The following is a 123661-nucleotide window of genomic DNA, read 5'->3' on the forward strand; positions in this document are numbered from 1 at the left end:
AATCTTGACATAAAATAAAAGGTACACAATGAAATCATGTATTTCAAGTTTCATTCATTGAGTTATGGCTATATATTGTGGACATATGAACTAACAAAACACACTCATCTGTCACTTTTTAGTCCACTTCAATAATCAGGGATGTAAGCCCATCAGAAAAACAGCCAAAAGACGTCTTACTTTCCGGAATTCCCAAACATTCTGGATTACTGGAGGCCAAAATAAACACAAAATGCACACTTGTGGTTATTACTAACTGACTTCCATCATAAAAAAACAAAAAAACAAGTCTTTCAAAATAGGATATACATTTTTATTTGTATTTAGTATTACATAAACTAATACAACTATTTAATAACAAAAAATGACAAACAAGAATTATGGCATTTTTACAATAATTGTGGATGGATTTGTATTGGTTAAATATGTGAAAGTGCATATATTTGAATAACAATTAGACTTGGTTTGAAATTCATTTGTCATCTGACACAAGTTGTGGCAAAAGCTAACAAATATTTTGACAATAAGGTGAATGTGAGCTAGTTCCTTCCACCATATCAAGACACAAAAACAACATATCTACTTGTATTCAGATGTTCTTTCTACCATATCTAGAAACAGTTTTAATTGTTCAAAAGCTTTGCTTTTTATTTTGATTAAGAAGCAGCTTTTTTTTTAACTACAACATAACACTGTTGGCAGATAACTTAAAAAAAATTTCCAGCTACATTGAACATCAAAAATAACATAGGATGCTGCAAGTATGTCATGTTTATAAATTTATCCTCTGATGTTGGTACATGAAATATTGTGTCCAATTGTCTAAGCTAAACATAATGCTGAAATAATTTCATATACTAATGGCATTTGGTATTTCTGATGGATGTAGCCATTCATATGGATGTTCTCTCTTTTGGTTGCGCTCATCAATTGTTTTACCAACTTTCTCTAAGTCTTCTCGGAATCTACAATGAAAACAAGATGGTGGAATACTGGAATACAACAAACGAAATAATATCTAAGAATAATAAAATCAGTTTAAAGTTTTATTTCAATGGTGTTGTCTGGCTTTAGATTTTTGAGTGCCTCACAGTACTTTTAAAACATCAGGCTCCTATGAGCCTGTATCATTCACCTGTTATTTTTTGCCAAAATAACTTTCAAATAATGTAACTAGATTAGTTGTTGAATATAGAATGAAAGGTATGTAGTACTTGAAACTGTGTTCATTTTTGCTGCTTTTTGCATTTTTGCAGTAGTTTCAGAGAAGATCTCCAGTATATGACATACACAACAATTAGTCAAAAATAGGAGTCATCCATTGTTTTTTGAAAATTGGCATTTATGTAGATCAGGTATTGCTGATAATTATACTTTAATAGTGGCTATGAACCTTGTACAGAAAATAGACAAAAACTTGAAAATTAGCCACAAATAGTCTTTTGTCCTAAGTCAGGAATCTGATGTACAGTAGTTGTCGTTTGTTTATGTAATATATACGTGTTTCTCGTTTCTCGTTTTGTTTATATAGATTAGACCGTTGGTTTTCCCGTTTGAATGGTTTTACACTAGTAATTTTGGGGCCCTTTATAGCTTGTTGTTCGGTGTGAGCCAAGGCTCCGTGTTGAAGGCCGTACTTTAACCTATAATGGTTTAATTTTTAAATTGTTATTTGGATGGAGAGTTGTCTCATTGGCACTCACACCACATCTTCCTATATCTATTTTAAAAGGGAGTTAACTCCTTTAGAAATCAGGTGATCATTTTGGTGAGAACTGGAAGTAGATAGATCTTCACATATTGAACATTTATGCTTTGTCAGTTTTTCAAAAGTTTAAAATAACAACACCAGTCAATAGCAATAGCTCACTTAGTAGCCTTATAGGCCCATGTGAGCTTAAAAGCATTATTTAAAAATACAACTGTTACACTTGCTTTTGTTTACCAAAAACCTAAAATCTTTGATGTAAACAGTTCATGTTACTGACTGGTGCCCCTTATAAGTTTAAAATTGTAATTAAAAAAAAAACATCAGAAATATTAACACTGTCTTAAGTGTAAACTTACTCCTCTACAACTTGTATTGCGGGTGGATCTACTATCAACTGCTTCTCAAAATTACCAAGATCTTTTGTTGTCTTCTCACTAAGTACTTTTGTAATGGACATTAATGTCAGAAGCTCAGCTCTGTTAGGAATAATCTTCAAGACAGTTTCAAAGTCTATTGGTTCCTATAATATCAGATTTGAAAACAAATTAAAGTCTTTCTAAAACTAAAGATATTAGAACTATTGACAGTTGTTTATATATAGATTCTACAACTGCATCGAGTGTGATACGATATTTATCCACTAGAGACAGCAAAATTTTCAAATTTAAAATGCCAGGCTAGCTGAGCGTTTTAAATATTTAAAATTTAACTGTCCAGAGTGGATAAATATAGTACTACACCAGATTTGGTGGTGGAATCTGTTTCTCTGATGATTTTCAAATAAGCTGGCAAAATTTTTCCTTCTTTTCTAGTGATCTGCAAAAAGATGTGTTCTTTCAACGTGACGTCATCAGACATGGTCAACTTTTTTCATGCAGTCCCAATAGGAAATTCAGAGGAAAGCAGGAAAATTCGACGTTATGAACAGATTTTAACCAATGAAACACTGAGATAAAACAAACCACATTTTGATTAAAATTCTTATTATACAATGGGTGCAGATAGAAATATTTTGACGCAGAATTAGAGAAATGTATATATATATATTGTATAATGGAGCCGATTTGTTTGTTTTCAAGTAGCTGGTCTGCATTGTTCATCTTTGATATCTTATTTTCTATTTGGTTGCTTATATACAAAGGAATTTCCTGAGACAAGTTCTAGTGTTAGGAAGTACTTGGGATTTTCATGAGATATGTGCAAGGATGTACAAAAAAGCATTCTTATTCATTTTTTTCTGTTTTTCCCTTCTTATGTATTTTTCTATCTATCAAAAAGGCAAGTTAATTAAATGCATATCTGTTTTATTATAATTTGGTTATATAATAAAGCTTACTTACCTTATCCTTGGGTGGAGCTCCATGCATAATAAATGGGTATGAAAATGGAGCTCCATATTCGTCATACTGTTGGAAGCTGGCTGCAGCATGACCAACACTACATGTATAGATAATGGCTGTCAATGTCACCACTAGCTGGTCAATTGTTTCAAATTGCCCATTATTTGGAACTCCCTGCAATATTGTAACATAGTATGTAAATGTAATTTGTGAGTGGAAAAAATTATTCAATTATTTTATACAATCTGCTCCTCGAAATGAAATGGCATTAATTAATCTTGAATTTTGGTTGGTCACGTAAAGTCCCAATTATAAATGTTTACAATTTCTGAATTTACAGTATACAGAATCTGCTTGCTCAGAATGAAGTTATGCAACAATACCCAAATAAGTATATGCTACATTAATTGATTTAAATTTGATTAACCGCCAGTGGCAAATATTTTAAGCATAGTAAGAACAATGTTATATATATACATGTACTGTAATATAGGGTTATTGCATGAATATTGGGGTATATTGTCCCGAGTAGAATTTTATATTGCACGAGCTTGCGAGTGCAATATATGTTCTACGAGGGACAATATACCCCAATATTCATGCAATAACCCTTTTTTTGTATAGCAATATAATATTTGATAGTATAAATTGGTATAAACTGACGTTTTGTCGTTGATGACGTCATGAATTTTGAAGATTTATTGCACTAGTGCAATAAAAGAATTTATTGCACGCTAACTTTTGGTTACTTTCTGTGGGAAATATTATATTGCTATACAATAATATAAATTACTAACCAACATTCCACAACCACCATCATCCCTTGACTTAACAATTTCTGCGCCCCAGTTCTGGATTTCACAGTCACCCTTCATTGAACCTTCTTCGGCTAAAACACACAAAACAAAGTTATCTTTTAATAACTATTGATTATGATTAAAGCTTATTAATCTTAAATGTAATTAAGTTCTATTTGAAGACTAGCATTGGTGTAAATATACAAAAAATACAAGTAACAATAGATAGGTTGTTGCAAATTTATAAATGTTGTCTTTAGAAAATGTTTAATGTTTCACTGTTGATGACCATGAAACATTGTTGAGTTCTCCAGTAATCAATAAACTATAATAATAAATTAGGACAGACACATTGCTGGAATTTGTTGTTCATAAAATTTAATTCAGCAAAAATATGAATGCTTGAAATTTTAATTAGTCATCATAGAATACTGACAAAAGACACTGCCCCAGTGTGATGGACACTCTGATGACCTACAAGTATTTTAAAAAGAAAAACCAGTAAAAATCTATCATGTTAAACACAAACTATTGCAACATTTGGGTTAGATTAAAGATCAAGCTGAAAAAGTTGTTCACAAACACAAATTTCTAAAAAGCAGAACTAATCCATATTAATTAAAGTAGACTTACAATAGTATATGGTCACATATTTCTGAACATAACTTTTGATGGTATCATAAAGGAGAAGAGCATCATCCCTCATATGATAGGTATCTTTTAAAATAGACTGGTCAAGAACCTGAAAGTAAAACATGTTCACATTAAGCAACATTTCTATAATTTCATAATGATGTCATATTCACATATATATAACACATATCGAAGATGCCTGCAAGTTAAATATTTGTAAAAATTATTGTCTTTATATTTTATTTTCATAAACATTTAAGAACTTTATTGTAAAAATAAAATAAAATTGGAATAAAACATCTGAATTTGACATTAAAACTTGGATACAATCCATTTTAACTTAGTGACTTTAACTTCTAATGCAAATCATGGATATTTAAATAATTATATTGTTTAAACTACATGTCACAATTGCAAGACCAAAATGCAAAAAAGCTGTTGGTTGAACAGATAATTCTGAGAATTTAATAAACCTGTAAATATATTATAAAAGCAGAAATAATGTTGCAAAAGCACTGAGATGCCAATTTTACAACAAGCATTCTGTTAATATTGCATGGCAATACAAAATCCCTTACCGGTTGAAAATAAATTTGATTGGTGCAAAATTCTATCTTGATCTACTTGTCATGGTGTAAACTATATAACAAATATCAAGTCAATATCTTCAAGCATGACAAAAAAAATGTTGAAAACTGATTATTAAAGGGAATTTCAAAGTCCATGGACCATAACTCTGCACAAAATCCTCAGACCAGAACAAAATTCCAAATTGATTTGTAGCTAGTCATGATAAAACTATATACCAATTTAAAATCAATATCTTCAAGCATGAAGAAAACAAGAGACTCTCCAAAGCCTGAATCGCTCACCTTAATTTTTATGGTTAAATCTCTCATCAATGATTATTTTGGCTTTTCAATTTATTTAAATGTTCTTTGAATCATCCTATTTTCTTCAAAAGCAAAAAAGAAAATCATTTTCTCCTATGTTCTATTTTAGCCATAGGAGCTATGTTTCTTGACATACAAGGAAATAAAATATAAAATTTATACTAGATACTCTGAAACTCATTTAGCCTAAGTTTGGCTGAAATTGATACAGCAGTTTCAAAGGAGAAGATTTTTTAAAGTAAGTCAACATGATGAACAAATTGTGAAAAAAGTCTTTAAAGGGCAATAACTCCTTAAGGGGTCAATTGACAATTTTGGTCAAATTGACTTATTTGTAGATTTTATTTTGCTTAAAATTTTTGCTATTAATAGTTTATCTGTATCTATAATAATATTCAAGATAATACCCAAAAAATGAAATTTTTTCTCTTAAATCATCAATTCAGGGGCATCATACCTGAAAAACCAGTTAAACAATTTGGCTGAAAATTTCAGGACAGGTAGACCTTGACCTAATAAATACTTTAACTTCTTGTCTTATTTGCTCTAAATGCTGGAGTTTTTGAGATATAAGCCAAAAACTGCATTTTACCCTGTGTTCTATTTTTAGCCATGACGGCCATGTTTTTTGACGAAATAGAAAATAAAACAAAAAATTTATTTTATTCACCCTACTGATCATTCAGTTGAAGTTTGGTTGGATTTGGTTGAGTAGTTTTAGAGGAGAAGACGTTTTAAATTTAGCAAATATGATGAACAAATTGTGAAAAATTGTCATTAAAGGACAATAACTCCTGAAGGAGTCAATTGACAATTTTGGTCATATTAACTTATTTGTAGACCTACTTTGCTGATCATTTTTGCTGTTTACAGTTTATCTTTATCTATAATAATATTCAAGATAATGACCAAAAACTGCAAAATTTCCTTAAATTTACCAATTAAGTGGCAGCAACCCAACAATGGGTTGTTTGATTCATCTGAAAACTTCAGGGCTGATAGATCTTGACTTAATGAAAATTTTTACCCCATGTCAGATTTGCTCTAAAGGCTTTCGTTTTTGAGATATAAGCCAAAAACTGCATTTGACCCCTATGTTCTATTTTTAGCAATGGCGAGTTTGTTGATAGATCAAAACTTCGGATACAATTTATTAACTAGATACCCTAAGGAACATTCAGTTAAAGTTTGGAAGTATTTGGCCTAGTAGTTTCAGAGGAGAAGATTCTTGAAATAGTTTACTACTACGACGACGACAGACAACAGACGATGGACGCCATGTGATGGCATAAGCTCACATGACCCTTTGGGCCAGGTGAGCTAAAAAGAAGAGAAAACTTCTAGTCATGATTTTAGTCAAAGGACCATAACTCTGAACAAAATTCGAACTTGATCTGTAACTTTTCATGATAAAACAATACACTTTATAATATCAAATCAATTTCTTAAAGCATGAAGAAAGAAAAAATTGTGGAAAACTGATTATTTTGTGAATTTTGTCAGTTTGGAAAAGATTCAAAATTTATGATAAAAAAAAGAAAAAGAATCATGATGCACTGAATTAAAAAATCTATAAAATGTCTCCCTTGCATTTTATATTCTATTTATCATGCAGCAGATATTTGTTTTTCTTTTTGATTATGTCCCATCCTACTATTATTTCTTCAATAGCATAATTTATGAAATTCTCAATAATAAACTCATGCAAAATTGTAAGTAATAAAATTCAACAATTTGAACCAACCCCTCTGCTCTTTAAATTTTCTGGTAAAGTTCCATCTACATCCAATCTCCAGAAATCCATGCTGAAATTTGAAAACCAATGCATGTTAATTCTTTTGTTAAAAATGTACATAAATAACAGAGGAAGTAAATTAACATATAAAACTAGAGGCTTTAAAGAGCCTGTGTCGCTCACCTTGGGATTTATGAGAATATTAAACAAAGTAAGCAGATGGATTCATGACAAAATTGTGTTTTGGTGATGGTGATGTACATCTTACTTTACTAAACATTCTTGCTGCTTACAATTATCTCTATCTATAATGAACTAGGCCCAGTAGTGTCAGTGGAAAATGTTAGTAAAAATTTACAAATTTATGAAAATTGTAAAAAATTGACTATAAAGGACAATAACTCCTTAGAGGGTCAATTGACCATTTCAGTCATGTTGACTTATTTGTAAATCTTACTTTTCTGAACATTTATATTGCTGTTTACAAGTTATCTCTATCTATAATAGTATATAAGATATTAACCAAAAATAGCAACATTTCCTTAAAATTACCAGTTTAGGGGCAGCAACCCAACAACAGGTTGTCCGATTCATCTGAAAATTTCAGGGCAGATAGATCTTGACCTGATAAACAATTTATTCCCACTCAGATTTGCTCTAAATGCTTTGGTTTCTGAGTTATAAGCCAAAAATTGCATTTTACCCCTATGTTCTATTTTTAGCCATGGCAGCCATCTTGGTTAGTTGACTGGATCACTGGACACATTTTTAAACTAAATACCCCAGTGATGATTGTGGCCAAGTTTGAATGAATTTGGCCCAGTAGTTTCAGAGGAGAAGATTTTTGTAAAAGATTACTAAGATTTACGAAAAATGGTTAAAAATTTACTATAAAGGGCAATAACTCCTAAAGGGGTCAACTGACCATTTCGGTAGGTTAACTTATTTGTAAATCTTACTTTGCTGAACATTATTGCTGTTTACAGTTTATCTCTATTTATAATAATATTCAAGATAATAAACCAAAACAGTAAAATTTCCATAAAATTACCAATTCAGGGGCAGCAACCGAACAACAGGTTGTCTGATTCATCTGAAAATTTAAGGGCAGATAGATCTTGACCTGATGAACATTTTTACACCTTGATAGATTTGCTCTAAATGCTTTGGTTTTTGAGTTATTTGCCAAAAACTGCATTTTACCCCTATGTTCTATTTTTAGCCATGGCAACAATCTTGGTTGGTTGACCAGGTCACCGGACACATTTTTTAAACTAAATACCCAATGATGATTGTGGCCAAGTGTGGATGAATTTGGCCCAGTAGTTTCAGAAGATTTTTGTAAAAGATTACTAAGATTTACGAAAAATGGTTAAAAATTGATAATAAAGGGCAATAACTCCTAAAGGGGTTAACTGACCATTTTGGTCAGGTTAACTTATTTGTAAATCTTACTTTGCTGAACATTATTGCTGTTAACAGTTTATCTCTATCTATAATAATATTCAAGATAAAAAACCAAAACAGTAAAATTTCCTTAAAATTACCAATTCAGTGGCAGCAACCCAACAACGAGTTGTCTGATTTATCTGAAAATTTCAGGGCAGATAGATCTTGACCTAATGAACAATATAAACCCTGTCAGATTTGCTCTAAATGCTTTGGTTTTTGAGTTATTCGCCAAAAACTGCATTTAACCCCTATGTTCTAATTTTTAGCCATGGCAGCCATCTTGGTTGGTCGACCATTTTTTAAACTAGATACCCCAATGATGATTGTGGCCAAGTTTGGTTAAATTTGGCCCAGCAGTTTCAGAGGAGAAGATTTTTGTAAAAGTTAACACCGGACCGTGAAATTGGAATAAATACTCTAATTTGGCATTAAAATTAGAATGATCTTATCAAAGGGAACATGTATACCAAGTTTCAAGTTGATTGGACTTCAACTTCATCAAAAACTACCTTGACCAAAAACTTTAACCTGAAGCGGGACAGACGGACAAAAAAGGACGGACGAACAGACGCACAGACCAGAAAACATAATGCCCCTCTACTATCGTCGGTGGGCCATAAAAATGGCTTAAATTAATTCTTACTTTCCCATCGCCTTTCTTTTTTTTTTAAATTTTGGTCAATATCCACCAATCAAAGATGATGTTGAAAAATCTCACCTCTTTCTCATTAAGTGGAAGGCACCTTCAATTCCACCATTTGAAGTTTTGTCAATGAAACCTCCTTCATTAACCAGTACACCAAGACCAAGACTGAATAAAACAATTGGTTGTCATTAATATATCAGTTATGACAGAACTACAGTTATTTAACTATTTACATTACTAGGACATTTTTCAGCTCTTTTATAAATGTTCACCACAAAAAAAGTCATCTTTATAACAAATCTTTTCATTTTTGTACATGTATGTTAACTAGAAAAAATACAAATCATGGTAACCTGTTTTTATCTTAACTATTATGTTAACTAAAGATACAAGAGATAAAATAAAGCAATTAAAATACAGAATCAAAGTCACCTGTTTTTATTTTAATCAAGCTACTTTTGTACGGGGAAAATGTGAACTATATTCTTATTTTCTAATTAAATAATATAATACATACAAGTTTATAGATATGAGGTAGATAAAATGTGGATTAAGTAATCTATGTACAGGATGGGATTGTGAAAGGTTTCTCATTGTCGCAACACATATTCCTTCCATCATAAAATGGGTGAAATCTGAAAAGCAAAACAAGTTATTATTTTATGCATGTTTTGCTTTTAACTTTCAAAGTTTTCTTTTAGAAATATAAGTATGTGTCATTCAATTCTTATGTTATTGCATTGATAGAGATAAATGTACAAATTTTCATAACTATTCATGTCCAATGCTTTAAAGTAAGTAAGAACGAATCACCAAATAAAGTGAACAAAACCTCTAAGTTTAGTCGTACAAATTAAAAATAATAATAATAAAATCCTAAATCAGTTAAAACAATATTTTTCAGAAGAGATGAACTTGCAAGATAACTCAAAGCATGCATAATGTATGTTGGATTTAAATATTTCTTGCTGCTCTCGTTTTTAAAAAGATAAGACCATTGGTATTCTGTGGTTTTACACCGGTCATTTTTGGAGCCCTTTATCGCTTGCTGTTCGGTGTGAGCTAAGTCTCTTTATTGAAGGGTGATCATAGAAAAGAAGCATTAATGTTATATGTTAAAAATGTTTGCATTTGTACATTTTTGTTTATAGAATCTTGAATGAATAAGTGGTTGATAAAGGTGGTATTGAATATATATTAAAGCTTGTCTATAGTAAACTATTTGACTACATACTTAAATGAGTGAGAGCTTGATGGTATGTAGAATCAGCTAGATTGTACCACATCTTTGCTAACATCCACACATATACTGGATCAGATGGTAAAAATACCTGTTATATGATAAGAAAAAAATTATTGCAAGGGAGGTAATTCAAATATAATTTGGAAAAAAAAAGAAATTTGAAAAATGACATTTTAATTGAATAGCCCTTAATGTTTTTTACTTCAGAAACATGTTGAAATCTAAAACTACCAAGTGAGACCATTTTTTTGCCATGATAATATTGTATAGACTTGCAATAAGTAGGCTTATTGTGCCCCTTTAATAGCAGACTTGTTTTTGTACTGTTACTAATCACAGTTTATGACTGAACTCAGTACAGACCCGTCAAAATTACATTTAATTGATAAATTCAACAACACTTTAAATAAATCAAATGTATTCGGTAATAACTGTCCTTTCCTGGATTTAGATATTTCGGTTTTAAATGGGAAACTACACACTAAAATTTACAACAAAAGAGACCATTTTTCGTTCCCTATTGTTAATTTTCCATTTTTAGATGGTGATGTTCCTTTGGAACCATCTTACGGTGTTTATATTTCACAACTTGTTCGCTATGCCCGTGTCTGTTGTGACGTTTTAGATTTTAACGAACGCAACCTATGTATTACTGGTAAATTATTAAACCAGCGATATCGTTACCATAAAGTACTTAAAACCTTTACTAAATTTTTCAATAGATATAAAGATTTGGTTTTGAAGTTTGGTTGTACCTGAAGAAAACTTATTTCAAACGGGATAGCACATCCTCATTTTTACGGAAATATTGTTAAGCGTGCCTGAACATTTAGAAATGATCCATGTAAACTTGTTGCTCCTTTAAATAAACTTATTCTAAAAGGTTACCTATCCAACACTGTAATGAGATCATTGAATATTGTTTTTATTGGTAAAAATAGTGATTTTGTTATCAGTAGATTAAAAGCTAACTAAATATTACTAGTATGTTATATACATATATATTTTCCTGGATCTACAATCTGTCGATACCTGTAACTTGGCATTGCACAAGGTCATGTTTTTCTCTGGTTGTTTATGACGTCTTTACACTAAATCCATTGTATGTTGGATGTGTACAGATTGATTGTTTAGTCTTAGAGGCATGATTTTTTTATTAGTTGTTACTGGCTTTGAACAAGCTGTCAGATAACTGTGAGTACTCTCAGATCTGTTCATTGTGTCTTTTTGTGTCGGGATGTATAAGTACCCGGCCACGTGCACTTGAATTTTTTTGTCTATCTGATGAGTTAAGCCTTTTTCAACTGATTTTTATAGTTCGTTCTTATGTTGTACTGTTATAGCACTGTCTCAGGTTAGGGGAGGGTTGGGATCCTGCTAACATGTTTAACCCCGCCACATTATTTATGTATGACTATGTGCCTGTCCCAAGTCAGGAGCCTGTATTTCAGTGGTTGTCGTTTGTTTATGTGTTACATATTTGTTTGTCGTTCATTTTTTTACATAAATAAGGCTGTGAGTTTTCTCGTTTGAATTGTTTTACAATGTCTTATCAGGGCCTTAGCTGACTATGCGGTATGGGCTTTGCTCATTGTTGAAGGCCGTACGGTGACGTTTAGTTGTTAATGTTTGTGTCATTTTGGTTTTTTGTGGATAGTTGTCTCATTGGCAATCATACCACATCTTCTTTATTATATTTCCAAGTGTACAACCACAACTAGGCTTCTTAATAAGACAATGAGTGGAAATGATACAGAAAGAACTGGATTCATTGATTTTTGTGGAAAATTCATACTTGGTGGACATTTAAATTCATGGCCATGGCTTTCCTAGGCCTATACCCTCTAAATCAATGAAAATGAGAACCCCACGAATAATAATGGATTTCTTACTGGATTTTCTGGTCCTTTTTGCTGAAATAACTGTATAGCTATCGGCATAAGATGGTTGGCATTGTTGAAATAAAACAAGGCAAATGGACAAGTTATCTACAAAAATTGTAAAAAAAGTCAAATACATATACACAACCAATAATTTTAATAAAATAAAATACACCTTCAAAAAGGTGGAATGTTTACCTTTTTTAAATCAAACTGTTTTCTCGTCATTTGATATTTGGCCACGGTTTTTTAATTTGTTGGTTTACGGATTTTCTCCATGAAAAAGTCGGGTCGGTCGGTCGGAAAAAAAAAAGAAAAAAAAGATCTTTCAAGACAGAAAACTGATATGCAAAATAAAAATATATTTCACCTTTCTAATATATGTTTGTCATACTATTTTTTCATCGTTCTTAAATTTTAGTTTGATAATTATTATTGCTCAGCTGTAAACATCGCATGACATTGTCTAATAATTTCCCGTAAAAAAAGGGGGGGGGTACACTGACAAAGACGAAATTAAATCGTCAATTCACAAACAAGAAAAACAGATTCACGTCAGTTATTTGACTTAGCTTTTAATCAAAACTTGGTGAAAAATAATAAGCACGAAAACTGATAAAGAAAAAAAAAGTAAAAACGTCGTACGAAAATAAGTTTCAACACACGTGTCAAAAACGTAATAGACTCGTCCATCGGAAAAACGAGAATATCAGGTTAAATAATCTGTTGTCATGCATTCCCGTTTTTTATCCAAATGGACGATATAATTTTTATTATCTATGAAACAAGAAAATATCAAATGATTTGTTAAAATTCAGTATTTTAACTTGATGTTTTGAACTTCCACCTGTCCACATTTGGACAAGTCTATTTATATGAGAACATGCATCTTACGGACTGGTGACAAATAAGGGAAACGAATTTATTGTGTAATTGGTTTTAAACACAGGTTTCGTTCCGCAAAATTATTTGCGCAAACAACATTTCAAGGTCATTAATAATTGATTTGTCTATTTTTAGAAACGTAAACTGAAAGTTTCATTTTTCACAACAGAAAGTGTCATCACTTCTGTTAGTGATTAATGCATTTTATTTCATAAAAAAGGATATTTTAATTATTTTTCAGGGATAATGCATTTCTTAGGGTCGGCGAGAATAAAAAAAAGCCTGAAAATTCGATTTTATTTTTATTTTGGAAATCGGCAAAATCGGGTCGGCGGATCCGTAAACCAACAAATTAAAAAATCCTGGCCTTTGGTCCCTAATCAAATATTGAAGAGTACAATTGATATTGCATCTTATCAATAAATATATAAACTAAAAGGAATACAATTTAATATAAGAAAGGTTGCTTGCTTTGTTATTAATGTACTTAAATATGTTTTTTATCTATACCTTTATGGGAAATTAGAGGAGGGACACAGGAAAGAAAAGTTTGGTTTATAAAATTGAAGAGTCCTCTAGATTCAACCTAAGTTCTATCAGTCATTTTGTAAAGAGACAAACAAGATACACAACAACCAACTACTAGATGCAGCTGAATATAACTCCCCATTAAAAACCAGAAACTACCCTTTTTAATATTCTTTGCATTCATTTACATAAATGAAAACATTTATATAACTGATCTAATTTGAAACACATAAATCTAACACATTAAAGAAACTGATAATTTGGCATTTACATAAGTGGGGCATAGATCAATAGATCTTATAAATCGTGCATTATTTTTTCTTAAAAATGAATTAAACAATAGTTATGTAACTTACAACAATTTCCTCTGACTTTGCTGGACAGCCTTCTAAGATTGCCAAGTCAATAATGAATAGTCTTTTAGCAGCCATGGCTTGTTGTATAGTCTTCCCTTCTAAAAATGGCTGAACCATTTCTTCAGTCACTCCAAATCTGTCAAGATGTTAAAAGATAAAATTACCATAGCTGCTTTCTTCAAGTAAATGAAGTAGTTTATATGCATGTTATTATCATGTGTTGAAACTCCAAACTACCAATACACTTTTATTAAAATACTAAATGATGATTTGTCTGATTCCTGTTTTAATAATATAAACAACAACATATTATACAAATTTTAGTGTTTAAAATATATGTGTATAGAAAACCCATCTCTATGTACACTAGAAAGCAGTCAATAATTACCAGTACCCTTTGAACTGTACCTAAAAGTCTGAAACTTTTTTGTTTTGTTTTTGGCAGATGTATGAATACCACTACTACATGCAGTTTGTGTTTTGTTCTAAGTCTATCTGCTTTGTATATATCTGATGAGTCAAGCCCTTTCCAGCTGATTTCTATAGTTTTTTCTTCTGTTGTACTATTACACCACTTTCCCTGGTTAGGGGGAGGGTTCGGCCTTCAAACATGTTTAATCTAGTCTCATTCTATATGTGTCTGTCCCAAATCAAGAACCTGTAGATAAGTAATTGTTGGATTATGTCTCACTCCATCATTTTGTTTGTCTTGTTATAAATTAACCTGAATTCATTTGAACTATCTCAACATGTCTTAAAATAATTTAAAGTTATACTTGTCTGGGATTGCAGTACACAGGCTGATGAGTAAAGAATTTAAACTGGCAATTCTCTGTCTCCCGAACTCTGCATCATCGTTAAAGTATTTTGAACCCTGTTAACAGAAGGTATGCATGAACTGCAAAATTAGAAATTATTGCAAATTTTGAAGAATTTACTAAAATTCAAGATTTTTGCAATTTTAGAAAATTATGCACTTCATAGATCAGAAATTTAGTTTTTACTTAAGTGATACGCATCCATTCACATTATTCAAAATAATAAAATTCTTGCAATAAATACTGCCAAATTGAACGGTTTACTTTATTGCATTTACCTTTTAAAAGTGTTTTTTGTGCATGACACCTAGCATATAAAATCCACATAAAAGATTTAGGTGTATCAAATAAATGGCATTGACCTTTTGTCAGGCATATTAATACTCTTGTATGATTTTGTTACTATTCACTGTGTAATAATTATGCAATAGCAGTACTCATATTCTGACTGAAATCATTGCAGTAATGATATCATAACAAAATACCATTTACTGAAAAGAGATAAAACTGGATGTGTCAAAGCGACATGAATGGCCCCATCTCAAAAAGTTGAAAAATTTGCAATTTCAATAACACATGTTGACACAAAAAAGATTGTAGTCTCACTTATCAAAAATCAGCTCAAAATGTGGAGGTGTAAAGTAACAAAGTGTATAACTGTGATTTTCAACAATTTTCAAAATGTATACCCTACATGTAACTTAAGTAGTTTTGGCAAAAATTAACGGAGTGGAACAAAACTTAAACTTGATCTGTAACTCATCATATGTAACTCACATCCCAAAAATCAGCCCAATATCTGAAAGTGTTTAGAAAAAAGTCTATATTACTGTGATTTTCAACAATTTATCAAAGTACATAGACCTTAATTTCGGCAAAAATTAGCTGAGCAAAACTTAAACTTGATCTGTAACTCATCTTGGTTAACTCACATGCCAAAAATCATCCCAATATCTGAAAGAGTTTAGAAAAAAAGTCTGTATAACTGTGATTTTCAACAATTTATCAAAGTCCAAAGCCTGTAATTTCGGCAGGAAATTTTAACTTGATCATGGTTGACTCACATATCAAAGATCAGCCCAATATCTGAAGGCGATTAGAAAAAAAACCTCAGTATAATGGTTTGTTACAGAATGACGGAATTTCAGACAAGGGTAAAACTATATGGCACCAACAACTTCGTTGCTGGGCCATACAAAGTTTCAATTAGCTATTCACATTTGTTTTAAAATGTACGTTTTTGTCGAGCCTTCGACTTTAGTCGAAAAAGCGAGACTAAGCGATCCTACATTCCGTCGTCGTCGGTGTCCACAAATATTCACTCTGTGGTTAAAGTTTTTGAAAATTTAATAACTTTCTTAAACTATACTGGATTTCTACCAAACTTGGACAGAAGCTTGTTTATGATCATAAGATAGTATCCAGCAGTTATTTTTGTAAAAATAAAATTCCATTTTTTCTGTATTTTATTTATAAATGGACTTAGTTTTTCTGCGGGGAAACATTACATTCACTCTGTGGTTAAAGTTTTTAAAATTTGAATATCTTTCTTAAACTATACTGGATTTCTACCAAACTTGGACAGAAGCTTGGTTATGATCATAAGATAGTATCCAGAAGTTATTTTTGTAAAAATAAAATGCCATTTTTTCTGTATTTTATTTATAGATGGACTTGGTTTTTCTGCTGGGAAAAATTACATTCACTCTGTGGTTAAAGTTTTTAAAATTTGAATATCTTTCTTAAACTATACTGGATTTCTACCAAACTTGGACAGAAGCTTGTTTATGATCATAAGATATTATCCAGAAGTAAAGTTGGCAAAAATAAAATTCCATTTTTTCTGTTTTTTACTTATGAACAGACTTAGTTTTTATGCGGGGAAACATTACATTCACTCTGTGATTAAAGTTTTTTAAATTTTAATAACTTTCTTTAACTATCCTGAGTTTTTACCAAACTTGGACAGAAGCTTGTTTATGATCATAAGATAGTATCCAGAAGTAAATTTTGTAAAAAAATTAATTCATTTTTTCAGTATTATACTTTTAAATGGACTGAGGTTTTCTGCCAGGAAACCAACACATTCACTCTGTGGTTAAATTTTTTAAAAATTGAATGACTTTCTTATACTATTTAAATTTGTACCAAGCTTGGACAGAAGTTTGTTTATGTTATGATCAAAAGCTAGTATCTAGAAAGGAAATTTTGTTAATATTTGGTACCTGTGTATCTGTATTTTATTTATAACTGGACTTAGTTTTTCCTCCAGTTAACATTACATACAGTCTGCAGTTAAAGTTTTTAAAACATTTATTCGATTCATAAACTATCCTGAAATTTTTACAAAACTTGGACAGAAGCTTCTTACAATCAAAAGATAGTATCAAGAGGAATATTTTTATTGATTGTTTTCCTAATTTGTTTTGAGACTGGGAGTTACAGCAAAAGTAGGCGAGACACTGGGTTCCACGGAACCCTTACAAATTTTTTTTGTATCATGTTATATTTTGTTAGTCTTGAATTTCACCTTTAGCATAAATACAAAATGTATAAGAATATAATTTGGAGATGTATGAGAATATAATTTGGAGATGTATGAGAATATAATTAGAGATAGTTAACTATGTCCAATATATATATAAGCCAAACAGTTGTCAAGGTTGTACAGAAATAGATATATACCCAGATCCTAACATGATTTAAGCTGTTCTGCAGAAGGACCTTTTGATTATGTGTGCTCTTAAATGTTTATTCGTATGGCTTTCCAAACTTTTGGATAAAAGCATACCTCAGAAAGTTGCACATGAAAATCATATCACAAGTTATATGAAACTAAAACTGAATGAATCAAAAAGAAATTTAGAGGGGGTCTAATTGGGGGGTTCTGATCCCAGATCCTGCTTACTGTTTTGTCAGATTCCCATATCCCCCTTACACTATGTACGTAAGCAATTTTCATTTTTTTATCGTTTCCCGGGTCCCGCTAGACCTCATTGCCTGTTTTCAAGCCACAAAAATTTGATTTTCATGTGTCACGCCTACAAAACATTGGCAATCCCGTGTCACTCTTAGACCCCAATGAGAACTACTTTAGACTATGAATGATGTTTTGAGAATGAACAGTACTGCATGTGTGTAGTATATATGCAAGTGGTTACCTCTGGAACACCAAAGACTTCTGTATACATATCCTTGATGTCATCTTCATCCTTCCAATGGAAGCCATTAGCTATAACTAACCTCTTAGTCTCTTCTGAATATATAGTGGTCTTATGTCCTATGTTGAACTGTTTAAGTATTCATGAAATTATTAGTAAAATCATGACAGCCTATCATATGTATCTTTAAAACTCTACCATTTTTCTAAGAGCAGTAACTTTTGCTTATTTTTTTTTACTATTTTATTAGACTTCATTCAACCCTAACAAGATTTTGAATTATTGAACAATAGGATATTTGAATGTACCACAAGCTCAACTGATAGTGGTTTTTTTTATTTAAATACAACTTGAACTTGATAGAGTTCTTCAAACTTAAAATGATAAAAAAAGATAATTGTCATATTAAAGCTTACATTTATATGAAATGACAAAATCTTATGTCAATGGTCATGATGGTACAATGTTACTGTAGACTGTCAAATATAACCACCCTGTTGAAATATTTTCAATCATGGAAAGGTCTATAGGTCAGTTTTTAATTTACAGATTTATTTATATAAACATTGACTCACTTGATAATCAAATGAAAACGTCTCATCCTCTGGTAGTTCTTTAACCTGCAAAATAAATCAAATGTAAACAAAGCGATGTATACATTCAAAAATAAAAATATTTTTGTGACTACTTATGGTACAGCACTGTACATGAAAATGAGATGATTTTTCTTATGATTTGAAATAATGAAAATAAAATTGAGAATGGAAATGGGGAATGTATCAAAGAGACAACAACCCGACCATAGAAAAAACAACAGCAGAAGGTCCCCAACAGGTCTTCAATGTAATGAGAAATTCCCGCACCAAAGGCGTCCTTCAGCTGGCCCCTAAACAAATAAATACATTTGTACTAGTTCAGTGATAATGAACGCCATACTAATTTCCATTGATGTTGTATCTCTCATTGTCTTTGATATACATGTACAAAGTAATGGTTTACTTTAACAAAAATTCTTAGTGAAAACCCTAAAATGAGTTTGTTAATTGCAATATCAAGTTTAACCAGATGCTCCGCAGGGCGTAGCTTTATACGACCGCAGAGGTTGAACCCTGAACGGTTGGGGCAAGTATGGACACAACATTCAAGCTGGATTCCACTCTAAATTTGGATTGTGATTAAATAATTGACACAGCATAGGTTTCTGACACAGAATGAATGTATTCAAATGAACTTAAAATTTTTGTTTTCTCTTAGAGCAATTCACTATGCTGTTGAATATTAATCCTCTCAAAAAAATGTTTGAAGAAATTTTCTTTTTATTTATGAAATTTCAAATGAGAAAAATTGAACCCAATTTTTTATTCACATCCCCCTTTCCCTTATTTCAAAACTGATCTCAATTCAAATTTTTAATGAAGTTTACAACAATGGCCACTCAATTAAATACATCATAAAATATTAAAATGTAAAAAAAGTGCTTGACATGTTATCACTGAATGGTAAAGATTGTTTTAATCTATCAGTTGGTAGTAAAAGTGAATATACATTGTATATTGTATATAACAAAGATTTAAGTTGATTCTGGACAAAGAAAGATAACTCCAATTAAAAAAAATTCTTGCAGATATTTCTTGCTTACTATACTGGACAAAGAAAGATAACTCTTAATTAAAAAAAAAATTGCTATTTCACAATATTGTGAAATTAGATATTTCTTGCCATTGCACAATATTGTGCAATTGAAAAGACTTGCTATTGCACAATACTTAATATAATAATTTTAGATCCTGATTTGGACCAACTTGAAAACTGGGCCCATAATCAAAAATCTAAGTACATGTTTAGATTCAGCATATCAAAGAGGCCCAAGAATTTAATTTTTGTTAAAATCAAACTTAGTTTAATTTTGGACCCTTTGCACTTTAATTTAGACCAATTTTAAAACTGGGCCAAAAATTAAGAATCTACATACACAGTTAGATTTGGCATATCAAAGAACCCCAATTATTCAATTTTTGATGAAATCAAACAATGTTTAATTTTGGACCTCGATTTGGGCCAACTTGAAAACTGGGCCAATAATCAAAAATCTAAGTACATTTTTAGATTCAGCATATCAAAGAACCCCAAGGTTTCAATTTTTGTTAAAATCAAACTAAGTTTAATTTTGGACCCTTTGGACCTTAATGTAGACCAATTTGAAAACGGGACCAAAAATTAAGAATCTACATACACAGTTAGATTCGGCATATTAAAGAACCCCAGTTATTCAATTTTGATGAAATCAAACAAAGTTTAATTTTGGACCCTTTGGGCCCCTTTTTCCTTAACTGTTGGAACCAAGACTCCCAAAATCAATACCAACCTTCCTTTTATAGTTATAAACCTTATGTTTAAATTTCATAGATTTCTATTTACTTATACTAACGCTATGGTGCGAAAACCAAGAAAAATGCTTATTTGAGTCCCTTTTTGGCCCCTAATTCCTAAACTGTTGGGACCGAAACTCCCAAAATCAATACCAACCTTCCTTTTGTGGTCATAAACATTGTGTTTAAATTTCATTGATTTCTATTCACTTTAACTAAAGTTATTGTGCGAAAACCAAGAATAATGCTTATTTTGGCCCTTTTTTGGCCCCTAATTCCTAAACTGTTGAAACCAAAATTCCCAAAATCAATCCCAACCTTTCTTTTGTGGTCATAAACCTTGTGTCAAAATTTCATAGATTTCTATTAACTTAAACTAAAGTTATAGTGCGAAAACCAAGAAAATGCTTATTTGGGCCCTTTTTGGCCCCTAATTCCTAAAATGTTGGGACCAAAACTCCCAAAATCAATACCAGCCTTCCTTTTATGGTCATAAACCTTGTGTTAAAATTTCATAGATTTCTATTCACTTTTACTAAAGTTAGAGTGCGAAAACTAAAAGTATTCGGACGACGACGACGACGACGACGACGACGACGACGACGACGACGACGACGCCAACGTGATAGCAATATACGACGAAAATTTTTTCAAAATTTGCGGTCGTATAAAAACTAATACAAGTACCTGAGCAGGTAGTCCAGGCACTTTCACTTGTAACTCATATTCTTCTTTCATATTCTCTAATTCAGCCAATCTCATTTTTTGGAAAGGATCGTCTTGTGGCAGGCATGTGTCTATATTGTTGAAAAAGTAATGAATGTCTGCTTTGATCCACTTCATCACTGTGAATAAAGATGTGATGTCTGATTCCACGTTAGTTACCTCAATCCAATCTAAATACCAGTTGCAGAACACACCTTCAGTGTCATGCCATAGCTCGATTCTTTTGACTTCAGGTATGTCAACATCAAAATCAACTGTATAGTTATCAATGCTGCCTCTATCAAAATTGTTTTTGAAGAAGGTATCAAGGTTAACCTTGGTTGTTTGAAGACCTTTTCCATGCAGTATTATATATACATTGGCATCTATTCCAGCTCCCTTTTGGTCTCCAGTTTTGACAGATATTGTATAAGACGGCATAATGAGGGAACTTTCAGTCTTCAAGTAATTTACCTGTTGATGAGAACAAAAATAAAATTAAAACGGTTATTTTTTGCGTTCCTTCCACCTGAGCCTACCTGATAAAATTTGATGCCCCAGACCAGAAGACTTTATTCAGACTTGTAATATTTTGCTAAACATTGTTTAGACACAATAAGGAAAATGTCTGAATATTGGTCTTCTATTAAACTGGCAGTTGGAAACGATTTTGGTGGAGAACAATGGAGAATGCAAATTGCTTTTAATGTGTTTTTTTCTTGTCTAAAACATGTATCTTATGTTGGTGGCCGAATTTTTTTTTTTAAATCTCTACCTAACCAATTATTAATAATTTATACAAGACATGGGTACATGTAGGTAACATCATGCAAAGAAAGAATTGTTTAGGGTAGCCTTAATGATATTTACATTATAATGAGTTTACTGATTTTTGACTAACAAAACAGATTTACAAATGTAGCTGTTGTAAAAGTTACAAATTCTATAATCCTTCATGAACTCAAATCAGACAGAAAGTACCATAGCATTAGAAACACAATATTGTAACAGAATATATAATTATACACTTGTATGCATGACCAAGTTCTAGGTGATTAAAAAGCAAAAGGATTTTTAACTTTGATGAAGCAAATTGTGAATCACCCTGCCTAACCATTCAAAGAGTCTCAACTACAATGTACTAGGCTGTCCCACACTACTGTATTCTACTTGAATGTGTGACAACTCTACCAATAAGTCAGACTTTGACTGTACATGCTGTACATGAAATAAAATTAGACCCAAATTCAATAAAAAAAAAGCCTAGGTAGAATTTGTTTCATTTTCATGTATTTGTGGAATTCTTTCTTTCTTTTTTTGAACATAAAGTCTTTAAATAATAGGTCAATTCTGTCATTTTTTTTTATGATTTAAAGTAAACTGAACCAGCTAGAATGCTAACTTTAATAAAGACTAAGAATACACATACATTTTGTAGACAGTCAGGGGAACGAGTTATTTCTTAATCACTAATTCAAGTAACATTTTGTCAAGAAATGTTAAAGTTAAATGGGCTTTCTTTAATAATTAAATATTTAAGTACTGTAGTACAAATAAATCACCAGACTAATTTATTTACTGCTTATTATGTTGCTAAAATTATTGAAACCAAAATCTGTGTTTATTATGTTTACAGGATGACCGATTGACCGGTCATTTTAGGTGATGACCTTGTACTGAATCTGGGTCAATGACATTAAAATCACTTGTTTAAGTATCATAGTGTACATTTTTGTACCTCTGTATATTTTCTTAAAAAATATCACTTCTTTGAGTATTAATATTTTAATTACCCCATCTAGTTTCAAGAAATGTCTAATAATAATTAGACTATCTAAGGCTTCAGTGATTCCCTATATAATCAACTGAATTTTTCCCACAAAAGGGGAGGGGGAGGGGACTGGACCCTCTAACACCACTGGATCATCATATGCCTTCATATTAGAAAATGATTTTATATATGCAGGAATCAGGATTGAAACTTTATTTTGTGGGAATAAGGGATTTAATCTTGTAGGAAGCTGGATCGGGACTGGAATCAATGAATATTTTTTTTGGAATCAGGGAAACAAAAGTTATTCTTTTGTGGAATTTAGGATGACACCCACTACAACCGCCCCTCTGAATCTCATTTCATCATTATAGAGTCAAAACTCTACTGTAATACTTTGTTTGAGTGAAATAGACACTAACTACACAATGGCTTTGTCTAGGGTCCAAGTTGACCAATTGACAGTCCGAGTCAATGGCAGATCCAGAACTTTTTGTAAGGGGGGCCTGCTTCAGTGATTCCCTTTACATTCAAACAAATTTTCCCACGAAAAGGGGGGAGTCTGGCCCCCCTTTCTCCACCCCCCTGGATCCTCCTATGCGAGTTGTATTCAAGAACAGGTTGCATTGGTTTTATTGTCGATGATTGGAGTGTTCTCCCATTCTCCTTCTTCAGCCTTCAATACAAATGTATTTTGTCTATACACCTTATCGCTATTCCCGCTTGACCCGAGAATCTGTTCCGCTTGAACTATTGGCGTCATACAACAATCACTTTTCCATTGTGGCGTCAGATATTTTGAATTATGACGTCAAAATTTTACGGGACCCTGTATGATGTCCAGTTATGGCGGACAAATAGCGATAAGGTGTATTATTTGCTCCTTTTTCACTGCATTTGTCTCTTTTTCAGCTATTTTGTAAAATGTGAATTTGGTTTGCTTGCTTTCATTTATGATGTTTGCTTACTTCTTTGTTCTGTGTTTGTCTATTTATGTGCAAAATATTCTATATTATGTGCTTGAGAATCAAAATAAGATTGTTATTCTTTTTTTTTTTGCAATATCAAGTTGGCTAGCAGTAAGTTAACAGATATAATTTGTCCGACAATTTAAAATGCAAATGAAATGTACTTACTTATATAGAGTTTAAAATAAATTTGACTATTAAATTTATCCCTGTTCACATGCAAGCTACAAAATCGATGTACCAGGTCTAGTTCATTCAGAGGTTTTATGCACAAAAAACTGTGAATTACTGAATAGAACTGGTCCCAGACCAGTAGATTCTGGATCCATTCGGTTCAAAAAAAATATAGCGGTTACTCACACCATGCATCAAAATAACGAAATATCCACCTCTCAATAGTCAAACAAACGATCAAAACCATTATGACATGTGCTAGAAGTTGTAGAAAAAGAGAATGATGACTTGTTTTTTTTATGATAATGATTGAAAAAATGACGGGAAAACGAATACAGAAGAATGAAATCAAGAACCGTAACTCTTTATTTTGTAAATGGGCATGCCGCTAATAGAAAATAAATGTTTTCTTTCGATTCATTCCAATTAAAGTATATTCATAAATTCTACGTTCTGCATTTGATGAGTTCCTCTTTAGAAAAAAATATTTCAACGTTCTGTGCCACAGGTGCTTGACAATGTGGACAGAATACCCTGAGTGGGAGTATCCCGAATGACACCCCTTCTAGTTTAATTTTGATTTATTTTTTATTAAACGTTTATTTAAATTGTTTTCACTTGGAATATATGTCGAAGTTACTGACAAACAGCATTTGAGATTTTTGCCAGTCGACTGATATGTATCTCTAAAAATTAAAATCCTATATGCAGGTGCGCCTCCCCCCCTAAATGATAAATCCGACTCTGGTAATGTTAAGGGCATACGATACAGTTTTGATCCTGTATTTACAAGTTCGTGAAAATTTGCATATAGGCTATTTTTTACCTAATTAAATCAAATATGTAATAAAAAAATATACCTTCATGTGCTACTTTTTGAGTAAAATGAGGTCGAAATTTTGTATATTTGCTCAAAATTCAGATTTGTGCCCGTAATTTCTTTTTCGAAAGAAAGACATAACTTTTTTGTTATAAAAGATAAACACAAATTTTTTTTGGTTAAATAATCGGTAATTTCTGTATTTTATAAGTATCCTACAAAAATATGAGTTTTTTTATTCAGAAATAGCCGGACAAATAGCCACTCCGTTTATCAAATGTTCATGAATTGAGGAAAATACGTCTTTTTTTTGCTGCATGTTTATCAAAATAAAAAAAAAATCCTCTATTTACAGTTTTATAAAATTTGGGTCACATAATCACCCTGCCAAAAGAAACAAATTGCTGTGTTGAAAAATAGGGGTCCATGAACTCGTTTTCAAATTAAATCAGGTTGAACGATAAAAATCAGTCGAAAAATGCATCTTTTCCCGATATGTCACAGTTTGACGTCGCGAAAATAACATTTTACGTTAGCAACGTCATTACCTCCCCTGAAACTGTATCGTATGCCCTTAAATTTGTAGTCTGCTACAAGTAGGATTTATTGTGCCATATTCAAATACATACACATTACAGTTCATCTATATAGTTTTAAAATGACTGCATCCATAAATGTAGTCATATATTATCTGTTAACAAAGCTCTGTTCATTAAAGGTTTTGATTTTGTAAATATTGCTGGTATATTTAACGACCATTCTGTTAAAGAACTAATTCCTGAATATTTTGACAATACTGAGCTCTCTCTTATTTGTTATATTTACAATTGTGTAAAGATGTTAATATCAGTGAAAATACACCTACTTCATGTAATTGTATTAATTCCACATACATTTGTGGACCCATTTCCCATGTTATAACAGGAGATCTTAACATCGTTCAAGACCGAGAGTTAAAATCATTCCTCAGTAAAGGACCTAAATATCGTCCCCCTTCAGTTATTATTTGGAATGAGTGTCGTGATATCATCCACGACTCACTCCGTACTTACTGTTTGAAATGGATAAAACGGGAAAAAGCTGACAACAAATCTTTGGACTTTTTTTCCAATTCAGTAATGAATATAGATGATATACGTATTCAACATTTTAAAGAACATTATATTATTAACAATAACCACAATAAACCTATTTCTTGTATCAAACATAAACTAAAAGAACTAGCCAAGGAATTTGTCTCAGGGGCTGATCCAGGATTTTCAGTTAGGCGGGCGCAAAGGTATATTTTCGCCGAGCGGAGCGAGTCGAAAAATTTTAGGTAAAATTATTGAAATATTCTTCTAAAGGGATGAAATGTAGATATCTCGAACTATTGTGTGGTAAAATTAGCATGAAATTAAAGTTTCAAGCTGAAACCGCCTTAATCCACACCTGGCAACAATCTACAGATAGACGGGCGCACAGACGGACGCAAAGTGAGACGAGACAGATCACAATTGCTCACCTGACCGGTATATTTTGCAAACGAAAATTTCTACTTTTACCAGCTATTTTTAATTGTCCTTTCATAATATTGTTTTCTATTTTTTTTTGGATTTTCGGAGATAGTGCCAGACTTAACTGTGTTCGCCACGAACAACTAAAATCAGAATGAGATGCATTTACGCAGTTATGTTTATTTTCTTGGGATGCCAAACATGTAATACGGTACAGAATTCAGCTAAATATTTAGGTTGCAAGTGAGACACAGATATAGACACAGAGATACAAATTAATAAACTAACCTTTCGCTTGAAACAGTATTTTTTTATCTTTTATTACGGATATTATGAAAGAATCTCACCTGCCGATTGATTTCTTGACCGTGTCATGATGAAATCGTTAAAGTGAGTAAGGGATATTTTGGAACTTCGATTATCAAAGAAATTGATTATAAAAACTGGAAATACATTGTAACAATTGTTTTTGACTTTAACTGCTAAAACCTATTATATTTGTCATCAAACGCAGCTCCTCGTTTGACACCTTTCTTTGAAATAATTTATAGAACTTAAATAAAGCGTAGGTCAGTTGATTAATAAATTAATCACGTTGATTCTGTTAAACCGACTGTTTAATATACTTTGAATGTTAAAAAAAGATGGAATGGTCTCTTCTAATACTTAAACATGTTTTGAAGTCAACCCATGCTTTGCAAATTTTAGGGGGGGGGGGGGGGGCGCCCGCCCGCCCGCCACGCCCTCGCCTAAATCCGCCCCTGTGTTTTTGTCCCGGCCGATAAAGCTGCTAATATTATTATGATTGTTTGACGTAAATTTTACATTGAGGTTCTGGAAAAAGAAATAACCAATTCACCAACATTCCAACTGACTCCATTTTCAGAAAACGACATCTGTAACAAACATAAACTTTTAGCTTCCGCTTTACAAGCAGAACCAAATACAATGAAAGTCCCAACTATGTATTGGCTTCCGAAGCTCCACAAAACACCTTACAAATATAAATTTATTTTGTCCTAAGCCCTTGTTCCACAACTAAAATGTCGATTCTTCTTACCAGTAAACTTGGTACAATAAAAAACCTGATAATAAATTGTTCAAATAAGGCTTTCGAAAATAGTGGGAGTGTCAGGAACTCGTTGGAAGTACTTGATAAATTGCATGCTTACATTGGTGATTTTGAATCGGTTCAAAGTTTTGATTTTTCTACCCTGTATACCACATTGCATCACATTCTCATTAAGAAAAAAAATCACCCACCTAATTAAATGGACATTTAAAAAGTCAGAATATGAATATATATGTTCAAACTCTTTTAGGTATTTTTTTAGTAGCAATAAACAAAAAAAACTATGGACATGCTTTGATACTATATATGCCCTTGATTTTTTACTAGATAACATTTTTGTTCGCTTTGGAGATTCCGTATATCGTCAGGTTATCGGAATTCCAATGGGGACTTACTGTGCACCACTTATTGCGGACCTGTTTTTGTATTGCTATGAGTTACAATTTATGACAAAAATCAGCAAAGACCCATCGAAACAACAATAAACAAATTTAATAATACTTTTAGATATTTGGATGACATTTTGGCTCTCAATAATGACGACTTCATTATGTATACTAAAGAAATTTATCCTGTTGAACTTACTTTAAATAAAGCTAATACTAACAATGACCACTGCCCTTTCCTCGATCTTGATATCTATATCACTAACGGAAAGCTTAATACTAAAAATTATGATTAAAGAGATGATTTTTCATTTCCTATCGTTAATTATCCATTTTTAGATGGTGACGTTCCCTTGTCACCATCTTACGGTGTGTATATATATCAACTTGTACGATTCGCTCGTGTATGTAACAATGTTTTAGATTTTAACGAGAGAAATTTATGTGTATTACTGAAAAATTATTACACCAGGGTTTTCGATATCACAAACTAGTCAAAACATTTACTAAATTTTATCATCGGTATAAGGACATCATTCGTAAATATAGCTCAACATGCAGACTTCTTATACGTTTAGGTATTTCGCATCCATTTTTTTATGGAAATATTCTTTATAAAGTACAAAAATGTCAGTATTTACCGCAGAAACTAACAAAACCTTTAAATAGACTTATTAAGAAGGGATATAGTTACGATACTGTTGTCAGGTCATTAAAGATTGCATATTTTGGCGTTAATATTGATTCACTTATAGGGTCTTTGCATCGGAACTAAATACATTTATTCAAAAACCAGTTGTTGGCATGACACGGGTTATGTTCTTCGCATATATGTTATGATGGTATGATAATAAACCCCTAACGGGAAGGATTGTGCCTGATATTCATATGATGAAATCATAATCTTTCAATCAGTTTAATTGAAGTCTGGAGCTGACATGTCAGTTAACTGCTAGTAGTCTGTTGTTATTAATGTATAATTGTCATTTTGTTTATTTTCTTTGGTTACATCTTCTGACATCAGATTCGGACTTCTCTTGAATTGTATTTTAAATGTACGTATTGTTATGCGTTTACTTTTCTACATTGGCTAGAGGTATATGGGGAGGGTTGAGATATCATAAACACGTTTAACCCCGCAACATTTTTGCGTCTGTCCCAAGTCAGGAGCCTCTGGTCTTTGTTGTGTTATTTTCATTTTAGTTTCTTGTGTACAATTTGGAAATTAGTATGGCGTTCATTATCACTGAACTAGTATATATTTGTTTAGGGGCAAGCTGAGGGACGCCTCCGGGTGCGGGAATTTTTCGTTACATTGAAGACCTGTTGATGACCTTCTGCTGTTGTTTTTTGTACCGGTCAGGTTGTTGTCTCTTTGATACATTCCCCATTTCCATTCTCAATTTTATATACTAAGAAATGAGTGCACAAAAATGTTGTACGATAGGATTCAGTTGGCATAACATAGACATAGCTTCGCCATCGGTATTGCTTATGGAAATAACCATTCGAATGAATGTTTCTTTCTTTTTTTTTGCGTTCTTCAATTGTTTTACTAACATATCTTAAGCTTTGTCGACTGAGTCTACAATGGAAACAATAAATATGGCGGCCATTAAACAGACAAGAGAAAGAAATATTTTATTCTTTATAAACAGTTCAAAGTCTTATTTCAGTGGTGTTATATGGCTTTTGTTCTTTGACTGCTCCACGCAATACTGAACAAGAAACTCTCATGAGCCTGTTAAGCACCATTTTAAACAGGAAAAGGATACGATTTACAACTTCCGTGTTTTTGTACTAATCGTATCATGCACTTCGTATAGTTAAACTGTTGTAAATAAAACACATGATAAAGTGCATGTTGAAATACATCAAATTATTCTTAAATATTCAAATGCATATTTGTATTGCCTTGAAGTTAATCGCAATCGAGTGGTTCCCCTTTTCATCTCACCCTAAAGTGTTGCGAACTGTGTGTCGGTGGATTGCATTGGTATCCGTGGTGAGAGAAAAATACAAGCTTTTAATATCGTTGATATTTGTGCTAATTGTGCAATTTTTCTTATACATACTTACGCATCTCACGAGCCGTCTGATCGACCACTGACATGCATATAGCATTCTCAAGTAAATTGTGGACAACAACTTGGCTTGCCGAGTTCAACTGTAGAACGTGCATTTACAATGAACATTGTATGAAATTACTGTTGAACATTCTGTACATGCAGCTCATTTATTAATCATACAATTGTGAATTTGTTTGATTTTATTTTGTGTATTGCTTGCTCTTTACTTTCCTATTAATCGATTCTGGGCGACCCCAATACTTGAAGTTCATAATTTTTTAATGTTTTAAAACCACTCGTTACTACATTAACGTACGAGCATTAGCCTTTCAAAAAGGGCTAGTCGAATCTTAGCTGATGAAAATGGAAAGTGCTCTCGCTTTGCAGATTAATTCATTTACTAGAATAGCCACGTGCATCAATCAACAAATTTTACCACAAACGTGAGGTCACACGTTATGAAGTAGTATATATCGTTTAACGTTGTTGTTTACGAAATATAGAAGATTCGACTATTTATAGATAAAAGTTACCTGTGAATGATTAATGACCAGGCAAAATCTAATTGCTAAAATAGAGAGAACAAATACAGTACTCTACGGGATTGAAGGACATTTACTAGATTTGGATTGTCCTAACCAATCAATAAACTTTGATTATTCACGTCTCGTAAATATCTTCCAATCAGGTAGCAAGAAAAATTCACGCACTAACTGTCCACCGTTCAATTCTTTATCGACTCCTAGGAGTCGATAACTAAGAGTCGATAATTATTTGAATTACAAAATGGCGATATGAAACGAAAATTCTAGGGCTGCATTGCCTGGTAAAGGGTACAATTTGTACGATTTATTAGAAAACACTCAGGCACATATAAACGTGTAACATGAGGTCAAATATTTAATACAGTATATGCAAACAACATGAAAGAAGTATGATTAAACATATCTAAATCAATATATACAGCACTTTATAATCAAACAGTGTGAAAGATTATATAAAAAAAACCAAACAACATATATGGATTGATATGACATAAATCAGAGAAACACATTAACTTTTCTGATGAACGATGATAGCTTTTTGTATAGTTCAGTATTACAATAAGAGAGTAAATCTTCAAACTTGATATTGCTCGGGTGAAGCTGCTGTGCAGTACATAGGTATGTATTTGTTTCTTAATAATACACGTCTTGAGTAAAAATCCCTGGCTTTGTGAAATATATTACGCTTTATCTTACAGTCAGTATTAAACCACGGTTTATTATCTCTTCGTTTTTCTTGCTTTCCTTTTCTCGGACCAAAGACAGAAGATGTGGTATTCATCAATGAGCTTCCAATATCATGCAGTATACCGTTAATTTGTTCAGGCGTGACATCAGCGATATTTACATGATCGAGTACACCGTTCACCTGTTGTAATCATCACTAAGCTGTCAGAGCATCTGTTCAAACTCGGGTGTCTTTTGTAGAGGGTTCAATTTGATGTAAGTATTACCTTTATTTTTATTTTGTTCTGTCTTTAGTGCGACTGGAGGTGCACTGTCAATCGAAAAATGTAATCAACAATACACATCAGAGAACATGGAATTGAATTCAATTACTTCAAAATCTACAATTTCATCAAATATTAAAATGCGGATATACAATTAAATAATCAACAAGGCTTGCATCTTTGCAAGAAGTTTTACCAATACATTTGTTTTGAAATACGAAGACGACCATTTGCAATACAAATTGAACACCATTTACATAGTTCCACAAGTGTTTTACCATATTTATTGACACGTGTATTGCCTAAACTGAATCTTTCAGTAGGAATACCTTTTCCTGTCATACGATTATATAACATAAATTTTTGATCGTTTGTCACTTCATTGTCAATGTCTTTCATACCCGTAGCCAGGGGGTGTCCGAACCCCCCCTTGAAAACAAATTAGCACTGTTTAAGTCTATGTTCTGTTCGAATTGTGACTGTTAAAGTCGAGTTTGTGAGTCCAACGAACCCCCTCTTGGAAATTCCTGGCTACGGGCCTGTCTTTAATCTCAAAAAAGTGTTCATCTATTTTAACAATGTCACTTAATTTTCTGGTTCTTGAATTAAAATCGCCAACCAAAGCAACTTTTTCAGTATTTTTTTAAAATTTTAACAGTTTTCTTCCACTTCGGTGAAGGCTTCATCTGATGAGTATTTCAGTAGAAAATTCAGGTGGAATATATAAACAACCAAGTAAAACAGAAGAGTTTAAATTATAAATTTGTGTAGGGTCTTTAAAATTTCAATCCATAGAACAAATTCCGACTCAGATTTAAAAAAAATCAAAAATGTTGACAATCTTTTTTTTTTTTAAATATAACAAGTGTGGACACAGATGAGTGTGGATAGTATGTTTTGATGTTTGACAGTGTCTTATGACAAAAGGAGTTCTATGTTTTTTCCTATATAGTGTTATTAACTGTGTTGCATGGTGACAACTAATCTGAGTATTAGGAGTGTTATTTAAAAAAAAATGTTTAAGACGGGCATGATTACATTACATTACATTATTATAGAATATGTTCTACATCTTTGATTTTGGATACATTTTGAAGCCAGGAGAGCAACACATTATTAAAGGTTCTTTTTTCAAGTGTTTTTTTTTTTTTTTTTTTTTTTTTTTTTATCTAAATGGGAGATGATATTAAGTTTTCAGAACATGATATAAGGAGCCTGTAATTCAGTGGTTGTCGTTTGTTTAATATGTGTTACGTATTAGTTTTTTGTTTATTTTTTCAAAAATAAAGCCATTAGTTTTTCTCGTTTGAATTGTTTTACATTGTCATTTCGAGGCCGTTTATAGCTGATTATGCGGTATTGGCTTTGCTTATTGTTTATGGCCGTACGGTGACCTGTAGTTGTTAATTTCTGTGTCGATTTGGTCTCTTGTGGAGAATTGTCTCATTGGCAATCATACCACCTTTTTTTTTTATATGTATTTGCTTACTATTGGTATGGTTCTATTTATACTACTTTGTGGTGGATCGTCAGTATCATTAGGTATTTTTTTAGGGTTAAAATGTCGATTTGTTCCTCAGATTAGAATACATTTATTGGTTTTTAGTAATGACAATGTCTGACATGATGCTTGGGGATATATGATCTAGGAAATAAACTTATGTGCTGATTTATATCAATTCTTTGATTATATCTCCTCTCCAAAGCTGGTCCAAGCAAAGAAACTTTTGACCAATATGAAAATGATTTCACCAAAAGAAACTTTTTGAGCATGCTTCTAAGACTCATAACTGCTCCAAAAGTAATCTGATAGAATTTCAAGCATGTCAAGCCAATATTACCAACATCTACTAAATTAGTCTTAATATGTCTAAATATCTAAAGTCATACTATTCAAAAGGTATGCAAAATTATTCCTTTTCATTTTTAGCTCACCTGGCCCGAAAGGCCAAGTGAGCTTTTCTCATCACTTTGCGTCCGTCGTCCGTCGTCGTCGTCGTCGTCGTCTGTTAACTTTTACAAAAATCTTCTCCTCTGAAACTACTGGGTTAAATTTAACCAAACTTGGCCACTATCATTATTGGGGTATCTTGTTTAAAAATGTGCCCGGTAACCCGGCTGACCAACCAAGATGGCCGCCATGGCTAAAAATAGAACATAGGGGTAAAATGCAGTTTTTGGCTTATAACTAAAAAACCAAAGCATTTAGAGCAAATCTGACACGAAGTTAAATTGTTAATCAGGTCAAGATCTCTCTGCCCTGAAATTTTCAGATAGATCGGACTACTCGTTCTTGGGTTGCTGTCCTTGAATTGGTAATTTTAAGGAAATTTTGCTGTTTTTGGTTATTATCTTGAATATTATTATAGATAAAGATAAACTTCAAACAACAATAATGTTCAGCAAAGTAAGATTTACAAATAAGTCGACATGACCGAAATGGTCACTTGACCCCTTTAGGAGTTATTGCCCTTTATAGTAAATTTTTAACCATTTTTCGTAAATCTTAGTAATCTTTTACAAAAATCTTCTTCTCTGAAACTACTGGGCCAAATTAATCCAAACTTGGCCACTATCATCTTTATGATATCTAGTTTAAAAATGTGTCCGGTGACCCGGCCATCCAACTAAGATGGCCGCCACAGCTAAAAATAGAACACAGGGGTAAAATGCAGATTTTGGCTTATAACTCAAAAACCAAAGCATTTAGAGCAAATCTGACTTGGGGCAATATTTTATCAGGTCAACATCTATCTGCCCTGAAATTGCCAGATGGAGCGAACAACCCGTTGCTAGGTTGCTGCCCCTGAATTGGTAATTTTTATGAAGTTTTGCCGTTTTTTATTATCTTGAATGTTATTATAGATAGCGATAAACTGTAAACAGCAATAATGTACAGCAAAGTTAAAGACCTAAAAATAAGTCAACATGATCAACATGGTCAATTGACCCCCTAAGGAGTAATTGTCTTTATAGTAAATTTTTACTAACAATTTTATATAAAATTTGTAAATTTGTAAATTTTTACTAACATTTTCCTTTGTAAGCAGCAAGAATGTTCAGTAAAGTAAGATGTACAAACACATCACCATCACCAATACACAATTTTGTCACGAATCCATCTGTGTCCTTTGTTATTATGCACATAGACCAAGGTGAGCGACACAGGTTCTTTAGAGCCTCTAGTTCAATTTAAAATGTATTACTTAATCTTTTTCGAAATAAATTAATATATTCTGTAATCCCATGCCATTTTATAAAAAAACCTCGATCAACATTTCTCTACGAAAAATCGGAGTAGATCACATATTTACAATATTGAAAGAAAAATACTAATAATGTTAATATCGTTTTGAACAATTGGTTTATTTGATGTTAAATTTTTTTTCCACATATAATTTTTAGCTGAACATTGCAAAAAATATTTCCTTATTTTTAAGCAGATTAATTAAAGTGTATGTATCCTTTTTAAAGATTAAGAATTGAACTAAGCCACGGATGCTCTTCTAGATTTAGATTTTTAATCTGTATATATTTGAATCCCCTTAACCGATTTTTGTCCAGTTTGATTCAAGGCGTGATACTCGGGCGTGATAAGACAGTCACAGGCGGGGGATTTCAAGTTGAAACAATAGTTGAAATAAGGTATTTGTATTATTACATATTTATATAATATTATTTTGGAGGAAAATAGTTATAGAACTGCAATCAGCAAATTTGTTACGTATACATGATATTTGTATCAGCAAATCAGATAATCCATTTTATCCATAAATCGTTAATATCAACGCTAGATATTATACCTCATTCTTGGGAATAGTGCCATCATATTTATGGTTCAATCTAATACATTTTAAGATAACAAAATGCGTTGCTTTAAAATACGATCAAATAACACTTGACTATAAAATTAACCTTTACTACGTCTATCACTAGTGCATTATCAGTCTATGTGTCAAAGCACGATTTTTTTTTTATAAATAAGATGAAATAATTTTATTTAAATCCAGTTTTTTTCTTACAAGCCGTTTTAAAAAAATAATTAAAAATGGCTTATTCACACATGTGTTACTTAATTGACACTGGATGTACACACAAAATAAAATCTAAACCAATATATATAAATTTGTGTAAGTTGAAACGATAGAAAGCTGAATATAAAGATATTCGTTTGAGTTAAATCTACTGTGTCTAAAGTTCTCCAGAAAAAAATGTTTTGATTCGATTACATCTAACTTGCATTACAGTGACGAATGACTTTCAAATATAGATACAATTTACGATGTCTGTTTATCTATTTGTTGTTATATGAAATTGTAGAATATAAGTGATGTATTTTATTCTATTTAACCGTCCGAGATAATACTGAAAAAATGCAAAAACTAAAGATAAAATCGATACCAAGTAAATTACACCTAAAAGTCCTCCTGATATTTTTGATTATTATTTATAAAACATATATGAATTATATTCAAAAGTTCGAAGACGACTCCTAATTCGTACTTTGGTTGATACCGGTAGCAAACCGTGAAACATCTGATAAGGGATTCTGCGGGTGGCAAAATAAGAAAATCGCTCCAGACACAGCAACCCAAAAGTAAACCTATACTAGAAGTGTAAGTAAAGATTACTGCATGGCATTTTTCATTTCAGACCCTTTATCGCCCCGAGAGCCGCAGGCTCGACGGCAGATATCATGAACGAGGGCCGATTAGGGGTCTGATATTAAAAATGCCATGTAATGATCTTTAAATCATATACTTCAACAGAAGAAATACAGAAAAGAACCATTTGAATTTCAACGTCTGCCATGTTTTCTAAACGAATTTCCAGAAATGCATGAAGTTGCATGCGATAAAAGTCACGGAAAATAACGGAAAGGCATGTGATAACATATCCGAATCAGTCAATAAAGTTTCGATTATCAGCCCGCCGAGAAAATTGTTAGGAATCTGATAAATAAACAAAGTAATCCTTTCGTAACCGTTACATATTTTTTATTTTTTAATGTTATCGGACTGTTAAATTTAAGTAATATTTGATACAAGTATATTATAAATTTCATTATTCACACATGTGTTACTTGAAAATGCATATACATACAAAATCAAATCAAAAACAAATTCATATTTGTGTAAGGAAGTTGAAACGATAGAAATCAATATGCAGATATTCATTTGAGTACTAACTATACTATCATTAATCAACAGGTAAATTACTTGTAGACTGTCAATATGGTGTCCTATAAAATATCAGTTAAAACTGGTGACAAAAAGGGAGCTGGGACCGATGCCAATGTATATATAATACTGCATGGAAAAGGTCCTCAGACAAGCAAGTACAACCTTGATACGTTCTTTAAAAATGATTTTGAAGAAGGCAGTATTGATGACTATACAGTTGATTCTGAGGTCAACATACCCGAAGTTCAAAGAATCGAGCTATGGCGAGACAATTATGGTTTACTCAGCAACTGGTATTTAGATTGGATCGAGGTAACCAATGTGGAATCTGGCATCACGTCTATATTCCCTGCAATGAAGTGGATCAAGGCAGACTACCATTACCTTTTTAACCACATAGACACATGCCTGCCACAAGATGATCCTTTCAAACAAAAGAGAGCTCTTGAATTACAGACTATAAAGAAAGACTATCAGTTACAAGTGAAAGTGCCTGGACTACCTGCCCAGGTAAATGTAACATTTGCATAATTATTTGACTTGCCAATTTGATATAAAACTTATTTGAAAAGATGGTTGACATATATACGATTAACAAACACGAATCGATTAGATGTATTTGTGTAGTTATTGAGGATGTTAAAACATAATGATGCATTGTCAATTATTTGCGCTTTATAGATGAGAACACGCGAACGGCTATGTTTTAAAAGGCCCATCAGAAGACAACTGCAACATCAAATAAATTTCTAAATACTATTAAAGCGAAGTCTAACACAAATTAATAATATCAGAACATAGGTCGACTTAAGAACAATATCAATTCGGAACCCAACTTGCAAGCATTGCTTTAGATTAAAAACAGCTTCATTTATTCAAGTTTAATATCAAAGTAACACATCGGGTATGCCAATCCAAACAAATAGCGTAAGAATCATAATCACAAGGAGCAACTAATGAAAAGTTTGTAACGGTGGTCAAATAAAATATTGATCCGATTTCCGCGAAGGAACTATGCTCCGTGAGAATCGGATCCAGATTTTACCTCTGCACCGTTACAAACTTTTATTAATTGCTCCTCGGGAATCGAATTCATCCGGAGATTGCGGATCGGGATTCTCGGCGTGATAACTGAATTACCATTTAAAATAGCATCAATTGTTGTATGTTCGTTATAATAGAACTCAAATCCTTTGGTTAGATAATTTACAGAAAATAGTTATAAATCGACTGCCATCTCTTCCTACATTATACAAGCATTCTTTCTACTCGGGTGTTAGCTGCCGGCGCCGCAGAGCTCCAGATAAGCTGCGTATTTGCGTGATCACGCAATATAAATAATAGAAAACCCAATGCAATTGTCCATTGAAGGGTTCAACAACCCAATTAAGTCAACGGAAAACCCAATTATATGCCAAAACCATGAGTTCTCAACCCTTTTATTGGCTACCATTTGTGTTATTAATCCTTATCTGTTTACAGTCGTCGCGTAAACTATTTTTATTATCGACTCCTAGGAGTCGATATTAAGAATTGAACGATGCACAGTGAGTGCGTGAATTTTTCTTGCTACCTGATTGGAAGATATTACGAGACGTGAATAATCAAAATTTATTGATTGGTTAGGACAATCCAAACCTAGTAAATGTCCTTCAATCCCGTAGAGTATCGGATTTGTCCTCTCTATATTAGCAATTTGATTTTGCCTGGTCATTAATCATGCATATTCGTGATATTGGTACACAGGTAACTTTTATCTATAAATTGTCGAATCGTCTTGAGTTTCGTAAACAACAACGTTAAACGATATACACTACTTCATAACGTGTGACCTCACGTGTGTGGTAAAATTTGTTGATTGATGCACGTGGCTATTCTAGTAAATGAATTAATCTACAAAGCGAGAGCACTTTCCATTTTCATCAGCTAAGAGTCGACTATAGCCCTTTTTGAAAGGCTAATGCTTGTAATATTTATAATTGGGGGAAATTTCCTGTCGTTCTAATAATAGATCCCTGCATCAAGTAGCTGAAATGGGTCCCTGTTTGAGTTTTCCGTTGCTCAATTTTTGTAAATATTTCGATCTTCTCGGTGTTTATCCAATTAGCGTGTGTCATGTAGTCATATTTTTTTCGCATTGCTCGGGATTTTTCATAACATACATCGAATTAAAACGAAAGTGAATGTCCGGTTAAAATATTGAATAGAAGCAGGTTTTCGACTTATTTTGGAAAACTGAGGGAAAGTTATAATGATATCATTATGATAATGACTCAGCCAGTGTCTTTAGGAAGCGTCCATCGAACGCACAGGCGTGTGTGCGTACCATAACGAAAACATTGCTAAGAAACACGGGGTTTCATCAACTCATTGAAAAACGAATTCAGTTTGAAAAAGTGAAAGGTCCAATTATGAAATGATAAAGCATCAGAAATCAAAAGTTCTAATAAAAGACAACTAAACCCAGATTTATGTAAATTGAATAAAAGAAAATCATTCAAGTATAATTAGAGTTTATATACTATTTTTTATCCATTTTACGGTTAATTAATGAATACACACACCATGCACACAGTCACTGATCAGGCACTGGTCTCAGAATTTATTATATAAAGGTATAAGACGAGTGTCTGTGAATACACATATCCTTTTTTGTGAGAAAATACAAAACTGGCAAAAGGTTTGAAACGGGACACAAATTAAACCTACAATTGCTCCTCAGTGAATAAACCAAATAAAACAGCTAGCAAATAACCCTAACCATAACCCTAAACCAAATAAAAGAGCTAAACAAAGACAGAAACATATTAATTTAAGATGGAAAAAAATTGGGGTTGATATTGCCTAAATATTCAATATTGTGTCGATGAAAAAAACCAATACATTAAGGAGCTTGGTGGTGAAAAACCCAATTTGGTATTAACCTGAGGGGTGAATGGCAATTAAAAAACTTTATCACCCAATTATATAAGAAAATGGTAAAAACCCCAATTTATGAATTCTTATCTGGAGCTCTGTAGCTGCGGAACCGTAGCTCATAGGTCCTTATGTTATTTTTTGACTATTTGCGGACCATAGCAAATAGTCAAAAAATAACATAAGGACTTATGAGCTACGGTTCCGCAGCTACGCGGGTGTTACCAGATTTAGAATGCATTTCATTTGATTTATATCTGATTAGTAGTCTCAGTTTATATGCAAGACAAAATATGAGTCGAATGTATTATGGTAACAAAATGTTTTTTTTTTGTTTTTTTTTTATATATATATCTATCAGTATCAATTGTTTGACGCATTCATTTAAAAAGATGATGAAAGCGTCAAATTCAAATGTAAGAATAAAGGAAATTACAATGACAATCAATTTATTGAACACGTCCAAGATCAACCCAGTCATTAGCTAACAGTTGAAGGTATAAGATGATCAAATTGTGAGCGTAAAATACATTCAATATAGAAGTATAACAAATTCACATAAACCTTGCTTTAAAAACAAAACCTTTCTGTACATAGTTCTAGAAATAAGTACTGCTCTGAATACCAACCATTCTTATAGCGATCAAAAGGTTAAAACAACATTATGACCTCTGAATTAGTTACACTCATTGAAGTTGCCAACGGTAATGGAACTTGAATATCATAGAGTACATATAATAGAATTTTAACATTATACAATTGTTTTTATATTTTTTGAACTGAAATTGTATCTATAGAACTAGGTTTTGTCATTGAAAGCATTTTTATTCAAACCTGCAATTTCAATGTTTTGTCCGATTCAAATGAGATCGCTTAAGAAATGAAATCCTTTGCACCAAAGATTATTGGAGCTCGCTTCTAAGTTTCAAAGTAGTTATCTTTTCAAAACAATAGTTTATTTTGATAAGAAATTAATAAAGGAATCCAAATGGCGAAAACATTTTATATGTCACCTTGCTTGTTTTCGAGATATGAGCCATTGAAATTTTGGCGGAAAAATATTCTCTCTTGACTTTTCATAGCTTTATCATTCACAAGTTAAAGTTCCCAAAAACTGTTAAAAAGTAATTGAATTTTATAAGACTTAGACCCCGTTCACACTAGGACATTTTTATCGATTATATACAGATGGCTTATCATTATACATGTCAAAGAATTCCAAAAAGAAAAATGGGGGTCACCGGGCAAAGAGTTTCAGAATAAACATTTATCATTAAAACAAATGGCTAAGTTTTTTTTTTTTATAGTTGAAAGTTGGGTATACCGTATAAACATCAAAACCGTCAAATATGACGATGTTCAGTTAGCTTATATAGTATCTCGGCATGTCCTTCTCAATGACAACGTGTTCATTAAAAATAATCTTCTTATTAATCAATTATGTTTAAGTTTAATTGTCTTTCTTTCCTTGTTATATTTTTACAATGAAAACAATGATTTAAAAATGTGCATTATACTGTTAAAAGAACATTTAATATTATATATGTGCGTTAATATCTAACAGGTTAAAGATTTACCAGATGATGAAAGTTTTTCATTTGATTATAAAGTGAGTATATTTATAAAAAATATAATATAAACGCTGCTTGCAAAAATGATCAGTTAAATTACGGTTTCGATGGGTACAATTTTGCATGTCTATGATCATTAGTGTTTTTTAAGAACGTTGCGATTTTATTGTTTAAGATTTTGTTTCCCCCCAATCATTTCTTTTATGTCTTTTGTGGTGCCTTATTGTTCTGATATGAATCTACAGAATTGATTTTATAGATCGTTTTTGACCATGTACTTAAAGAAGTCACGTCCCATTACAGCACTCTCTAGTGGGATCAATTGTTTATAATATTTTATTTTTATTTGACTATGTCAGATAAATTTCTATGTACCTTTTATATACATTTGTATCAATAGTTATCAAAGGTACCAGGATTAAAATTTAGTACGCCAGACGCGCGTTTCGTCTACATAAAATTCATCAGTGACGCTCATATCAAAATATTTATAAAGCCAAACAAGTAAAAGTTGAAGAGCATTGAGGATCCAAAGTTATCGAAAAATGTGCCTAATTCGGCTAAGGTAATCTATGCCTGGAATAAGAAAATCCTTAGTTTTTCGAAAAATTCAAAGTTAAGTTGACAATAGTTGTCATGTCTGTTTATCTTGATCACACATTGTGGTCACTAGTCAAAATGATGAAATTCTATATACAAAAATGTATACTGTCATACAAGTCAGAGGTTTTGATTGCTACACAACCAGGTTAAATCCAACATACATACATGCCTGTACCTTGTTTAGAATATGGCAGTTGTTTTCGAGCTTTTGATTTGGCCATTTGGTCAGGGATTTGCCATTTGGTCAGGGGTTTTGTGTTTTGAATTATCGTTCGATCTTACTGACACATAATGTGCGGCTTTTAATTCCGTCTACTGTTTTTCGAAAAACAAATGGTAATGACGTTATGCTGCGTTACATAACTTGAAGTTAATGACAAGGAAAACAAATTTGTTTGTGCTAGATACTACTCTTTTAACTGTTCATTTCACATCTGGACTATTATGTTCCTATGTTGTTAGTATGCATATTATTACATAGTTATATACTTATTTTATATCAATGCTTGCGTGTAGCAGAACAAAAGGTTTCACTGCCTTAGTATCATATATTAACTAAATGTCTTTGTCTTATACAATTAGATGCAAATCGGAAATCTTTTCAATAGTGATGTTAAAAGAAAGTTTGGACGTACTAACATCAAAATTCGTGTTTTCATTGATATCAGCTTGATTTTTTTTTTTTTTTTTTAATCTTTTTTGTCATTATAAGAAAAGAAAGTATGAAGAAACGTATCGAGTTTGATCAAGAACAGTTAATAACATTGAGTTTCATGTGGTACACATGAATAGTCTAATGTTCAATAATTAAAAGTCCTTTTAGGGTTTAACTAAGTTGCATAATTGTGTAAAAATATTATTCAAAAAAAGAATAGAAGTTAAAAAAAAAATGGATTTACATTTTTAAAAGATTATTATTTGAATGTTATGATTAGCTGATAATGTGATTTATAATTAAACAGTTCAACATTGGCATGAAGTTAAAGACATTTGCAGTAGAAAGTAAGAAGATAGTTATGGCCAATGGCTTGAACTGGAAGGATTTAGCTGACGTCAAGACTGTGTATATGCCAGTCTTCGGTGTTCCAGAGGTAACCTCCTATATTATTTTACCTTTCACCTCAATACACCATTCTATCATCCTATAATAAAGGCAACAGTAGTATTATACAGCTGTTCGAAAGTAATAAATCGATTGAGATAAAACAAATCCGGTTTACAAACTAAAACTGAGGTAAACACATCAAAAGAGGAAACCTAAATTTGTCTGTTTTGTATTCTTTTAAACGATCAAATGATTTGATTGTCATGTGCGAGCACAACACGTGTTTCGTGCATAAACTTCATCAGGTTATGTTGTACGCATATCAACAGTTTGAAAAGCCAAGAGTAAAACATTAGAGAGTACACATTTTGACTTTATGGGTCTTATAAACTGTTGTTGTTGCTTTACGTTATCGGCCATGGAATTTTCACTGGTAAAGACAGAATTAAAGCCTTGTAACGGCCACAAACAAAATATTTTAGAATTGTAAAGTTTCTGTAACGACCAAAGAGTCTGCACTCTCTGCACGGGATAGAAAGATTATAATGATAAACATAATTATACTATTTTGTATATAAGTTAATTTATAAAAGTGCATTGAATTAACTTTTGTAACATATTGAACATACACTTAATAATAAGACAAAATTCATTACATGCAGCATTTTGTAAAAGGAGCATAGCGAACTAGTCAGAAAGGTTTCATATTTATCAAGTAGATGATATTTTATAATATTATTTGATGAAAATCTGACAATCAATTCATCCGTTTTTGATTTGACCATTCGGGTCAAACACAATGGCGTCGTGGAGTAGCCCAGCGTATTAAAGTTATTGCGGAAGAGACAAGCAAACATGTATGTATTTACATTAAAAATGTATCAATAAGAAAATTTATGAACAGCTGATAATAGTGACACAGCCAAAGGACAGACCGATAATAAATTTCTTCGAAGAAGGCTTTACAGGTTTTGCAATAATTTTTATCAAGTCCTCTGTTTCAGAATTCAGAATATTTCAATGACGACGCAGATTTTGGCCGACAGAGACTTGCAAGTTTGAACTCTTTACTTATCACCTTGTGTACAGCAATCCCAGAAAAGTATAACTCTTCAATTATTTTAAGAATGTAAATTTTGATAATAAAAACTAATATTTATAATTGTTGAACAAAGCAATTTAAATGTATTTTTAATTTGCATAAGATACTTATAACAATGGAAGGCCAAAATATTATTTTAACACTTCTGATTTTAAGGTAAGGGTATGCTCTCTACATGTCCAAGTCAAACAGGGCTGGAAATGAACATGAAGAAAATTAAAATCATGACGATAAAAGTAAACAAACCCGGGTCAGGTTTAATTACTAGATGGAAAACATTACCAATTGTTTACACCTTCCATTGTAATCCAAAAAAAGTGCCCCATGAAATTGTGTCCTGTAGAACATTATTTCACAGTTCATCTGTGAAATTTTGTTCATGGGACAGAATACCACATTTATAAACTATAAAATAGTGTCTCCCTAAGTGAAAAGTTGTCCCTAGTACTTGCACACAATTTCATGGATGTTTTATAAAGATATGCCACAAAGGACAATATTTCATAGTGTAGCTATTTTTTCTGTCCCTAAAGAAGGAAAATAATTTAGAAATCATTGAAATGTTTTAATCAATTAGTTATTAAATCAAAAAACGAAATTTAAATATAGACAACACAGACATGACAGATGTGTCTCGATACTAATATTATTCATGACATTATTGATCGTGTTAAAAAGGACAATTCAAAGATGTTAAATAAATTCATAGATTCCTATTGTATATTTAAAAATTATCATTTTTTGTTAAATATTATTTTTGGTATTAGACAAGACTTTTATGCAGTATGGACATGATATAATGATTTAACTATGAAAAATTGTCCAACGAAGGTCACAATAGAATCTTTTGTCAGGGGACACTTTTTCAAGGAAGTGGACAATATTTTATAATAAAATTATGTCCTGGACCAAATTTAATTGGTCATATCTGTGAAATCTGGTCCATGGGACATCATTTCATGGGGGACACTTTAATCCTACACAATCACATTAGCACTACTGTAACAACGGATGATGAAACGTTATCTAGTATTAAAAGAAGGCTACCTAAGGTAAGGTGAGCCCTTAATCTGTATATGGAAATCTGCAGGGCAATATATCGTCCGGACCAAACTCAAACTTAATAGCAGCTGTGATTTGCCTGTAATTTTGTGTGGATAAGCATGATGGAGAATGACCGACTAAGACAAAAACAAACTCTGTGTTCCGTACAAAAAGCCTCAGAAAAATTATGCGAATTTTTTATCAACAAAAAAAATCAAAACAGAACCTTTCACCAGATGCCAACAATAAGATACGGCAATTTCTATATTTAGAAGACGCTTGAGGTTGATTGGAACTTTCCTACGGAAAGCAAAAGAAGATATCACTAAGAAAGCACTTCAGCAGACTATAGAATGTCATGCTGGGTTCACACGTAATTCGAATTCGATTCGCGTTAACTAATTCGAGTTAGTTTAATTTGCATTCAATACGTTTAACGTCCTAACGTCAATTTTAATTCGAATTACAATGCGCGTCAAATTCGCTTTACTGTCCAAACGACATTTACTTTCAATACGTATTAACAAAAACGTATTTTTAATGCGATTCGAATTAAAAAAAAAGAGTGTGTGAACGTGATTAGCGAATTCCATTTGCATTCGATTCCAATTAAATTTTCTAATTAAATGTCCGTGTGAACGAGGCATAAAAGAAAGAGAGGACGGATTTTTTAATATCTTTATTATTGAATCAGGAATGACTCAAATTATCACGGAGTTAGCGTAAAATTACTTTGGAGTTTGGAAAGAGAAACTAAGTTTTAAGTGTGACGCAAACAACGTCAACGGTCATTTGCTTTAAGAAATTGAAATTGTAAATATTAATATCTTCACAGGTTTGGAGTGACTGAAGAAATGGTCAAGCCCTTTTTGGAAGGCAAGACTATAGAAGAAGCCATGAAAGAAAAACGACTTTTCATTATTGATTTAGCGCTCTTAGAAGGTTGCCCTGCAAAGACAGAGGACCTTGTTGTAAGTAATATTGATGTTGGTTGATTACTTGTTAAGATAAAATAAGCGATCAGATCAATCGAACTAAGCTCGACTAATGTTACTGTTAAATCCTATTTGTTTGAATGTATTACACTGTGCATAAAATCAGATATATGCACAATTTATTTTATTTTTGGTAAATATATATTCATCTTCATGTAGTAGTTGATTGTTGTTAATCTAATCTTGTTGATCTCTTTTAAAAACGACTGATAGGATTGAAGACTAATTTTGATATTTGTATTTCCTGTGCTGTTTCACTAAATTAATCACTAACACAAAATGAATAATAAATGTTTGAGGACGGTATATTTTACACTATAATGTCTCTGCGGTAATTTTATATGCATGTAAAATGTTGCTGCATTTTATTCTATTTTATTTGTATAATGTATGAAGATAACCTGCCCTTTTATGTTTGTAGATAACTTGCCCATTTGGCTTGTTTTATTTCAACAATGCCAACCATCTTATGCCGATAGCTATACAGTTATTTCAGCAAAAAGGAACGGATAACCCAGTAAGTTGATAGTTTACTTCCCATATTATGTCCTTTCATTGTATATCATGAAACATATTCGTTAGTTATTTGTTACTATAGTGATGACGAATATAAATAATTTTTACAACTGTACCTCAATTTTTTACTTTTTTACCTTTTATGTCTGTTTGATTTGCTGACATATTGTTGTCAATGTAATGAGATTCTATATGACTGTCATATAAGTGCGAGGTGTGGCTAGCTATAAAAACAGGTTTAATCCATCATTTTCTGTAAAAGAAATTGCATAGACCTAGTCAGGAATATAACAGTTGTTTTCCATTCGTTTGATGTTTTATTCTTCAATTTCTTCATGTTTCGATTCATAATGACTATAGTCAGTCTTTTTCATACACTATTAAAGTTGACGTCCAGCTATTCATTTTAATGCACGATAAATACTTTGACTATTTTCTTACTATATATTACAGGTATTCTTACCCTCAGATCCTGAGTACACGTGGATGATGGCAAAGATGTGGTATAATCTGGCTGAAGCTCACTACCACCAAGCTCTAACTCATTTGAGTAAGAAGGAAAACATTTTACGTTAAACATGCTTTGTTATATTCGATACAAGATTTAACAAACTCTTAATTATGTTAAAAAAGGCACCAGTAGTATACCGCTGTTCAAAACTCGTATATCGGCTAGATATAAAAGTTCGAAAGTCAAAACAAGTAAAAAGTTGTACAGCACTGATGATCAAAAGTTCAAAAAGGTTGTGCCAAATACGGATAGGGTTTGGATAAGAACATCCTTATTATTTAGAACAATTTATGCTATTGCAAACAGTAAATTTTATTAATCAACCAATTTTACACTTTGAATCATTTTACGTCAGGTTTCATTCTACATAAAACGCAGAAAAAACCTTTACATAGCCATTTATTCTGTTCTGTAATTCTGTAGTGTATACTTCCTGTTTGACGAGATATAAGACCGAAAGAAAAATACAAAGTAAATTAAAAAAAACTTATTAACAATAATTAAGGAATAACAGTACTGTAGTTGAAGTGTTGCCATCGTCAATTGTAAATTTTAAGGTCGCAAATGCAGTTAATACAAATGAAAACTTACAAACTGGAGATTATTACGTTACATGTACGCTTCAAATTCGGATAAAATTACATTAGAACGGCGAATTCGAAGTAGGTATTGTTTTATTTTCGATTATATAGTAGTAATCGAACATTTATTCAAAATGGCGGGTCCCTCCTTAGTTACGCCTGGTCAACTGTGGTTTTGACGGCAACTTTTAGCCAATGAAAAAAATTGTTACATCCAAATTGCATTAGAATATAGAATTGAGTGCAATCATAGCAAATCTTCTAAAATCTAACAATCCTAGTAAAACGCACCTTTCACGTGTACGAGAATCGAAATCACAGCATCAGTATTGGTAGGCTAGTGATACAGTAATTAGACACTTGGCCACTCTCCCAAAAAAATAAAATAAATTGAAAACAAAATCGAATAAAACATTCTAAAATGGGTAACTAAAATTCTCAAAGATTAAAGAGAACGTGTATCAATAATTACTGTTGTTTTCGTTTCAGATCTCACCCATTTTATGATGGAAGGAATATGTGTAGCAACAAAGAGAAACCTTTCACCATCACATCCTATTTGTAGATTACTTACTCCTCATTTTATGTACCTGATCGCTATAGATTTGTATGCATTTTTTCTTTCTTTTAAGTGAAATATGTAACTCGCATTTCTCCGAGACAAAATCCTGGTTACATCGATTCTGTGTATTTTACTTTTTGTTTTTTTTAAAGTTATATTTTTAGAGGTGCATGTAAAAACAACAAATAGTCGTTAAAAAATTAAGTTTTAGTAGTAACTGTATAAAGAATAAAAGAAAAACCTCTTGATAACGTGAATTATGAAATAACTTAGGTTCTTGCATTTAACTTCAGTCTTGGTCTTGGAACTCTGATAAACCCAGGAGGTATCTTTGACAAAACTTCAAATGGTGGAATTAATGGTGCCTTCTTCTTAATGAGAGAAAGGTGAGAACATTAAACAGTTGCTTTAATACATGAATATTAACAAACAAATTTGAAAAAAGAAAAGACGAATATAAGGATATACAAATGTATGTTCTGCCTGGTTTTTTTTTGGTATATTTTGTTGATAAAAGAGGACAAAGATACTAATGTCAAAAGGACATTCAATCTCATAAGTTGAAAATAACCTGACAACTTCATGGCAAAAAAACCCAAAAGACCAAAATTTTGTATTACAAACGTAACTGGCATAGAAAACTAAAGACTTAGCAACACGATACCTGCCAAACACCGGGGGCAATCTCGGGTGCTCATAGAGGGTAATCAAAATCTGCTCCACATGTTGCACCCGTCGTGTTGTTCATGCAAGTCAAAACACGTCGATAAGTCTAGTGAGGTAAGTCGTATTCCTGGAAAATATGAGATTGTGTTTGCGACGTTTGGCATATCATTTTCCATCATCTGTGAACAGATATTCCATAACATTCAATCAACTTATGACGGCGTCCGTAAAATTTAACTTCACCACTTGAAATTCTATAATTTCTATTCATACATCAATGTGCGAGTAACCGAACGACGTAAATATAAAAAAGCAATAGTCATTTCATTTCTCTGAAACCAATAAATCAGTCAGTCTTATCCAAAAGTCCAATCGATTAGACTAACTGCTTAACGTTTATAATTTAACAATGGGCGATACTTTATATTATCTGTCATGTGTATACAATTGCTACATTTATAACACCAGATTTTTTTTCAAAACAACAGCAACAACATGTCGATGCGTTAAAATACAACCACTGACGGAGATCCTCACTAACAAGATTATTTTCTATCAGCCAACAAGTTGCCGAATGTGCCATAATGGCATAATGTTCGGGATTTTTAGTTTTATATTGTTATTCAACTTCGAATATATTTTGGCCTCAAACTGTTTTTATGTGTGTTCTACTAATTAAACTTATTTTGATATCTCACCCTTCCTTTTACATCTAGATTTGATTATAAATAAGATTTACATAAAGGAATAAAAATTATTTCAGAAAAGAGACATGAACTCTTTGATAATAGATAAAACATACAAGTTAAACAAAACAGAAATAAAAAAAGTATCAAAACTTGATCGCTGTAATTCAAAGCATGTCTGTTATATGAATATGACGACATTGAACATATATCTTAAATTATAGATTAGACAACATAACTTGCCTCTCGGTCAGTTGAAAAGAAACATATGTTAACTATATCCAAATAATTTGGTCTTGTTTTTTTATATGTGTAATATACATGTATGCTAATGTTTACTATTTGTATATGTTATTAGACTTCGTTTGTTTTTGTTACCAGAATGTGCCTTCTTTGTAAATTTAAAGGTAAAACACATACATTTCTTTCCCAATTTTCTTCCTACAGCATGAAGTTTTGGAGATTAGATACACATGGAACTTTACCAGAAAATCTCAAGAGCAGAGGGGTGCGTTACAATCAATGATATTTAATAGCTTGATATTTTGTACGAGCTAATTAAGAACAAGTGAGATTCTAGTATTGACAGATAGAGGGAAGAATGAAAATTAAAAAAACATCATCTTCTGGTAGGGTAGATGAACAAAAAAGAGTAAAAACTAATTTTACATTCATCGAACGTTACACATAAAGTTTTTAAAATGTACAGAGGTTAACCAAAATGATTTCTAAGGAATTCCTTATTAGAATGACCTGAAAAAATGGAGAAAAGCTTAGAAAATCTTGGAAACAAAAACTTACCCGTCATAGTATACTTACTTTTCTTGTTTTCATAAACGTCATAACATTCACATACATACTGAACAATATATAATTAAAGTATCACTTCGACAAATCTAAAAGAAAAAGTAATTTCTTATTCAATACTGAAGCTGGAATTTTCAATCTGAATTTACCTTTATAATAATATTAAATGCATGGCGCATTTTCCTGTAAATTGCTCATTTACTTCAAGTATAGTCAATGTACATACAATTTTTGACACATATCATGGTCGAGTAAAATTTGATCTAAGATAAAATGAACCAGCTTCTTTGAATTTTGTAGCAAGCTTTATACATTTTTTTCTACTATGTTTAACAACTTCCTGTTAACAGAATACTTATCAGGAATTATTGTATTAATGAGTAGTTGCTCTCTGCAATTGGTTGGTTGCTGTTATTTTTATTTACAATCAGAGTATTATTCTAAACATGTTCATATGTTATAGGGATATAATTACGATACTGCAGTCAGGTCATTAAAGATTGCATATTTTGGCGTTAATATTGATGCACTTATAGGGTATTTGCATCGGAACTAAACTCATTTATTCAAAAACCAGTTGTTGGCATGACACGGGTTATGTTCTTCTCATATATGTTATGATGGTATGATACTAAAACCCTAACGGAAAAAATTGTGCCTGATGTTCATATGATGAAATCATAATCTTTCAGTCAAGTTAATTGAAGTATGGAGCTGGCATGTCAGTTAACTGCTAGTAGTCTGTTTTTATTTATGTATTATTGTCAGTTTGTTTAATATTTTCTTTGGTTACATCTTCTGACATCAGACTCGGACATCTCTTGAACTGAATTTTAATGTGCGTATTGTTATGCATTTACTTTTCTACATTGGCTAGAGGTATAGGGGGAGGGTTGAGATCTCACAAACATGTTTAACCCCGCCGCATTTTTGCGTCTGTCCCAAGTCAGGAGCCTCTGTCCTTTGTTAGTCTTGTATTATTTTATTTTAGTTTCTTGTGCACAATTTGGAAATTAGTATGGCGTTCATTATCACTGAACTAGTATACATTTGTTTAGGGGCCAGCTGAAGGACGCCTCCGGGTGCGGGAATTAATCGCTACATTGAAGACCTGTTGGTGACCTGCTGTTGTTTTTTTCTATGGTTGGGTTGTTGTATCTTTGACATATTCACCTTTTCCATTCTCCATTTTATGTTATAAAAACTTTTAAATAGGGACACCTATGAGTCGTCACTGCAAACGAATATAATCAGGAAGAATTGTGAAATAACGTTTTTTTTTATTGAAGAGTTGACGTAAAACAATCATGAATGAACGAAAAACTTGGAAAGGTTTTATCGCTAATCTAATGTTCTATTTTGGTAATATTTTGGCCACGAGCATCACTGAAGAGACATGTATTCTCGAAATACGCATCTGGTGCAAGAAAATTAGTACCGTAAAATTTTATTACTACCACTGGGTCGATGCCTCTGCTGGTGGACTATTAGTCCCAGAGGGTATCACCAGCCCAGTAGCCAGTACTTCGTTACTGGCATGAAAACACAGATTTTGTGTGTTATTAAAATTTGCTGTTACAAAATGACAGAAATTATAATAAATTAAGGAATTCTTTTCTCGGATTTGGCTATACTTTTTGGAACTTTTGGATTATAGCTCTTCATCGTTTATATAACCTTTGGATTTAAAATATTTTCGCCATGAACATCACTGAAGAGACATGTATTGTCGAAATGCGCACCTATTGCAAGAAAATTGGTACCGTAAATTCTATAACTGCAACAAAGTAATAACGAGAAAATCAGATTGAAATATTAGCTGTAGACGATGAATAAATTCTTAATTATGCCCGATTGATATTCAGTGGATGCTTAGCCATTAGATTTGATACTCAAATAATTTGTTCAGATATAGTTGTATTTATACAAGTAATTTTTATTTGAAAAAAAACCCGTATGAACAGAAATATTTGTGTAACGGTAACAGCATCTGCAGGAGTCTGCTGTTTGTTTATACACTGACCACAACTTATTTGATGTTGACAGCAGTATGACATTAACGAGACGCTGCTAAGTGTCCACCTGTTTTCTTTTCAGGTTCTTGACCAGTCTGTTTTAAAAGATGCCTATCATATGAGGGATGATGCTCTTATCCTTTATGATGCCATCAAAACTTACGTTCAGAATTATGTGACTCATTATTATTGTAAGTCCTTTTTAATTCATTTTGATAAGTTCTACTTTTTACAATAGGTAGAAAATTCAACTTTGTTTTCAATTTTTTTAGCCATTGTTTTCATTTTTGCACCTTGTTTCTAACATGTCTCTAATCAACCTAAACTGTGGCAACATTATGTGTTCAACAAGTAAGATTTTAGACACGTGACTTTCATTAGTGAATGTCTACAGTGTGTTCCTTCACACTTGTTTCCGATTGTGTTTGTCGTCAGGGTATCTATGATGACCGATTTTCAGTTTTTATGATTTTACAGTTTTATTTTTTTGAAACAATAAACCCAGAAAAGTGTCTTTCCTATATGATTATTCTAGTTTATTTATTATAAGATACATCATCAATAGCAATGTATATTGTTCAAATGTTACAAACAGTGAATAGTACATTTTCTAAGGGTTATATAATTTATTCACATCTAATATGTTGTAAATAAAGGCAACAATAGTATACCGCTGTTCAAAAATCATAAATCGATTGAGAGAAAACACATTCGAATTTCAAACTAAAACCGAAGGAAACACAGCAACTAGAAAAGAAAAACAACGAAACAACAGAAACACTGAAATGCAAAACAATAAACACAAAAAAAAAACCCAACAAAACACCAAACGATAATGCTACATATAAAGAGACGATTAGATTAAACGTTGGGCCAAACTGCACGCTTTATGGCAATGTTAAATATACCGCTAAAATGACCACATTACATGACAGTAACATTTTTGTTGAGCCAATTGGTTGTACTTAAGTACAAAAGAGGGGCAAAAGATACCAGGGGGACAGTCAAACTCATCAAAATCTAAATTTGACCGTCCCTCTGGTATCTTTCGATCGTCTTTCATAGATAAAAAATAACGCCATGACTAACAAAGAAAAAGACAAACAGGCAAATTACACAAATGTAGTACACACGACACAACATAGAAAAATAAAGAGCATGATTATATTTTAGACGTATTAGGATAACTCAGAATCAATCGTTATTAAAATTTGTTCGTGTTTTAGCTGTAGAAGGATCATTTAAGGCAGACTATGAAATACAGAACTGGGGCGCAGAAATTGTAAAGAGCAGGGATGATGGTGGTGTAGGAATTTTGGTTCGTATTTTTTTTTACTAGTATATATATATATATATATTCATAAGTACGTCTGAGTCAGTGACAACCCTACAACAGATGTATCCATCGGATCGCCATCAATGATGGTGATACATGGCTGTGTACACAATGTATATACAACTCGTCTTGCAGGCGATTTGGTGTCACGATATCACAGTAGCATGGGTTCGAATCCCGGCGAGGGAAGAACCAAAAATTTGCGAAAGCAAATTACAGATCTAACATTGTTGGGTTCATGTTTAGACGAGTTGTATATATATAAACATGATATTGTGTTTAATATACTATTTTCTAGTGGTCGTTTTATCAATGAACCAATTCATACATTGTTACAAACTACATGTTGGAAAAACTAAGGCTTTGTCTACCTCGGGAATGAATGACCCAAGCTGTATTTGGCAAAATATTTAGGAGTTTTGGTCCCAAAGGCTCTTCAACTTCGTACTTTATGTGGCCATTTTACTTTTTTTGATTCGAGCGTCGCTGATGAGTCTTCTGAAGACGAAACGCGCGTCTGGCGCATATAACAAATCCTGGTACCAATGAGTTTATTTACATGTTTGCAGGGAGTTCCAAATGACGGCAAATTTGAAACAAATGACCAGTTAGTGGTGACATTGACAGCCATTATCTATACATGCAGTGTTGCCCATGCTGCAGCTAACTTCCAACAATATGACGAATACGCAGCTCCATTTAGAATGCCATTTGCAATGCATGGAGTTCCTCCTAAGGATAAGGTAAGGCGTGTCTTGTATGTCTAGTCGACAAAAATAATAAAACATAATTTTGAATCCGCAATGCTATTCAACTTTGTATTTATTTGGCTTTATAAATATTTTGATATGAGCGTCACTGATGATGAACCCTAGTACCTTTGATAACTAATTACACCACTGGGTCGATGCCACTGCTAGTCGACGTTTCGTCCCAGAAGGTATTACCAGCCCAGTAGTCAGCACTTCGGAGTTTACATAAATATCAATTATATGGTAATTTTTATAAATTTCCTGTTTACAAAACTTTGAATTTTTAGAAAAAACTAAGGATTTTATTATCCCAGGAATAGATGAGTTTAGCCGTATTAGGCACATCATTTTGGAATTTGGGTCCTCAATGCTCTTCAACTTTGTATGTGTTTGGCTTCATAAATATTTTGATATGAGCGTCACTGATGAGTCTTATGTAGACGAAACACGCGTTTGGCGTGCTAAATTATAATTCTGGTACTTTGATAACTAATTAACATACTAAAATATGTCAAGGAACGTACTTAAATTAAATTTAATTTTAAATTATGTATAATAAACAATAGGTGATATTACATACTAGAATTATGAAAGACACTATAAAAAAAATAAGAATCCTCATGATGGAAGTGAAGGATGAATACATGAACATGAATGAAAAGAGACCACTGAAGAAAAAAAATTATATTACTCGCTCATACAACAGATATAAATGGCACAATTAACAGCATTTCCATATTAACTTTCAAGATACCTTTTTTTTTAATTTGAAATTTTAGAACCAAATTGAGATTGAAACCATATTGAAGACTATTCCTAACAGAGCTGAACTTCTCGAGTTAATGTCAATCACAAAAGTTCTTAGTGAGAAAGCAACACAAAGTCTGGGTGATTTTGAGAAGCAGTTGATTGTAGATCCACCGGCGGTCAAAATTGTAAACGAGTAAGTTAAGACTTTAGTCAGAGTTCATATTTGAGATGTTATTTTCTTACAATTTAAAAAATGTTATGGATATAAGCAATAGAGTTTACATCCCGATGGATAACCTTTTTCATTTTTGCGGTTAAAATATATGAGAGATTTAGCTAGCAATAAAACCATATCCAATCCACCATTCTCTACATTTGAAAATGCCTGTACCAAGTCAGGAACATGACAGCAGTTGTCCATTCGTTTGATGTGTTCTATCATTTGATTTTGCGGTGTGATTAGGGACCTTCCGTTTTGAATTTTCATCGGAGTTCAGTATATTTGTGATTTTACTTTCCACTCAATCTTTGTCACAAATCTATTAAAGCAGCTTGATAAATGATGGGTAAAAATGACTTCTTATTTTTGTTTTGTTATTCGAAAATAACCATTGATAGTCCAGTCAAACTAAGATTTAACCTCAAACTAATTGCAACAGAAAATGTTTTAGTTCTAATCTATAGCATTATGCCCTTTATATACACAGAAAAAAAGTCTCATAAAATCTAACTTGAGGAAAACTCAAAATCAGCATTTTGAATTTCCTATGGAAAATAACATTGGAAAGGGAGATAACTCTTGCAAAAATGAGTCTTTTTTGGTCAGTTTTCGGTTGTTTTTCTTGAAATTTATGGAAAGTATGATACTTTGAAGGGGTTATAAGTTTGTATTTGACTTAATTATATAATCTTCTGCTCATGAAATGTACAAAACCGAAGTGTTATGGGTAGTTCTATTTTTTTCGTGCACTTTTCATTTAAGAAATTTCAAATTTGAATCTTTGTAATCATTTTGAAAAAATATTGTGAAAATTTGGTATTGTTTATATCTGTATATTATGTTTTTTCAGCAACTTACTTATCCAAAGAAACTTTAAACCACAAAAAGAAGAAAACATGCTTATTTATTTTTTATTAAATTTGAGATTCTTTACTTTGACATGTTGAAAAAATCAATAAATGGTCAACTAATGAATTACGAAAACTAGATTATAGCGTGATAAAATATATGAAAACACCTTTAGAGTTGTTTGTTATACTCTAAAGGCCTCTAAAAAATCAAGAATCAATACATCCTGATGAATAGAAGCGGTGAAGTTATAATTTTGTATCAATTTTTATTGATATTTCAGCCTTTTTTGCAAGAGTTATCTCCCTTTTCAATGCAAATCTCCATAGGAATTTTGAATGGTGTTTTTTTTAGTCTTCCTCAAGTTAGATTTTATGGGACTTTTTACTGTGTATATTTAGGGTATAATGCTAAAGATTAAAACTTAAAAATCTTCTGTTGCAATTACTTTCGGGTTAGGGTCAAATTTGTGCTAGATTGACTGGACTATGAGGTATATTTTCATTCAAAGAACACAAATCAAATGTAACACTGATTTCGACGCATGCCATTTTCTTGCGTACTGTTGTTTGAAAATGTAAAATTAGTATTGATACATACGGTATGTAATACCTTTCCATAAACATGATAACAGGTGGGAAATTGATATAAAACTATGAAATTTTATCACTTCACATATACAAATCACAATAATTTTGGAACAGATCAGATGATTAAGCTAACTTTTAATGTTCGAAATATTATCTTTAAAAAGTACAACAGGACAATTTCAAACAGCAGAAAAAAACGAAATCAACCACAAACATCAGACTCCTCAGAAAAAGATAGGCGAACTAAATAAGACAAACAACAATGCACAGCACATTATAGTAATAGCCTGGTTTGCTACAGAATCAAGATAGGGTAGTGTTAAACCTGTTTAACGTGCGCACAACCTTGTAAAAGGATTCTGCAAATGCTACTTTCTTTGGTTACCTCTTCTGACATCAGACTCGGACTTCTCTTGAACTGAATTTTAATGTGCGTTTTGTTATGCATTTACTTTTCTACATTGGCTAGAGGTATAGGGGGAGGGTTGAGATCTCACAAACATGTTTAACCCCGCCGCATTTTTGCGCCTGTCCCAAGCCAGGAGCCTCTGGCCTTTGTTAGTCTTGTATTATTTAAATTTTAGTTTCTTGTGTACAATTTGGAAATTAGTATGGCGTTCATTATCACTGAACTAGTATATATTTGTTTAGGGGCCAGCTGAAGGACGCCTCCGGGTGCGGGAATTTCCCGCTACATTGAAGACCTGTTGGTGACCTTCTGCTGTTGTTTTTTTATTTGGTCGGGTTGTTGTCTCTTTGACACATTCCCCATTTCCATTCTCAACTTTACTTGATAAATCGTATGTGTTAGATAAGGGTGTTCTTATCCCAGGAATAGATTACCATAGCCGTATTTGGCACAACTTTTTGGAATTTAGGGTCCTAAATGCTCTTCAACTTTGTACTTGTTTGGTTTTAAATTTATAACTATTTTGATTTGAACGTCACTGATGAGTCTTATGTAGACGAAACGCGCGTCTGACGTATTAAATTATAATCCTGGTACCTTTCACAACTATTAGAAGCGTATTAAAAATATAAAAGCTATGCACACATGTTTAATTAAGTTTTTTTTAAAGTATAAATTGACAAACAAAAAGAGATTGCAACTCATCAGAATAGCATGCATTCTATACAGAGTGAGGCCAGAGGATAAGCATTTCCACCTTTCTATTTAGAAGCATTATCGAGAGATAATTGTTAAGTGCCCATGTTTTATAAATTACAAAAACTATCAAAACATATAGTGCCTATATCGTAAATCGTGAAGAACTGAAAAGAACGTTTTTTTTTGGTCTCATTTGTTTTTTTTCTGACTCTGTGCTCTATAGAAATGAATATCATGAATGTTGCATAGAACAATGATTTAATGATAAGTTACTTCGTAGTATACATTAAAATTGATAAAATTCAACAAAAACCAAACAAAACTTGCGATTTCATAGTTATTTTAATTGCTAAAAAGTAAAATCACAAAAATACTGAACTCAAAGGAAAATTCAAAACGTAAAGTCCCTAATAAAATAAAAAGGTCAAAAACATCGACGATGCGTAAACAAAACAAACAGAGATAATAGGTAAAAATGTCAAAAAAAAGTGGTACAAAAGAAATAAAAAAATAATTCCATTAAAATTGTAGATATACAATTTCGAATATAAAAGGAAATCAAAAACTGAAAAGCCTAATTGACTGTGACATTTGTTCTATATTTACTATGTATTAATAATGTATTAAGCATAAGTTTAACACTATAGTACTGATGTATACCTTGATTTAAACTTTTTGAAAGTTAATGGTTTGGAATCTTTCTTTATACTTTGGAACTATCAATAATGAATACTTTATTAAATAATCAGAAACATAACAATACATTATCAAATACAATATATCCATTACTGTAAACTGGTGTGCAATCAAAGGCCAATCCTATAATATAGGGTTATTGCATGAATATTGGGGAATATTGTCCCGAGTAGAATTTTATATTGCACGAGCTTGTGAGTGCAATATATGTTCTACGAGGGACAATAGTCCCCAATATTCATGCTATAACCCTTTTATTGTATAGCAATATAATATTTGAAAGTACAAATTGGTTTAAACTGAGATTTTGACGCTGATGACGTCATGAATTTTGAAGATTTATTGCACTAGTGCAATATTGAAATTTATTGCACGCTAACTTTTGGTTCCTTTCTGTTGGAAATATTATATTGCTATATAATAATCTAGGTTATTTAAATGAATAAATAACCAAAGTGAAATGTACTGTTTACTTTAACTGGTTTAAGGCGTCGCAGAAAAAAAAACCCAATAAGTGTAGCATAAGAAGGCGAAAGATACAAAAGGAACATTCACACTCACAGTACTCTATTATGTTTTATTTGAAGCGTGTTTTCTTTATGTGTCCTCAATATACATAATGTTCACCCTGAAGTTTTGTATTGTTATCTTGTGTGACATTCAGAAGTTTTTCACCTGTTAATTCTGTAAAACTTTCTGCATTCAGGATCAGTAGTCTAAATCGAAAACCTAATCACACCAATGGAATAAAACTTTGAACTGTTTACAAGATTCTAATATTTGTTTATTTTGCTGTCTGTTTAGTAATCCGCCATTTTCTTGACATTGTAGGTTTCGACAAAGCTTAAGGAATGTTGGTAAAATAATTGACGAGCGCAACAAAATAAGGGAAAATCCATATGACTGGCTTCATCCAACAGCAATACCGAATGCCATTAGTATTTGAAGTTTCTGTCTGCGTTATTATAACTGAAGAATATCGTACAACATGCACGAATTTCTGAGTATCTCTATTTATTTGTCAATGTTGTCTCTAACTATATGATTTATCTGAAATGTGTATTTATATGATAAGCACAATGTATCGTACTTATTAAAGAATAAAAAAATGAACATAATATTTTATGTATGGCATGCCGTTCGAATCCCTATTCTGGATTAACCTTTGTCAGGAACGCTAAAGGTTAAACTTTTTTTGTGTCAACTACAATTGAATTTTTAAAAGAACATGATAACAGTGTTAATACTATTAAAAAGTAGCTTACTTGGAAGGGTATTAAGAAGCATTGCTGGTGTTGAAAAGATTATAGCTGATTTGTATTAAAGATAGATTCGGTAAACAAAAGTAGTAGACCTAGTTTAATATTTTTAATTTGTTTCCTATTTTGATTGAAAAGAACTGGTTATCGTTGTTCATCGTTAGTTGTTTTGATGACAAATGTGCATTAATCTTAGATGGGATGCAAAATGACGCGCTTTCATCCCGTTCCCTTTACCCCAAAAGACCTCCCGAATAAGACTTATTTCTGCAATAAATCTGAAATTACTTTTTTTGTTATTCTGGTATGATTATATCCCAGATTATTGAGGTGGAGTAGAAAGTGATCGATGATTTGGTTTGTTTATTTGTCCACATTTAATACCCGCAAACTCATTTATATCAGAGATTGGATTTATGTCAAGTTTAATATAATCTAAAATACCTTATAAAATTCAATCTAGTTAAGATCAAAATGGTGTTTTGTTGATTTCTTAACACAAAACATTGGCGTGCCTTCATTTCTTTATACGACTATTTATTAATGACAATTTTGGGAAACGTTTCGTACAAAATGTCATTGTGCTTCATCTGTTATTCTTTTTCTATAATATCTAACAAAAGTTTCATAGGAATTAGTGAAAGTATTTTTGAGCTATTATCTAAAAACTGCAGCCCCCACCTCTTTTTATCCAAAACATTAAATCTGAAATTTCTGAAAATCGAGAGGGAGCTTATATCAATAGGTATTTATTTATAAACAATTGACCGAAGTTTCTTGTGAAATTGTGACAGCAGGGTGTAGTTATTGTACCACATGTCAGGAAGCAATACACAGTTAGGAGTTTAGTTTCGGATTCCTATGGATTTTTCAAATAGGAAAGTTATTGTGTAATAAAGTTCATTTTTAGACAGCTGAGTGCTAATTTAGCCTTCAAAGATGGTTTATAAGAGCATCAAGATTATTTTTTTACATGTTTGAGGGCCCTCGTGGGGTTTTTGATTATGTGATTACTTGGCCGTTTTTTTAATGATTATTTGATTATTAAGCCAAATATTTCATGATTATTTGATTACCTAGGACTGTATTTTTAGTTTATGATTATTTGATTACTAAAGATAAGCAAATATTTAATGATTATTTGATTATATTGGCAAAAAAATGGTGATTATATGATTACTAGGACCCCCCCCATGAGGGGGCCTCATGTTTTATGGGCTATTTTCTGTTTGACAATCCGTATTTTCATAGCTGGACCGGCTATCGGTCCAGAAATTAATGTAATGTTTACAAACACTTTTTTTCTACACAAAGTTTTTGACGCAATTTTACAAAAAAAATGAGACGAAAGAAATAAGATTTTCATTGGATTTGCTGAATGATATATGTACACAGTTTAAGAAAAGGTATTACTTCAAGCGATTGAAATTCTACTTTTAGCCTTTTGGGGAAATATGTGACATCTTTTCCCCCCTTTTTGCAATATTTTATAACAAACAAATGCAGATTGTTGCCATGGATACACCCAAAAGAAATTATAGTTTACCATTTTATATACTGGATATAAAATCAATGGAAGATTCTGATTACATACATATGCACATATATGACACAAACAGTAAGCTTGATATTGCAAGAAAGCAATGAAAAGGGGATGGTAAAATCTATAAGGGCATATTTTAATTTTTTTCCCTAACTGTTTATTGCTACCTCAGACAGACGATCAAGATAACGGTATACCATGACTTCAATTTTGTTCCGTCTTAAAACACAGGCGTATACAAATGTATACAGCTGAAATCTTCAATCAATTAACTCAATAATAGTTTCAGTGACGTTCGGTTGATAGTTAAAAGTACTATAAACCTGTTAAATTGGTGTTTTTTTTGTGAAGGAAAGATTTTTTCTATTTTAGTTACCCTCGTTACCGGGTTCCCGCCTGACTCACAATTCCCTCTAACCTTACTCCCACTAATTACCATGCCTCGATTCAAGAAGCATGTCCACCTCAGGTGCTGCTTAGGGAGGGGAAGGTCCGATGGTTGGACCCCCACCTTCTCCTGGGTTGGCAACTCACTTTAAAAAATGGCTGGATCCAACCGCTCGTATTTGTTATCATAATTGAAATATGTACAATACTCTAGGGATCAGATTTGAGATAATTTTAATTATTTGAATGAAATAGGAACAACATCTTAAGGAAATTTTCCTTATCAAAGACATTGTCATCCGCAGCCAAGCCGTATGATGACCATAATTTAATAATTTAATTATCACCATTACAGCTAACAGTAACAGTTATGTAGACTACTGAACATATAAAAAAATATATATATAAAAAGAAAGGATTGTGTACATGTAAATACACCTAGTTCAGCAATTACCCTGTCATTGGTACATGCATTTCGTCACGATTGCTATTTACACAGTGTGACCTCTAACACTTGCGATCGACCGGAATACATAGTATGCAGATTAGTCGAATCGATGGTGAAGGGGTATTCAGAAAAATTACAAATATCACATCATATATCAAATGATACATTCACGAAAGTGGAGAGAAATCCTATTTTTAAAGCATGTTTTTTTAATATAAATTCCTTGATGGAGATTAAAAGAGGGACGAAAGATACCAGAGGGACGTCAAACTCATAAATCGAAAATAAACTGACAACGCCATGGCTAAAAATGAAAAAAAAACAGACAAACAGTAGTACACATGACACAACATAGAAAACTACAGAATAAGCAACACGAACTCCTCCAAAAACTAGGGGTGATCTCAGGTGCTCCGGAAGGGTAAGCATTATGTGATCAAATTATTAAGTATAAATACTTCTTCGAGCTTAGTCGCTTCTAAAATTGGGGTTTGTAACTGCAATGAAAATCAAAGTACTGAAGTACTGAACATCAGAGGACCTCAAGTTGTGTTGAATTATTGATAAATGACAGGTGTTTATATTATACTTGTCGGACAGATATGTTCACCTTACAATATAGTACATATAACATTATTTGCTATGCTATAAATATATATCATATCTGAGATACTGACTTGAACTAAAATACTTAACTTTGTGAATTATCAATGATTATGTGGTCAAATGAGAACTGTTAGATTGGCATTATGACTATATAGTTGCACACATACAAAAATAGTTAGCATATAACTTATAATAGAGAATCAACATAGCAAACAATTCTTCGAGTAGCTATATAGTCACTCACCAATGCTCACTGAACTATGATAAAGAGGTTTAAGACAATCATATTAAAACAGACAAATTGTAATATTGGAGCTAAAGATACCAGATGAACAGCAAACTCATAAACCGAAAATAAACTTACAATTCCATGACTAAAACTAAAAAAGACATGCAGACAAAAAAAAGTACACTTTTCTAAAAAAAACATAGAAAACTAAAGACTGAGCAACCTACCATCCAAAATGTTTTGTGACCAAAAGAATCCAAATCTGAAATATATAATTCATCAATATAAAACTTTTTGGATCTTGGATGGCAGCCATAGCTGCCAAGTTTAATTATGCCAACAAGAATTTAAGTTTTACCATAGTTATCTGTGGTATAATTTTCACAATTATTCAATAGTTTTGTTGTGTATGATTTACAAATAGAAAAATAGAGATGGCAAGACCTGAAGAAGGCCGCCTGATTCTTTAAAGTGACATATGAACAACAGAGTCAGTGTGGGGCCAATAAGCTTAACTGCCCGCTTTGCACCAGCCAATATAAATGAATGCCTAGGGTGGGAATCGAACCCACATACACCAACTCTGTTGTCCCTATATTTTTAAATGAACAAAAAATTATCAAAAATAAATTTAAAAAAATGTATAAATTGGTTAAAATTTAATTATCAATTTATACATGTATACACTACTTTCAAACATCATATTTGTATATTGTTTCTATTGATTGTAGACTGTAGTTTTTATTTCATCTATTATATGTATAAAAATAACTGTTTCAGGAAAGGTGAGCAGTATAAAGTCAAATTATTGAATATTTATGATAGGTTGTTATGTTTAACCAAATACGGTAATGCAAACGCATTATATGTGATATGTAGTGTATATAGTGTACATGTATGTGTTCAAGTTTACGTAAAGGTAAATACTTTTCATGAAGTCAAAAGTCTATTGTTTAGAAACAAAATTAAAGATCATCACGTGTCATTAAACGTTACATCAGAAGTAAACAAATTTACCTTTTCAAACTTCTACAATGAGTATAAAAATAGCATCAATAAACGTAAATGGCTTAAGAAATGTTAAAAAACGTACATTAGTTTTTAATTGGATTGTTTTACAAAACATAGATCTTGTCTGTTTACAAGAAACACATTGTACACAGGACCAAACTTGGCTTTGGAGCAAAGAATGGAAAGAATTTGGGGGTGGTGAAAGTTTTTGGAATTGTGGTACAAACGAATCGAGAGGTGTGGGAATTTTATTAAAAAAAGATTTTACGCTTAGCTTTGATGTCCCAATGATAGATGATAAAGGTAGAATGCAAATTGGTGAATTTAAAACTAACACTGCGGTTTACCATATTTTTAATTTGTACACCCCAAATAAGGGTTCTGAAAGGAAACATTTTTTTGAAAACTTGAAAAACTTTAAAAATGACTTATATTCAGATGATAGCACAGACCATTATAATATCTTTTTAGGAGATTTTAACTGTGCGTTAGATAGAAAGTTAGATAGGTCCCCTTCACACCAAAATGATGATACAGGCTTAAACGAGTTGAAAAATCTTCTATTGCATTTTGATTTATATGATATATGGCGATCTAAATTTCCAACAAATAGACGGTATAGTTTTCAAAGAGGCAATTCAAAATCACGAATAGATTATATTTTTTGTACGAAATCCCTTAGCTGTAAAGTTTTAAACACACGTATAATCACATTTCCTTTTAGTGATCATGACATAGTTACTTCAAAAATAAAATTAGATGACATTGAAAGAGGACCGGTATTGTGGATCATGAATCTAAATACAATTAAGACTGATGAATTTTCAAATGCATTTAAAACGTTTTGGGAAAATTGGGTTAAAAACAAGAATCGATTCAATAGCATTCAAGAGTGGTGGGATGTTACAAAATCAAAAATTAAATTTTTGACCATGGAAATTAGTCAAAAACTAAACCGTTTATCAAAACAAAATAAGGTCATTGATTTAGAAAAACAGCTTGAAAAATTGAAACTTCAATTAAACGAATCAAATAAATCATGTGACAAAATTTCAGAATTAGAAAATAAAATTAAGGAATACTATACTAAAAAAACAGTCTCTGCAAAAATTAGATCAAGAACTAAATGGGCCGAAGACGGGGAAAAGTCGACAAAATACTTTTTTAATTTAGAAAAGAAAAATGGGCAGAACAAACTATGGCAACGTGTAAAAACAGAAAACGGTGAGTATAAATGTGACATTGATTCAATCTTAAATGAACAAGTAAAATTTTATACTAAACTTTTTGCCACGGAAGGGTGGGACAAAACAGCGGGCGAACAACTTTGTCAATTTATCGTAGACAAGGTAAGTAAGGAAGATCAAGAGATGTTAGATAGAGATATAAATATCTCTGAAGTAGAAAAGGTACTAAAATTACTTAAACAAAACAAATCACCTGGCGAAGATGGTATAATATCAGAATTTTATGTTTTATACTGGGATATAATAAAAGACGATTTCTTTAGTTTATTACAAGAAATTTTTAAGGATACTATATTGAGTAACTCTCAACATAAGGGGGTCTTAACCTTATTACATAAAGGAGGGGAAAGGGAAAATATAAAAAATTGGAGACCACTAACTTTACTAAATTGTGATTACAAAATTATTGCAAAGATTCTATCTGAAAGACTTAAAATAGTATTGCCTAAAATTATTCATACCGATCAGAAGGGGTTTGTTAAAGGTAGAAATATAAGCGAGGCTAACCGAATGATTCAGGACATTATAGAATATATTGACAACGAAGATGAAGAAGGAATTATATTATTTTTGGATCAACAAAAAGCTTTTGATAGGGTTGAATGGGAATGGATAGATTTTGTATTGGAGAAATTTGAATTTGGCGGGAAATTTAGAGCATGGATAAAGATGCTATTATATAATGCTACTACGTGTATCAAAACTAATGGGTTTGTATCAAGATACTTTTCTATTACTCGCTCCGCTAGGCAAGGGTGTCCAATAGCGCCTCTGTTGTATATCATACAAGCTGAACCCATGGCATGTGCAATAAGGGGTGACATTAAAATAGAAGGATTAAAATTACCAGGAGGGGGAGGGAACTTTATAGAAACCAAATTATGTATGTTTGCAGATGACACCCAGGTATTTAATAAAAATGAAAAATCTGTAGAAAATACTTTTAAAGTTTTGTCCTTATACGAAAAAGCTTCGGGTTCTAAAATAAACTATGACAAAACAAAAGGCTTACTATTAGGGGCTTCTAAAAGAAAACGATTTAAATTTGATAAAATCAAATGGATCACAGGCAATGTTAAAACTTTAGGGGTGTGCCATGGTTATGAAATAGATGACAATGATATTTGGAGAAAAATAATAGAAAAGGTTAAAAACTGTGTACATGTATGGAAAAGTAGGAAGCTTACATTTAAAGGTAAAACACTTATAGTAAAAAATATGATACTTTCTCTTTGTTCTTACGAGATCGAAATACGAGGAATTCCGGATAAATATACTAAAGAGCTAAATAATATAATTTGGAACTTTATATGGGACGGTAAAGTGAACCAGGTAGATAGAAATGTCTGTTGTTTGGACGAAATAAAAGGGGGGATGGGAATGGTAAGTATAGATACGTTTATAAAAAGCAAACAAACAAAACTAGTATATCGTTTAATTCATGAGCCATTGGAAAGCTGGAATGCGATCGGTAAGTATTGGCTTCGGAAATTTGACGAAAAATATAATGACCCTTTTTTTGTATGTAAATGTTCAAGTTTAAACGGTTTAGATATGAACCAACTACCACAAATTTATCAGAAAATTATAAATACGTGGTCAGGATTTATTCAAAATGTTGAAATACCTCCCTATAAAAGTGCTATTTTAAATACGAGGTTATTTGGAAACTCTTCTATTCGTTTCAAAAATAAATCATTGTTCTACTCTTCTTTTTTAAAAAGCGGTTTCACAACTATCCAGGACATTTGGAATTTAGAAACTACAGATTTCATCAGCTGCAATGAAATTTATAAGAAGTTGATTGATCGAAGAAATTGTATTTCCGAATTTTCAAAAATTAAACAGGCAATTCCTAAAGATTTCGTGCAAATTTTGAAATCTTGCGGAAACCAGAATTTGCATCATGAAAGTAAATTAAAGATTTCAAATGACCTTGAGATCATTAATTTAAACAACAAAAAAATCAAACCATCAAAGTTAAAACTCAATTATATTCGTACGGTTTTAAATAAAGATGTATCTCCAAAATGTCAAATTAAGTGGGAGGAAATATATGGAACAAATTTACCTTGGGAAAATATGTGGTCGGGACTAAATTTTTTGAAAATTGAAAATAAAGTAAAAGAATTCCAATGGAAATCCTTGCACAATATTTTATATACTGAAGAAAGATTAAAAAAAATGAAGATATCAAATGGAAAATGCCACATTTGTCAAAATGACAATAATATAGAAACCCTGCAACACTTATTTTTCAGTTGTAGTACATCACAGTTAATTTTAAAAAACCTCCAAGAAATACTTATTAAGTCAAAAATAGGAATAAGTAATCCTTTTGGTGAAAAGGAGGTTCTATTGGGTATAAACACGAAACAACTAAAATATGATAATTTTTTAAACATAATAATCATATACTTTAAATGGACACTATGGAAAATTAGGAATTCAATAAAATTTAATAAAACGCCTAAAACACCACAAGATATTTATAAAATCTGGAAACAAAACTTGAAATATAATCTAAAATTTGTTCTTCTTTTGAAAGGCGTTGATATCATTGATAAGACAAAATTGGAGTCTGTAATAATGAGAATTTAGACCTTTTTTATACAGCTTGAGTCAAAGTACATTTTTAATGGTTTATAGTATTAGAATAATAATTGTATCAAAAACAAATGATAAAAAAAAAGTATTAGCCTATCATGGTTATTGTAGTAAATGCACATCTTTTATGTGGGTATCTTATAATTATTTACTTACTATTTTGAAATTAAAGTGTAGAACTGTTAGATGCTTCTAACATTATATGGATATTATATTTTTTACACTAAATGTATTCCAAGGTTAAAAGTGGATAACTTTTTTTTATTGCCTTCTATTTCCCCTGGATAGATGGTTTCATTTTGTAAACAGGGACCCTTAGCCTGATCCTGGACGACTAAGGTAATTGTACACAGGAAATATTTAGAAATAAAACGTTTGTATGTCTTAAAAAAAAAAAAAAAAAAAATTTATACATGAAAATATTTATCATGTTTATAGGTTGATTTTCAGTGATTCAGATGGCTACTCAGATTGTAATCTCATAGGCTCCAATGTACAGCTACATGAATAGACAGCGTAAGAGTGTTTAAAATTGCTGAGGCAGACTTTTGGGGGGAGGAAGGAGCTAAAGGCATGCTTTTTCAAGGAGCTCCATGTATGGTAAATGCGTAGTCCTTTTTTTATATAGTTTACCCAAAGTGTTGACTTGCTAGACCCCTCCCCCTTTAAAACTCCTGGATTCTCATCCAATTTGATAGAAATCTAAACTGCTTTGAAACAAGGTTGTTTAGGTAATAACAATTATGTTTGGGAATAAAATAGAAAGGTTGCTTTAAACATGTTAAATGTTGCTGAACATTTTGTTTGAATTATCTAGAATATACATATCATTTTGGTCTTTTGTGGATAGTTGTCTCATTGGCAATCATACCACATCTTCTTTTTTATATGTACATGTGGTTTTAATCGTGGACATTTTAAATCCATGTTAACTTATGCATGACTCTGGCCTCTGGTACAAATTAGAACATGGAATTATTCATGCAAACTCACAGAAAGATTCTCGAGATTTAAATTTCCACAGAATAATAAATAAACAAAAACATTAAACAATTAACATACTAAAATTTATGATAAAACATTTAACATACTAAAATTTACGATAAAAGAGATAACAATCCATTATTAGATCGTCAAGTTCCCTTGTCACCTACTTACAGTGTTTATATATCTCAACTTGTATGATTCTCTCGTGTATGTACACAATGTAACAATGTTTTAGATTTTAACGAGAGAAATTTATGTATATCTGAAAAATTATTACACCAGGGTTTTCCATATCACAACCTAGTCATTACATTTACTCAATTTTATCAGCGGTATAAGGACATTATTTATCCAATATAGCTCAACATGCAGACTTCTTAAACGTTCAGGTATTTCACATCCAATTTATTATGGAAATATTCTTTATAAAGCACACATGTACAGGTGTCAGTATTCACCTCAGAAACTAACAAACCTTTGAATAGACTTTTTAAGAAGAGATATAGTAACGATACTGTTATCAGGTCATTAAAGATTGCATATTTTGGCGTTAATATCGATTCACTTATAGGGTCTTTGCATTGGAACTAAACACATTTATTAAAAAAACAGTTGTTGGCATGACACTGGTTATGTTCTTCTCATATATGTTATGATGGTATGATTCTAAACCCCTAACAGGAAGGATTGTGCTTGATATTCATATGATGAAATCTTAATCTTTCAGTCAGTTTTATTGAAGTCTGGAGCTGGCATGTCAGTTAACTGCTAGTAGTCTTTTGTTTTTTATGTATTATTGTCATTTTGTTTATTTTCTATGGTTACATCTTCTGACATCAGACTCAGACTTCTCTTGAACTGAATTTTAATGTGCGTATTGTTATGCGTTTACTTTTCAAAATTGGCTAGAGGTATAGGGAGAGGGTTGAGATCTCACTAACATAACCCCGCCGGATTTTTGCGCCTGTCCCAAGTCAGGAGCCTCTGGCCTTTGTTAGTCTTGTATTATTTTAATTTTGGTTTCTTGTGTACAGTTTGGAAATTAGTATGGCGTTCATTATCACTGAACTATTATATATTTGATTAGGGGCTAACTGAAGGACACCTCCGGTTGCGTGAATTTCTTGCTACTTTGATGACCTGTTGGTGACCTTCTGCTGTTGTTTTTTTTTCTTTGGCCAGGTTGTTGTCTCTCTGACACATTCCCCATTTCCATTTTCAATTTTAACATTTTGATAAAATAAAATTATACACTAACCCTTTGCAATGTTACTTCAACTTTTAATCTGGGGTTCCAGAAAACTTTTAAAATATCTCTTGCAGTCATATGCAGGGTATACATGGTATATAGCTCATAGGTTTGTCTCTATAAACATGATAAAGATTTTGCTAAGTTTACTCATGCAGAATCCCAATATCGCTCTCATTAGTATAGATAGATACATGTGTGCTCAAATAACCATTTGAATTAGTCTCAAAATTGATATATCTAAGAGGGGGGGCAAGGGGTTTAACTGTTATGCTGTTATGGGGCATTTTAATTCTTTGTTATCTGTTATTCTGAAAATATATTTACTGTTAGCTGTTATTGTCTTATTCTTTGTTAGCTGTTATAGGACTATTATCTATTTTGTTATCTGTTATTGTGAGAATCTATTTGCTGTTAACTGTTATTGAAAATTGGAATGTTAGCATTTTGACAGCCAATCTTCCGTAGAAATTGAAGATAATTGAAAATTGTGATTTGAATGGATAATAGTCTCATTGGCACTCTTACCACATCTTCTTACAATGTATATCTATTGGGGTCTTTCTACTTGTAATATCGGGTGGGCCGCCCTGTATTTGCCGAAGAATTTCAGTAACATACATCACATAAACATATAAAATCAATTGGACCCAGGACTATTCCAGTATATATTGTTATTATCCTTTGTAATAAATTCCATTGTATGTGAACATGTAGCATTTTGTACAAATTATAATTCACTTATTACTTGTACAATAACTTATAGTATGGATTTTGTTATAAAAAAGCATTGGTACACCCTATACTGAGGCTATAGATTTTTTTATTCAATGACCACATTATAATCTTTATGTTGTACTATTACACCACTGTCCCTGATAAGGGGAGGATTGGACACCAACTAGCCTGCTAAAGTTGACGCAGTCACATTCTGTATGTGCCTATTTCCAAGTCAGGAGGCTGGATTCAGTGCTTGTAGTTTGTTACTGTGTTACTAAGTCTCTCGTTCACCTTTTTGTTTGATAAATTAGGCAGTTAGTTTTCTCCTTTGAATTGTTTTACATTACTAAGTGGTGTGGGTTTGAATTATGGCTTTGTGAATTATACAACATCTTTTTCTTTTAGCATCTATATTATAAGTGCTACTCCCTCTCTTTTCATTTACATGAAAGAGAACCCTGCAACCATATTTTTAAAAGCTTTTTAACTGCTTCACATGGCGAAAATAAAGCTCAGAAACCATTGATGAAAATACAGATGTGTCTTCAGTTTAATTTTTCGACAAATACCCTTTTTAAAATCCTACAGCTTCTTCAATGATGTACCCAAATTTTCCATATTCTATAATTTCACATAAGATACATGATTGGTGTTTCACTTGGTGTCATCCAAATTTTCACTAGGTCCAATTTCTATTATACTGTCAGAATTGTCACTTGAGTCAATTTCTATTACTAGTATCAGAATAACCATAACTGGCATGCGTGTTTCAGTTACATGTCTTGTTTCCACTGATCTGGATATTTTTTTATTTTATAAGTAAGTTTTATCATGAGGTCATTAAATTAAAAAAAATATGTTGTGCATCAATGTTTTTTTTTTATTACTTGTAAAGTATATATATTGCTTTTCAGAAAAAAAATTGAAAATCAAATTGATAATAAAGTGTCACTGGCTGCACCATTTTCAAAAATTAAATAAAAAAACCTAAATCATTAAAAATTGATCCCTCAAATGCCCTAGATTGAAAAAAATATCCCTATATATATTTCAAAAACAGAAACTAGTAATTTCGTTCAGAAAATTTCAACATCCATACTATAACTTATTGTACAAGTTACGGGAAAAAAAATCAACCAAGGCAGAACTGCCTCAACGGCAGAAACGTCTTATTAACACAAATTACAATTTTCTAGGTCCCTACCACAAGTTATATACTAAGATCTACGAGTCATCTATTGGAATGGTCCTGGACAGTTTTATTTTCATATTTCATTTACTGTTATCTCTTATTATCCCTTTTCATTTCCTTGTTATCTGTTTTTCACCAAATCAATTCACTGTTTTGCTGTTATGGGTACCCCCCTTGCCCCCCATCATCTAACTCAATTGAGTAGATCTAGCTCAAATTTTACTCATAAATGTAAGTGATCATATTTGCTCAATTTAAGATCTCATGGGTGCTCATAGTGATTGGAAACTGATTGTATTTGCTCAAGTACTCATGTATGCGTGAACATATGTCTAATTCAAATACCTAAAATTTTACATAGATTACACAACTTAATAATTTTGGCAATACATGTACATGTGACATGTATGGCATGGTCCAAAATTATACAATACTACAACAGTTAATCTATATTTATACCTCTAAAATTGTAAGGATTCTTCAAATATATCTAGAGGCTAGTAAATGGTATGGACAACGCCACTTATTGTAATTCAGTAAATGTGATTTACCCAAATTCTGACTTTCAGTGTAAAATAAGACTCTTGCTTTAACCCTTAGAGTGCCACGTTTTTCTTGGGTAAACTACCGTTGAGTGCCAAGAGATAGGCCCTTGATTTCAAATTTCAACGGTAAACGTCACAAAGGAAGCGTAACAATGCATAACGTCATGCTTTCCGTATGGACGCAATTCTGTTTCGATGGTCGACGTTTGACAGTTAGATTTTTGTTTGATAATAAACGAAAATGGTCAATCTAACAGATGTTTAAGAAATATGCAAAGTTGATAGAGCAGAAAATATATATAAAAAAAGGATGCAAGAAATATTATAGTTCGTGGGAAAGAGCGAATTTAATATTCTTCAGAAAGAAGTGCATAAATGTATCAAAATTGAGCTACATCGGATAGAAATCAATCTTATGCAAATGTATATCAATACATCTGTTAATCTACAGAAAGTCTGTAAGTGTTGAAAACTGAGTTGTTATAAGAACCCCACTAATTCATCTTCTTTTTCGTATTTGAATGTTCCAAAATCAAACAAAGTCTTAAATTGAGTCTTATATATACATGCACATATATACACGCACTTTCATTCGATCGATTTTTATCCGATGCAGCTCTTTGAAACTATCTTTTATGGCAATACATTTTCCGTTTTACATAATATTTACAGGAGTACACGAATTTGTGTTTACTGTTTGAATCCTTTCAAATGTACATGTTATATAAAGAGAAACTTTTGAATTAAGAATTTGATGCACAATGCAATATTTAATCACGACGTTACTATGCCATTCCCCTATTGAACAGAATATAGAACTCCGCAAATTTACAGATCTTACATTGTTTGGCTGATATTCAGACGAATTATATATACAGAATGTGTTTTCAGCCAATGATCCGATAAAATTTGTCGTAGTGTTGTCACTGGTTCAGACGTACTTATGTAATTTATTTATTGTGCAGTACATTTTACTCTATCGTTACCCGTAATTTTATAAAATTAAAAGAGTTGCACATTATTTAAAAACGATAAAAGTGACACGCACATGCATATCAGCAAATAAAACAATTCTACTATGCATGTTAAAAGCCGGTGTTTGATATAAAACAAAAAACATTGAATCACCAATAAGAAGCCGCGGTTTGAACAATTCTAACTGCACATTCCACAAGATCAGAATATCATATTTGCTTTAGCTGTGGGATTAACTTTTCTTAGTGACAGGCATGTTGAAACCCGTCCACGACCGTCCAATGGTTATTCAAGTGTGTTTAATAAAATACAAAACTTTGAAAAGTTGTCACCATGCAGTTGCGAATATTAGAACTCGGACAATGATTATTTTTAATAACAGAATATACGTTTTGATCGAGGACAATATCATTCATGATTTTTCTTTTTCCTCTTGTTTATATTTACGTCTTAATTACTTACTTATATACAATTTTGAAATCTAAAATGTAAAAGTGCAACAACAATATCTTCACACTTTAGACAAAATAAGCAATGATTTTTATTTTTTTTTATTCTGAAAAAAAATATTGTTATAAAATATCTTATTTTCTTTCTCCCGGGCCCTATATTTTCTTCTCCGGGCGCTATTTATTTTCCCCGGGCTCTTTTTCTCTTCCCGGTCGGTCTCGGGCACTTTTTAAGAGGACCGGTTTTGATTTACCCATTATATCTTCCGCACTTTTTGTTCTCATGTCATCCACAAGCAGGTGCTGATTTGTACGGTGGCAGAATGCGGCCATGAAAGAAAAAAAGTATTGTTCCCTCAAGATACTATGTCGTTCCCTCAAGATGCTATGTCGTTCCCACAAGATAGTGATCTTGTTCCCTGAAGATGCTATGTCATTCCCTCAAGATATTATGTCGTTCCCTCAAGATGTTATGTTGGTCCGTCAAGATGCTCTGTCGTTCCCTCAAGATACTATATATGTTGTTCCCTCATATTAATATGATTTTATTGCTATGTTGAGGGAACGAGATAACTATCTTGAGGGAACAACATAGCATCTTGAGGGAACGACATATCATCTTGACGGGAAACAAAGTATCTTGAGGGAACGACATAATATCTTGAGGGAACAACGTGCTATCTTGAGGGAACGACATATCATCTTGAGGGAACGCGATAACTATCTTATGGGAAAGACATAATATCTTGAGGGAACGAGAAAACTATCTTGAGGGAACAACATATCATCTTGAGGGAACGACATAGCATCACGATGGAACGAGATAACTATCTTGTGGGAACGACATAGTTTCTTGAGGGAATGAGAAAACTATCTTATGGGAACGACATAGCATCTTGAGGGAACGACACAGTATCGATTTGACATATGATTACAAAGGGGACAACACAAAATATTACTTATATATCTCACGCTACGCAATTTCTGCTTAGAAACAAAAATGTTTGACTATCAAATTGGGTGTAATATTTGTGTAGTAGGGATCAAGTCATACAATTTATGGGCGGCAGTGTTTGTTGACCCCTTCTCTTTCCTTTCCATTTTTGTATCGTTTTTTTCTCTGTCTTATGGATGTACAGTATTAATCTTTTGCTATTGGTTTCAAATATTTAACACATTTAAAATATATATTTTGAAGGCACATTATATTGGATTTTACTTTTGATTAGAAAGAAAAAGAATTGTTTGAAGAATATTTGCAGATAATTGAGTCATCTAATGTTTTTACTTTTCTCCAGAAACATGTACCCTGTAAACATTATCAGAACATGTTTGTGCTTCGAAATTTTGTGTGCTAGTTTGTCCTTTTATACGTTTGTTTTGTTTAGCTAATGACACTTTTTATATAAATTCAAATTCATTCAGTAACCATATAGTACATGGAAACGGAAACACCGACAAACACAACAGAAGATAATTTGAATAGTTGATACAGGGCAAAGTTTCTGACTGATGTTTTTTTTTATAGTTAGTATAAACAAAAAATACAACTTTCCTAAACAAAACAACAATGCGACACCATTTTACTTTTCGAAAATAAAGAATTTCAAACATGTATATACCAAGCTATCAGGTGCTCTCGCTTGCTCACCTTGAATAAACTGAGAATTTTTTTTTTATGATTTCAAAGAAGGAAAATCTACTTTTTTTACTTAGATTATTTCTTTTAGTACGGATAAAGTATTTTTGATGATGAGCATAATTAACATTTGTAAAAATCCAGTTTTATCTGGCTTTCTAATTTTTCCCCGTTGGGTAACGTTAAACTCTGGTTCTTCATCTTTTTCTGACAGGCAAAACCCGAATCCACGGCATTGACGCCAGCCATTTTCCAAATCAAGCACTCTGGCACTATGACGTAATGCTTATTATTACGTAACGTCAAAATTCCGTTGGCCTTTGGGCCTTAGCGTGGCACTCAACGGTAGTGTTTTTGAATAGGCCGGATAGGCCCTATGGCAGAGAAAAGGTTAACGAGCAAGAGTCAAAATTCACACTCAAAAATAGTCTATCTCTATTGGAAGAATACTCTGAATATTACATACATGTAAAATACAATTATTTCAACCAATAATTATATATAAGAATTACTTACAAATTCATTAACAAAATCTGCTTTTTTTCTAGTCAAGGGACGTAATTATTCAAATATACTAATGCAAGTAAGTAAGTCGGAGAAGGAGCGAAAATCCGAAACAGTACCTTAAAAAACAGAAAATAGTTCCAAGTGATAAATCTACTTGTTATTTACGAAGAAAAGAAATTTAACTTAAAAAATTGATGAGATCTTTAAAAAAAAACACAAATTGTTGCATTTAAGAATACAAAGAAAGTAACCTTATCTTTAAGTGCCTTACAGGTTCTTGTTACTCCTACCCAATCTGCTGGTATTTTCAAAATGGCTGCGGGGACGCGGCCTGAAAATGATTTTAATATTGTGTCAGATTAAATATTCCTGATTTTGCTACGTTAATATTATAGACAAATATGCTACAAACGGTTTAAAGATGTTACTATAAATCAAATAATTGAAATATATTAAATTACCTTTCTGTGTGTAATTGCGTGAATTGATTTTCTCTCGCTCGCTCTTGCTCACTTGATGAATATGCATTCGTGGTATTCATCCGCAACAACAATTTTTCGGTATATCATTGATATTGAAGATCGTTTGATTAATATACGAATATTTCTAACGACAAAACATTTTCATATTATTAATTTGCATTTAAAAAAATCAAAAAAATCTTAGTATCCATTGAAAACATGAATTTTAAAGAAGCGACAAGGAATTTTGTTCTGCACTATAATGTCCGCGGGTTCATACGGTTAATTTCCCAACACGAATTATATATGCATTTCTTTGATCTTTGAAAATCTTTGAAAAGTAGGCGATGGCAATACACCCGAGGCCCCTCAGGGGCCCCTGATGTAAAAATTGAGTCATCTGCAAAGGTCAAATGTTCTACCTGGACGGAAATTTCGAAAATTTGACCTATTTGGTCTAGCAATTGGTTACATACTGTGTAGCGTATATACGTTTTGTATGTCCAAACGCTAGGCGAAGGGGGCATTTAGTGTTACCTTTGTCCGTCCAGTTTATCCATCCCGTCCGTCCGTCCCCAAAATTGGTCTCCTTTCTCTAACTTTAGTTTCTTCGACCAAATTTATGAAACGTACACACAATGTTGCTTATTATCACAAAACACAGATCGTATTCAAAATTGGATGGCGTCACTTTTACCGTTTGTGAGTTATGCTCTTTTATATAAAAAAAATCTGATTTTTTTCGTATCCGTTTTCTTACTCTTGTTTGTCTCTACCAAATGTTATTAAACATATATACATTATATTATACGTTTACTTTTCTACATTGGCTAGAGGTATAGGGGGAGGGTTGAGATCTCACAAACATGTGTAACCCGGCCGCATTTTTGCGCCTGTCCTAAGTCAGGAGCCTCTGGCCTTTGTTAGTCTTGTATTATTTTAATTTTGGTTTCTTGTATACAATTTGGAAATTAGTATGGCGTTCATTATCACTGAACTAGTATATATTTGTTTAGGGGCCAGCTGAAGGACGGGTGCGGGAATTTCTCGCTACATTGAAGACCTGTTGGTGACCTTCTGCTGTTGTTTTTTTTCTTTGGTCGGGTAGTTGTCTCTTTGACACATTTCCCATTTCCATTTTCAACTTTATTATGCTTATTTCCATAAAACGCACATCAAGTTTCAAGGTAACTTTTACTGTTCATAAGGTATAATTATAACAATATCTTAAATTTCCATTTTCTAAATTTAGTTTGCAATGGTTGTTATCACAAAACACAGATCAGGCATATGAATCTTTTACACAACGTGCATATAAGCATAAAACACAGATCAAGTTTATATTTGCTGGCGTCACTTTGAAAGTTCTTGAGTAATGACTCTTAACATATGGAAAAAAAGCTGAATTTTTAGTTTCCGTTCTCTTCAACAGTTTGCCTAAACCAGATGTTATGAATCTTATAAATAACTAGAACACACCGGCATCATAGCTGGTCCGTGACTGAATTAAGTATCTAATTATGTATAAGCCTTATTTTAAACCTAGATTTTTAGTATTGGTATTGTCATCTGAGAAAGTCTCGAGGATAAAGTCACGTTGATTAAAAGGTGCACGCAGAGAATTGATATTCTAAATTAAAAATCGATGGTTATCTCTTATCTAGCAGAATAAAACTATAATATCTATGAATTTGAGCGTTTTTATACAGAATGGACATAATATCAATTTTTGATTTTTTTGCGAAGTTTCCCTTTTTAATATAACAATTTCGTGTATATATAATGTTCATCATTTGTATATCATTATATTCTACTATTCTAAGAATAGTGCAGTTCAAGTCAGAGATGGGTCCTATTACTTTCAATGTAATTGATTAAATTACAATTACTTTGTCATTTGTACGATTAAATTAAATTAGTGATTACATCATTTCTGAAAGTGTCTAATTAAATTAATGATTACATTGGCAAAGTAATCATGATTACATCTGATTACAATGAATTAAAAAAAAATATATTTCGAAAAACGTTTAATATAACTATAGTATTTTTTAGAAACAATTTTTGTATATATACTCTTAAATGATAACTTCCAACTTCATCTATTTAATTAACCAAAAAAGTTAAACTAAAGACTTACATGAACATTATGTCACCCATTTCACTTTATCATCATTGATCTCAATATACATGAAATTGTTATATTAAAAAGGGAAACTTCGCAAAAAAATCAAAAATTGATATTATGTCCATTCTGTATAAAAACGCTCAAATTCATAGATATTATAAAAATATGTAAAATTTTAATAGAATTGTTTAAACAAATTGTAAACAAAATATAAGTGCTATAAGTCGATGCATTTTACATGTCCAGTCTAAGTACATACAAAAATTTGCTAATTTTAAACAAGATATTTGTCCAATTTTTAATTTTGCTTGTGCTAATTAGAGTAATTTTCACATGTCTGATTAATGATTATCATATATTTTGTCCTACAGCTATACTTAATTAGAAATTGCAATAAAAACAAATCTTAATTGGTTTCCTACCTGTCAATTCAGAGTTTACAATAAACACAATATAAACAAAAGATTATAATTTAGGGTTAAAGAAAATATAATTTTGCTTAAACTTAACAGTTTTTTTTTAATCAAATATATATATGTACATTTTTTATAAATTGTGAATATATGTACAATATTTTTTACTCAGGCCTTCTTAGGCTCATGATGACTTTTTAATATTGTAACAGTTTATTTTTTACTGAAGAATACAAATCAAGCTTGATAAGGTAAACCAAACTATCTTAACTTGTTAAATACCAAGAATAACAAAAATATTCATTTATTGACAATAAACACAGTTCAAGATTTTTTTCATTGTAATCAGTATGTAATCAAAATGTAATCAGGATTACAGGGCATTTTGAAAAGTAATTGATTAAATTAAATTACATGTAATCAGATTTTTGGCTGATTAATGATTACAATGATTACTTGAAAACTTGAAATCAATTACAGCTGATTAACGATTACAATTACAATTACCCCAAGTCTGGTTCAAGTGCATGGTGGACACTCTTCTGTAACAAAAATCATTTTTTCCTAAAAGATTGGATATGAGAAGCCATTCATATTTCCCCACAAAAACAATTACAGAGTTACCGGTCCTCGCCGGGAGTGTCGCAAAACTTTCTTGAGATATTCTTCCCCAAGCTTTAACACACTTTTTCGGTACGTGTGCATAGATATTATCCATGATTTTTTACTTTTATATATATATATATATCTAACGACATATTATTAATTTGTGTTTAAATTAATTTTTTTTAGAGTATCCATTGAAAAAATAAATTTAAAACAAGCGATAAGTAATGTTATTTTGCACTAGATAATGTCCGCGGATCTATAATTTTTATAGATCGGTTGAAAACCCAAGAATAATTTGCATAATGAAAATTTAGGCGGAAGCAATACATTGGAATGACCTTAAGTTCATCTCTATATACCTGGTTCCCGGGACTTCGTTCCAGGTATTAGCTATTAACATACTCTCTCACGATGTATTGGTATATGTGTAACAAACTTAATGTTGCGATCATGAACAGTCTAATCTCGATCTAAAAATTGCTTTGTATAGACGTATGGCATGATGCTCAGCTCGGACTATAGGGTAAAATTTTCCGGGGTTTGTAAGGTCAATATTTGCGTCTTGTTTTCCGAATGAGGGTAGGTGGTCGAATAAAATTGCTTACGTATGCATAATTAAGATTAAGTAACTTAAGGATCCAGGCATGCAGTCGGAAATCTAAGCGTTCGTTTGAGCCATACTATACCTTTAATGGCGTGCCTTGGTGGTGCTGGGGGGGGGGGGGGGAGATACTCACTCTTACAATGTATAGGTAATTGCCCTTATTTTGATCATCTGACATTTTTTGGTGTATTGTGTTTTCTACTTTAGGACGCGCCTTTTAAATTAAAAAAAAAAAAATGCGTTTAATAGTTAGCCAGGGCTATTGCAATGAGAATGGCACCTTGGCGGGGGTCGATTACAAATGTTTGCATAATTAAGAATATATATGATTAAGGCATGTAACAGAGACCCATAGCGCTCTTTTGAGCTTTGATTTACTAGTACCCCTATTGCATGCCTAGACGGTACTGGGTGGGAGGGGGATTTCCCCATTATGGGTATTAGCCTACAGGTTAATTTTCTGGCCTTTTAGGTTGATCAATCGTTTTTTTGCCTTTGAACATAACTGCTTCGTATGAAAAAGACGTCTCATAGTGAGCCAAGGTCTTTTCGAAACAAAAGGTACTCCGTTTGGACCTAAAGCATGCACCACACTTTCCTTAGGGCAAACATCCATAATCCTTATAGTCAAAAACTTTCCGACAGGCATGTAGGGGTAGTTTTAATTGTGTTTTGGCTTTCTTTCCCATAATTATAAGAATTGTAAGAATAAGTAAGAAGGCAGTCACGTAGCAAAAACCCATAGCGTTCATTTGAGCTATAATTAATATACTCAATTTATTTGCCAGTGCGGAGTCGGGGGAAGGTATTGCCAAAATATGTATTTTCTGACTATTTAGGTTGGGTAATCTGTTTTTTTTTTCTAAAAAAATGAATGGGTTGTAGCAACAGATGAACGAGTTTTACATTTTATAACATACTACATTGTACTAATAATATATTGATTATCCATATATGTTAAACAATAATATAACGATATATAAACCACTTGGTGATAAGGGAGCTACCATTGGATTTTTATGGAAGGGGGGGGGGGGGGGGGGGGGCTAGGATGAAAAATTTTGTCAAGCATTTTTTATAGCTGTAATCTCTGTCCTGCCTTTTTATTTTCACTCTGCTCGGTCCTGCCTTTTTTTTTTTTTTAGTTTATCCTGGGTTTTTTTACCTAAATTGTCGTCCTGACTTTTTTTTGCAAGTGTCTCATCATGCCTTTTTTTTAACTAAAAACTCCTGTCCTGCCTATTTTTTTCAAATTCATCCCCCCCATACAAATCAAATGGTAGCTCCCTAAAGATGTGATTTAAATAGAATAAACTGTGGGTTGGGTTTTTTTTTTTGGGGGGGGGGAGATTTTAAACTCGATAAGAAATACATCATGACTATCGCAAAAACCCAAAGAACATATGTTTTTAGAAACAATATATAGAAAAGAAATATTCGTATGAACATCTAGGTCAATTTTTTGAAATTTTGCGCTACCTGATGCAGACGATTCGTACACATTACACCCCTCAATTTGAGAATCGACTAAGCTCTCCATCAGTGTATTTATATCTAGTCATTAATTCTACCAAAGGGATGTTTTAAACAGGTCGAGAACTCTAGATTTTCTGACGTCAGAATATATTTGCATAGTAATTTCCAAAACACAAGGCCAATATGGCCTTGAAAAACTGACCAATCGACTCAATGAACTAAAATGCATTGTGGGCTACTACGACTAAACTAGATATAGGAAGATGTGGTGTGAGTGCCAATGAGACAACTCTCCATCCAAATAACAATTTAAAAATTAAACCATTATAGGTTAAAGTACGGCCTTCAACACGGAGCCTTGGCTTACTACTTAAAACACGTGGAATTAGTGGGAAAACAGTCAACTAATATATTGTCTGGGACTCTTATTACCAAAGTTTTTATTCTGCAAATATATTTAATGTAAAATATATAACGTAATCTTCAATTTGCATGCTCAGATTAAAAAAATATTGTTTATTGGCTTCACGATTCGACTTTCTTTTTCGCCTTGCAAAAGTAGTTGAAGATGTTTTGTGCAAAAGTGGTTTCTGGGCTTTTAGAGAAGTACTGTTTCAAATTTTAAAAAAAGGACGGTTTCTGTAATAATATCAATTGGATTTTTATATTTAATAACACGTGATTGATTTCTGAAAACTATAAACCTCCGGCCCCCACCCACATTTATGATCGTTAAATCTGAAATTTTCATAACTCGAGAAGGAGCTTGCACCATAGATGTAAACAATTCACCAAATTTTATGGGAAATAGTGCAAGCAGGTTGTAGTTAATGTACGACATGTTGACGACAGACAAACGGTCAAACAACGGTAAACCTTAATTTGTCCCGTCAAATACACAGGTTGTAGATATTGTACAATATGTTGACGACAGACAGACGGTCAGACAACGGTATACCATAATTCGTCTTGTCTAAAACACAGGCGTTTGAAAATAGATAAAGCTGAAATCTTGAATCATTATTTTTCAAAGTTTGTCTGATGTTTAGTTGAGAGTTAAGTACTACTTTTTATGAAACTGTAAATCTGACCGGGGTAAAGTAATTGCAGAAAACCTAAAAAAAAAGAATTATTTAATTATTAATTGACTTAATATACTGACCCATATTATAGAGGTGGCGAACATGGAATGATTCCCACTTGCTTCACCCTTTCCCTGTCATTTTTTATATTATCCTTTTTTTACTTCCCTCGCAACCTGGTTCCCGCCCCACTCTCAAATCCCTCCAAACTAACTCATTCTCAGGCTGCCTTCGATTCAAGAATCATGACCACCAAGTGGCATCTTTGAGGGAACGTGGTGTCGGGGGTCAGAAACCAACTTTTTTTGGACTATCAATGCATTTAAATGGGACATTTGGTGTTGGAACTGAAACCTTTCCTCCATTATTTAATAAATTATTTTTTTGCATGAAGCCGTACATGTACCTGTAATACCATGAATACCTGATACATTATCAAAATATATAGTAATCACTGCAATTTATTAGTGGAAAAAATGATATACTCTGTTAATGAATTTACCTGAACAAAATTTATATCGTTATATTTTCTCTAAATATGCATGAAATATTTGCGACTGTACATCAAGCAATCAACCAACAAGGGTTAATGTATGTGTTGCTAACTGCTATGCTAAATATGAACAACTGCATGACTTTGAACAAACCAATGCTAATAAATGATTACTTAATCAATAGTTGGAACACTGAGAAAACTTGCAATAGTCTAGTAAAACTGACAAGATCAAACAAATGTTTAATTAATGATTCAAGATTTCAGCTTTGTTTTTATATAAGCATATTTGCAAACACAGATCTGGGTAATACACATATATTATATTCCAGCAAATATGAATAGAACATAGAAAATAGCTTATATTATTGTAGATGAGCATTAAGCTTTCGTTATTCAAACACAATATGTTTTTGAAATGATTAATAAAATCATGCGCACGTCGTTATGAATGCGATTCAGTAAAGTCCGTTCAACTTTTCTTAAAGTAGCCCAACAACACAAATCTACATACGGCCTTAAAAGAGGGACGTTGGCCTCGATTCTATATATAGTATATATATGTGAAGTAAACAAAACTTGGGGAAATGCTTTTCATCGTTTTTTCTTTGTTTCTTTTATAATTGCCTTGAATCAAGATTAGTGATGTGGTGTATATTGTTGCGTTATTCTGTATTGGTGATTTTCGTTACATCTTTTTTTTGTATAACGAAAAGAAAACGAAAAAAAAACCCAAATGGAACAATGACGTATGAACAATAACCGATAAGGAAACCCGGGAACTAGGATAGAAACTTGAATTCACTTTTAAATTATTTTTATGTAAACATTGACAAAATCACTCACTATATTTTATAAAGCCCTTCTCACCCGATTACATGGGTTTTGTATTAACGCCGGAAAAGCATTACATCTCCTATAATTTAAAAGCAATAAATAGGAATTTATGTGAAATAAGTACAACAGCGGAAAATTCGTAGCCTACTTGGATATCCGATTTACACAACGCCCTTTCCAAGATAGTCGTAGTCATGTCCTTTGGGTTTTCAAAACAAATCTTCAAAGACATATGAGAAGTTAGCATTCTTCAGATGAGCAACTATATCGCCAAGATCTAACCTCGCAGCAGCAGCAGCAGCAACAGCAGCTGGGTTAGATCTTGGTGATATAGTTGCTCCAAAGTAAATGTTCATCTTCATAACGTACTATAGAACATAAGTCAATAACATACTTGGCGGAGGCACGAAGTTCCGGAAACTGTTTCGCGTCCATGCTTTATGCGGTTTGATTGCAGAATGAATACGTCTAAACATATAAAAGTCATTATCGCATGAAATTCGGTAAGACCACCATGTTTCTTCACTTGCATTTATATTCTGATTTACAATAACTGACCAAAGTTTTTTTGATGGGAAAGAACCAGTATTTGCAAAATTAACAATATAATCTGTAATGTTATATTTTTCGGCTGCTTTATGTTGTCAGGTATAAAACCAAGTTGTTCTGGAACACATTTATGTTTGAATTCCATAAGTCTGCTTATCATTATTCGTTTCGGTAACGCAGAAGACTTTAACCTACATAGTCTACCAAAAAATAAAAGTTTACATCTGTTGATAATGCTTTCAACTGAAAACCAACCTAGAAGACTTGTACATTTGTCAGAACGGGTTCGTTTTGGAAGTCCTTTAATAATTTTACACACAAATCTGTGAGATCTTTCTAACATCGTAAGTTCTGTTTGAGTCAAATTGTTCCATAACTCACCAGACGTCGCGCAAGATACTGGTGACAATTTGAAGGTGATTCGAGAAAAATCGGCGAAAAGGCTAACTGTCCGTTTAGGACGCAACAATTTGCAGAATCGCTAAATAATTTTCGTTACCCAATCTAATGGCAACAAAATATCTGTTTTTCATGATATTTTTTTCACGAATAGGTTTCGATTTGAAGCGCTAAATTTTATGAAATAGGCAATTTTGCCGTGTAATGCGTAACATTGAACATTGAGATCTCCAAACATTTTTGAGAATGAAATATGGATTGAGTAGCCAAAGGTAGTTCTCATTTGGAAGGAATTAAGAACCATATGTAAAGTTTTGAATTACATAATTTTACTTACATATATGACGTCATACATGTAGAAAAATGACGTCATAGCAACTTTTTGATCTTGTAATGGTGACAAATAATCTAGACTCCAACTGCAAACTTTGAAGATCAAATTCATATACTGAAGGTAATTTTAAAAGGATATCGTTTATATTTATAATTTATAAATTACAAACATTTCTGTTTAAATTGGTACCAAACTTTTTTAGTTTACTTGTTAAAAAACTATTGAAAAAATTTAAAATCAGAAAAAATGTCCCGTATCATCTGAAATCCAAACAAATATTCCATTTTGACGATTTCGGGATCTACGATGTATCGCGATTAAATCAGAAGAAAAATACTGATACAGATTTCAAAAATTACAACAAATACTGAACATGATAATATAAATACTGGCTGTTTTTATATTTTATCCTTTTCGCAAATAAAGAAAAGAAAAATCAGAAAAAATGTCCAATGAGACAAAAAACGTCGAAAAATAATGAAACGTCATATTTCACACAGAGTCAATACGCAAAAGAAATTATAAGAAGAACTTGTAAAGAATCGATCTCCAAACATGAAACGATATGGGCATGTTTTTGCCTTAGGGAGCTTCCATTTGATTTTTAAGGGGGGGGGGGGGGGCTAGAATGAAATTTGAAAAAGAGGGAGGACAGGGGTTTTGAGTGTAAAAAAAAGGCAGACAGGAGTTTCGAGTAAAAAAATAATGAATAAGAATGGAAACGGGGAATATGTCAAAGAGATAACAACCCGACCAAAACGTAGAAAACAGCTCAAGGCCACCAATGGGTCTTCAACATGCGAGAAATCCCGCACCCAGAGGAGGTCTTGAGTAGGCCCCGAAATCCTAATGTATACTAGATCAAGAAAATGGACGCCACTCTTCACTTCGAAACACAGAGATGAACTAAAAGTAAAAAAATATAAAAGACTAACAAAAGCTATAGGTACCTGACTTAGGACAGGCGCGAACTGCGGTGGGGTTAAAAGGGCAGGATGAGCAGTTGGCAAACAAACCCAGGATAAACTTGATTAAAATCAAATGGTTGCTCCCTTAATGAAATAAAAATATTATTCTATATTAAAATTCGTAAAAAATGATTTGACTTTAGGAAGTTCTGGAACAATCTAAAAGAAGAGTTACCATATTAGATAATTTTCGTAGACAAAACAAGAGGCACCAATCCCTTCAAACAACCGAAATGATCTCTGGTGTTTCAGGAGAATGATTAGTTCCAAAAAAATAAAACACGAGACAAAAAAGACTCATATTTAATTATTGAATGTATTTATAAACCAACAATCAATTAAAATAATCGGACTTAAAAAAATCAGACCAAAATTTTGTGTACATTCAAATATAAATATGCTTTCAGAAATATGAATAACAGAAAAAAAAGTAAACTTTCGGCTAAGGAAATACTTATTAGGAACAGAGAACGAAAAAGGCTTCAGAAAAATGAAACGAGTAGAAAATCTTATGGAAAGTTGTACAAGAATAAAGAGAGCGAGACAAAAACATATAGTCAAACGATTAATGCAAGAAAAAAGAGAGAACAAAGGGAGAAATCTAAGAAAATAAATGAAAGAAAACTGAAAAATAAAATGAATGTCCGTAAACACAGAGGTAAAAAAAATGTAGAACTTTCATCAATGTCACTTGTTGTACCAGAAGGTTCAAATGTTTTCAAAAACAGAATGGAAAAGGCCAGAGCCCTAAGAAAATTTAAAGAAGGTTTACCAAAATCTCCATCTAAACGATGCGCAGTTATATCGACTTATTTGGCCCGCAGATCCCCTCGATCGCCAACAATAGCTAATCTGAAACATTCAGTTTCGCCAGTTGAAATGGCCGTCGTTGCAGATATTCAAGAAATAATAAAATCTACAAAATTAAAGCGATCTAAGAATGCACGTTCGGTAATGAATTCTGTTACTGCATCAATCAGCGGGGAAAATTTAGCAAACTCGAGAGGTAAAATTAAACTGTGTAAAAATTTAGGTTTGCCAGCAAGAAGGGTTGCTGGAGGCCAGCGTATTAGGTCTAGAATTCTTAAAAGTGAATCGTCTGCATGGGCTCTTACGCAACAGAAAACAAGAAAAGATTCCATTTCAGAAGAAACAAAGAAAACAGTTTATAACTTTTGGCTCTCTGATGGCATATCACACCCGACCGGCAACAAATCCGATATCAAAAGAGAACGATTGGGACCAAACTTATATACTTCGCATATGACACACGTGCTGGAAAAAACACAAACTGATGCGTAATTAGATTTTGTCGCCAAATATCCGGAAATTAAAATTGGACAAAGAGCATTGGAGAAACTTCGACCGTTTTTCGTAAGACCTGCATCTGAAAAAGATAGAAATACATGCTGTTGTAGATATCACGTGGAAGCAAACCTTGTTTTCAAAGCATGTATGAAGTTCAGAAAATCGTGTGACAGGGAAACCGATTCGCAAGAAAGTGACTATCCCGTATTTGAGAAAATGTCAGACCTTATACATATTACGCTATGTCCAAAAGTAAATGGATTTTATAGAAAAAATTGTCTTGACCGAAAATGTAGCCTTTGCGGAGTTGGTAATTTCAAACTTTCACCCAACGAATCACAGTCGTCTTCAACTGTTGAATGGCAAAAATATGAATATATTACTGAAAAATCGAAGGGTAAAAATGTAAGGCGCCGACTGACCCTGATAAAAAAGAAAACTAGCGTAAACGAAATGTTTCTCAATTTAAAAAAGCTTCTCGAAACTTTCCCCGCTCACCAGCACCGATCAAACTGGCAAAACAATCAACTTAAAAGTCTTGTTCAGAACTTGCCAGTCAATCATTGCATATGCATCCACGATTATTCGGAAAATTATCGCTGTGTCGAGAAAGAAGAAATCCAATCCAATTACTTCCAAAGAACTGAATGCAGCATTCATGTAACCGTCATGCACCGACACGCCATTTTAGAATACGATGGTGTAGACAGTACAGAAGAATTTCCGGAAATAATTACGGAACATTTTTTCGTAATTCCCCCGGACCTGCAACATGATAATGATTTTACAAAATATGTCCAAAAGAAAGTTAAGGAATATTTAGATTCAATATCATACACAGTTGATCATATGCATGAATTCACAGACGGTTGTTCTAGCCAATATAAATCGCGGCACTGTTTAGGAAGTTTATCTACTGCCATCCCTGATTTCGGATATAAAACATTCCATAGAAATTTCTTTGAAACAAGCCATGCAAAAGGGCCTCAAGATGCCGCGGGGGGGGGTTTATAAAAAGACAGGCGGACATATCTGTTCTACGTGGCAATACAGTGATTCAGAATGCGAAGGATTTATTTACGTTCTGCGAAAGTAGCCTTAAAAAGCCAAGAAGTGCATTATTTAAAAGAAGGGTATTTCGATATGTGGACTCAATTGATAGACACAATTCCAAAATATTTAAGCCGATCCAGCAAAATAGACAAATACATCATGTTTTTACTAGTACATGTAATGAAATCAATATTCCGATCTCTCTTGTTACACGTGCGATCAATGCATTTTGGGGAATTATCTTAACTGTTTAAATGTAGAAATAAACGGGGTAAAGAAAACTATTAAGCCACGCGAAATAACACAAACTTCTAACGAAGAAGAAGTAGCACAAGACACTGACATTCTTTCAGAAGACATATCAGATTTGGTATCCATAAACTCTGTTGTGGCTGTCAAAACCGACGATGATAACTTTGACTATTATTTAATGAAAATTTCCAAAGGTTCACACGTATTGAATTCAGCAGAGAGTGACAGCTGGGGTGCTACATATCCCCCTGGATTCGAGGTTTTCCGGGGTCATTATTATGACAAAATCAGTGACAATGATCCGTTAAAATATAAACTTTTAAAGACAAAGACTGCTTTGGTACCGACGAAATCTCTGCTATACATACTTGCTGATGTAGATGCCTCTTATCGTATAACTATTTCAGAGGACACCCATCTAGACATTCTTTCTGTATTGGACAATTTGGATTGAAATAAGAATTAAATTATAAAACATCATGCACTGTTGTTTAGCCACTCATAAAATATTTTAGTAGACCTTTCCGATTCAAATGAAATGATTCAACGTGGCTCTGCTTATAATTAAAAAATATAAAATATATATATATATATATATATATAAATGTCTAAGAATATAACTAAAACACACTAATTGATACATTAAAAAGTTCTATTAGATGTTAAATAGAAATACGCAATATTTCGCTAAACAAATTAGCTTCATCAGGCGTGTGCATCTCTCAAGGTGAAATCGGATGCATGACAGAAAAAATATTTTTGTAGCTTAATCTATACAAGATTTGAGGGATGGGTGTAACATATTAATTCGGTCATAAAATATGTTTGTAGCTACAACTACATGAAGTTGGAATAAAAGTTTAACACATTTATAGATGTTCGATTTTTTCTGTCATGCATCCGATTTCACCTTGAGAGATGCACACGCCTGATGAAGCTAATTTGTTTAGCGAAATATTGCGTATTTCTATTTAACATCTAATAGAACTTTTTAATGTATCAATTAGTGTGTTTTAGTTATATTCTTAGACATTTATATAATTTTAATTCAGTAACTGTATCAGTTTATTTTCACAAACTGATCCACGCTTAATTAGATTGAATGTTGATTGTTGCTATTTTTAGACATTATATATATATATATATATATATATATATATATATATATAAGTACGTCTGAGTCAGTGACAACCCTACAACAGATGTATCCATCGGATCGCCATCAATGATGGTGATACATGGCTGTGTACATAATGTATATACAACTCGTCTAAACATAATGTTTAGACGAGTTGTATATATATATATATATATATATACATTTTTCGTTAAATAAAATATACATGAATATCTTTACTGAAAAAAAATATTCCCATGAAAAAAAACCTGAATGAATCAATGCTTACACATTAGAAATCACATTAGAAAAACGTTACGTAAAAAACAAGAAAATAAGACGGCTTTTTGCTATATTTCCGACGTTACGTTATTATCACCAGTATTTTGCGCGACGTCACAACCATATAGAGCTTTGCTGTAACATATTTGAAGTATTATCTTGGAACACGTCAAAGGGTTAAAAATTGATGGATGAATTCCAGAATTTAGAACTGAAAGAGCAGTTGATCGCAACACTCTACAAGCATTCAACGTCTGGTCCATTGATATAAATTTACAGTTCAAAAGAATACCGACATGTTTGGCAGACGTCACGAGTGGTACGATGTCATGTCATCATATAAAGTAAGATTGCTTGTAACATTCTTGTTCTTCTTTGAATAACGTAAGACGTTGCTTTTAGTCGGAGAAAATTTGAATGCCCGCTTCTCGCTATATGTCTGGCAAATGTTAATAAGGTGTTGCATTCCTTTTTCTGTTGTTGAGGGTAACGCAATGTCGTCGGCTTGAACAGAGCTGCTTACACTGATATCTAGAAGAACGCATCCCAATTTAGAATTTTCAATGTCGCACAAAAGATCGTTTTTGTATACTAAATATAACAGAGCTGATAAGACGCCACCTTGGCGAACGCCTCGTTTTAGTTCAAACCAACGAGCCTACCATTGAACAGTACAGAACTACGCATCTCACTGTATATTTCATCTATGAGCAGCCATAAATCACCGGTAACTCCATATTTATGCAGTTCATAAAACAATGCATCATGCCATACGGAGTCGAAAGCTTTCGTGCTATCTAACAGCACAACTATAACATCGCTGTTACGTTCAATATAATGACGAATCGATTCTTGTAAGTTAAATGAAGCGTGGATACTTGATAATTCCTTTTGGTATGCCATCTGAGATTGATGTGGAAACTTTATGTACAAGGAGTCGAATCGAGGATAAAGAGACTTTTCGAATATCTTAAAGCAATACAACTTGTTAACGATATACGACGGTACGAATTGGGATCGGTTTTGTTTTTATTTCCACCTTTGAATAACGGTATAATTACACTTGTTTTCCAATCTAGAGGAGTAAAACGTGTTTGTATTATTAGGTTGAATAGATTGCATAAGTGTTTTTGCAATGTTTTACCACCCTATTTTATATGCTCATATGAAACGTTGTCTAAACCTGTAGATTTGTTGTTACATAAACATTTACAAATGTTGAAAATTTCTTCAAACTCAAATGGGTTAATTGGAACTTTGATTTCCTTCTGCGTTTGTCGTATTTTATTCACTTCGAGTTTTACCAAATTTCTGTTTTCTGAATTTGTTAACTTGCTATCGAACTGAAAAAAGGATTCGAAATGGTCCGCCCATGCTTTGCATATTTCACTATCGTTTATATGAGTTATTCCATTGAAATTTAGTTCACGACAAAAAGTTTTCTGTTTACGTCTGCTTTTTAAGACCGACCATACATATCTTTGATCTTGTCGATAGACTCTTCCATTCTGTTGGCAATGTTCATAATATGTTCGTTGTAAGCTTTATCCATTTCATTTCTGAAAGTCCGTTTTGCATGTTTGTAATCAGCAAAGAACTGATCGCTTCTATCGTGAATTTTCCCGTTCAGTATCCATAAACTGCGCTTATTTAACATTGTTTTGTGTGATAGATCTACGACTTTCGTCCAATAAGGCTTTATATGTTTCACAAATTGCTTATGTGGGAGTGTTTCCTTGTCAGCTTTTTGAACAGCAACTATAATAGTCTTATAGTAGAGCTCGATATCTTCTTTCGTCGCTGGTAGTAACGGCATTTGAACAGACCATAAAAATTGTGAGACTGCAAATGAATAGTCATTAACTGAATTCGTTTCTAACGCTTTGGTCCACGATACTTTGTCAGCCATAACACTTTCGTATAAGTTGTCACTATCAGCATGACATTGTTCAATTAGTAAAGTACACGCGATAGGCTTGTGATCAGAAACGTTAAAAATGCTTTCGTCTGGGACAAACACATTGTAAATATCTCGTGTATTTTCGTTATTTGTGACTATGTGATCTATCCCTGTTTTAGGACCATCCTCATTTAATAGATTGAAATGTACATACCGGACCTTTGGCAAAGTCCTGAACATGTAATGATATACTGTTATTGTCAATAAGGAGACTTTCAAGAGGTTGACTACGACGATCCTGAGTAAACGAATATCGTGGTCCACCAATCTTGCAATTGAAATCACCAAGAATATACACCGTTCCATGGTTCGAATACGATTTGTATGTGTCCATTAAGTATTCAAGTTCATTGACGAATGCTTCGTTGGGTTGTGTTATTGCTGGTAAGTATATGGACAGAAAAAATATACTAGGTAAATTAGGAAGTTTTTGTTCAATACCACATATCCTATTGCTATCAATTACTAATTCTGTGACATACGGAGATATAGTTTTAGAGATCATAATCGCAACACCTCCACGGGCGCTATAGTTATCAAAAGTACCAGGATTATAATTTTATACGCCAGACGCGCGTTTCGTCCACATAAGACTCATCAGTGACGCTCAGATCAAAATAATTAAAAAGCCAAAACCCATACAAAGTTGAGGAGCATTGAGGACCCAAAATTCCAAAAAGTTGTATTTTTCAGGGCAGTGTTCATCGGCGCATTTTCCAAATACATGTACTAAATAGTTTTGTTTATCGATTGAATTAAGGAAGTGGAATTGTGATTTTCTAAGCCAGTGTTCAGATAAACAAATAACATCAATCTTATTACCATTTAAGAATTCTAGTAGATACGGTACTGCAGACATAATTCCGCGACAGTTCCAACATGCTATGTTTAAAGACATTTATGGATGTTCGGTCTTTGTAGATAGAAAACCTGACCATGGAAGCCATTCTTTTAGAAAAATGCCTTCAGACCAAAAAGAAGGATCCCGTATTAAGCTTTCACATTGAGCATCGATATTAAGTTGCGCAGAAGCTGTTCTATTCACGCATAGATTCTTCACATGAATTGTGTTTGTCGATACCACCTACGTAGAATCTGGATACACGGTGTCTTGTTGGTTTTTTTTAACAAATCCACGAAATTGTCAACGGTTGTGGGATAACACATGGAAGTTGGAAAATGCACTTGTATATTTGTATTTTGTTCATTTCCTGTTATATTGTTGTTGGTGTTCTTGATTTTATTTTCTATTGAAGTAGATGGAGCTGGATTAACAATATTACTTTGTACATGTATGTCTTTGACTAAAACGGACAGGTCATCTACAACGTACAAAGCAAGAATACTTGATACACCATCTCGCTTCAGATCCTATCATTTTTATATTGCAAAGCTACAGCTTGACTTTATAACATAAACAAAGCACAGTACTAAAAGATGAAATTTATGGGTCAAATAAAATATCTATGTAATGAATCACAAAATCAGAGTAGGTGTGTTCGAATAGCTATTTTGTTTTACTACAAGTACTTGACGGCAGTCTTTTATGATTGATGATAAAAATGTATATCTTCGAGGGAAAAAAATGCATTGTTTTTGGCTGCCATTTCTACGATTGCACTGTATATTTGTCATCTTGTGATGTTTTAAAATTTAGTGTCCTTAACCTCAAACATAACGCCCTATAAAATTTAAGTACGATGTATACAAGCTGAAGCCCCGCCTATCTTAATTGCCATGCTTGAGCAAACATTGATACAAGCAAAGCAAGCAAGCCAAACAAAGATTTGTCTTGCTAGCATTTATGTAATAGCTGTAATGTAAATTAAAAAGAGTATAGGCCCAAGGACAGTTCCTTGGGGGGACACCTGATGTTACTGGTGCTGTATTTGATGTTATTCCGTCTATTACCACTGTTTGTGTACGGTCTGATAAGAAAGCCTGAATCCATTTTAGAGTGTTACCTTGAATGCCATAGTATTTTAGTTTGTAGAGTAGACGGTTGTGGGGAACCTTATCAAAGGCCTTGGCAAAATCCATAATAATGAGGTTTGTTTGTATATTTTTGCTGTTGTTGTTATGAAGTTCTTGTATAAATTGAATAAGTTGTGATTCGCATGATCTAGATTTTCGGAAACCATGTTGGAGGTCGTATAGTATGTTATTTGCCTCTAAATAGTTCATGATGTTACTTGTCACTATATGTTCCATCAACTTACAACAAATACAAGTGAGTGAAATTGGTCTATAATTTTCAGCCTTGTATCGTTCACCCTTTTTAAATGCTGGTGCAACAATTGCATGTTTCCAGTCTTTTGGTGTTTTTCCCGATTCCAGAGATTTGGTAAATATGGTGGTAAGGATAGGTACTATTTGTGCTTTTAGTTCTTTTAATACACGTCCACTGATGTTATCTGGAACACTTGCTTTGTGTGGATTTAGTTTATGTAACAATTTTTCAACACCTGGTGTAGTGATGTTTATTTCTGGCATTTTTGTGTATGGGCTTGGACCCTTATCAGGAATATTAGGTGGTGGTTCCTTTGTAAATACTGACTGAAATTGTTGGTTAAGAATATCTGTTTTTTCAGTAGTGTCTGTAATCAGTACACCGTCTTTTTTCAAAGGTGCAATTCCTGTATTATCATTTCTAGTGCTTTTGATGAACTGAAATAAACGTTTTTGGTTTGTGTTTGTGGACTGATGTTGGTCCGGTTCATTGATTGGTAAATCACAAATAATTTGTTCTATGTAGTTCCAGTATGCCTTCCTTTGTTCTTTTTGTACTGTTTGTTTTAGTTTCTTGTATTTAGAAGGGTTTCTATTTCTGTTTTTTTAACACTTATTTTTCTTGTTAATGAGTTTCCTAAGGTTGTTATTTATCCACGGTAGTCTATGCTTGTATGTGAGCATTTTGTGAGGTACATTTGACTCTATTGATTTGAGAAGATCGTTTTTGAAGGTGTTCCTTAGTGTATCTGCATCACTCGAGTCAAACAATTTATTGATGGTATTTAGTGTTGTAGTGAGGTCATTTTTTATGTTGTTCCAGTTTGCCTCTTTATATTTAAGTATTTTTCTTGGTGTTTCTCTTACTCTTTTAAGCCAGGTGTCCATTTCTGCATAAACTATATCGTGATCTGCTGAGCAAATAGGTGGTAAAGTGTTAAGTTTGTTTATACTAGTTGGATTGTTTACAAGAATGATATATAGTATTCTGTCTTTACGTGTTGGTTTGTCTGTGGCTTGGTGCAAGTTATAATTTGATATTATGTCTAGTAATAGCTGATGATGTTTAGCATCTGGTTTGCCTAATATGAATGCTGGTATTGACCAGTCTATGTGTCCAAGGTTAAAGTCCCCTCCTAACCATATATTTGTGGTTGTTGTATTATCTAGTCTATTTAAGGAGATGTTGAGTTGTTCTAAAGATGTACCTTTATCTGATGGGGGTCTATAGTAACTACCAACACAGATCTTTTTTGTACCAGAAATGTTTATTTCTGCCCATACTATTTCGCAATCTGTTTTAAGTTCTACAATTTCAGAACTAATAAACTCTTTGGTGATAGCTGTTAGAACACCACCATGGCTTTGATTTTTGTTGTTTGTTGGTCTATCATTTCTGTATACATTGTACAAGTTGCTAGGAAAAAAGTCAGTTGATGGTATTGACATGTCTAGCCATGTCTCTGTACCTATGATAATGTCTGGTTTACATGAATTGATTATTTCTAGTAGATCAGGTTTTTTATTGCAAAGTGATTGGAAATTTACATTGATTACTCTAATTGGTTTTCTTATTTTGGATTTTTGCTTTTTCTGTTGTGAACCCTTGTTGTTTTTATGTACCGGTAATTCTATAGGTGATGATGTTGCATTTGGTACACCTGGGCTGCTCAAGTCTGAGCATTTACTAAGATCAGAAACTGATTTTCTGTATCTATTGAGTATGTGGAGTTAAATGATGATGTTGAAAAATTTGGCATACCACATTGTAAGCACTCCCACGAGATGTTGCTTGCATCCATAAATTTATGGAACCAGGTATCACAGCTGTCACAACATACAGCTTTGTGCTTCCAGGTAACTGCTTTGTTACAAGTACCACATGGCTATCTAGTACTTCTAGGCCCTGTGTTTGTTTCAGTATCGAAGGCATTTGCAAGTAGAATTATGAATAAATATTTATTTACTGGTCTGCATTTGTTTACTTTTAATTTCAGACTTGCTAAGTTTGTTATTGAACTGAGTGTTTTCTGATCATGTGTGTGTTCATGCTCCTCTTTTTCAAAGATGGTTTTGAAGTTTGCATGATGGCAGATAAGCAATATAAAGGATGTGATCAGTAAAGTATAGTAAAGTCTCATTTTAATTTTGTACAATAAAATATGTTAATCATTAATATATACCTTTGTTCACTTTATCTTCGTATCCTCGGCTACCAAGCAGTACAGGAAATTGAAATAGCCGTGTTAGTATAAAGGAAAAGCAGCAGAGTGTTGTTATTTTGTTCTGAAGATTTTCTTGTTTTGATTTATTTTCTCAACTTCCGTTTTGACCAAATGACTTTTATACTTGTCATGTTTGTTTTCTTAAAACTAATAAATACAATGTACATTCACTACGAGTGTTTGGTAAAGGGTTATCTATCAAAAAGGGACAAAAATATTGAGCTATGGACAATTTGAATCTGTAGGAAACCTAAAATATTGGTGAGTATCGGAGCTGTCAAAAATTTACGTCTTTCCTCCACGCATGCGCCCTTAGCCCTAAATACTCGTTCGCATACACAAAGTGCCCGAAAAATGTCTACAACAGATGAAAATAACAAAACACATTCTAGCGAATTTTCTCAGAACTTGTGTCTGAAAGAGACTCTCGTGCGCATAGAAAGAGAAATTAATACATTGAAAGGCGACTACACTCAGGAAATCGAATATCTTAATAAAACCGTCTCTGTATTAGTACGAGAAAACAAGCAACTAGTCAATGCCAACCAGAAAAACAATGACCGGTTACGGAACTTTCAGAATCAAATTTCATCCTTACGAGATAACAACGAAAACCTAGCTAAAACAGTTAACAACATGAGTGTCGTTACACACGAAGCGGAAATGACCTGCAAATCAAATAAATTAGCAATTGAAAAAAGTTCAGGAACTTTCCGAAACAAACTTGATGAATACGAAAACAGCATTCAACAGTTGACGACAGATGTAAACAAAATAAAAAACGACTTTAAAACAGTAAAACTAGACGTTAACGAACTACGTTCAAGCGTGAAATCTGAGTCATGTACAATTAACCAGCTAAGTGATACACGAGCGCAAGGCGTTGTAAGTCTGAAAACAAAGACAAACATCATGAGTGATAAACTGAAAGAATTTGACGATGAACTCAAAAAAGTAAATACTGATTGTTGTTCTCACGCGAAGTCAATTAATGATTTGCCAAAGCGTATCATGAACACCAAGAAAAATGTCAAAGTCCTTGACAAGTCTACAAAATCGTACGCAGACATTCTAAAATCTAAATCTGAACAAGTTATAGCTTCAGCTGAAGCATTAGATCTATAATTACAATGTGATTGAATCCGATTTGAGTCAGTCCAAAGAGCCAATTCAAAGGAATTCTATTAATGAACATTCCAATTCTCTAGTTGACTCACACACAAAACACGTCAGATCCTCTGATTTTACGAATTTGTCCGTTTTAGTCAAAGACATACATGTACAAAGTAATATTGTTAATCCAGCTCCATCTACTTCAATAGAAAATAAAATCAAGAACACCAACAACAATATAACAGGAAATGAACAAAATACAAATATACAAGTGCATTTTCCAACTTCCATGTGTTATCCCACAACCGTTGACAATTTCGTGGATTTGTTAAAAAAAAACCACAAGACACCGTGTATCCAGATTCTACGTAGGTGGTATCGACAAACACAATTCATGTGAAGAATCTATGCGTGAATATCTCGCTGCAAGAGGTGTTAATGTAACACATTTAAGATATTTCGATAAACAAAATTGACGAACAGCTTCTGCGCAACTTAATATCGATGCTCAATGTGAAAGCTTAATACGGGATCCTTCTTTTTGGCCTGAAGGCATTTTTCTAAAAGAATGGCTTCCATGGTCAGGTTTTCTATCTACAAAGACCGAACATCCATAAATGTCTTTAAACATAGCATGTTGGAACTGTCGCGGAATTATGTCTGCAGTACCGTATCTACTAGAATTCTTAAATGGTAATAAGATTGATGTTATTTGTTTATCTGAACACTGGCTTAGAAAATCACAATTCCACTTCCTTAATTCAATCGATAAACAAAACTATTTAGTATTTGGAAAATGCGCCGATGAACACGGCCCCGAAAAATACAACTTTTTGGAATTTTGGGTCCTCAATGCTCCTCAACTTTGTATGGGTTTTGGCTTTTTTTTTTTAACTATTTTGATCTGAGCGTCACTGATGAGTCTTATGTGGACGAAACGCGCGTCTGGCGTATAAAATTATAATCCTGGTACTTTTGATAACTATAGCGCCCGTGGAGGTGTTGCGATTATGATCTCTAAAACTATATCTCCGTATGTCACAGAATTAGTAATTGATAGCAATAGGATATGTGGTATTGAACAAAAACTTCCTAATTTACCTAGTATATTTTTTACTGAACGGGAAAATTCACGATAGAAGCGATCAGTTCTTTGCTGATTACAAACATGCAAAACGGACTTTCAGAAATGAAATGGATAAAGCTTACAACGAACATATTATGAACATTGCCAACAGAATGGAAGAGTCTATCGACAATGATCAAAGATATGTATTGTCGGTCTTAAAAAGCAGACGTAAACAGAAAACTTTTTGTCGTGAACTAAATTTCAATGGAATAACTCATATAAACGATAGTGAAATATGCAAAGCATGAGCGGACCATTTCGAATCCTTTTTTCAGTTCGATAGCAAGTTAACAAATTCAGAAAACAGAAATTTGGTAAAACTCGAAGTGAATAAAATACGACAAACGCAGAAGGAAATCAAAGTTCCAATTAACCCATTTGAGTTTGAAGAAATTTTCAACATTTGTAAATGTTTATGTAACAACAAATCTACAGGTTTAGACAACGTTTCATATGAGCATATAAAATATGGTGGTAAAACATTGCAAAAACACTTATGCAATCTATTCAACCTAATAATACAAACACGTTATACTCCTCTAGATTGGAAAACAAGTGTAATTATACCGTTATTCAAAGGTGGAAATTAAAAACAAAACCGATCCCAATTCGTACCGTCGTATATCGTTAACAAGTTGTATTGCTAAGATATTCGAAAAGTGTCTTTATCCTCGATTCGACTCCTTGCACATTAAGTTTCCACATCAATCTCAGATGGCATACCAAAAGAAATTATCAAGTATCCACGCTTCATTTAACTTACAAGAACCGATTCGTCATTATATTGAACGTAACAGCGATTTTATAGTTGTGCTGTTAGATAGCACGAAAGCTTTCGACACCGTATGGCATGATGCATTGTTATATAAACTGCATAAATATGGAGTTACCGGTGATTTATGGCTGCTAATAGATGAAATATACAGTGAGATGCGTAGTTCTGTACTGTTCAATGGTAGGCTCGTTGGTTTGAACTAAAACGAGGCGTTCGCCAAGGTGGCGTCTTATCAGCTCTGTTATATTTAGTATACATAAACGATCTTTTGTGCGACATTGAAAATTCTAAATTGGGATGCGTTCTTCTAGATATCAGTGTAAGCAGCTCTGTTCAAGCCGACGACATTGCGTTACTCTCAACAACAGAAAAAGGAATGCAACACCTTATTAACATTTGTCAGACATTTAGCGAGAAGTGGGCATTCAATTTTTCTCCGACTAAAAGCAACGTCTTACGTTATTCAAAGAAGAACAAGAATGTTATAAGCAATCTTACTTTGTATGATGACATCGTACCACTCGTGACGTCTGCCAAACATGTCGGTATTCTTATGAACTGTAAATTTAGATCAATGGACCAGACGTTGAATGCTTGTAGAGTGTTGCGATCAACTGCTCTTTCAGTTCTAAATTCTGGAATTCCTCCATCAATTTTAAACCCTTTGACGTGTTCCAAGATAATACTTCAAATATGTTACAGCAAAGCTCTATATGGTTGTGAGTTATGGAACAATTTGACTCAAACAGAACTTACGATGTTAGAAAGATCTCACAGATTTGTGTGTAAAATTATTAAAGGACTTCCAAAACGAACCCGTTCTGACAAATGTACAAGTCTTCTAGGTTGGTTTTCAGTTGAAAGCATTATCAACAGATGTAAACTTTTATTTTTTGGTAGACTATGTAGGTTAAAGTCTTCTGCGTTACCAAAACGAATAATGATAAGCAGACTTATGGAATTCAAACATAAATGTGTTCCAGAACAACTTGGTTTTATACCTGACAACATAAAGCAGCCGAAAAATATAACATTACAGATTATATTGTTAATTTTGCAAATACTGGTTCTTTCCCATCAAAAAAACTTTGGTCAGTTATTGTAAATCAGAATATAAATGCAAGCGAAGAAACATGGTGGTCTTATCAAATTAAACCAAACTTGGCCACACTCATCATTGGGGTATCTAGTTTAAAAAATGTGTCCGATGACCCGGCCAACCAACCAAAATGGCCGCCATGACTAAAAAAAGAACATATATCTATCTGCCCTGTAATTTTCAGATGAATCGGACAACCCGTTGTTGGGTTGCTGCCCCTAAATTGGTAATTTTAAGGAAATTTTACTGTTTTTTGGTTATTATCTTGAATATTATCATAGATAAAGATAAACTGTAAATAGCAATAATGTTCAGCAAAGTAAGATTTACAAATAAGTCAACATGAACGAAATGGTCAATTGACCCCCCTAAGGAGTTATTGTCCTTTATAGTCATGATAGTCAATTTTTAACAATTTTCATAAAATTTGTAAATTTTTACTAACATTTTCCACTGAAACTACTGGGCCAAGTTCATTATAGATAGAGATAATTGTAAGCAGCAAGAATGTTCAGTAAAGTCAGATGTACAAACACATCACCATCACCAAAACATTATTTCGTCATGAATCCATCTGCTTCCTTTGTTTAATATTCACATAGACCAATGTGAGCAACACATGCTCTTTAGAGCCTCTATTTCTTTTTTATATAAATAAGGCCGTTAAATTTCTCGTTTGAATTGTTTTACATTGTCATTTCGGGGCCTTTTATAGCTGACTATCCGGTATGAGCTTTGCTCATTGTTAAAGGTCGTACGGTGACATATAGTTCATCATTTCTGTGTCAATTTGGTCACTTGTTGAGAGTTGTCTCATTGGCAATCATACCACATCTTCTTTTTAATAATTAAACTAAGAACTAGTTGACCATCAATGGCATCATACGATTTCTTGTTTGATGAAAGCTAAACATAAGCATTTCCTGTCAACTAAGGACCCCGTGATGTGGCGTGTTTTACTAGAAATGCCGTACTGAATCTTGTTTGATGATATATAGACAATAACTGTTTAGTGTCTTTAAATATCAGCTGTATTTGTACGAGGCTAGGAAACAAGGTGTATGCGAGCTTTTAGCGAGCTACTACACCTGTTTCGAGCCGAGTACAAATACAGCTGATATTTAAAGACACTACACAGTTATTGTCTTTATCCTGCAATTAATTCTGTTTATTGTTTGTGTTTTGAAAGACACAAAAACTAACTTATTTAGCCTTTATTTTGGATTTGTGAACCCTTGAGGCCAGCGTAGTAATATCAAAATCAAACATTACGCTGGAGACGGGTTCGCAAAAAAAGAATCTCGAATGATCAACAATAATACATCGCTCAAGATGAATAATTATCTATTTTAACATAACAACTATTTTCAATAGTAAAAACAAATAACAAAACATTGTCCAATTTGAAACAGAAGTGCACGAGTTGTCCTACGCTTCAGACTTGACATGGAATTTCACTTAACATAAAATTGAGAATGGAAATGGGGAATGTGTCAAAGAGACAACAACCCGACCAAAATAAAAAAACACAACAGCAGAAGGTCACCAACAGGTCTTCAATGTAGCGAGAAATTCCCGCACCCGGAGGCGTCCTTCAGCTGGCCCCTAAACAAATATATACTAGTTCAGTGATAATGAACGCCATACTAATTTCCAAATTGTACACAAGAAACTAAAATTTAAATAATACAAGACTAACAAAGGCCAGAGGCTCCTGACTTGGGACAGGCGCAAAAATGCGGCGGGGTTAAACATGTTTGTGAGATCTCAACCCTCCTCCTATACCTCTAACCAGTGTAGAAAAGTAAAAGCATAACAATACGCACATTAAAATTCAGTTCAAGAGAAGTCCGAGTCTGATGTCAGAAGATGTAACCAAAGAAAATAAACAAAATGACAATAATACATAAATAACAACAGACTACTAGCAGTTAACTGACATGCCAGCTCCAGACTTCAATTAAACTGACTGAAAGATTATGATTTCATCATATGAACATCAGGCACAATCCTTCCCGTAAGGGGTTTAGTATCATACCATCATAACATATATGAGAAGAACATAACCCGTGTCATGCCAACAACTGTTTTTAGAATAAATGTGCTTAGTTCCGACGCAAAGACCTTATCAGTGACTCAATATTAACGCCAAAATATGCAATCTTTAATGACTTGACAACAGTATCGTAATTATATCCCTTCTTAATAAGTCTATTCAAAGGTTTTGTAAGTTTATGAGGTGAATACTGACACCTTTGTGCTTTATAAAGAATATTTCCATAAAAAATTGGATGTGAAATAGCTGAACGTATAAAAAGTCTGCATGTTGAGCTATAGTATATTTACGAATGATGTCTTTATACCGATGATAAAATTTAGTAAATGTTTTGACTAGTTTGTGATATCGAAAACCCTGGTGTAATAATTTTTCAGTAATACATAAATTTCTCTCGTTAAAATCTAAAACATTGTTACATACACGAGCGAATCGTACAAGTTGAGATATATAAACACCGTAAGATGGTGACAAGGGAACGTCACCATCTAAAAACGGATAATTAACGATAGGAAATGAAAAATCATCCCTTTTATCATAAATTTTAGTATTCAGCTTTCCGTTAGTGATATAGATATCAAGATCGAGGAAAGGGCAGTGGTCATTGTTAGTATTAGCTTTATTTAAAGTAAGTTCACCAGGATAAATTTCATTAATATACATACTGAAGTCGCCATTATTGAGAGCCAAAATATCATCCAAATATCTAAAAGTATTATTAAATTTGTTTATCAGATGTTGTTTTGATGGGTCTTTGCTTATTTTTGTCATAAATTGTAACTCGTAACAATACAAAAAGAGGTCCGCAATAAGTGGTGCACAGTTAGTCCCCATTGGAATTCCGATAATCTGACGATATACGGAATCCCCAAAGCGAACAAAAATGTTATCTAGTAAAAATTCCAGGGCATATATAGTATCAAAGCATGTCCAATTAACATAGTTTTTTTGTTTATTGCTACTAAAAAATGACCTAAAAGAGTTTGAACATATATATTCACATTCGGATTTTTTGAATGCCCATTTAATTAGGTGTGTGAATTTTTTCTTAATGAGAATGTGAGGCAATGTGGTATACAGGGTAGAAAAATCAAAACTTTGAACAGATTCAAAATCACCAATATAAGCATGCAATTTATCAAGTACTTCCAACGAGTTCTTGACACTCCAAAAGTAATTTATTCCACTATTTTCGAAGGCCTTATTTGAACAATTTATTATAAGGTTTTTAATTGTACCAAGTGTGCTGGTAAGAATAATAGACAATTTAGTAGTTGAACAATGGCTTGATGACGAAATAAATCTATATTTGTAAGGGGTTTTATGTAGCTCGGAAGCCAATACATAGTTGGGACTTTCATTGTATTTGGCTCTGCTTGTAAAGCGGTGGCTAACAGTTTATGTTTGTTACAGATTTCGTTTTCTGAAAATGGAGTCAGTTGGAATGTTGGTGAATTGGTGATTTCCTTTTTCAGAACCTCAATGTAAAATTTACGTCAAACAATAATAATATTATTAGCAGCTTTATCGGCCGGGACAAAAACAAATTCCTTGGTTAGTTCTTTTAGTTTATGTTTGATACGAGAAATAGGTTTATTGTGGTTATTGTTAATAGTAAAATGTTCTTTAAAATGTTGAATACGCATATCAACTATCTTCATTACTGAATTAAAAAAAGAGTCCAAAGATTTTTTGTCAGCTTTTTCCCGTTTTATCCATTTCATACAGTAAGTATGGAGTGAGTCGTGGATGATATTACGACACTCATTCCAATTAATAATTGACGGGGGACGATATTTAGGTCCTTTACTGAGAAATGATTTTAACTCTCGGTCTTGAACGATGTTAAGATCTCCTGTTATAACATGGGAAATGGGTCCATAAATATATTCGGAATTACTGCAATTACATGAAGTAGGTGTATTTTCACTGATATTAACATCTTTACACAATTGACTATAATTAAACACAAATTTCCGGGTAGATTTCTTGTAAATATAACAAATAAGAGGTAGTTCAGTATTGTCAAAATATCCAGGAATTTGTTCTTTAACAGAATGGTCGTTAAATATACCGGCAATATTTACAAAATCAAAGCCTTTATTGACATACTTAATTTTAATAAAATGTTTTTTATGATCTTCAGGGCGATCAATTTTGGGAAATAATTTAGAATAACAATATGCCATAATAATTTGAACAATTTCATACTTAGGACTGCTATATGAAATTGTGTTGCAATCCTCCAAAATTTTATTTAACTTATTAACCGGTAACGAACAGAGTTTTGTTAACAGATAATGTCTGCCGTTGTTTTTTGAAATAGAAATTAGGTCCGAAATATTGGTATGATTGGCCCGAAATTTTCTTTGATTGCGATTTGTTCTACAACCGTGAGAACGGTTTTTACGAACAGTTTTAGAAACAATATCCAAAATGTTAACGGAATTGGTTCTAGATATATTACCAATTCCCATGATATTATCATTTAGACCGAGAGGGTAAACTGTCTGTAATTTTTTAATCCAATTTAATTCAATTATTTTCAGTGATCGTACAAACTTTGAATGCGATTCACCAGGCTGCTTATTTACTACTTCTAAAGGTTGAACTGCTAAATATTTAAAAGGATGGTTGTGCTTCTTAAGGTGTTGGTAAATGATACTTTTGAATTTATTAGGTCTTTTAAAACGATACAGATGTTCTTGAGTGCGTTTTGATAAATATCTTCCAGTTTCTCCTACGTACTGAATACCACATCCCGGTTTGTTTCATGTGAGTAAATAAATAATACTGTTTGTTTTTCAAGTAATATCAGTTTCAAAATTTAAAGAAAATGTGCGACCATTAAACGTGGACCTTACCGTATTGTTGGTGGAAAGACGGGGACATGTAAGTGATTTTTTGGCATGACACTTATCGATAGAAGGGTAACCACGATTTTTATTGTTAAAAATGTTAGCGATGGTAGTATTTTTAGATAACCGATTTTGAAGATTGAGACATGTAGATACCCTTTGAACAAGTTTAGTATTTAGTATTTTTCCGTTTCGTAGCTTCACTACGGTTAATTACATAATAAAGGAGCAAAGATTGGCGTCCAGAATATGAACCAGTATACAATAATTAAGTTAAGTAAAAGTGATTAATTTGTTCGGCTGAAAATGTCAAACGCTATCAGTATTAATTACCCGAAAAAGATAGTGTATATCAGGGTAGGACTGATGGCTGACCAATTAGTAGAATGGGGCTGAATATTGAAATACTACTTTTTGATAAACATTCCTAAAGTAATGAACTAGAGCAGTTCTCGCTCGGACACACACTCCATAATCTAGTATATTATAATATGCATGCTGAAATTGACATGGTTGACTTTTGTAACATAATCATACACATTCAAGTTTTGAAATCGACAATTGTCATCTTCATTGGAATGCAACGGGAATACACATTCTGAGGTCACACAGGTTCAAACAATACTCAGTCCGGCAGGGGGCGGAGCTTTTAAGCGATATCTGTATAGTATACAGATACAGCATAGCGATATCTGTAGGGCTGTATCTGTATAGTAGGACACCCAATTGCAGGATAAAAACAGTTACATTTTTGTTAAGGGGCCAGCACCCCGAGACAGGGTTTGCTCGCTGTGTTGAAGACCCATTCTTAGTCCTGGCATGTTTTCTGCTCTTTGGTCGGGTTGTATTCTCTTTGACATTTTCCCCGTTTTCATTCCCAATTTTATTGAAGGTCCTTTATCATTTGGCTTGAAATATTATGTTATTTTAGAGGAATTTTTCTCTGTTAACATAATCTGATGTTATTGACCCATAGATTGATTTATGATTACCATACGTATGACTGGAAATGTTATTAGATGCCTATATTGCTGGTAACTTTTGTACAAACGTGATAAAGCTCTACAGACTTCTGGAGTGTAAACAAGAATACAATTTAAAAGTAGTAATGTTAAAATAGTATGAATATTACAAATGAACAATAGAATACAGAAAAATAAAACAAAATGAAATGAAATGAAATGAATTAAATGAGGTGGAAGGCCTCTTTTAAAAAATATAATTACCAATGGAAGAAGTAAGACTTTTTGTCTATCCGGCCTTTGTGTTAAATTCTTAATTATTTATCTGGTCGGGAATGCTATCTAAAACACTTATTTCTTCTGCAAAAAGGGGTGTCAGACACATTTTTTTTTATCATACTGCTTTTATTACATTATAAATGTCTGGTTCCGTTCGATTCCGTTAAATACCAATTCCTCAGAGCAATTGGTACTTTGCGGAACGGAACGGAACGGAATAATAAATTAAAAAGTTTAAATCAGATTCAACTTGATTACTGTTTCTAATCCTCGTCGGCACGAGAGGTGGAAGGCCTCTTTTTAAAAATATAATTACCAATGGAAGGAGTAAACTTTTTGTCTAAGCTGCCTTTGTTTTAAATTCTTAATTATTTATCAGGTCGGGAATGCTATCTAAAACACTTATTTCTCTTGCAAAAAGGGGTGTCAGACACATTTTTATTTATTATACTGCTTTTATTACATTATAAATGTCTGTTTCCGTTCGATTCCGTTAAATACCAATTCCTCAGAGCAATTGGTACTTTGCGGAACGGAACGGAATAAATTAAAAAGTTTAAATCAGATTCTACTTGATCACTGTCTCTAATCATCGTCGGAACGGGCTGTTGAAGGCCTCTTTTTTTAAAATATAATTACCGATGGAAGGAGAAAGACTTTTTGTGTAACCTGCCTTTGTGATAATTTTTTTATTATTGATCAAGTCGAAAATGCTATCTAAAACACATACCACTCATGCAAAAAGAGGTGTCAGACAATTTTTTTTTTATCATACTGCTTTAATTACATTAAAGATGTCTGTTTCCGTTCGATTCCGTTAAATACCAATTCCTCAGAGCAATTGGTACTTTGCGGAACGGAACGGAACGGAATAATAAATTTAAAAAGTTAAAATCAGAACCAATGTTTCTAATCATCGTCGGAAAGGACGACGTGAGGTCAGTCTAGATATCATAATGCATGACTTGCAAATGCGTTAATTTCATGATAATTTATCAGGACAATCCGACATATTCATCTACAGAATAGTTCCCGATGTTATACATTATTACACATTTCACCTGTGAAGATGAGATTAAGTATACATTTGTGCTATTTGTATATGGAAAACCGTAAAACACAGAAATTTTAAAGTTTGTTTTGTTTTAAAGATTTTTCGAAATTTTGATAAATGCCCCTTTGAATACCTTAAATGAAATTCTGTTCCGTTCCGTTCCGTAAAGTACCAATAGCCCAATTAGGTAAATCATATTTGATAATCTGTAAGCACAGTGTACAAGCGGACAGTGACACAAAACGGAAGTTGCTGATCTGTCCGACGGCGATCGGCTCGTTGTTTTTCAAAAAAATATAGAATATCAAAACAAAGTGTCCCATAATGGATTGTTCAGCAGCTCAAGGTAAGTGAATAACTACAATGATGTATTTTTGACCATTTAAAGCTTATTTTATGCTTTTAGCATCAACCGTCTTTTTAAAATAACTCCTGATCATGAAGAGGGGTCAAAATTTTGCGATTTTTCGAGTCATAAATCTTAACAAAACTCCGAAAATTCAAACATTTTCAAGATTTTTAATCGATACATAGTTGAATAATCATATTCCGCATACACACACAAAAGTTTGGTTCATTTTTTTTTATTATATTGTCACAATTGAATCTTTTCTATTCAAAGTGTACTGTCCGCCTCGTTGCCACCGTATGTTTTCATACTGTCCGATTCGTTGGTCATATTCATGATCGATATCTTAAGCAAAAGTAAGATTGAAACATGCAATTTATCCACATTCATGACCGATTTCCTAGGAAATATCAACATTTATAAAATGTTACTGATTATTACATATAAAAAGCATTGTTAATGCATGCACATGAAAATTTAATATACGTTTCTCTAGTTTGTTTTAGGAAAATGGGGCACGTAGGTGATTTTTATGGTATATTTATTCATACATTCATGTGGAACATTGTTATTTTTATCACTTAAAAACATAAATAGGGGTAATAACTTTTCATGAAAAATACAACCATGCAACAAAAGTTATTTCTAGGCCTTTTATAGCTGACTATGCGGTATGGGCTTTGCTCATTGTTGAAGGCCGTACGGTGACCTATAGTTGTTCATTTCTGTGTCATTTAATTTGTTCTCTTGTTTAGAGTTGTCTCATTGGCAATTACACCAAATCTTCTTTTTTATATTTATAAACGTTTGACACAGAAAATCAAAACAATAGTTTTTTACACCCAGTTTGCGTCTTATTTCACCAATAATCAAACAAATCTCATGGCTTGGAATTCAAGTCAAAAAGAATCAATTGAAAAGTTACGGTGTACTTTAATGGTCCATGAGTTTGTTTTCCTATTGCCTTAGTAGAGGTAAGAATACTTATATACACACATTTAACATGAAGTATTCGGTGAAGCCTTTCTTTTTAAATTTTTTATCATAACTTGCATTTATTCTGTATGAGTTATTATTCAATTCTTATATGTACAAATCATCGATTAAATAAATTAATATGAATACATTCACGTTACTTAATACATGTATTTGTAATCGCTTAGGCAGTTGCGGATCCAGGCGGTCGGGGGTCCGGGGTTGGGAACCCTAGTTACTTTTTTTTTAATCTTTCATCTGGGTATGAATTCTCTCTTAACAATTTCTGGATTTTGAATAAATCCATAATAAATGTTGAATAAAGTTTAAATGTGGATAAATTGCATGTTTCAATCTTACTTTTGCTTAAGATATCGATCATGAATATGACCAACGAATCGGACAGTATGAAAACATACGGTGGCAACGAGGCGGACAGTACACTTTGAATAGAAAAGATTCAATTGTGACAATATAATAAAAAAAAATGAACCAAACTTTTGTGTGTGTATGCGGAATATGATTATTCAACTATGTATCGATTAAAAATCTTGAAAATGTTTGAAATTTCGGAGTTTTGTTAAGATTTATGACTCGAAAAATCGCAAAATTTTGACCCCTCTTCATGATCAGGAGTTATTTTAAAAAGACGGTTGATGCTAAAAGCATAAAATAAGCTTTAAATGGTCAAAAATACATCATTGTAGTTATTCACTTACCTTGAGCTGCTGAACAATCCATTATGGGACACTTTGTGTTGATATTCTATATTTTTTTGAAAAACAACGAGCCGATCGCCGTCGGACAGATCAGCAACTTCCGTTTTGTGTCACTGTCCGCTTGTACACTGTGTGTAAGGTTAAAGAAAGGATTGTAATCAGAGACTTCATTATGAGTTAAGGGTGACAGCTAGGTTTTGAATGACTACCCCCCCCCCCCCTTTTCCCCTCCTTTTGTCAAAATCAAAGATTTTATATACAATTTTGAAAACAGGATTTAATCATTGAATGATATTCTCAATAAAAGCCTTATGGGCAAGCTTTATCATTTCTTTTGAAAAAAAAAAATGACTATAGATTCAGGGGACAAAAATTTCATACTCAAAATGATTTTTTTTCCCCCACATACTAACACACCATTTTTTTGTCAAAATTATTACTTCAAAGCATGATTGGTCCCTATAACTTCGAAAAATAAAGGTACTTTAAGGTATAATCAATTCTTTATTACATTTTTTGAACGTTAAAAAAAAATAATCCTACCGTCTTCCGCAAAAACTCTCCATGAGAAATCGCTTTTTCTCAAATAACATGCTTCAAAAATAATTTTTACCTGTATTTATATTAATATTGTTTTATATTATCGTCATGCAATATCCTTTCAAGTCAAAATAAGTTGTTCAATAAATGATAATAAGTATAACCAACCGTCGTGATTCCCGTGCGTAATAAGAGTGATGACCTAAGCAATTTTAAAGTCATTTTTTTTCCTGGAGTTATCTACCCTACCTTATGCTCTTTACGAATGGAGGTCGTTTTCTGAAGTGGTGTTGTGTAATTGCCCAGTAGTTCTAGGGGGTTTCCTCTGTCTGGTGTGATCTACTGGTAAAGAGCAGAGAGACCCGAATGGTGACGTGCATGGCCTGGTAGAAGACTGGAGAGCCCCGAATGGAGACATGACACAAGGGTCACGCTTGACCGGATACAGCCTCTTCCTGACCTTGATGATCACGGATAAACCTGAGATATACAATCCTAGATAAATCCCTGTAGAAGACCAAGCCTGAAGGTAAATATCTACACATATTTACACCTGTTATACACATAATCCTAGGGGTATACGTAGAGCCCAGCTAGACAGGCCAAGTAACACTTTACTGGTAGTTGCGGGTGGTTTAAATTTTGGTCCTGCAAAGGATTTGGTCGCCATCTTGGCATCTCCAAAATTTGGAGTGCAGACAGTCAACCCTGAGAATTGTAGTTTTATCTTGGGGGGTATTGTTAGGTCCTTTATTTAACTTTTTGGGATAAAGGCTAGATAGTTACATCGTTGTTGAGTACTTTTTGGGCCGGGAAAAACTTTTTGAAAAGAAGTTTCTAAGTTCATAGCGAGGTCACGCGAGGTGTTTTGCCGCGAGATTTGGACGCCATCTTGTACTAAACGGATGTAAACAAACGGATGTAAACAAACGGAAGAGCGAGTGATTTTACATTGTTCCGTTGTGTATTTCATTGCTGACTTGACTTTTTATTGAATAAAAACTATTATTGTTTTGAATATATATATTTGTTGCTGATTGATATTGAAATAAAATCAAATAAATTTATTAAACTGTGTAAATAACCATAAGTCATTATGCAGAGTCGTAAGGGGTATATGATCAACATTAACACCTGTCCTAGAGTTATACTTACCTGCATACCCGGCATAGGGGAGGCTATAGCAACAAGAATTATGGACATTAGGGAAAAGGGTATTCATATAGATCAAGATGTTTTGTCCCAAATTCCATACATGAAGGTAACAGAGGGTACCCTAGGCCTTATTGATTTCTCACCGAGACCACAGCCAGAAGTTAGCGAGTTACATGGTGACAGACCAGGATCTGTGAGTATGTCCACTCAAAAGTCTGACCACGTTATTATTGATATGGACAGAGAAGAGTGTCAAGGTACAGATTTACAGGGTACAAATATTTCATGCATCCTACAGGATGAGGCACCACCTTATTGTCCTGCCCCTAGAGATACACGGACTGAAAATCAAAAACAGATAGCACATCTGCAAGATTTCCACGCTAATATACAGCAATGGTTGGAAGAATGCGATACACAAGATGAAGATACATCATACTGCTCAGAGGAAGTAACCTGCCGTAGCATTGAACAATGTCAATTACAACAACAATTATACCTTTCGACATATTCCACCTTGTCCGAGCAGTCTCTTTGTGAACCACCACAAGAAAGCTTATCTTCGGAAAGTTTAAACTCAGACAGAAATGTTTGTCAAAGCGAGTATCGTACTCCATCACCTAGAACCAACATGGTTGTTCGCCCTCAACCAGATAGTAAACATGACCGTGATGATCAAAAACAACAACATGACAGAGTGTTTTCACCGCTTACCTTTGACGGGAATATTCCACACCCTGTAGTCGAGGATTGCAATCGTCAACAAGAAGTGCAACAGATGCCACCGAGGTATAGTCCTGAATCACTTATTAATTACAACCAACCACCAAGGTTTTTACATACGCCTACACCTGAACAGGTTCACTTTTCATCAAGTGTTCAACAGGAGCGCCACCTTCAACAAGATCACCGGGTAGCCAGCATTCTTCAACAGGCTTCACCGGAATATCAGAGGTTGTCAACTGGTGAGAATATGATACATTATAGAAATATATACAGACCTGACACACCAACAGTTGAACGTTCCCAACCGTTTCAACCACCGGTTCAACAGAATACCATTAACCGTCAACAAGACTTCAACAGTCCTCTTGACCAATCATTCTTTGTTGACCGTCAACCAACAACATCACCACAATTTGCACAACTTCATCAACCGATATTTGACCACAGTCAACAAGACGTTAACCAATATCAACATGGCTACAACAGTCCACACCGACTAGAAGTCAACCAAGGTCAACAACCAGGCATTAAAAATCCAGATGATGTCTATGATCATCAAACGTTAACATTTTTTCACCAGCATGGAAGTTGTCCCACCAACCAACATCAAGGTGTCAACAGAGTACAACAACCTTTGTCACATGGTCAACGAAGTGTGCAAATTCAACACCAAGTGCAAGGCCTACAACAAGGGCTAGATCACCTTCAACTTGGGGTACATAATTCTGTTCAACCTGAAAAACAACAACATTGTGCTGCAGCGCCGGTTTCTTTACCTCAACAGAAGCATCAACAACATCAGGTTAGTGCAATTGTCCATCAACAACAAAATTATGCAGAATCCAGGTTCCAAAAACCAAGTTCGGCACCGATCATTCAACAACATAAGATGATTGGTCACCCAACATCAATGTTTCAACCTCCTAGACCTGGACCACCCCCACAGGTACCATCAAATTTTATGCCTTACAACCAACAGTACAAACCTGGTGCTACCTATTCTGGTATAGGTCAGTCTAACCTTACAGGCTTTCAGCAACAACCATTACAGGCGCCTTACCAACAATTATCTATTCCTGGCGTGCAACAACAACCCTTACGATCAGGAGAGCCTCAACCATATTACAACCAACCTTCGGCAAGACCTAAGGAGTATAACAGTGACTTCTATGGCAGACAACGAAGAAGTGATCCTGGGTATAGGTATACAGGTGATTCTGACACGTCAGATGTGTCGGCCTTCCGCCAGACCAGAAATAAGCGGAGGTCAGAGCCTGAGTATAATAGAGAAGATTTTTCACCTATAAGGAGTATAAGGAGTTCTCCCCTACACCGGACTCGTGCGAGTCCTAGACGGTTTACTGAGTCACCATCAGACTCAGACACAGATGGACGACGTTCTAGATACAGCCGTAGTAGTAGGAAGAAGAAAGATAAAATAGAGAAAAGACAATTTTTGTCTTCAATCCCTAGAACACTACGGTACAACGGGAAAGGTAACTGGAAAGCCTTTTATACAAAGTTTTCTGGCTATGCTAAAGTTGCAGAGTGGACAGATGATCAAAAACGTGAACAGCTCTGCTGGTGCTTAGAAGATGCGGCTAGTGAGTACTACACCTTACTTCTAGAAAATAACAAAACAGCCAGTTTTTCCGACATCATTTCAAACCTGAACAAAATATTTGGTCACCAAGAGCTGCCAGAAACCTCACAAGTCCAATTTCAGACCAGTGCTCAAGGTGAAAAAGAGACCTTGGAGGAGTGGGCAGAAAGAGTCCTGTCTCTCGCCACTAGAGCCTACAGCAGATACAGTGAACAACTAATGACTGAACAGGCAATCATGAGGTTTTGTCAGGGTTGTAATGATACAGTTGCTGGAACAGAAGCTTGTATCTCTAAACCAAAATCCATGGATGCAGCCTTGGATATGATTAGATGGTGTCAGCACACTAGGAAGGCAGTCAGTGCCATTCAGAAAACTAGCAAGAAGGAGGAGTCTCTTTCAGAGAAGTTAGTTAACTCATCAGTAGTTCTTGGTGTAGGTAGCACCAAGTCCAGTATGGATAATCGTCTATCTCGCATAGAAGAACATATAGAGAAAATGATGTCTTTAAAGGGAAATAATCTATGTAGTAGTAGTTCATTGGAAATTTAGGGCGGTATTAATGAATTTGTCTTGAGGACAGTAGTTGATTAAACAATTTTGTGTTTTTTTAAACTGGTAGTATTCAGTATTTATTTTGGCTAAGTAAGTCAGAGCAGGATATTTTTTAATTTTTTTTTTCATATAAGCTGTTAAGCTGTAGGTTTACCCATTGTTCCCATATTGTGGAAAGGTTACTAATCTGTTAAGTTTTGCTGTCTAGTTCCTTCATTTTTTAGGGAAGTTAAATGATTTTTGAATGAATCCATTTCCTAGATTCAGGGGGTAGTTATTTTTTTTTTTTTTTTTAAAAAAGATATCTTGTGTCATGCTTGAGTTAGTAAAAGACGTTGCCAGTCTTGCCCTGGGGAGTTAAAAGTTCTCTAGTGTCCCTTGTCGGAACTAAAGTTCCTCCTTTTTAAGATGGAGGGGGGTGTTGTGTAATTGCCCAGTAGTTCTAGGGGGTTTCCTCTGTCTGGTGTGATCTACTGGTAAAGAGCAGAGAGACCCGAATGGTGACGTGCATGGCCTGGTAGAAGACTGGAGAGCCCCGAATGGAGACATGACACAAGGGTCACGCTTGACCGGATACAGCCTCTTCCTGACCTTGATGATCACGGATAAACCTGAGATATACAATCCTAGATAAATCCCTGTAGAAGACCAAGCCTGAAGGTAAATATCTACACATATTTACACCTGTTATACACATAATCCTAGGGGTATACGTAGAGCCCAGCTAGACAGGCCAAGTAACACTTTAGTAGCTACAGTGTTGGACAGGTGAACGAATCACAGGTAGGTAAGTAAAAGTGTTATCAGATCTTCGGTGCTTTGCTTTTGCGCCAATTGGCATTTCATTTGCGCCAAAAAAAATCTTTTATTTGCGCCACAAACCATATTTCATTTGCGCCAAAATTAAAACCTTTCATTTGCGCCAATTATTCAAGTAAATACAGGTAAATAGAATAAATAAACGATTTTTTCATAAAAACACTTTTAATAATAAAGACAGTTTTTGTTTGCATAATTAAATATATAAAGAAATCAGTTACAAACAAAAGGTATTTTAAAACTTCTTTACACACAGGTCTGTTCTATAAACAGAGTAAAAATTCAGTACATCGTTCCTGCAGAAGGTGCAAAAATTAACTAAGTAGTGAAAACGATTGAGAAGCTCCCCTCATATAATCAATGTTGTGAGTAGTATTGATGTAAATGGACAATAGATGGACAATAGACACCTGTAAACAATAGGTGATTTAACAGGTTTAAACTGTGTAACTGAGTGGACCGTATCAAATGAAACTCGGGTGTTTGTTAATTTTGCTATCTTCTGCAGACTGGAAAAAAATGCACATCAAAATGCAGGTAAGTTTTTCATTTTCTGAAACGTAGACTTCACATAACTTTTATATATCTAGTTCCTGCCATGCCTTAAAACTTTCCTAAATGTACCAGTTTGTCTGTACTCATAGTAGTTTTTGAGGTGTAAACACGGCCATATTTTTCAATTCCTTATGATGAACCTTAATGGGAATAGAACAACCTCATTTTTTTTCTATAACTGCATCAGGTTTTTTCTTTTAAAATGAAATAAATGAATGTCGCGGACTTCATAAGGTATGCCCGTGCCTTGTGCAGGGTACCTTTGTAGTTTTAACATTTTCTTAAATAAAATAAATTATTTTCGCGGACTTCATAAGGTATGCCTGCGCCTTGTGCAGGGTACCTTTAAAGTTTTAAAATTTCTTACAGCTAATTTCCAAAAGCATGTAGAGCAAGACTTTAGTTAGCTTCCTTGCTTTGTTTTAAAAATCTATTTTCTGAAGATTGCGTGTACTTTTATTAATTATGAACGCCATAAACCTTAATTATTGTATGCTGTTACACTTATTTAAGCAAAGAAACACTTATAACACCATAAAAAATCTTGTTCTCGGGATATATAATCTTGTTTTCGGGATATTATGTTGTTCTCGTAGTTCTCGGGAAATCGTGGTACCCCAGTTGTAAGCATAATACATTATAGTAAGGTTATAATTCTGTCCATATTAGTTGTTATTCTGGCTTTGCAATTTTTATGATACACTTAAACGATTTTTAATATGATGCATATAATAAGCTATATACCGTATGTGTGATCATAAAAAATACAGACTTATTTCCTCTATATGTCTATATGAACTGACAACGTCCATCTATACACCTAAAAAATGTAAACATTTCATAATTCAAACCTCAGTTTTGTAAGTATAAACATTCATCCAGGTGAAATACTGTAGAAACAAATCTTATTCACTATACAACAATGAATATTTTACTTTTCTGGTACCTGTATTACCTGTGAAATGGCGCAAATGAAGTTTTTTTATTTGGCGCAAATGACATATAACCTTGTGGCGCAAATGACATATAACCTTGTGGCGCAAATGAAAGATTGGATTTTTTAAAAATTGGCGCAAATGAAATGCGCCCCAGATCTTGCTACTTCTTATATTTACATATTTTGTCAAACTGTATCAACGAAAGGTGCATGTAATGTCGCCTTTGATATAAAATACAAACAATAATTTGATCCCTTGTGTTGCTTGTTTTGTCTACATGTTTTCTAGTCTCTCTGATTGTTGTCCTTCCTCGACAAAATACCAGCTGCTAACTAGTTGTGACTTATAACATGTAAAATGAACTATAACTTGCATGTGATAAAGTTATTTAAGAGTCCAGTTGTTTATTAGAGAGTCTTATGTCTGTTGTTTATAAGTATACATAAAGCTATGTTTTAGTTTGGATTCATAACAATAAAGGAAATAGATTAGACGGTTGTTATTATTTTCAAAAGGAATCCCTACAATCTGGATTTTCAGAATAGTATGTTGATCAAAGCGAATAATACTAGCATTTGTAACAATGTAATATATTCCATCATATGTTAGCTGGTTCAAGTATGGTACGTCTTAACAAATCTTTTGAATGATAGAAAATATTTTCAATTCAGAATTATATTTGTGAACAAAACAATCTTAACAACAATCCTTACTTACTCAATTAAGCATGCTAACCTGACATAATTCTTTAAAAACATTTTTTTACAGCATTTATGAATAGTTTCTAGACTTCTAGGTAAGACAGACTATTCTTTTTGTGTTTAACATTTCTGTTTTCTCTCCACAATCCGTTGAAAAGGATTGAAATTTATTTCTCAAATGCCAAATGAACACTTCCGTCTTTAAACACATTACTGATCAAAGGATTATTTCATTTTATCCAGAAAATCTCTTTGGTTTTGGATACACACCTTCAATGCTATTTTCATTGTAATGCACTGGTTTTGTTTTTTTCAGATGCTGAAAGTATGTATCTTAGAGCCAAAATACTGTTCTTCTTTCTTTTTTGTATGTCATGCATATATCTTTTCGCTTTGTCACTACGAGATATTGAACAAAATGAACCAAAAATTGCTAGATTTATATATCCTTGCGACAGAACATTGGAAGGAAGACGAAGAATTTGGACAAGTCCGCCAGTGGTTGTAGCTGATTTCAGTTTAATTTTCTTTTGGAATGTTAAGTCTGGGTCAACTTATTGGAAGAGATTACTACAAATTATACAAAGGATAAACTGCAAATACGCATTTATGGGATTAAAATATGTACACAATCAAAATGAAATCATAAAATTTATAAAAAACGATTCATGGATAAAAGCGACTTTCGTTAGAGAACCTAGGGAACGTATTTTATCTTCATATTTAGGTATCGGAAAGGACGACCTTCATATGAATTGTTCTTGTGGAAGAACCGTTAGTTCATTTTTAGAATTTGTAGAAGTTATTAAACAATGCAAAGATAGACACTGGACACCACAAGTTAATTTACCAAAACAATTTTACAAGAATATGATGATCGGGAAAATGTCAGATATTTCAACATTTACTGAACTATTATTGAGAAGAATAGGTGTTTGGAATGAAACAATTAAAACTTTTCTTGGATCAAAACGAATGTACAGTTTGACACAATCCCATGCTAAAAACGCTACACAAAAGTTGCTCAATTATTACAATACAACTGAACTACAGAATTCGATTTTTCACATGTTTGCAGAAGATTATGAAGTTTTTAAATTTAGTAAAGCATATTTTTGAAAAGGACAGACTATGTTACTCATTTATTCAAGTGTATATGTTGAAACATTAATAAATGGAAATATAAGCCTAAAAAAACCAGCATACTTGTATTAATATTCTTTCATTCTTCGGATGCCTTTCCCTGTCGGTCGAAATATTGTGCTAATAGCATGTTTAGAAAGGATTTTTTTTTACTAAACCAAACAATCCACAGCTTCTATAATAACCAATGTTCACTATTACTCAAATAATTGAATAACAAAATTAAACTTCAGATGATTGATAAATATTGTGTTATAAATATAGCTTAATGTGTAATAAAAATGTAATCATTATTGAAACCGCACTGTGAGCAGTACAGGTTGCACGATATTACTTCCTGGCACATAGGGATAATGATAGCCTTTTTAGAATGTTTACCACTTATTATGGAATTCTGTATTGTGAAAATCCACAATATCATGAGATGAAATAATATTTCTATAATATTATGCGAGCCCATTAATTTGAAAATTATTGAGTATCATAATAATGCATGAAAAACTGAAGTTTGATAATTTCGAAAAACGATGTTTAGGCACTGTAAATCAGGTTCGTAATTTATTCATTCTAAAATGCTATTTTTATGATCATCTACTGATAGCAGACATGTTAAGTAAATATCTATTGTTGACAATTGAGAGTCTCGAGTCTATATTTGAGACATTTAAATTAGGTACCATCTAAAAAGAGTAAATTTAATTGTTGATTTACTCCGTACAATGATCACTTTTTAACATTGCTATCAAGGCACGGATCAAGCCATTTTAAACAGGGGGTTCCAACATCCAGAACATCATGAAACGTTCACATAATTAATGAAAAACAAAAAAAAATAATCGAAGGAAAAGGGGGAGTTCCAATCCTCGAGACCCAGGATCCGCAAATGCGACCTCACTCGACGATATTATTTTGCAGTCTAGAGAAAAGAATCAAACTGCATGTCATGAATAAGAACGTCTGTTTTATATTTATAGCTTTTTTTTACATAGCTATATCTTAAGAAAAATGAACGAATCATTTACAAGGATATTTTTATGGTTATCTTTTGGCAAAACAAAATCCGTGTTATTCGGTTTTGTCTTTGTTTTTTTTATGTTTTTTTCATTCACTGTGTCACATACAACTGATGGTATAGTACCGTTGTTGTGGGAGATATCTTCTTCGTTCGATTGGCCGTCGCATAACGAGTGGTTGACCTTGCAAGGCAAATGGCTAGGACTGCCAAAACGCCGTACGTTTCATGCCATTTCTCGTCCGCAAAATGAGCCACAGGAACAGTTTTTATTGCGGACACATACATATGCACTATATTCACACCCAGGTGTTGATAGACAACCAAAACCACTTACAACTTGTACGCAGCGGCTTCGTGGGACACCAAATTGATGTACAACAATTCAACTCTATGCCAGAAATAGGACACGGACTTTAACATTAACTGATTATCAAGAGAAAAGTTTTTATATTAGCGAATAAAATATATGCTAACCGTTGGAAAGATACCAATTAAGTCATAAAACATGGAGCTAAATCGTCGCAATAGAGAATAGAGAGTTAACATCTAACATGCTGTTCGCAAACTTTAATGTTATAAAGTACTTGGTACAATGTGGTGTCATCCGCGCTGGAAAGAAAACCAGATTGTTAAACTAAGCGCTTGTTTGATAGAAAGAGGGCTCACTTTAATTGATTGGCATTGATGATATCCTTACTTTATCATGTTTCGTTCGTGTTGCTTAGTCTTCATTTTTCTACCAGTATGTTGTGTTTTGTGTACTCGTGTTTGTCTGTTTGTTTTTATTATTATTTTGTAGCCATGGCGTTGTCAGTTTATTTTCGATTAATGAGTTTGAATGTCTCTCTGGTACCCTTCGACGCTCTTTTATCGTTTCTCGACTCTCGTTTGTTGTTTGTCAAAAGTCATCATTTATCCAGCCCGTCTATTATGCATCGAACAAACGTCGCTTTTTCTACGTCTTAGTTATAAATGCTTACGTCACAGGTGTTGAAGACAACCCGTGTAGTCTTACATGCCATATTTTTGTAAAATGTGTTATTGTTCCTTAAACACTGAATAAACCGCCTTGTAGAAAATAATTGTGTCAGCATCGTTTACAATACATTAGTTTTATTAGGGAGAAGGGTTATCAAACATTGTCACATTTCTTTCAATTTTCTTTTAAAATTGTTTATTTAAACGTCGCACGATACTGGTGTCACCTAACGTTACAAAATCAAAGACGTAAGACAAAATAAAAACGTTGGAATGCATGTTGTTAAGATGGCTTTTTACAATAAATTTTAAAGGATTGATTTTTTTCCTAAGAAGGATTTTTTTTCTTAGATAAAATATGTTAAGCTTTAGTTTTATTAACAAATCAAAAATAAAAAAGTAACTTGAATTGAAACCATTTAATTATATACATTTTAATTATAAGGGCAATCGCTTTCTTTTTATGGAATAACTATGCACTGCAAATGCATTCATTTTTGCACTCCAGAATGTCAAGGCAAAAGAACTACATGGCAGTTCTGCACAAATATATGCAAGGGAATTATATATAGCAGGAACAATTATTACAGCTGTTTTTTCTATTAATTTGTATTATAGCGGATCCGACTATTATAGTCCGGAAAACACTTCAGATCCGCGAGGAAATCTCTCTCCCCACCCTTTCTTAGTAAATCGGTACAGCTTCAAAATAAAACATTAATTTTAAAGTTTCCTTATTAAGCAACAAAATAAAATAGCCGTATTCCAAATCGTCTGTGAAGACCGCAAGCATGACAACTAGACGGAACGTTAGAAGCATATTTTATTAAATAACGTCAAAATCGTATGTGGGGACTACGGAAGCCGATAAGGGCCATTCAAAAAAAAAAATTTATGTCGTAATTACGACATAGCATGTCGTAATTTCGACATAACATGTCGTTTTAACGACATCGCTATGTCGTAATTTCGACATAACATGTCGTAATAACGACATAACATGTCGTAATAACGACATAACATGTCGTAATAACGACATCGCTATGTCGTAATTTCGACATATCATGTCGTAATAACGACATCACTATGTCGTTATAACGACATCGCTATGTCGTAATAACGACATCGCTATAAATAAAAGAATATGTTTTATGATTGCCAAGAGACTGAAGGACACAGATATTAACAATTATACGTCATCATAATGCCCCCAATAATTATAAAAGCCCCCACATAGTGAGCTATAAAAGAGGGAGGAAAGATACCAGATGGAGAGTCCCCGAAATGCTGTGTTGCAGACAGTGTTATTATTCAATTATTAGCTCCCTTGGTAAAACTCCAAATTTCATATTTAATACATTTTATTGTTAAATAATTTACATGAAGCTTAATAAGTATATATTTGTTAATTGCATAGCTTTTGCTATTTGAATTCATTGGTTAAAGATATTTATTTACATCGTAAAGTTTAATATTTGCATCGTCGCAAAATCTTTGGATATATTCTTTGAATACCTTCAGTGAGAAACTTATATATTTTATAAAAAATCATTGAAATTGATAAATTAACGCTAGGCAAATTGCTATACAGACAGAATAGGGAGATAATACCTTGTGACTATGCGAACCTAATTTGCCAGCTAAGCATCCCCTTTCCCTCAAAATTAGCGCATACTACATAGCTTCTTGTAATAGTATAAATAAAAGTATCAATTGCACTAATGCTACTTTAAAACGTTGGGCACGATATTCCTACAACACGTTACACTTAAAATGCGACGTCGAAGAGGGTCTTTGACTTCGATTAATTTTGGCAAGTTTTATTCGGTTTTTTATATTGTTGGTTGATTCTGGTTCTGTTCGTTTTGTGATGTCATTTTATCAAAAAATTACCTCGAGTTGTGGAAATCGATATAATAATGTTTACCTTTTAAGTTATTTCAACTTAAAATGCAGTACTGTCGCAAGTAATGTAGGAAGGAAAGATGGGACGGAAGTACATGTATACGGTTTTCATATTTTTTTTTATCATAGGATGTTTAACTTTGAAGTTGCATATCATCTGTCATTGTAAAATTTCCATATCTTAATACATCCCCTGGCCAATACAAATATATCTGACACTCTGCAAGTAAATCGAACATTTTTACCCTTGGTTAAATTTGAATAGAATTGTATTTTCCCTGACACAAATTAAGTTGTCGAAATACACCCCTTCAATTACTTGAACCTTGGCTTGAGAATTATTTCCCAAGTCATCTTCAGATATATACATTTAAAAAATATAGTAATCTACTCCTGGGTCGTCCGCGAAAACGGCAAAAAAAAAATATAATTCCGTTTTTTTTTTTAATTCGATGAAACGGTTTTCGTTGCTGTTTGGGATTCGTCTTTCAACTACCTCCATTTCATGCACAAGTTTATATTGACGAAAAGTTCCGGCTTCGCTAGTACAGGAATTACTTTCATCACGAAATAGCAGGACAAATCGCGAAGTAAAACATTCCGTGAACTGGTATAAAGTGTTTTGATATTGGTGATTGCACCTAACTGAAGTGACGACTTTAAGTGATCTATTTCGGAGTACTTCCGTAACATAAATTTCAATTTATTTTAAAAATGGGATTCCCCCCCCCCTCCCCTTATCATAAACATTTAATTGAAACTTTAGCACATTTA

At 32.8% G+C, this 123661-nt stretch overlaps 4 protein-coding genes across 8 annotated transcripts; 3 read left to right on the forward strand and 1 right to left on the reverse strand.

Annotated features, from left to right (window-relative positions):
• Positions 1-291: 291 nt before the first annotated feature.
• Positions 292-24408, reverse strand: LOC134683269 (allene oxide synthase-lipoxygenase protein-like). 2 transcript variants are annotated; one of them, XM_063542462.1, is made up of 16 exons: positions 24252-24408; positions 21135-21626; positions 18654-18698; positions 18079-18207; positions 14876-14973; positions 14100-14235; positions 12343-12438; positions 10442-10538; positions 9725-9842; positions 9280-9372; positions 7119-7179; positions 4482-4590; positions 3849-3940; positions 3052-3225; positions 2068-2231; positions 292-965 (listed from the first exon to the last, which is right to left on the reverse strand). In XM_063542462.1, exons 1-16 carry the CDS (start codon positions 24258-24260, stop codon positions 851-853), a joined length of 2028 nt encoding a protein of 675 aa, XP_063398532.1. In that variant the 5' UTR covers positions 24261-24408; the 3' UTR covers positions 292-850. The 2 variants fall into 2 exon arrangements, with proteins under 2 accessions (XP_063398532.1, XP_063398540.1); XM_063542470.1 differs by having other exon boundaries at positions 24060-24253.
• Positions 24409-31330: 6922 nt separating this feature from the next.
• Positions 31331-59625, forward strand: LOC134683286 (polyunsaturated fatty acid 5-lipoxygenase-like). Of its 4 annotated transcripts, none has more exons than XM_063542489.1 (16): positions 31331-31395; positions 36614-37096; positions 41067-41111; positions 42639-42767; positions 43726-43823; positions 45703-45838; positions 46284-46379; positions 46832-46928; positions 47960-48077; positions 48326-48418; positions 49832-49892; positions 52289-52397; positions 53433-53524; positions 54112-54285; positions 55074-55237; positions 59339-59625. In XM_063542489.1, the coding sequence occupies exons 2-16, from the start codon at positions 36638-36640 to the stop codon at positions 59451-59453; spliced, it is 1986 nt and encodes a 661-aa protein (XP_063398559.1). In that variant the 5' UTR covers positions 31331-31395; positions 36614-36637; the 3' UTR covers positions 59454-59625. The 4 variants fall into 4 exon arrangements, with proteins under 4 accessions (XP_063398559.1, XP_063398575.1, XP_063398567.1 ...); XM_063542505.1 differs by having other exon boundaries at positions 36629-37096; XM_063542497.1 differs by lacking the exon at positions 31331-31395 and adding an exon at positions 34937-35048.
• Positions 59626-85147: 25522 nt separating this feature from the next.
• Positions 85148-87762, forward strand: LOC134691668 (uncharacterized). The gene is made up of 2 exons (XM_063552263.1): positions 85148-85612; positions 86868-87762. Exon 2 carries the CDS (start codon positions 86872-86874, stop codon positions 87760-87762), a length of 891 nt encoding a protein of 296 aa, XP_063408333.1. The 5' UTR covers positions 85148-85612; positions 86868-86871.
• A 27824-nt stretch (positions 87763-115586) lies between these two features.
• Positions 115587-119039, forward strand: LOC134709735 (uncharacterized). The gene is made up of 2 exons (XM_063569886.1): positions 115587-115616; positions 118163-119039. Exon 2 carries the CDS (start codon positions 118174-118176, stop codon positions 118963-118965), a length of 792 nt encoding a protein of 263 aa, XP_063425956.1. The 5' UTR covers positions 115587-115616; positions 118163-118173; the 3' UTR covers positions 118966-119039.
• Positions 119040-123661: the final 4622 nt, after the last annotated feature.

This window comes from Mytilus trossulus, chromosome 1 (assembly GCF_036588685.1).
Source record: "Mytilus trossulus isolate FHL-02 chromosome 1, PNRI_Mtr1.1.1.hap1, whole genome shotgun sequence".
Lineage (NCBI taxonomy): Eukaryota > Metazoa > Mollusca > Bivalvia > Mytilida > Mytilidae > Mytilus > Mytilus trossulus.

Excerpts from the sequence above, each read along its gene's own strand:
- LOC134709735 (XM_063569886.1), top strand. The coding sequence starts at position 118,174 with ATGTATCTTAGAGCCAAAATACTGTTCTTCTTTCTTTTTTGTATGTCA.
- LOC134683269 (XM_063542462.1), bottom strand. Across the intron at positions 18,208-18,653 it reads CGTTTTCATTTGATTATCAA|TTCAACATAGGACATAAGAC; the intron begins GTGAGTCAATGT and ends ATACTTAAACAG. Across the intron at positions 14,974-18,078 it reads AAGTCTTTGGTGTTCCAGAG|GGTTCAAAATACTTTAACGA; the intron begins GTAACCACTTGC and ends TTCTGTTAACAG.
- LOC134691668 (XM_063552263.1), top strand. The coding sequence starts at position 86,872 with ATGAATAACAGAAAAAAAAGTAAACTTTCGGCTAAGGAAATACTTATT.
- LOC134683286 (XM_063542489.1), top strand. The coding sequence starts at position 36,638 with ATGGTGTCCTATAAAATATCAGTTAAAACTGGTGACAAAAAGGGAGCT. Across the intron at positions 48,078-48,325 it reads TACCTGATCGCTATAGATTT|TCTTGGTCTTGGAACTCTGA; the intron begins GTATGCATTTTT and ends ATTTAACTTCAG. Across the intron at positions 54,286-55,073 it reads GAGTTCCTCCTAAGGATAAG|AACCAAATTGAGATTGAAAC; the intron begins GTAAGGCGTGTC and ends TTGAAATTTTAG.